The sequence below is a fragment of the Rhinatrema bivittatum genome, chromosome 5, assembly GCF_901001135.1.
Source record: "Rhinatrema bivittatum chromosome 5, aRhiBiv1.1, whole genome shotgun sequence".
In the NCBI taxonomy this organism is placed as follows: Eukaryota; Metazoa; Chordata; class Amphibia; order Gymnophiona; family Rhinatrematidae; genus Rhinatrema; species Rhinatrema bivittatum.
In genome coordinates, this window is record NC_042619.1 from 212,932,144 (window position 1) to 213,076,322 (window position 144,179).

The 144,179-nt window shown below is 45.2% G+C and overlaps 1 long non-coding RNA gene across 1 annotated transcript; it reads right to left on the bottom strand.

Annotated features, from left to right (window-relative positions):
- Positions 1 to 2,711: 2,711 nt before the first annotated feature.
- On the bottom strand, positions 2,712 to 72,509 carry LOC115092337. Its single transcript, XR_003856996.1, has 3 exons — positions 72,333 to 72,509; positions 71,867 to 71,985; positions 2,712 to 3,499 (listed from the first exon to the last, which is right to left on the bottom strand). It is a non-coding gene; the product is annotated as an uncharacterized LOC115092337 (long non-coding RNA).
- Positions 72,510 to 144,179: the final 71,670 nt, after the last annotated feature.

Genomic DNA, 144,179 nt, shown 5'->3' on the forward strand with positions numbered 1-144,179 from the left:
TGTGCGCGCGCCTCAGCGGACTTACATGCTTGGTACATAGAAGCGGGGGGTGTTCGCTGGTCACATAAAGTTAGTTAATAAGTTGTTATGCTGTTTTACTATTTTATGTTAATGTTGTTGTTTGTGTTTATTGCTGGTTAATCATATTGATGGGCTGTGGCCATTTATTGTTCCAACAATAAACTGTTATCGGAAGAAGTTGTGTGAGACTGCAATAAATTGGGAAGGGTGGGTGGACCGGGGGAAGGAGTTGGGGGTTAGACGTAGCCTTTCTGCTGCCCACATTGTGCCTCTGTAGCATCCCTAGCCCCAGCTGAACTGAGCAGCATATGACTCAACTCGGGGGGTATTGAACATGGAGACCTTTTGCATAGCAGTGCAATGAACTGCTCTCTGAGCTGGTCAGGCTGTGAGCTGCCCGAAATCAAAATTATTTAAAAGGTAATTAGCAACCATTTTATTTAAAAAAATGCTATGAATGGGTACTTAATGATGATGTAAAGAGAATTTAAGATGTATGTGAGTAATCATAGGCTAGGCCACTCCATGCCAGCTCCAGAATTACCCACTTAACTTACACAGCAGCCTGAAGATCCAAGGCTAGCATATTTCACCTTAAACACTGTCCTTGCTATGTTCAAGTCCATTTCTGTTTTAATTACCCAACTTGTACAGTAAAGGTATATTTTACTAAACCTGATTAACCAATAGATAAATGAATGATAGATCTGAGGCTCACCTAGAAACTTGTTTTCCTTCTGGATGATGGCAAGACAGCGGACAGTGCTTTGCCACTGAAACACAGCATGTATCAATTTCAGGACAGACACAGTGACTTACTCTGGACAAGGATCATGTAAGCATGATTCACATACGCTACATTAAAAAAAAAATACATGTTTGACATCAGAATCTTTCTAAAGCAGACTAATTTCCCCCATTTTGAATGAAACTTCTTCACAGCAATTACCTGATACCCTTGTTATTTTAAAACTTGTTATGCTACCTTGTCATGACTGGATACCATTGTGTCGTGCTCTGCACTGTCTCTTCCTCTCAGGGTGGAAATCCTCAGTGAAATGGCCACACAGCTGGAGCAAAACCTTCTGGCCCTTGTCTGTTTCTGTCTTCCTAAGGTAAGGCAACACCACTTGATGTTCTAAAGGCTGGAAAGAAGGCGCTTTCTGAACAACAGAGAGAAAATGAAGATGGAGAAATCAAAGAGGTGGTTTGAAAAACCCTATGGGTGCGGACGCCAAGGCCAGGTTTAGAAAAAAGCCCACCATAGCCATAGGAAGCCCGTGTCACTCAATGGCCGGCCCCAGCTTTGGAAGGCTAGGAACCTCACTGCATTTACAACTCTCTTGGGGCAAAAGCAAACCCTGAAAATTCAGGAGCTGAATCATGGTACCAGGGCACTTCAGGGATGCATTTTTAAGGGCAACAAAACCATAACATTTTTGAGGTGAGGGATATGGTAGTCTTAACATTTTTCGTGCTGGCTGAAAGGAGGAGGAGCACCCAGAGTTTTGAGGGTCTCTTCCTTTTTTTGGTCATGGTGGGATGAGCTCCAACATGGTCTCGTGGGCCTCCTCCTCACTTTGGGCCATGGTGGGATGAGCAATAAGCTCCATCACTGCCCCATGGGCTTTCTTCTCATGTCAGGCTGTGGTGGGGTGAGCTCCACCGTGGCACCACTGGTTTTCCTGCACAGGGGGGTAAAAGCTGTGCGTGGCTGTGAGAAAAATTGTGTGCGGCCACATATGCACAGAGCTTAGAGGGAACAGTGGAAGGACTGCAGGGCCGGTGCTTCCGTTAGGTAAACTAGGTAGTCGCCTAGGGGGGACGACGACAGCAAAATCCTTCCAGAGAGAGTCCTACAAGGGTGCTATTCCTGATCCAATACTGCCATAGAAGGGAGTGTGTTGGAGCCAGTGCTGCCAGCAGGAGGAAATGTTGTGCTGGAGCTATGGCCTATAGGTAAATTGCGGGAGGTGGTGCACAACTGAACGTTCACCTAGACTGACAAATACTCTTGCACCAGCCCTTAAGGACTGCCTAAAGGAGGAAAGGTCCCAAGAGTTGCTGTCTGGAATCAGCCAGAGGCTCATTTGTCTTTGCGAGAAGAACAGCATGTGGATCACACCTTCTGGATTCAGGGGAGCTGCATCCAGAGGTGCAGGTTCAGATACCAGGTGTCAGTGGACTGACCAAGGAGGTTCCCTATAAAAGCATTTACTGCCTGTGAGAGGAGAACAGGTTTGCTTGGTTTTTTACTATGTGGAGTGCGTTCCTCGTTACTGGCCTGTTCGTAGAGGAGCTCCAGAAAGACAAAATTCCTGAAGGGCCTTAAAAGACTGAATCTTTCTTCCTCTGTGCAGGAAGAACCCAGGAGCATGACTGCTGCTATGGCCCATGAACTCCCATGTGAGCCCCTGTGGACCAGAAGAAGCTGGAGCAGGGGCTACGATTTAATAATAGCTGTACAGTAGCAGAAACCTTCTCTGCGTGATGGCATGGCAGAAACATGGATGCATCAGTTCCCAGACTGGTAGTGAGATTGCTACAGACCTGGTCCAGAGAGCTTTCTTTTTTTTTTTTTTTTATTAAGTTTAACATGAGAGCGCTTTCTTATATTATTATTAGTAGTAGTAGTAGTAGTTTATATTTAAAAAAAAAAAATTCACAAGCATTAAGCCCAAAAGAAATTATTCAAGACGCACAGAATATTAAATCAAGAAGCATACATGAACAAACAACTGAAATAACTTTAAATGCTTTAGAATAGTTAGTCCACCATTAAGGGGAGGGAGATAATGTAAAGAGTGATGAAAAAAGCACAGAGAAAAAAAGAAAAATACATAGTAGAAAAAAAGCAGTAAACTTGGCTGAGGTGCTTACATTACTTAGCAACGTCATCGGAAGTACTGACCTCATCCTGCAAGAGGAATTTACCCACTACAATCCTACCAGACAATAATGCAGACAATTGTGAAAGATCAAATAAAGACCTCTCTCATACCCTACACCATTTTTTACAAGGATAGCGCAGGACAAAAGAGGCAACCAGTGTATCACCAAGAGGTGGGAGGTGTGTCACTAAAACTTTGACATAGCAAGCCTACGCTTTCTGGAAGAGCCACGTGCGCCTGCTACTAGAGGAGAGAGCAGAGCAGAGCGGGGAGCCTGGTACCTGAAATTCCCCTTCACTGATCCCCGTTGCTGCTTTTCCCTCCAAGCCGGAAATGTTTCAGGGCTGCTTGGGGTTTGAGTTTTTGTCTGTATGCTTGTTTCTAATGTATGGTCCTTTATTCTGTATCAGGCAAGGGTCGGTCCGTGTTCTGCTCGTGTGATAGAGGTGAGGTCCAGTTCACTTCATTTCTCCCACTGTAAAGAAAGAGTTGAGAGAGACGTCTGGGGAACATCATTTCGGTTCTCAAGATGCGATCTGTGCAATTTTGTTCTTTTCGAAGTGCATAGCGGAGATAATATATACACCCTGGAAGAAAAGATAATCAAAGCGATGGGCACAGGAAGTGCTGAGTTACCTATTGTACACAAAAACATGTAACACTTCGCCAACTTTAGCTTGTGTAATTTAGTCAAAAATAATTTGTAGCTCGCTTTCTGAATGTCGCCCTGGGAATGCAAGCTTGGGATTGCTCCTAAGAGCCTGGAAATTCTCATTTCTCACGTGCCTACTCTGCATTCTGGCAGCATTCAGTCTGTCACTCAGTGGAGATTTCCAGCAGTGGACCCAGACTCCAAGAGTTGCATTCATATGCTGCTTTTTTTTTTTTTTTTAAAGCTGCATCTTGCAGTTTTTTGGCATTTCAGACTATTCAAATAAAAAGAAGTGCTGCACAGGTTGAATATCCCGTCCACTTCACTGCACTTGGTGTTCCCTCCAGGTCTTGAAAAATGGTCATTAGTGGTGCCTCAAACACACCTCCCCATCGCTTTACTATACCTGAGGCTGGAAAAAGAGGGCTGGACTGGCTCCATAGAAAGGATGGCCAATGGGGCAGCTTTTTAATATTATTTGCTTTTTAATATTATTTGCTTTTTAATATTATTTTTGATGGACAATTGTTTTGGTATAGTTCATGATTTAATTTCGTTGTATTTACTGATAGTTGGTTTAATATGTTGGTGGTTTACTGTATGTTTGTTATTAAATTCATGTGCTGTGAATGGTTGCAGGTGTGCTAGAGAGCAGTAGTTTATACCTGATATAGATGGATTTAAAAAACAAACAAACAAAAAAACAGCCACACTATTTCTAACTTTAAGTAAAGGTGAAGGAGCATTTTGCTTGAAAGCTTTCTTTTTAAGACGCATAGGCTCGGTGACGCGCACAAGCCCCGGGACGTGCATATGTCCCGGGGCTTGAAAAAATGGGCAGGGAGTGGGCGGGGAGCGGCAGGGTGTGGGCGTGGCCAGAGGCCTCGCCACTGCTGCTGGGCCCAGGGATCACGTGCCAGCACTCGGCCGGTGTGCGCAACCTACGCCTGCCCGGAGGCAGGCGTAAATACTAAACAAAGGTAGGGGAGGGATTTAGATAGAGCTGGGGGTCGGGTTAGATAGGGGAAGGGAGGGGAAGGTGGGGGGGGGTGGAAGTAAAGTTCTCTCCGAGGCCACTCCGATTTCAGAGCGGCCTAAGAGGGAACAGGGAAAGCCATCGGGGCTCCCTTAGGGCTCGGCGCGCGCAAGGTGCACAAGTGTGCACCCCCTTGCGTGTGCCGACCCCGGATTTTATAACTTGCACGTGGCTGCGTGTGCATGTTATAAAATCGGGCGTAGATTTGTGTGCGCTGGGTTGCGCGCACAAATCTACGCCCGTGCGTAGGTTACAAAATCTGGCCCAGAGCGTGGAACTACCAGTTCTTATTTTTTCTCATTTAAACTGATCTCCAATTTTCTTTCTGAAAACTTCTGTCAGCAACTCCTCAGGATCTTTCTCTGCTGGGGCAGTTTTCTCTCTGAGTTCCCAGCAAGAATCATCCTCCAAACTTCTACCTGTCTGAAGCAATCCCTCTGCCTTCAGCACTTAGCACTTTACTCCAGTAATACTTCTTGAAGAATTCATACTTCAGCCTGAATAACTCTTCCTCCCTTAAATACCTTGGGTCCTCCAGGCCCTTTCCCTGGGAGGGAAAGACCCACCACCAGCACCATCCTAGTGGGAAAGGCACCCTCAGCTCCCCCAATCTAGATGCTAGCCAGGCTTCATGCTGCTTAGCTTTCAAGACCTAATGCAGGGATGACCAACTCCAGTCATCAAGAGCCACAAACGGGTCTGTTTTTCAGGATATCCACAATGAATATGCATGAGAGAGATTTGCATACAATGGGAGGCGATACATGCAAATCTCTCTCATGCATATTCATTGTGGATATCTTGAAAACTCTACCTATTTGAGGTTCTCAGGGACTGACTGGAGTTAGCTACTCCTGATCTCATGAGCTCAGCTTACCCAGGCCAGTGTTGCTGGGGCTAGGTAGGAGTGATAAATTTAGCTGGAGACTCGAGTGCACTTAAAAAGCTGAAAACTAAAATATATTCTGAGAATGCCAAATCAGAAAAGATCTAAATCACACCTGTGACCAAGTCCCTGCAACTCACTCCCCTCCTGAATTGTTTTTGGCTTGGGAAAATCAAATCCCTTGGGTTTAAAAAAACAAAAATAAAAACACACAACCACCTCATCTTGGATTTATTATAGATTTTTGAGAATCATGCAGTATATAAAATGCCTGTCTGATCCATTCCTATTTGTAGAGCAGAGCTCCATAAATCTCTGCTAACTCAAAATAAATCATTTTACTATTCTAATTTTATTCAATGCTGTAATCAGTCTTAGCCACCTCAAACACTGCATATGGAAGAGAATTCTAACAGACTCAACCTCGTTAATTAATTCTCAAAAATAGTGCTTTTGTGAACTGGGCTGACTGTGGCTGAGATTGGCTGATGCTCAGCTCCTGCACCCTTCTGTTCAGTTTCCACTGACCACTGTTAGGCAGCAGTTTGACTAACAGTCCTCGGGCTCATACTTATCTGTGGATGCTACAGCCCGTGGAAGGGGAGGGAGAACATGGCAGAGAAAGTGGCTTATCCATGTTGCCCTGATGACCTTCTCCAGGAGCTCAGTACCCTCTGATCAGTGGGACACCAGATGTTATACAAGTGGGACTTGTGCATAAAAAGACGTAGGGATGGGCATTTAGGATACAGCAGGATAGAGCAAAGCGAGTGCACACACTTGAAAACTGAAATCCCGGGCTGGGCATTGGATGGTGGAGATCTCTGGGAATTGCTGAGAATGGCAAATTCTCTTTCACTGAAAATGAATTAGAAATTTAAATCTGGTCTACAGGACAATGTCAGAGCTAGTCAGACAGATAATACAATTCTCAGTCCAATACCAAGGGTCAACAGCAAAATTACAGTATGCAAAATTAACTGGATATTTCTTTGCTGCATGAGAATACAGACTAATAACTCAAGGCACAGCTCTTCAGGAAAATGCTCATTTCTCACTGCTAAATCACCTGCCCATCTCCATGTAATCATCTTCTTTGCCCATTGAATTCTTGGCTGTGATGAACATATTGATAGATTTTTAAGAGGCAAAACTAGTGCAGTTAAAAAAAACAAACCCCAACATAATTTTAAAAAATGTGATCTCCGTGAGATACCAAGCTGTCTTTCAAGCCTGTTACCATTTTGATATGTAGGGAAAGTTATCATTTGTATTCAAATAGCTGCCAGTTTTTCACACATTAAGAACACGTAGAACATACCAAACAGACAAAATGCAGGGATTTTTTTTTTATTTTTTTTTAATATTCTGAAACATTATTCTGCAGAAGGGAAAGATGAGAAGGCTTTGGGAGATGCTGACTTCTGCAGATCCTTTACTGCTCAATCAGGCAGCAAGTGGGAGAGCCCTCTTGCCTAAGCGACTCCTTTTAATGACTTTGTTATGCTGTGTCTAATCAAAGTGTGAAACGGTCTCACTTACTCAAATTTCACATAACAGAAGACTTGTGAGTTGCTGGAAGTAGAAAAGATTTACCATTCTGAGCAATGTTCACAATCAGGCGGATGCAATATCAAGCCCGAAAAAAACGTGCATCCAAACCGGGCACACGTTGGTTTTTTTTGTCAACGCGCGCACATCCCCCTTTCCCGCGCGCCCGATGTAATAGGCAAATGAGCTGCCGGGCTAAAAAAAGGACGGGCTAGGAATAAATTGTGCATCCATGACATCGGGCGCCCAGGAGATGTGGCTGTGCGCTGGATAGGAAAATGGACGCTCGTAAATTGAGCATCCATTTTCCTAACTGACCGCCGTCAAGATTTTTTTTTCCATTCTGCTTCCGGTGGTTCCTCCTACTTAGTATCCGGGATGATGCTAAGTAGGAGGAACCACAGGAAAGCAGTAGTTTGGGCTTTTTTGTGGTGGCTTGGAGCGCATGAAGACTTAACACCATCTCCGGGCTGGCGATAAGTTTTGCATGTTAAAATGTGCGCTTCGGACGCACAGTGATTTTTTGCATCGGGGGTAATAAGAACATAAGAACATGCCATACTGGGTCAGACCAAGGGTCCATCAAGCCCAGCATCCTGTTTCCAACAGTGGCCAATCCAGGCCATAAGAACCTGGCAAGTACCCAAAAACTAAGTCTATTCCATGTTACCTTTGCTAGTAATAGCAGTGGCTATTCCCTAAGTCAACTTAATTAATAGCAGGTAATGGACTTCTCCTCCAAGAACTTATCCAATCCTTTTTTAAACACAGCTATACTAACTGCACGAACCACATTCTCTGGCAACAAATTCCAGAGTTTAATTGTGCGTTGAGTGAAAAAGAACTTTCTCCGATTAGTTTTAAATGTGCCCCATGCTAACTTCATGGAGTGCCCCCTAGTCTTTCTATTATCCGAAAGAGTAAAAAACCTATTCACTAATAGCTAATAGCCTCATCTACATGGGATTTACACGTGATGAGTGCTATTAGCTACGTGCTGGTTTGGACACGCTAATCCCATTATTGCATAGGGAGTTATTGTTGCGTGTCCATAACACGTGTCCAAGCCCTCAGCAAGCTGTGCACTAGGCTGAGCGCACTGCATTGCATCGGCCTGAATGTTAGCAGGTTAGTTAATACAATTGTTGGTGGGGAATCATCAGCAGACTAAGAACCTGACAGCTTAACCTGGTGCATGTTTAAGTCTTCCATGCATCCATGGGAGTGCTCTGTATAAGGAGATAACCTCCTGCAGATCAGGAGACTCGGCATCTGGTAGCGGGAAGGAAGAGGTACAGGCCACAGTGAGACAACTGGCTAGCCTGCTGTAAAGTAACCGTGAGCGGCACAGGAGGAGCCCAGTATGAACAACCAGAGATCTCTATTTCAGAGACACCAAGGGTGGTCTGTCCCCATCTGCCCCAATGAGTGAGATTGCAGGCCAAAGAGTGAGATGTTTCAGGTGGTGGGTCTGGGACTCTGTGGGATGCTGTCAGGCAGGTGGCATTTTCCTTGTCATGGGACAGTAAACACAGTCATACTCTGCTATGCTTAACAATTTGAGAAAATATTTATCACTGACCTCCTTCCCAGCTCCCAGTCTCCTGCTGCCTCAATTTCCTCTCTCTGCCTATGTGTGTGTGGCTCCGGGTGCTGCTATGATCTCCTCTTGGTCTGATTGTGGCTCCAGACCAGAATTGGTGCAAGGATATTAGACTTCTTTGATGAACCTTACAGCCTAGGGCCCCCTCTCTCCCCCACCACAGCCCTCTCTACTCACAATTAAAAATTATGCATTTATAGCAGATTTTACATTAAAATTGACATTCAAAGTACAGTTTTCTGAGGTAAAATTTTCACTTAAAATAACATGTATATTATATTTATATACTCTGCTATGGTGCCAACCAGAAAACCATGCAAAAAAAAACTCGTGGCTTGCACAGAAACAACAAAGACACTTGAACCCATATGGTATTAGGCCTATTGTATTGTGTGTAAACTTGGCCCTCAGAAAGCCAAGAATAAACAATTTCAATTGCAATATATTAACGCTCCAATACCAAACAGAACTAACTGCCAGCGCTCAATCAGTAAAAACCCTACCTATGAAAAGGGAACACTACAAATATTACATCAGACCCTAAAACACCAATGCTGGGGTCCCTTTAAGAATTTACTAAAGTTTGCACTGTCCTGATGATGAGTCAGTTGGAGCTCAGAGGCTGCAGGAGCTGCAGCGGATCTCTCAAGTGATATAGCTTGAGAAGGACCCCCAAGTCTTTACCTTTATTTCAAAGATAGCTGGAAAGTTGGAGGGAAAATCTGCAAGCAGAAGGAGCTTCCATCCCCAAAATGGAGCCCGAAAGGATTCACACTGTGCTCTCTCACTGGCGAAGCTGTTTGCATTGACCTGAACTGACGGATAAATGTTGCTTGTGGACACAAAGAGTCGAGCAATTCTCTGCCTTTATGTTCTGCTCAAACAGTTAATCAGAGTTTCCAGGAATGTGGGGTTTTCTTGCTGTTCTTTATACATCAAATCATTGTTAATCTGCCTGTATAGATAAATTGTATTTGCACACATTTGTGTGTGTGCAAAGATCCAAAACCATTTCATTTTGCTCTTTAAGTAAAACTATTTATTGGAGCTATTAGCCCAAACTACCCAAAGCTCATTTAAAATGTTAAAAATCAAACAAAAGTGAAAAAGATAACAGAAAGCATATTAAAACTTAGAGAACCTCTTTATAGACTACGTTGACAGTCTTGTGGTCTGGCAGCAACAGTATATTTAACATCTTCCGTTGGCCAACTCTAGTGCGAGCTACATACACCTGTCCATGGGAGAAACAGCCACTTTGCTTAGTGGAGTAAAAGGTATGGGGTTTGCAGACAGAGTATGTTGTCTTTGCACAGTGCACCTTCCACTATTCAGAGCAAGGGTGGATTGGCCTATTGGGAGATCGGGCTTCCCATGGTGGACTGGTCGCTCCCAACATGTGGGGTTGGTTTTTTTTTCACCTTCCCAGCCAAAGAAAAGAAGGGCTACTGAGGCCTGAAGGTTCATAGACCGAAGAGGAGCTGAGCGGAGTTTGGCTCTAACTAGTTGATGGTGAAGCATGTATAATAGTGGCTTGGCACCCTTACTCAGATATCTGCTGGGAGGTTTTTGCATTTTCAGATCCTCCCCAGATGTTGGTCTTTCCCCTTGTTTGGGGGATTAGTCAGTGCTCCCCTGTATAACCTGGATTCTGTTTTGGAAAGAGGTAGAGTTTTTGGTGGATCCTTGTAGGCCCCACAGCCTGCACCAGTGGGATTTTTTTTTTCCTTCACAGACCTAGAGGGTTCTGTCTTGTGGAGAAGAGAACAGAGAGGATTTTTGACTTTTAGAGTTGGCTGTTTTTGCTGACCAGCTCCTATCTCAGAAGGGCAACCCCCCCCCCCCCTCCCCTATTGGAGGGGACTGGATTTTGGGTTCCTGTGCTCTGTGCCCAGTCAAAGCAGAGTCACCAGGGCCAGGGTACTGCATCACCCTTTGCCCAGTAAAAGTGGAGTGTGTGGTATCCTAGGAGTAAGAACTTTTTTGAGTAGTTTTATTTCACCTTGAGAAGGAGGGAGACATTTTTCCACCACTATCTCCCTTCCTGTTTTGTAGAGAAGATATTTTTTTTCTTTCCTATCACGGGGAAAAGATTTGAACTTTGGACACTGATTTAGAGGCTGAACATGGATAGAGAGACTGCAGCACCCTTCACCCAGAATCCCTTGCAGCATCTGATTTAAGGAGGACTGGATTAAAACCTCGAACCAAGCTTCTAAAGGTAGAATGAGGGAGTTGCTGGTATACTCCATCACACCCCTGTATTAGGGACTTCAGCCCAAGAGCGGGCTACACATAAGATGCAGAAAATGTGAAGAATTATTTTAAGGGGAGGGGGGTTAGGAGTGGGGTTGTAGTAGGGTGATGATGATTGACGAGAGGGATGAAGGGATGAGAATTGAATTGGTGGGATAGGCTGGGGTAGGAGAAACTTGTAAAGCAACAATTCTTTAATTTTTTAACTAACGGTGATATAGCTCACCCTGTTCGTGAATATATCTATTGTAACTTGCTCTGGGCTGGAAGGATGAGCGTGTAATCAAATGTAAATTAATAAAATCTACATCACCCTCTACTATGAGCTACTCTCTCTTGCAAACCCTCCTCCACTTATCTGTGCACCCGACATGCTCCATGTGCCACCTCCACTCTCCTCTACACTGAGCCACTCTCTACTCCTCTTACCTCTGTATCGATCCACCCCCATTTCCTTCTAAACCGTGCTATACCTCCCACCCCCTCTCACCTCTATACTGTATCACTCCCACCTTTATCCACTTTCTCTGATGCATTAAAATAGAACAAACAGAATCCTTGGAGTGACAAAGGCAAGTAACTAAGTTACTGGTATAAAGGCGACCCGAGCATGATAAACAGTGAGGCTATCAGATTCCCTGAGGAGGAGAGTCGACCTTTCAAAGAACTATTAACCAAGGAGGCATTGCCGTGAAAGTTAATTTAGACTTTCCAGAATTGATTGTACAGTTTATGGAGATTGAGAGAAATGCCAAGAAGCAGGGCCAGGACAGGAAACTGTAAGAAATGCTGAAAGTAAATCAGCAGAAGCCAGGAACCCTTTTAGAAACACAGAAAGGAAAATCTGTTCAGGGAATGACTAGAATGCTGTCTGAGCTACACAGCCTCACAGTTACTGCACACTGCCTACACCAGGCAGCGAACCCTCACAATCACATGGAAAGGCTTTTACAAGTGAATTCTCCATTTACGAGAAGGTTCATCCTTCCCTTGGAGCGAAGGCTCATTGCAAGACCTGGGATTCCACTAAAAATGATCTATGATTGTAGGTTGAGTCTCATGCAAGGCAGTGGCTTCTTTATGCCTAGAAAATAGAACTGCATCAGTGAGGCAAGGCGTGGCCAGCGAGGTGATGAGGTAGCATGGCAGCAATGCGAGGCAGTGTGGCGGTGAGTCAGCAGGTAAACTGAGCAACGGGATGCAAAACCTGCAGGCAAGCCTCCCAGCTACTCCCTACATTAAGTCATCTTATGACAAAGGGGCAGATGCATCTCTCTCACTTCCACTTTAGGCCCTGATTTCTGCCTTTATAGCACCCTGTAAGACAGCGGTTGGAACTCCAATCTTCAAGAGTCATAAACAGGTGGGTTTCAATCTTTTTTCCTGGGCAGGTCTATTTCTATTGATTAAATTACCCTACAGTTTATGATTATTGGGGAATTTAACTTTTTTCCGATGGCAGTTAAAATCTTAAAAGCTGCATTTGTAAAAGTGGCACTTACGGATGTAAAATAGCATACTGTCACAATCCTGGTTGCTAGGCAGCCTCCCCACCAGCTGAGTTCCTCACAAAGCCACCCTCTCTCTTGTGCTAGCCACCTCCTTGATGGTCCCATCAGGGCTAGCCCTGTCCCACCACTCAGTGCCTCTTTGAGACACCTTGGCTCTTTGCATTGGCCCCCACCTCGTCTTGCTTTGCTTCTGAAGGTCCCCATGGCCTTCTTATTGCACCTTGCCTTGTGACCTCCCTGGCCTTTCTTCCCTGTCCTGTGGCCTCCTTGGGCCCCCTACAATGTCCTGAAGCGTCCTTGGCTTTCTTGCCCTGCCCTGTGACCTTCAGGACCCCTAGTCTCGCTCTGCTTTGCCTTGTGGCCTGCATAGGTCTCCTTTGTGTTTTTCCCTTGTCTTATATGTACTTTGCTTTGTGTTAGTTTCCTGTTAGCCTGTGTTGTACATTCCTTGCCCTGTTCTCATGGTCCTGTCCAGTACTTGTCTCGTTCAGTCCTTGTCTTGACCTGCCCGGTCCTTGTTATGAAAAGTTCCCAAAAACTAAGTCTATCCCATGTTACTGCTGCTAGTAATAGCAGTGGCTATTTTCTAAGTCAGCTTAATTAATAGCAGGTAATGAACTTCTTCTCCAAGAACTTATCCAATTCTTTTTTAAGCCCAGCTACACTAACTGCACTAACCACATCCCCTGGCAACAAATTCCAGAGTCTAACTGTGCGTTGAGTGAAAAAGAACTTTATACGATTAGTTTTAAATGTGCCACATGCTAACTTCATGGAATGCCCCCTAGCCCTTCTATTATCCGAAAGAGTAAATAACCGATTCACTTTTACCCATTCTAGACCTATCGTGATTTTAAACTCCTCTATCATATTCCCCCTCAGCCATCTCCTCTCCAAGCTGAACAGTCCTAACCTCTTTAGTCTTACCTCACAGGGGAGCTGTTCCATGTGAATTGTCCTAGCTCTGCTCTGCACCTGTTCTGATATTAAATGCTGTTTTATTGTAGTTATGATGATTTCTGGCTTTCTGCAAAGAGGATTCATGACACAATATATTCATTTTTGTTTTATTACATGATTGGATCTGATTGTTTGTTTTCTTTGCTTTTTACATGATATACTTGTGCAACCCAACTGAATGTCCCGACAGTTCCAGCTGAAGGCTTCTCATCTCAGGTAGTTACTGTCGAGACTACCGTACCTCTATCAACTCCTACACATTTTTCTGGAGATACACGGAAGTGGAGGGGTTTCATTAACCAATGTAGTATGCATTTTTCTTTGCAACCCAACTTCTTCCCTACTGCAGTAGCCAAGACCACCTACATCCTTTTGTTACTCGAAGGAAGAGCACTGACCTGGGCTTCACCGCTCTGGGAACCCGGTGATCCTATTTTGAACGATTTGGCTGGCTTGATTATCATCAATGACTTGATGAACAAGCCTTTACTGGACTATGTGATTGAATTTAAGACTTTAGCATCCGAATTCCATTGGGACCTGGGATGCTTGCATGCCATTTTTTTAGAGGGTCTCAACTCTCGACTGAAGGATGAGTTAGTGACTCGTGAATTGCCTGATACCCTGGAATCTCTCATTGATTTAGCTGGAAGGATTGATCGCCGCATTCGAGATCGTACCCAGGAGGCTAAGAGTCCCAAGAAGCATATCTCGGGAGGTACCCATCCTAAGCCTTTGCACACAACTCCTATCCCACAATTGTCACCCAGCGAGGAGGACGAGCCAATGCAGTTAGGCCGCAGCCATTTAACCTCTAAGGAGAGACGCTACCGTAAACACATGGGCCTCTGCATGTACTGCGGTCACTCCGGATATGCTGTCCAGACTTGCCCTATCTGTCCAGGAAACATGCAGACCTAGGATCCGCTGGAGGACTCTTTCTAGGTCTAACTACACCTTCTCCTCCATTATCACTTCCTGTCTCGCTTATCTGCGGAAGCCTGGAGTTTCAGACACTTTGCCCTCATAGACTCTGGGGGCCAGAGGGAATTTTATTTTAAAACAGCTGGTGGAACATCTGCGAATTCCTACGATGCCCACGGCTATGCCTTTGCTGCTATCTTCTATACACAGAGAACCACTTCCGGGAGAAGTCTCTCTTACCACTCAGCCCATTTGCCTTCGCACCGGGGCCTTACACTCAGAGACCATCTCCTTTTTTGTTCTTGAGAAAGCCATCCACCCAGTGGTGCTCAGCCTACCCTGGCTACAGGATCACATGCCTCAGTTTAACTGGGCAACTCTGGAATTGTCACAATGGGGTCCTGACTGCCATGATCAATGCCTTTCTAAAGTAACCTCTGTGCCATGTATGCCCACCATACCATCGTTACCCGGCCTACCACCACAATATTCAACTTTCCAGGATGTTTTCTCCAAACAAGCAGCAAACGAATTACCTCCTCATTGGATTTTTGATTGTGCTATCAATCTGAAGCCCAATACAGAGCCTTCCAAGGGAAAGGTGTACCCCTCTCAGTAGCAGAGACTAAGGCTATGTCAGCCTACAATCAAGAGAACCTGCAAAAAGGGTTCATTAGGCCCTCTAAATCCACAGCTGGCACGGGGTTTTTCTTCGTGGGAAAAAAGGATGGCTTCCTTCGTCCTTGTATTGATTACAGAGGTCTCAACGAGATCACCATCAAGGATCGTTATTCTCTTCCACTAATAACAGAACTATTCGACAGACTTCAGGGGGCTAAAATCTTCTCCAAATTGGACCTCAAAGGGGCCTACAACTTGGTCCGAATCCATCACGGGGACGAGAGGAAAACAGCCTTTAACACCCGTGTCAAACACTTCGAATATCTAGTCATGCCCTTCGGCTTGTGCAATGCACCAGCGGTGTTTCAAAATATGATGAATGACATTCTGCAAGACCTCCTGTACCAGTGTGTAGTGGTATATTTAGATGACATCCTGATCTTCTCACAGGATCTACAAACACACCAAGAGAACGTGAAGAAAGTACTGCAGAGGTTGCGAGAGAACCATCTATACGCAAAGCTTGAGAAGTGCACTTTTCATCAAGAATTCGTACCCTTCCTAGGCTACATCGTCTCCAAGAAGGGTTTTCAAATGGATCCCCTAAAGATGAGAAGCATCCAAGAGTGGCCTCAACCCATGGGGTTGAAGGCATTACGCTGCTTCCTTGGCTTCACGAACTACTACCGTTCATTTATCAAGAATTACTCCACCTTGACGGTTCCACTTACGTCCATGACTAAAAAGGGGGCTAATCTTTCCAAATGGTCTCCTGAGGCCATGGCAGCCTTTCAAACTCTCAAAGAAACCTTCCAAAAAAAGCCTTGCCTTCGCCACCCTGACCCCCATCACCTATTCATCATCGAGGTTGACACCTCCGACGTCGGCGTGGGAGCGGTATTAAGTCAATACAGTGACTCCAGTGTTCTCCATCCTTGCTCATTCTTCTCAAGATGCTTTTCACCTGCTGAAAAAAATTATGGAATTGGAGAAAAGAATTACTCGCTATTAAATTGGCCTTTGAAGAGTGGCGCCCATGGCTAGAGGGCACTCAATATCAAATCCTAGTATACACTGATCATAAAAACTTGGAGTATCTTCGACATGCACAATGACTTAACCACCGACAGGTCCGGTGGTCACTGTTCTTCAACAGATTTGATTTCCTGCTCAAATACCGTCCAGCAGAAAAAAATGTCTGGGCAGATGCCCTTTCATGCTCATTTTCTCCAGAAGACATGCCCGATGAACCTCATCACATTATCATCCCCGAGAAAGTGGTTCTGGCAACCATGCACGCAGTTCCTGCTGGTAAAACAGTTGTGGCTCAGAGTATGAGGAAAAAACTATTAAAATGGTCACACGATTCCCGTCTGGCCAGCCATCCTAGGAAAAGCCGTACACTAGCCATGCTCCAATATTTCTATTGGTGGCCTATGATGAAGGAGGACGTACAAGCTTACGTGTCTTCCTGTGCAACCTGTGCAAGACGGAAACTGCCTGCCGGATGCTCCTGGGGTCTCCTACAACCTCTGCTGGTTCCTGAGGAGCTCTGGACACACATTGCAACCGACTTCGTAGTGGATCTACCATCCTCCGGCAGAAACAATACAATTTGGGTAACTGTCAATCGCTTTTCAAAAATGGCACATTTTGTGGCACTGCCAGGTTTACCATCCACTGCTGAACTAGCAAAGCTATTTGTCAAGCACGTTTTTCGCCTCCATGGGATGCCCAAGCACATCTTATCCGACAGGGGTGTACAATTTACCGCTAAATTCTGGAGAGCGCTTTGTCAAACGTTTGACATTTCACTGGACCTAATGTCTGCCTATCACCCACAATCCAATGGGCAAACTGAAAGAATGAACAGGACGCTTAAACAGTTTTTACGATCTTATGTGAACACAAGACAAAGCGACTGGGCAGAATTACTACCTTGGGCAGAATTTACCTTAAACTCATCCTGCCACTGCTACAGGGTCCACCCCTTTTCAAGTCACATACGGTCATCAACTACTACCTCCTTTACCATTACCACTGTCTGTGGCCTCACCTGCAACTCAATCCACTGCAGCAGAATTACAACAGCTCTGGAGACAAACTAAGGAACTGCTCCTCAAGGCAGGCCAAAGAGCCAAGAGAACCTACAATGCCCATTATAGAAAGGCACCTCAGTTTCACCCGGAGACAAGATCTGGCTGAGTACAAAATTTCTTCGCCTAAAGCTACCTTCGGCATGCTTTGCCATCCTCCGACGACTTGGAAATTTGACATACAGCCTAAAACTACCTCCATCCATGAAGATACACAATGCCTTTCATTATGGCTCTGCTAAAACCGCTTGTTCTCTCTGAGTTCTCTGCGGCTGCTGAGAAGAGAGCTTGAAGAGCTGGTGCAAGAGGCGGCTTGGAGAGCTGCCAGATATTGGGGCCGATGCAATAAGGGCGATAAATGTGCACACAGACATAAGGCTGTACGTAAAAACTGCATCACTGCCCAAGTTCAGAATTATCCAGACAAGTAGCGGCACTTAGCTGGATAAGTCTGAAAAGTGCAACTTGTCTGATAAGTAGTGCTTTTCAGACTTATCTGGCTAAGTAGCACCTTTGCTTCTACTTAGCTGGATATGTCAGAATTTAGCAAGATAACAGTGCGCAAATGATATACCTGCATATTTTAACTTCAATTTTTTTTTTTTTACAACTCTTTATTTATAAATTTTTCAACATACAAGAAAACTCACAGGAGGGATGCAGTACAATGCACGCTACAGCAGTACATAAAACAGCAGTAGAACAAACACATCTATCACCATAGAGGTCAGACTCAGCGACTCCTACACAGTGCCACCACATGTGTAAATAAGTACCTCATTCCCCACAACCGCAGCCGCAGGTACAAAAGATAGCTCAGGAGACAGATACTTTATTTGGGAGGGCGCTCAAGGAAAATGTAGAAAATAAGACAAAGGCAAATCTGGCATTACTGAATGACTAAACAAAAGGGCTTTGGGAAGAAGAGATTCGAGGGGAGATATAATGGCCCTTTAATATCAAATGCTACCCTTTTAGGGAGTAATCTCCAAAACGCATAGTTTTTACCTGCAGGCTTTGCACCAATTTTCAAAGCAAAAGTAGATGCATGCTTTTGTTTTGAAAACTATTGTGAGGGACATAAGGTCCTTTGCGCCTGCTATTTTATGCTGTTACAATTTTGCTGGAAAAGTACACGAGAAGATTTAAAAAACAATCTACTATGTGTGTACTCTCCCTTCCCTGACCTGAACACACGGCTAGGAACACCTCCTCTTAGAATGGGTAAAAGTTATGGAATACTGCCCAAGCTTTTAGCCGCAAGGCGGAAAGATCATTCTCAAGACAGTCACATAATACAGCTAAAATTCTCTCCTTTCCATGGTTCCACATATTGACCATCTCAAAAACATTAAACCATCAGACTTAATTGCCCCCACCTTGGTCCAGACTATGAATTATCCCTATGCTTGGGGTGGCATGAGAAATTATATCTTTGGGTTCACCGCCTAAGTGGGGATGAGACAGGATCCCAGTCACTCCGATAACACAATTCTGTGTCCTTCAATGTGGCACCACAGACCAGATAAAATCATCACACCAGAATAAAACAGTAGTTAACCTTTTGACTAGTATTGTGTAAGTAGACAGTAAAGCCAACCAGAACATTCAATGGTAAAAATACAGTACTGAAGTATAATCTAAACTTGCAGTTTTCTTATTTTAAATCAAGCAATGCAAAAATAACACTGGGTTTGGCCTGTTAGCCACAGCAACCAACCTACTCATATAGACAGTAAAAAAAAAAAATAGGGAATGCTAATAGAGAAATGTTGGGGAGAAATGCAGTGAAGCACACAGCTTTCAAAAATTGTCTTTATCCCTGAGTTTTCAAAAAGGTGTGTGGGAGGACCAGATCCACCCCAATGTCACCAGTTTGTAAAGAGTATGCCCTGTCCCAAACACAAAATTGTGTGGAAAAAAAACCAATAAAGAAAATGAAGAAATCTCTCTTGATAGTGGAGCTGGTTAGATGACAAACCAAATAGATGAGCATTGCAGTATGTGAAGGGTCTCTCTTTCCTAGGAGCTTCCCCAAATGGTTTACTTGGTACTAAACAGAAAACCGGCCTGGTTTCAGTCTCTTACAGAAAGACCACAGACCACCAGATTTTCTTTCCCAGTACCTGCCAGCAAGTGTTTATGCTTGACTTCAGCTGAAAGGCAGTTAAGATGAGATACTGAATTTGTGACAAAAGGCAAGGAAATAAACCTTCTCCCTCCTCTGCTAAAATACTCTGTGCGAAGTTTAACTCAGTCTCTTAGGAGGGTGATCCAGCCATGTGCTTCTAGGCCTGGATATCTCTGGAAAGAAAGTCTCTCAGCTACTAGCTCCTCTGTCCCTTGTTAGGATTTTACATGTAGCTTGGCTATGAAGCAAGAACAGCTGTCTGTCTCTCTATTTCCTCAGAGCACAAACTTCTGTCTCTCCCTCTCGATAATTAGATATTCAGGAGAACTGATTGCAGGGCTGCAAGATACACTCCTCTCTTCCTGGCTTCTGGCTTCAACTCCTGGCCATCCCTGACCCCCGCATCCCCCCCCCCCCCCCACACACACACACACACACACACAGACAGAGCCAGCCAAATTGCACCTTTTCTACCTGAAATGGTCTCCCAGTATTCCTTTGGCTTCCTCCTCTGCTGACTATGTTCTCTGGGTAGGCTAAATATTACAGCCCTTTCCTAACTTGTTAACAATGTGAATGCTGGTTCTTGCAGAACATTTGTCATTCAAAGGAGAGCACACAGGGGTTTTTGATGTATTTTTATATTCCTTCACCTTGGCTGCAGTGGCTTGCAGTCTCTGGAGGGTTGAAAACCCTTTTTTGACAGGTCCAAAGCACATCACTCAGATCCAGACGCAGCTCAGTCCACATTCTAAGGCTCCAACACATGGCAAGCTCGTGAGGGCAGGAACCTGGTTTATAGTAGCTCGCTACATAATTTTTATAATAAATTCCTTCCAACCCAACAAGTGCTGTACAAATAAAGATGAAAGGAGTTGAATCGCATTTGTTAGCTTTTATAAGGTGAGGATTCTTCCCTTTCAAAACTTCCTCTGCATCTTTGGTTACAGCAAATAATATGAGAGCCTCTCTATCGCACAGCAAAATCAAATGAAGAAACGTAGCATCGGCAGCATTAACCTCTAACCCAACATAAAAAGCCCTGCTAGAACAGCCAGCAATTACTCCAGTCTGCACTGCCCTGCAGCAGACTTAATGAAAGGAACCTCTGCGGAGATTTAATAAGGAAACCTTGATTCTATCTGCTTAACTTGGAGAAAATTTCAACCTGCTAGCTAAAATAAGAGATTTTAGCACTGTTTGAACAATCAGTGTCTTTCAATAACTTTAAAAAATGACAGTCCTTATCAAGACAGACAGTCAAACCTCATGGCCTTTTGCTCCCATGTGAGAGACAATTGTTCTTAATAGGTACAGGTATAGAAAATGTTTGCAGGTAACGACCTCTTGGCTCACTCAGTCTGCCCTGTTGCTGCCAGCCTACTGAATCATCTCCACTTGATCTCTGGTCATCTTCCTCTGTCTCTATGCATGGCACATTTGACTTCTGTCACTACTATCTCCAATGGTAGATTCTTCCAAGCATTCATTACTCTTTAAGGTAAAATAATATTTTGTCATTTGCCATGTAAGAGGGTCATTTATCAAACTGCTATATGGCATTTTCGCATGCAAAAAACACCTTTAACGCATGCGAAAACACCATTAACGTGTGCGAAAGCACCATAACGCATGCTGCGATGCACATGAGAAAAAGGGAGGATATTGAGGTGGGATTTTGGCCAAGATTTGATGACCTTCGGAGTGAGGAAACTCACCCAAAGATGAGATTTGTGCAATGTTCTCTCAACCTAGCTTGATGGGTAACATCAAGCTAGGTTGAGAGAACATTGCACAAATCTCATCTTTGGGTGAGTTTCCTCACTCCGAAGGTCATCAAATCTTCACAAGAGAGCACTGTTCTGTTCGTACATCTCACTTTGAATGTCAAAGTAGCCCCTAACTCCTATACTAATACCTAAACCTCACTTCAAGTTACTAGGTGGGCCTCTCATAGAGATATAAATACCTATCTAGTGTGAGGGCATTACGGCCTCTCTCTCTCTCCAACAATAGTTATCACAACACATCCCTTTTCCTATCACATGCAATATTTAGTGCATTTTGATAAATCCAGGCCTAAGCCCTCTAAGCTTCCATCTTCTGGGGAACCCAGAACAATTCCCCTATCTGCCACTCACCATGAGACTTTTGCAAGTCACTTTACCTTCTTGTACTTAGACTTAAATAATTGACTCTTCAAGGGAAGGAATATTGTAACCATGTGAATTAAAATGGTTAGACAGATAAATAAGGTGACGATAAAATCCAAAAGTATGCTTGGGTGCATAGGAAAAGAAATAGGCAGCAGGAAAGGGGAGGTGATATTGTCTCTGTAGTACTAGTGAGAGGTCATTTGGAGTACTGTGTATAATTCTGGAGACTGCACCCTCAAAACTGCAGAAACTGAACAGAGTCAGTCCAGATGAGAGCTACTAAAATGGGCAACAGCCTTCTTCATAAAGGGGTAGATTTTAAAAGAAGCGAAATCAGCCTACTTTTGCTTGCGCATCAGACTCAAGCAAAAGTACGCTGGATTTTAGTAGATACGCGCGGAGCCGCGCGTATCCACTAAAATCCTGGATCGGCGCGCGCAAGGCTATCGATTTTGTATAGCCTGCGCGCGCCGAGCCGCGCTGCCTCCCCCCGTTCCCTCCAAGGCCGCTCCGAAATCGGAGCGGCCTCGGAGGGAACTTTCCTTTGCCCTCCCTCACCTTACCCTCCCTTCCCCTACCTAACCCACCCACCCGGCCCTGTCTACACCCCCCCCTTACCGTTGTCGGGGGATTTACGTCTCCCGGAGGGAGACGTAAATCCCCGCGCGCCAGCGGGCCTGCTGCGCGCCGGGCCGCGACCTGGGGGCGGGTACGGAGGGCGCGGCCACGCCCCCGGGCCATAGCCACGCCCCGTACCCGCCCCCAAAACGCGGCCGACACGCCCCCGAAACGCCGCGTCGACCGGGCCCGCTCCCCGACACGCCCCCGACACGCCCCCCCTCCGAAAACCCCGGGACGTACGCGAGTCCTGGGGTCTGCGCGCGCCGGTAGGCCTATGTAAAATAGGCTTACCGGCGCGCAGGGCCCTGCTCGCCTAAATCCGCCCGGTTTTGGGCGGATTTAGGCGAGCAGGGCGCTGAAAATCCGCCCCAAAGTATATGAGAACAGTCTTAAAGATCTCTATACATGTATGTGCTAAGAAAAGCAGGGGAGATGTGATAGAGACATTTAAACACCTCCAAGGAACAAATGCACAGGAGATGGGCCTTTTTCAACAGAAAGGAGGTTCTGGAACAAGGGGGTCATGAGATGAGGATGAAATGCTGTAGACTCATGAATAATCTAAGGAAATCTTTCTGTACAGAGAAGGTGGTGGATGCATGGAGCAGCTCCCGGTGCAGGCAAAGGCAGTTTAGGAATTCAAGAGAGCAGGAGTAAGTAAAAGGGATTTCTGAGAGAGAGGAAGGAACTACAAAGCTGAGCAGGAGATGTGGCTGGGCAGACTTGATGGGCTTTATGATCTTTATTTGCTGTCACGTTCTCTCTTTGTATCTTGTATAACAGCAATGGCACTATATCAAGAGCCTACAGGGAGACCTAGAAGTTAACCAAGATGCATTAAAATGGAGCTCTTTGGTTCTCTCCGCTAATGTGACTCACTGATTGACAAAGGTTAAGAGCTGGCTGCACGCGATATGTCAGACGACAGTTTCCGTTTCCAGGGGATGGAGAGGCTCTCGGTTTTCTTTCTGCAGCTAGGAATAAAAGCTAACTACCTTACTGGCAAACCTGCTGGAAAAAGTTGCTTTTCAGTTGTGTAGACTCCCAGCCTATCTTACAGCTCCCATTTTATTCCCTTTTCTGCCCTGCTACAAACGCTGCCACGCCCAGCCTTTGTGCACTGCAGAGCAGTGGGACTCCCACTGAGTAATGTGAAAGGTCGAAAATGGCATGGATCACAGAATCAGATAATTACTCAAAGCAAGCAAGCAAGCCTCCATGACGTACTAACTGCACACAAAAAAATTAATTTCGGGGCCATCTCTGTGGTCCAGCCTGTACCACTGCGTTTGGGCGGGCTTAAGTCGCAGACCACTGGGGATGGCTGAGGTCAGGCGTGCCCCAGAAATAATGCTGTCAGCATTAGGGAAGGAGGGCAGGCTGCTCCCATCGCTGTGGCAGCTAGGGCTGTCGCTATCTGTTTTGCTGCCCCGTGACAATGATGTTGTGCTTCTCCCCCTCTCCTCCCCAGTTGATTCTAATAGAGCCCTTCACAGACTTCTTCCTTTTTCTCCAGCAATAACTTTGAGTGCCTGTACCATGTTTGCAGGTAACAGTGAGGTTAGATCAGGGCTTCCCAAGCTGTGGGTCGGGACCCCAAATGGGGTCACAAAACCTTCATCTGAGGTCACAAGCAACTCAAATGCCTGAACTCTTCAGTTGCAAGTAGCTGCAGCAGCATTAGGAAGAGCATAAGAACATGTCATACTGGGTCAGACCAAGGGTCCATCAAGCCCAATATCCTGTTTCCATCAGTGGCCAATCCAGGCCATAAGAACCTGGCAAGAACCCAAAACCTAAGTCTATTCCATGTTACCGTTGCTAGTAATAGCAGTGGCCATTTTCTAAGTCAACTTAATTAATAGCAGGTAATGGACTTCTCTTCCAAAAACTTATCCAATCCTTTTTTAAACACAGCTACACTAACTGCACTAACCACATCCTCTGGCAACAAATTCCAGAGTTTAATTGTGCATTGAGTGAAAAAGAACTTTCTCTGATTAGTTTTAAATGTGCCACATGCTAACTTCATGGAGTGCCCCCTAGTCTTTCTATTATCTGAAAGAGTAAATAACCGATTCACATTTACCCGTTCTAGACCTCTCATGATTTTAAACACCTCTATCATATCCCCCCTCAGCCGTCTCTTCTCCAAGCTGAAAACTCCTAACCTTAATCATGTTTTTGATTGTCTCTCTGTAAGTTCTTTGTCAACCTGTTCCAATGTATTCCGCCCCTGAGGTGACAGTTCAGTTCCATGTAAACCGGTGCGATATGTATTGTATACAGGAATATCGGTATATAAAAATTAAAAATAAATAAATAAATAAATTGCCTCTTTAGTCTTTCCTCATAGGGGAGCTGTTCCATTCCCCTTATCATTTTGGTCGCCCTTCTGTGTACCTTCTCCATCGCAACTATATCTTTTTTGAGATGCGGCGACCAGAATTGTACACAGTATTCAAGGTGCGGCCTCACCATGGAGCGATACAGAGGCATTAAGACATTTTCCGTTGTATTCACCATTTCCTTTCTAATAATTCCCAACATTCTGTTTGCTTTTTTGACTGCCGCAGCACACTGAACCGACGATTTCAATGTGTTATCCACTATGACACCTAGATCTCTTTCTTCGGTGGTAGCTCCTAATATGGAACCTAACATTGTGTAACTATAGGATGGGTTATTTTTCCCTATATGCATCACCTTGCACTTATCCACATTAAATTTCATCTGCCATTTCGATGCCCAATTTTCCAGTCTTACAAGGTCTTCCTGCAATTTATCACAATCTGCTTGTGATTTAACTACTCTGAACAATTTTGTATCATCTGCAAATTTGATTACCTCACTCATTGTATTTCTTTCCAGATCATTTATAAATATATTGAAAAGTAAGGGTCCCAATACAGATCCCTGAGGCACTCCACTGCCCACTCCCTTTCACTAAGAAAATTGTACATTTAATCCTACTCTCTGTTTCCTGTCTTTTAGCCAGTTTGTAATCCACGAAAGGACATCACCACCTACCCCATGACTTTTTACTTTTCCTAGAAGCCTCTCATGAGGAACTTTGTTAAACGCCTTCTGAAAATCCATATACACTACATCTACTGGTTCACCTTTATCTACATGTTTATTAACTCCTTCAAAAAAGTGAAGCAGATTTGTAAGGCAAGACTTGCCTTGGGTAAAGCCATGCTGACTTTGTTCCATTAAACCATGTCTTTCTATATGTTATTTATTTATTTATTTAACATTTTTATATACCAAAATTCATGTAGCAAAGTTACATATCACTTCGGTTTACATTATAACAATAACAAGCATGTAAGAATTATAAGAATTATAAGAATTATATATACATTATAACAATAACAAGCATGTAAGCATGTTCAGTGATTTTGATATTTAGAACACTTTCCAATATTTTTCCTGGCACTGAAGTCAGGCTAACCGGTCTGTAGTGTTGCGCTGCGTTGTGTGGGAGCGCTAGGGGGTGCTCCCCAGCGTGGTACAAGTGGTGTGTACCCCTGCAGTGAGACAAGTCCAAGTCTGGGAAGGACACAGGAGACGAGATGAGGACTTGAATTGAAGTTCAGACGAGACGAGGACTGTAACTGAAGAACCGATGAGATGAGGACTCAGACGAGGACTTGGAGGGACTCTGAGCACTAAGAAGACTCAGACATTAAAGGATGAGCAAGTGCAAGGAGCTCCGAACCAGGAGAGAGTGCAGAGTTCTGATTCAGATTCAAGTTCAGGATTAAAACAAGTTCTTGGAGACTTGCACTGCTGAGGAGATCAGAGACAAGGAGGTTCCTCGTCGACAACCACTGGAATCCCACTGAGCGCCCTACATACCTCAGCAGGCCACTGCACGCCCTACACAACCCCACCGGATTAGTCGCGGGCCACGCAGGGACGGGACAGTGGAGCCACATATGACATCAGAAACTAGGAGCATCAAGGAACTTGGAACAGGAACTTGGAACATCAAGAAACTTGGAACATCACAGAACTTGGAGCAGGACCTTGGAACATCTCAGAACTTGGAGCAGGAACATCAAGGAGATGCCAGGCTGAAGCAGAAGACAGGAAGTCCTGGAGAGAACCTGCTCCTGGAGAACTAGCTCCTTGCGAAGGCGAAGAGGCCCTTTTGTAGGGCTTAAAGAGACTACGCCCATGGAAGAGTCCAAGAGGGCCACACCTGCATTGTAACTTTAAAAGAGGAAGAGAGCTGCGAGCCTGCCCCCCAGGAGGAGCAGGAAGAGGAAGTCAGGAATTTGGACAGCGGAAATGCAGGGCAGCGTGAGGAGGAGCCGGAGCAGGCCTCAGAACCCAACGAGGGAGCGACAGCATTCAAGCCGTGAAGGCGGGTCGAGGAGTGGCTTCCCTGCCGCAGGAAGGACCGGGGATGAGAGTCCCGACCCCCGGAGGGAGCAAGGAATGTCGGCAGCCTCCTGCCGTGTTCAGGGATCCTGGCACTGCTCCTGCCGTGCCGGCAAGATGGCGGCCAGGCCACGGGAACACACGGCGTTGGGGAAGTCAGCAGGCAAGACCCCAGCTTCTGCGGCCTCCTGGCCACACAGGTAAGCACCTCCCGTGGCTCCAGACGTGGGAGGAGCACAACATGTAGATTCCCAGATTGCCCCTGGAGCCCTTTTTAAATATTGGGGTTACATTAGCCACCCTCCAGTCTTCAGCTACAATAGATGATTTTAATGATAGGTTACAAATTTTTACTAATAGGCCTGAAATTTAATTTTTTAGTTCCTTCAGAACCCTGGGGTGTATACCATCCGGTCCAGGTGATTTACTACTCTTCAGTTTGTAAATCAGGCCTACCACATCTTCTAGGTTCACCGTGATTTGGTTCAGTCCATCTGAATCATTACCTATAAAACTTTCTCCAGTACGGGTACCTCCCCAACATCCTCTTCAGTAAACACCGAAGCAAAGAAATCATTTAATCTTTCCGCGATGGCTTTATTTTCTCTAAGTGACCCTTTAACTCCTCAGTCATCTAACGGTCCAACTGACTCCCTCACAGGCTTTCTGCCTCGGATATATTTTTAAAAGTTTTTACTGTGAGTTTTTGCCTCTACGGCCATCTTCTTTTCAAATTCTCTTAGCCTGTCTTATCAATGTTTTACATTTAACTTGCCAACGCTTATGCATTATCCTATTTTCTTCTGTTGGATCCTTTTCCAATTTTTGAATGAAGATCTATTGGCTAAAATAGCTTCTTTCATCTCCTCTTTTAACCATGCCAGTAATCGTTTTGCCTTCTTTCCACCTTTCTTAATGTGTGGAATACATCTGGACTGTGCTTCTAGGATGGTATTTTTTTTAACAATGACCACGCCTCTTGCACACTTTTTACTTTTGTAGCTGCTCCTTTTAGTTTTTTTCTATTTTTCTCATTTTATCAAAGTTTCCCTTTTGAAAGTTTAGCATGAGAGTCGTGGATTTGCTTACTGTCCCCCTTCCAGTCATTAATTCAAATTTGATCCTATTATGATCACTATTGCCAAGTGGCCCCACCACCATTACCTCTCTCACCAATCCTGTGCTCCACTGAGAATTAGAACTAAAATTGCTCCCTCTCTTGTCAGTTCCTGAACCAATTGCTCCATAAAACTGTCACTTATTCCACCCAGGAACTTTATCTCTGTAGCACAGCGGTTCTCAACCTGTGGGTCGCGACCCCGGCGGGGGTCGAACGACCAAAACACAGGGGTCGCCTGTGTTTTGGTCGAACGACCTGTGTTTTGGTCGTTCAACCAAAACACAGGTCGTTCGACCAAAACTGATCTGCGGACCGACCCCAACGGCCCGGTCCGCAGACCAGTACCGGGCCGTTGGGGTTTTTTGCCGGTCCGTGGCGCCGCGGCTGCTGCGGGGAGGCGGGGCGAAGCTGGAGACCTGCCTCCTCCAACCCCAAAAGGGAGCGCGTCGCGGTGCTCCTCCTACTTACTTCCTGCCCACCCTGCCCCGGAAGACAAATGTTGCCGGAGCCGCACGGGCAGGAAGGAGGAGGCGCGTCAGCCGCGTGCAGAAGAGGAGCAGCGGGGCCGGGAAGACTAGGGCCGCTGCAGAGCCCATCCTGTGGTAACCCGTAAAGAAGAGGCCCAGAGGTGAGAGAGAGGCTGAGTGTGTATGTGTGCGTGTATGAGATTAGTTGAGAGATTGTGTGTGAGAGTGAATTGAGAGACTGTGTGTGTTTGCAGAGACAGCATGTGAGAGCCTCTGTGTGTGTGTGAAAGAGACAGCATGTGGCAGTGAGAGCCTGTGCTTGAGCAAGGCAGCATGTGGGGGTGTGAGAGAGCCTGTGTGTGAGACTCAGACAGCCTGTGCCAGTGAGAGACTGAGTGTATGAATGATTGCATGACAGAAAGAGCATGTGACACTGAGATCCTGTGTGTGTATGTGTGTTTGAGAGAGAAATGCATGTGAGAATGAGAACCTGACTGTGTGTTTGAGGGAAGAAGACAGGTGGAGAGAAAAGAAACAGAAAAAAAGGCAATATAAAAGGAAATGGCAAAAAAATAAAGGGAAGCAGATGTAAAAAAAAATAAATTACTTTTTACTGATTGGTACATGTAATCTTTGGGAATGTGCAAGAGTAGCACTTTCTCTATGGCGGATCTCACAATGTACAAGATCAACATGGAGGAAGTGGAAACCCAGGGGGCCTGCACAGAGGAGGCAGCAGAATGGGCTTCAGTGCCAATAGCAGCAATCAGCGCCTCCCCAATAGCCACGTGGCAGCAGTGGCAGTAATTAGATTAATTGTTTGACTCAGCTGGAGGTGACAAAGTATGAAGTGGGATGTGAAATCACCTTGATCTGGTGGAGAATTAGGATTGCTGTTACACATGAACTGTATTTGGCAAACATTAAATTAAAGGGAGCCAGGATAATCAATTGAAGCCTGCAGCTGAGGACTGATTCATTATGACTCATGTAGAAATTAGTGCATTTTCCAGATTAGTCTGCATAACACAATTCTCAACATTCAACATTATTTCTGCTGCATAGAGTTTTATCTGAGAGGCTCTGAGGTTGTGAGGGAGCCAGTAAGAGTGAGAGCATGAGTGTGTATGAGAAAATCCAGGGGAGTAAGAGTGTGTGTGAGTGGGGGGGGGGGGAGAGAGTGTCTTACACCCTGAGAGTGTATCATTGTCTGTGAGAGCGAGAGGTTATGGTGGGTATAAGAGCATGAATGTGTATGTATGTGACAGTGTATGTGTGAGAGAGAATGGACATGTGAGAGTATGTGTGAGAGAGAGAGGATAACCTCCTAATCCTCGACAATATCAGGGTGACTGGAAATCAAGAGCTCCCATGTATGGACAGCAGGGGCTTTTTAAAATCCTTATTCGTTTTAATTATTGTGTGTTATTTGATATATGTGCTGTTTTGAAATATTTTATTGGTGTTTGGAAAATTATAAAAATGTATATGATTTTAATTAATAGAAATTCTATTTATCAGTAATTTTAAAATATTCTTTTATTAGTATGGTTTTACTATTATAACTGATGCTTTATGTTTCTTAATTTTATTGTTTTATGAGGAATCGTGGTTCTGTTTATAAATGTCATAATAAATAAGTATGCACTAAAATTCAACCCCATCCATAACCCCGCCCCATATGACCAAAGCCCCGCCCTCACCCCGCCCTCGCAGGGCGAGGGCGGGGTGAGGGGTCACCGCAACATGAGGAACTGTATTACGGGGTCACGGCATTAGAAAGGTTGAGAACCACTGCTCTAGCATGTCCCGATGATACATTTACCCAGTCAATATTGGGGTAATTGAAATCTCACAAGACGCTGGTGCAGGATTAGAGTTTAATCACCAAGAAATGCTGTTAGAGTGTTTACACAATTAAACATCAAACACATATAAGGATTTAAACTGGCAACTCCATGAATTTCAAGTAATACTTTAAACTCGGTCCCCCGACACGGTCCCGTGTTTCGCCAGGCTGCGTCGGGGGGGAACCAGGGATACATTCAAATCTAGAGTGTAAAAACAAATACAAGTCAGTTCAAAAGAATTGGTGAAGCTAGGCTACAATGTGACATACGTTTCACAAAAGTACATACTTCTAAAATGTCACCCGGAGCGCGCAGGCTCACACAGGTGACAGCTATTTAAACGGAGGAAAAGGCGCGAACGTGACAGCTTTCGCGAGAGCTGTCAAGCACTAACTTGACAGTTCCCGCGAGAGCCAGACAGCCAGAAATCTCGATGGATATATCCCTAGTAAAACAGGTGCCACTCAATTTCTCTATTGAGGCCCTGGGGGGCAACCGTGTCAAGCGTAAAGATCCACCTCTGCTCCCTCCGGCCCAAGGCCTCAGGGAAGTCCCCACCCCGAAGGGGGGGACGGACAACCTCAATTACTGAAAAAAGAAGGTCGGAGACGGTGTGACCAGATTGAATCCAGTGCGAAACCAGGGGCTCATCTACTCTATGAAGGCGAATGTTGGAGCAATGCTCAATCATACGGGTTTTTAACATCCGGGTAGTTTTGCCAACATAGAGTAGAGAGCAAGGACATTTAATAATGTATACTACCCCCTTTGTACAACAGTCTGATGTGGAGCGAAGTGTAAAAACTCGCCCCGTGCGAGGATGTATAAACTCAGGGGCCAGTGTGGTATGACTGCACATGGTGCAGCGGCCACATGGGCCATGTACCCCAACACTATCAGTCCAATCAACTAAAGGGGATGTGTGGACCAGCCGGTCCCGCAGATTTTTACCCCGTCTGAAGGTAAAGCGTAGAGAACTGTCAAATAATTCAGTCATGGCTAGAGATGCCCAATGTCTCCTAATCATCGTGGAGATTGCTCTCCCCAGAATCGAGAATGGTAAAATGCAGTTGTTAGCGTCATCTTCTGCGGGGGTGGACTGGACAAATAGCCATTCACGGGTAGAATGCAACGCCCTTTTAAAAGCGCGTTTAACTACTCTGTGCGGGTAGCCACGATCTATAAAACGTTCACTCATCAGGCGCGCTTGCGCCACGAATTCAGAACGAGTGGAGCACAGTCGGCGTAAACGTAAAAATTGTCCAGAGGGAATATTATCCCGCAGAGCGCGGGGATGGCAACTCTGGTACTGAAGAAGGGTATTCCGGTCGGTATCTTTACGATACAGAGACGTGTCAAAGCCATCTACCCCTGAGGTTATAGTAATGTCCAGGAATGCTATGGTCCGTGGATGAATACAAAAATTGAATTGAATGTGTATATTAACTGAATTTAGCCAGTCTAAAAAACAGTAAAACTGAATGTCGGTCCCAGTCCAGATGAGCAGTACATCGTCAATGTAACGACGCCATGCAAAAATGAACTGAGACCATTCAGAGGGATAAACATTTTGACACTCAAAATGGTCCATAAATAAGCACGCCAAACTCGGGGCCATGGTGGCCCCCATAGCTGTGCCCTTAACCTGTTGAAAGTAAGCGTTCTGAAACCGAAAAAAGTTATTGGTAAGCGCTATCTCTGCTAATTGAGTTAGAAAAAGAGTCGATACGCGATGTGGGTGAGGTCGTTTATCTAAAGTGTCTGAAATCACCTGTAGAGCCTCATGTTGAGGTATGTTAGAATAAAGAGAGACCACATCCAACGTGACCAGAAAGAACGAGTCAGTAGGGTAACTTAGTTCCGATAGCAAAGTTATGAGATGTGTAGAGTCTCTCACATAGGATTGAATCAGTGGCACAAAAGGCTTCAGAAAACAATCCACAAATTGTGACAATGGTTCAAGGAGAGAGCCAATACCAGCGACAATAGGTCGACCAGGCGGGTGTGTCAGAGTTTTATGTATTTTGGGTAATGTATAGAATTGTGGCATAATAGGAAAAGGTGTAGTCAAAAACTTTTGCTCCTTAGCAGTAATCATATGTCGGTCAGCGGCAAGTTGTACTATAAGTTTAATCTGATTCTTCAATGACTCAGTGGGGTCAGTCAATAGTGGTTTGTAAAAAGATGGATCGCTCAATTGCCGAAGTGCTTCACCATCGTAATCAGAGCGATCCTGGACCACTATACCACCTCCTTTATCAGCCGGTTTAATAATAATGGACTGGTCCTTCGACAGAGTGGCTAACGCGTTTGACTCAGCCCTTGTCAAATTGAACCGAACGAATGGAGTATGGGAAAATATATTGTGTACACCCATACTCACTAGACGTTCAAAAGCCCCAAGCGTGACATCAATGGGGCCGGGAGGGATCCATCGAGACCTGGGACGTACCACTGACAAATCAACAGAGGGTGCAGTATCCTTAAAAAACAGTTTAAGCCTCAGTAACCGAAAAAAACGATGAAGATGTGTAAATACATCAAACATATCCCCCTTAATCGTGGGAACAAAGGAGAGTCCCTTTCGTAACACACTCAATTCATTCATTGATAGTTCTCGAGAGGATAAATTATAAACTGTTTCCTCAGTCACTGCCAAGGGTCCGCTTGTGCTCGCGTTATGCGTACCGGTCTCTGTATGCGCTGCGTTGATCCAGTCCCCCGCGATCGCGTGCTGCGGGTGTTCCGTGGATTCTGGCCAGAATCTAAAAAAGAGGCAGCGATTGACGAATAACGGGAAGAGGAAAATTGTCCAGATGATATATCCCCAGCTGGCCCTGCTGGTTCCTGAGCATCCGCCGAAGGGGGAGCCCGGTTTCGACGGGAACGCTTACTTTCAACAGGTTAAGGGCACAGCTATGGGGGCCACCATGGCCCCGAGTTTGGCGTGCTTATTTATGGACCATTTTGAGTGTCAAAATGTTTATCCCTCTGAATGGTCTCAGTTCATTTTTGCATGGCGTCGTTACATTGACGATGTACTGCTCATCTGGACTGGGACCGACATTCAGTTTTACTGTTTTTTAGACTGGCTAAATTCAGTTAATATACACATTCAATTCAATTTTTGTATTCATCCACGGACCATAGCATTCCTGGACATTACTATAACCTCAGGGGTAGATGGCTTTGACACGTCTCTGTATCGTAAAGATACCGACCGGAATACCCTTCTTCAGTACCAGAGTTGCCATCCCCGCGCTCTGCGGGATAATATTCCCTCTGGACAATTTTTACGTTTACGCCGACTGTGCTCCACTCGTTCTGAATTCGTGGCGCAAGCGCGCCTGATGAGTGAACGTTTTATAGATCGTGGCTACCCGCACAGAGTAGTTAAACGCGCTTTTAAAAGGGCGTTGCATTCTACCCGTGAATGGCTATTTGTCCAGTCCACCCCCGCAGAAGATGACGCTAACAACTGCATTTTACCATTCTCGATTCTGGGGAGAGCAATCTCCACGATGATTAGGAGTCATTGGGCATCTCTAGCCATGACTGAATTATTTGACAGTTCTCTACGCTTTACCTTCAGACGGGGTAAAAATCTGCGGGACCGGCTGGTCCACACATCCCCTTTAGTTGATTGGACTGATAGTGTTGGGGTACATGGCCCATGTGGCCGCTGCACCATGTGCAGTCATACCACACTGGCCCCTGAGTTTATACATCCTCGCACGGGGCGAGTTTTTACACTTCGCTCCACATCAGACTGTTGTACAAAGGGGGTAGTATACATTATTAAATGTCCTTGCTCTCTACTCTATGTTGGCAAAACTACCCGGATGTTAAAAACCCGTATGATTGAGCATTGCTCCAACATTCGCCTTCATAGAGTAGATGAGCCCCTGGTTTCGCACTGGATTCAATCTGGTCACACCGTCTCCGACCTTCTTTTTTCAGTAATTGAGGTTGTCCGTCCCCCCCTTCGGGGTGGGGACTTCCCTGAGGCCTTGGGCCGGAGGGAGCAGAGGTGGATCTTTACGCTTGACACGGTTGCCCCCCAGGGCCTCAATAGAGAAATTGAGTGGCACCTGTTTTACTAGGGATATATCCATCGAGATTTTCTGGCTGTCTGGCTCTCGCGGGAACTGTCAAGTTAGTGCTTGACAGCTCTCGCGAAAGCTGTCACGTTCGCGCCTTTTCCTCCGTTTAAATAGCTGTCACCTGTGTGAGCCTGCGCGCTCCGGGTGACATTTTAGAGGTATGTACTTTTGTGAAACGTATGTCACATTGTAGCCTAGCTTCACCAATTCTTTTGAACTGACTTGTATTTGTTTTTACACTCTAGATTTGAATGTATCCCTGGTTCCCCCCCGACGCAGCCTGGCGAAACACGGGACCGTGTCGGGGGACCGAGTTTAAAGTATTACTTGAAATTCATGGAGTTGCCAGTTTAAATCCTTATATGTGTTTGATGTTTAATTGTGTAAACACTCTAACAGCATTTCTTGGTGATTAAACTCTAATCCTGCACCAGCGTCTTGTGACACTTGCTCATGTGCAAGGCTTTGCTTCTTCTCTTTCTGGTAATTGAAATCTCCCATTATTATTGCACTACCAATTTGGTTAGCTTCCCTAATTTCTCTTAGCATTTCACTGTCTGCTCACCATCTTGACCAGGTGGACTGTAGTATACTTCTATCACCATATTCTTCCCCAACACACAAGGGATTTCTGCCCATAAAGATTCGACTGTGCATTTAGTCTCATGCAGGATCTTTATCCTGTTGGACTCTATGCCATCCCGGACATAAAGCTCCATCCCGCCACCAACATGCTCCTCTCTGTCATTGCGATATAATTTGTACCCCGGTATAGCACTGTCCCATTGGTTGTCCTCCTTCCACCATGTCTTGAGATGCCAATTAAGTCTATTTCGTCATTCACTGCTATACATTCTTATTCTCCCATCTTACTTCTTAGACTTCTGGCATTAGCATACAAACATTTCAAAGTTTGTTTTTTGTTTGTATTTTCTTTCTGCTTTTTAATTGATAGGGATAAGTTAGAATTTTTTAGCTCAGGTGAGTTTTTAGTTACAGGCACTTGGACTACTTTTCTTATTATTGGAACCTCACTGTCGGGATGCCCTAATTCTAATGCATCATTAGTATCCTTTGAAGATACCTCCCTCCAAACCATGCACTGCTGAGCGACTGTCGGCTTTCCCTTTGTTCTAGTTTAAAAGCTGCTCTATCTTCTTTTTAAAGCTAGCGCCAGCAGTCTGGTTCCATCCTGGTTAAGGTGGAGCCCATCCCTTCGGAAGAGACTCCCCCTTCCCCAAAAGGTTCCCCAGTTCCTTACAAAACTGAATCCCTCTTCCTTGCACCATCGTCTCATCCACGCATTGAGACTCCGGTGCTCTGCCTGCCTCTGGGGACCTGCACGTGGAACAAGGAGCATTTCAGAGAATGCTACCCTGGAGGTTCTGGATTTAAGCTTTCTACCTAAGAGCAGGTCCTTGCTACAGGATCCTTTCCTGCTGCACCTGGTTGGTGCTCTCCCATCATGAGACCTTCTTCCTCCAAGGCAGCACCAGGGCTGACAGTCTGAAGTTGGGACTTGACTACTATGTCCCTGAAGGTGTCATCTATATATCTCTCTGTCTGCCTCAGCTCCTCCAGGTCTGCCACTCTAGCCTCCAGAAATCGGAAGTCAGCTTGGGGACTGTGAGCCAGCATGCACTCACAAGCCCCACAGTGGCACTGCCCTTTCATGAATTTTGGTGGTAACAGGAAACCATACATGAGGAGGGATTAGGGTCACTGCAGGACCTGTGAGCTTGTACTGGACCAAAGGCCCCATTCTGACTTTCATGACTAATGTCATTGCCACTTGCAGCTCATCATTAAGGTTGGGACCAGTCTCGAGCAGAGGGGAGAGCTAAGTGTGTATGGGCCAGTGGAGACTGCCACTGCTCCTCTCTCCTCACCCATCATTGAACCTACCCAAGAGAAAAATGTTGCCCCTGTCATCAGCCTACTCTCTTTTCCATCCAATTGTCATCCATCTTTGGCCTGGGAGCAAAAGGAAAATGTTGTCTTTCACCCTAGGAGCTGTTTGAAGGGAGGAATCAGATGCAGGAGGGGTTTGAGGGTTGGATCAGGTGGAGAATGATTGGCTGTGGGGAGAAAGAGAGGGGGAATGTGAGAATGCCAAGGGCTGTAAGCAAGTTGGGGAGATGAGAGGGGATGGGCTGGGGTTGTGTGAGAGAAAGTTTGGAGCAGAGAGGTGAGGGATGAAGTAAGAGGGAGGGAATGACAAAAGATTTGTTGGAGGTTATAAAAAGGGCTTGAAGGTGAGAGAGGATCAGCTGGTGGATGCAAAAAGGGCTAGACAGAATGAGAGAGAGAGAATGGGCTGGGGAGGTGAGAGGAGATAAGGGATATAAGAGAGGATCAGCTGGTGGGTTGAAGGTTGAGCGAGGAAGTCCTTTGGAGGGGCTAGAGGTTGAGAAAAAGGATTGACCGGAGATGGTGGTGACTGAAATGGAATCAGCTAGAGAGTGTGTGTGAGTGTAGGGGGGGTGAGACTGGAGTGATTATTAGAGGGGGACTGCACCTCTTCTAATTTGGTTTGGTTGTCTTATTTATTTAAGCATCTTATATTCTGAAAATCCAATATGTTCAGCATGGATTACAAATATACATTCATAAACTAGACAAACATCATGCCATTAAAATCATTAAACAATAAAACATTCATACATAAAAATGTAAAATAATTTATACTTTATATATATAATAAAACACATCATACTATTAAACAGTATCTCAAAAAATCATCACTATCTGAAAAATAAATAAATCTGCTTTAACTAATTTACAAAATCTTAAATACTCCTGTTCCTGTTGAAAGTACAGTGGAAAAGTATTCCAAATGACTGGTGCTGCCATCAAAAAAGCCCTTGATCTTGTTCTTTGAAATCTATAATGATATATAGATGGCACTTCTAATAAACACTGAGAAATAGAATGGAGGGAATGAGCAAAAGTATACCTTATTATCTTATCCACTAAACAATGCAAATTCATATTTAAGATCTTATGAATGATGGTATATCACTTGAATTGAATTATTTGAGCTGTAACTAACCAATGTAGTCTCTTAAAAAAATCTTAACAGCCTGTAACCCATAAAAAAACCAAAATTAATTCTAACAGCAGCATTCTGCACTAATTGCAGAACCTTGAATAAGCTAGCTGGCAAACCTAAAAAAACTGAATTACAGTAGTCTAAATGACTAAGTACAAGTGTGAAATCCTCTGACAGTAGCACTCGCCTTAGAGACTTTAGCAATGAAAGTTTAGAGAAAGCTGTCAGGGACACTTTATCAATATGAGCTTTTAAAGAGTCCAACAAAACTCCCAGGCTTCATGCCTAAAAATTCAATTGCAGTACATGATTATCTAGACAAATATTAGGTAAAAGTCCACACTGTAAGTCATACCAATTAACAAAATAGATGTCTTATCACCATTTAAAATCAAATCATTTTGCCTCATCTAATCTTGAATTATCTTTGTGCAATATTTTAAACGTTCAAATGGAACTTCTAAAATTGTACCTCGTAAGAACATAAAATTCTGGGTCAGACCAAAGGTATGTCAAGCCCAGTATCCTGTTTCCAAAAAGGGGTGCTCTAGGTGCTTTCTGGGATGGGGTCAAGAAGTATGCGTGGAAGTTGCTCGTAGAATAACGTAAGTAAATTATCAAACTGGGTTGTACAATTGTACTCCTGCTAATTGACTAGCACAAGCGAAATCGGACTTGTCGGTTATCTGCAATTTTTGCATGGGACGCCTGGGTGAAGTGTTAAGGGTGAACAGGAAATGGATTGGGTGAACGGGCAGCAGTATCAATGAACTGGTGCAAGTCAGTATTTTGAAAACTGTATACTTGCATACTTTATAAAATTATGTTACAACACAAAAAAAAAAAAAACTGGAAAAATATTATTCCAAAAAAAAAAGATCAGGTCACACAATAATCAACAGTCATTCATCCAATCATACATCATCATCTGCCATAGACTGTGAGCTGCTTAAGATCAGTATTTTCAAACACAATGCACATGGGGACCTTTTTGCTAATCGACTGGGATTGTGCGGGATGAAATCCTGAAAAGTATGCGAGTCCAATGCCAGCTAGGTGCCCTATTATTAACTTATCCCTTAACAGTTTAAACCAAGTATGCATATTTTATTTTCACTTTTCCTACCCTGTTCTTTGTTACCTTTAACTTTAAATGCAAGTATTATAATGTTTGCTTGCACATGAATTTATTGTTGAAATATTATTTCTGAGAAAACAATAAAAATTTAAATTAAAAAAAAAAAGACAATGTGCCACTTTATTTCTCCCTGTTAAAGAGCTTCTATTTCATAATTATTTTCCCCTGGAGCCTGGAAGCGGATGCCCGAGGCTCAAAGGTTAGGAAAATGCATTGGTCTCCTGATCCCACAGCAATAAAGGGAAAACAGCGATGTAGATTTAATATGTTTGAGATGTTACAAAGTATATTAATATATATCTCAGAGATACAGTCAGAATTTCACAGTTTAAAGGAGTTGGTGTTTTTCTAGTTACAAGCCGAGCAAACATAATCAAATCAGGATTAAAAGACCTGTGAGCCTCTTCTATTGAGAGTGCCTAAGGAAAGGACCGGAGGGGTCTGAAAAGCTTGCATCTTGAAATATTTGTTAGCCTGACAGAGATGTTCTCACAACACACTTGGTAATGGTATTCTTTTAACTAATTGCATTTTTTTGTTCACTGAATTGCAAGGGACGTGGAGTAAAGAAGCAGCATTATGGACCGTCCTAAAAAGAGAAAATGTTCTTCTATTTTTACTGGTGTTATCTACAGGCCTCTAACTCCAACAGATGAACTGGACAGAGACCTGATCCAAGGACATCCAAAAGGTATGAAAGAAGGGAGAAGTGTTGCTCATTGGAGATTTTAATCTTCTAGATGTGGATTGGAGCATCCCTTCTGCGGAATCTACAAAAAGTAGAGAGATAGTGGATGCCCTTCAAGGTGCCCTGCTCAAACAAATGGTAATGGAACCCACGAGGGAGGGTGTGATCCTTGATCTAGTTGTTGCGATGCTGCTTGCGGAGGCCATTCTGCGAGGAGCCTCTCACCTCCAGCCCGATGCCACCACAGGCCTCTTTCCTTCTTCGTAGCATGGAGGTGCCACCGTCACCACTCCCATGCGGCTGAGTGCCGCTCTGCAGATGCCCCAGCCTTCCTAAACGGTTGGGAGCCACTGCCGAGGCTGTCTATCTTTGCGGCTGGGGTGCCGCCACTGACGCCGTTCTCTGTCGCAGAGAGGGCCGCCCCTGATTCCACTTCTTTGCGGCATGGAGCCACCACCATTGCTGCTCTTCACAGCAGGAGTGCCACCGCTGCCTCCTTCTCCTTCGCAGCAAGGACGCTGCTATTGCTACCTCCTCTGTCTGTCCTGCATAGGCGCACCTCTCTTCAACATTTAAAGGGTAGCAGCGGGAAAATCCATGTGGCCCCAACTGATGATATCATCCCTCGTCACTCCTGCAGCCTATAAGGCTTTCCTTCCAGGTTCTTGGGGCCTTCACATCAGATCTTCATGGTTGTCTATGGTCTCTTCGTCCTGCAAGGTCCTCTATGGTCTACTTCTGTCTGTGTGGTTCTATGTTCTTCGTTGGATGTTCCTGATCCTTCTATTCTTGTTCCAGTTCTGGTTCCTGCCTTCCTTGTCCCTTCGGAGCTCCGTCATGTTGCTTGTTCTATGTTCCTGGTCTCCTGTTGGTCCCTCGTCCAGGCTTCTGAATCTTCATTTCAACCGACTCTTCAGCCAAGCTCCTGATATTCCAGTCTTCTGGTTTTTCCGTCGTCTTTCCTCCAGGTGTGCCAGCGTCGTGGTCCACAACCAGCCACGGGCAGCTGTATAGGGTGCTTCCTGGCACAGGGCCTACTTCCAAGTCCGTCTTCGCTGGATCAAATCCTCGGAGTCCATCCTTATGTAGAGTTCCAAGTTTCGAGTTCCAAGTTCCAAGTCAAGTCTCGAGTTCCTGGTCGTGTTCCTAGTTCCGAGCTCATGGAGCTTTTCCAGCCAGTGGATCACCTTTCCCTGTTCCAAGTCTTGTTCCAAGTTCCAAGTGATTTTCTGACTCCTGTCCTCCTCCTCATCTCAGTCTTGAGCCTGTTCCACTCCCCTTGTGGTCCGTGACCAACCTGTGGTGGGTTTTGTAGGGCGTGAAGTGGGACAGCGTGGACCGCAACCAGCCCACAGGGTGCTGTTTGGGCGTGCTGAAGTGCAGTGCCCTGGGAGGCTGGACTCCTCCTGTTCCTGATTTTTCATCTCCAGTTCCAAGTTTCCAGAATCTCCGTCTCCAGTTCCAAGTCTCCGTGTCAAGTTCCAGGTCTTCCGAGTCTTCTGAGTCTTCATCTGAATTCCATGTCATGCCGTGTCCTGCCTCGGCCTTCGTCTGTCCTGACGCACAAGCCATTCCCAAATGGCAGGTCCGAAAGGGCTATTGAGTGGCCAGAGGGCTACCCCTGAGACCAGCATTGCGTTGTTGGATCTCACTTTGTGCGTTCAGGCTCAGCGGAGGTCCAAGTGAGCTATGTTCCAAGATCCAAGCTAAGTTCCAAGATCCAAGCCCAGCCTGTGCTCGAACCACTCGCCTCCCACATTGCCTTCCTTGGAGCCCAGTCCTGAGGTTGCGCCATGGTTCAAAGACTCACTTTCTCTCAAGATGTGGCGGAGGAGTTTGGCTTTCCAGGCAGCTGGAAAACCACGTCATGGGAAGAAAAACTCCATTGCCACGTCTGACTGTTTTCTCCTTAGGCCTACGCTTAGTGTAAAGAAAATGTCATACTCTGACCGCAGCATATGAACAGCCTCCAGCTAACAGGAAGTCAGCAGGAAACATATTTAGTGCAAAGCTCTTGCAGCAGCTCATGACCTACTTGCATTTATGTGCCTTTCACACCTAGATAGTTTAGTACAAATGACCAGCTAATGACCTCCCCCCTCCCTGCCTGCAGACTGACCGCTTGCACCTACTGCCCACTTGCGCCTACTTAGTAAAAGGTCAGCATAAACACTTGTGGTGGAAAACATTGTAGCAGGAAAATATGTGACGTATGTATCATATGAAATGCTATGAGATCATTTACAATAAAAGAGCAGCCTTCCCAAAAGCCTGGGAGAGACGCTTCACCATGAATCCTGTGTGAGGTGTCTTCATTACCGCTGCTACACAAGCAAGCGATCGCATTCCCTGCGCTCACAACACTAGTCCTCACTAATGAGGATGTCTCTGAGCACTAGTGATCATCAGACAGTATGGTTCAATATCTCAATTAGGATACAGAGAAGTCATACAAAGACCTGAGTTTTGAATTTCACAAATACAGACTTTGTCAAAATGGGGAGGAAGAACTGGAAGACTGGAAGAAAACAGCTAAATTGGACAACAGTAGGTCAAATAAACAGCAGCTATTACAAAGGCAACAAATCTATATGTGAGGAAAGTAAAGAAGAGTAAGAGGAAAAATAAATCTGATTCTCTAAGGAGGTGGCTGAAAAAATTAAGGCAAAAAGAACAGCATTCAAGAAGTGATAAATTGCAGGAAGACCTTGTGAGACTGGAAAATTGGGCATCCAAATGGCAGATGAAATTTAATGTGGATAAGTGCAAGGTGATGCATATAGGGAAAAATAACCCATGCTATAATTACACAATGTTGGGTTCCATATTAGGTGCTACAACCCAAGAAGGAGATCTAGGCGTCATAGTGGATAACACATTGAAATCATCGGTTCAGTGTGCTGCGGCAGTCAAAAAAGCAAACAGAATGTTGGGAATTATTAGAAAGGGAATGGTGAATAAAACGGAAAATATCATAATGCCTCTCTATCGCTCCATGGTGAGACCGCACCTTGAATACTGTGTACAATTCTGGTCGATGCATCTCAAAAAAGATATAATTGCGATGGAGAAGGTACAGAGAAGGCTACCAAAATGATAAGGGGAATGGAACAGCTCCCCTATGAGGAAAGACTAAAGAGGTTAGGACTTTTCAGCTTGGAGAAGAGACTGCTAAGGGGGGATATGATAGAGATGTTTAAAATCATGAGAGGTCTAGAATGGGTAGATGTGAATCGGTTATTTACTCTTTCGGATAATAGAAAGACTAGAGGGCACTCCATGAAGTTAGCATGGGGCACATTTAAAACTAATCGGAGAAAGTTCTTTTTTACTCAACGCACAATTAAACTCTGGAATTTGTTGCCAGAGGATGTGGTTAGTGCAGTTAGTATAGCTGTGTTTAAAAAAGGATTGGATAAGTTCTTGGAGGAGAAGTCCATTACCTGCTATTAAGTTCACTTAGAGAATAGCCACTGCCATTAGCAATAGTAACATGGAATAGACTTAGTTTTTGGGTACTTGCCAGGTTCTTATGGCCTGGATTGGTCACTGTTGGAAACAGGATGCTGGGCTTGATGGACCCTTGGTCTGACCCAGTATGGCATTTTCTTATGTTCTTAAGTATAAAGGATCGCAAAAAAAAGAACCCATGGAAGAATATCTGTTTAAACTGAGGGAAATGAAGAAAGAAATCAGGAAAGCAAAATGTCAAGTGGAAGAAAGGGTTGCCAAAGAGGTAAAGAGAGGAGACAAAACATTTTTCAGATATAACAGAGAAAGAAGGGAGGCTCAAAGTGGTATAATGAACCCGAAAGGAGATAAGGACCACTGTGTGAAAAGAGATGAAGAAATGGCAGAAATATTAAACAAATACTTCAGTTCGGTGTTCACTAAAGAAGACCCTGAAGAAGGACTATTGCTGGTTGACAATACCGTAGATGGAGGTGGGGTAGATTAAACTCCATTTACAGAAGAGAATGTACGGGAAGAGCTAGGAAAACTGAAAGTGGACAAGGCCATGGGGCTGGATGAGGTTCATCCCAGGACACTGAGGGAGCTCAGAGATGTGCTGGTGGGTCTGCTGAAGGACCTTTTCAATAGATCCCTGGAAATGGGAGTGGTGTCAAGTGATTGGAGAAGAGCAGTGGTGGTCCCACTTCACAAGAGTGGCAGCAGAAAGAGGTCGGAAACTATAGGCCGGTTAGCCTCACCATGGTGGTGGGAAAATTAATGGACACTCTGCTGAAGGAAAGGATAGTGAACTATCCACAGTCAGGAGGATTGCTGGACCCGAGGCAGCATGGATTCGCCAGGGGAAGGTCCTGTCAGACAAATTTGATTGATTTCTTTGATTGGGTGACTAAAGAACTGGATCGAGGAAAAGTGCTCAATGTGATCTACTTGGATTTCAGAAAAGCTTTTGATATGGTCTCGCATAGGAGGCTTGTGAATAAAATGAGAAGCTTGAGAATGAGCGCCAAGGTGGTGGCATGAATTACAAACTGGTTGATGGATAGAAGACAGTGTGTGATGGCAAATGGAACCTACTCTGAAGAGAGAACTGTTAGGGTTTGTGGACCCTTGGCCCAAGGTGGTGTTGGCGCAACCTGTGGAGGGTGAGCTCCACAGGTCCCCACCATCAGACAGCGAGGCCGGACGGGAAGCAGAAGCAGACAGAAGCTTCGCCAGTACCAGCCCACATTCCCCGCAGGTTGAGCCCTTGGGTGCCAGGGCCGGCAGGTCTTAGGCAGGCTTCTGCGTGGCTGGCCCCGGGAGAGCGGCCAGAGGATGGCGATGTTGGGTCTTGGGCCCGAGATGGACGATGCAGAAGGCAACTAGGCGAAGGAGAAGTCAGGTCCTGTTCGAGGTCAGAGGCAAGCAGCAACAGGCGATGGTCAGGTCCAATCCGAGGTCAAAGGCAGGTAGCAACAGGCGAAGGTCAGGTCCGGTCCGAGGTCAAAGGCAAGCGGCAGCAGACAGAGGTGAGGTCCGGACTGGAGCCCAAGGGAGGAGCCGGAGACGAGGGTCTGACAGCTGTCACCCAGAATTGGAGAGAAGACTGCTGAAGCTGGGAGGCTGAAGCAGGGACTTCTGAAGTAGGAACCTCCGAAATAGGAAATACTGAGCAGGGGCCTCCGAAGCAGGACCACTGAAGCAGGAACTTCCGAAGCAGGAATGCTGAAGCAGGAACCAAGAAACTTGTTACCAAGTCAGTCAGCTGGAGCTAGAGGTGGTCCTTTTATAGGCCAGAGGGCCAAATGTCATCACAGCGGGCCGGACCCTGATTTCCCACCACTGGCACTTTAAAAGGATCCAAGGGGGCGCACATGCATGCCTAGGGAGGAGCCGGAATGGAGTGGCAGTTGGCGGCATTTCGGCCACCACGCAGTCTGTTGGAGGCCCAAACCAGAGATGGAGTGCGGCGGCAGCGGCTGGCTGCTGCCGTGAGGGCACCGGGAGCCAGAGAGGGCGAGAGGCGACATAAGTGGTGCTGGCCACGGGTTGCCGAGGCCGGTGAGCGTAACAATAAGAGTGTTAAGCAGAGTGCCACAAGGATCGGTTTTGGGTCCAGTTCTGTTCAAAATCTTTGTGAGCGACATTGTAGAAGGAACAGAAGGTAAAGTTTGTCTATTTGCAACAATATGATACAGACCTTCTGATACCTGAAAGGTTTTAATGATTCACAATCGACAAATCTTTTCCGTTGGAAAGAAATCAGTAGAACTAGGGGTCACAAAATGAAACTCCAGGGAGGATGACTCAGAACCAATGTCAGGAAATATTTCTTCACGGAGAGGGTGGTGGATGCCTGGAATACCCTTCCAGAGGAGGTGGTGAAGACAAAAACAATGAAAAAATTCAAAGGGGCATGGGATAAACACTGTGGATCCCTAAAGACTAGAGAATGGAAATGAAGAAAAAAGTGTATGGGGATAACTTGCTGGTGTGGCGGTTACTACCCTTAATCAATAAGCCTTTATACTGTTGATGCAATTCTATCATTGATCTCTGCTTCAACGGCAGGGGATAAAGAGGAAAAGGAGAATTGGATTCAGACATCAACCAACAAGAGCGCTCACTTTTACAGTCTGGAGAAACAAATAAGCATGAGGATAACTTGCCGATGCGGCTGTTACTACCCCCAACCAATAAGCCTGATAATTTTTGTTGCAACTCCAACATTGTTGTCTGCTTCAATGGTAAGAGATAATGGGGAATTGGATTCAGACAACAATAAACAAGGGCCCTGGGAAACTGATAATTATGGGAGTGACCTGTACAGCGCGGCAGATATTGCAGCTTTCTGGCCAGACTGGATGGACTGTTTGGTCCTTTTCTGCCATCATTTCTATATTTCTGTTCAAAACAGAGCCACCGGCAATTTCTGGAGCCAGCAGCAGAAGAAGAGGCCCTGCTGAGCAGCCAGTGGCCAAAGAAGGGATCCAAAATGTGTGTGAGAGAATGAGAGAGTGAGAGACCGGTTCTGTGAGAGTGTGTGCCAATGTATGAGAGAGTGTGTGTGTGTGTGTATATGTAAGAGGGTGCCTGTATGTGTATGAGAGGGTGCCTCTGTGTGTGTATGTGTGTGTCTATGTGGGGTGCCTGTGTGTGTCTGAGAGGGTGCCTGGGTGTATGTATATATGATAGGATGAGTGCATATAAGAGTGAGTGTGTGTGTGCCTTTCTATATATATATATGAGAGGGTGGCCTGTGTGCATGGGGGGTGAAAGACAGAGAAAGTATGTGTATGTGTGTGTGTGTGTGTGTGAGAGAGAGAGAGAGAGAGAGAGAGAGAGAGAGACAGAGGAATTGTGTGTGAGAGATACAGAGGAAGCAGGTGTGCGTGTATGAGAGATAGAGAGAGAAGGAGAGGGAGGAAACATGTCTGTCTCTCACCCTGGGTGCCAAATACTTTAGGTACCCCACTGATGGGGGGAGGGAATAAAAATGGAAAATAAACTTGTGTAGTGGTGAGTGAAGGCTTTTGGTTCCAGAGCCCTAGCTGGGACAAGTTCCAATTGAAATGGAAGCCCAGAAACAGCAGGTGGGAGCTATTGAATAAAACTAATAAGCAGGCTCTCCCTCCCCAAATCACATGGAGCCCAGTGAGCAATGCCTCTGGCTTTATGCGCATGCTATTATAGACTTCACCACTCTGAACGTGACGGCTCCTCTCAGCACTCTGTGCAAGCATTGCATCCGGCCACAGGACACTGGCATCGACATGGAAACACCAGATAGAGCCCACATGGCTCACCCTTTCCCCTTCCCACTGCTGGCTTTATCTCCACTTCCTCACAACCAGGAATCCCCTGTGCTTATTCTATTACTGCTTCTGCCTCCTTCATCTCCCCTGGGAGGCTGCTCCACGCTTCCTGCCACCCCTTTCCAAGAATAAATTGCTCCCTGTGTTGCTCTCGAGCCAGGCTTCTCCGAGCCCCCTAGCCTGATTACCTTCTTCTGGCGCTAACTTTAAATGGAACCACCTGTGGTTTTATTTATATTTTAATGAGACTGATGTAATATGAGACAAGTGGACTGACTGTCAAAAAAACCAGTTGTTATGAACAGGATTCATTTCTATGGAAGAAAAGACTGCAGCATGTTATAACCAAAATTTTTACAAAATACTTCGTTACAAGGACCTGCTGCTGTTCAAATTAATTAAGTTTGATGCATAAAATCCTATAAATGGAATCTCAAACGGAGTATCACTGAAAGAAGAAGGTATTTATCTAATCGGCTAGTACAATTTGAAGAAATTAACCTAATTATCCAAATAAACTTGGGAAAAGCCACTACTACTTATCCCTGGGTGCAAGCAGCATGAGATCTATCTACTGGGATCTTGCAGGTAATTGTGATCTGGATTGGCCACAGCTGGAAACAGGATACTGGGCTTGATGGACCCTCGGTCTGACCCAGTATGATGGTTCTTATTAAGATCGACCAGCAGAACACCATCCAGTAAGCCAGCTCAGGCCTTATTGTAACGTGTACTGGTGTAGGGTTAAAATGAGGATCCTTCCAGAGTGGGGAGGTTCTAGAGTTGTGCACAAGGAGCAGAGTGCCAAGGAGTTCCTTCTCCCAAAAGAAGATGGATTGGGAGGAAGTTATAAAGGGGGCTTCCTCAAGCAGTCGGGAGTTATTTCTCTTTTGGATTTTACTGAGGAGCAGTAGAGCTGGGGCTGAGACTCCCATGAGTCAGGGGCCTGGAGTGGAAAGTGAAGCAGGCTGAGGCCTGAAGGCCGGTGAAGTGATTAGAAAGGTTCTGAGGATTTCTCTGGATCTGAAGCCTAAACGGGTTGAGGAATCCAAGAAAGGGTTCCTGGGAAGATCATTCCTCTGAGGTGTGGGGATTTTCTCTGTCTGGCCTAGAGAGCCCATAGCTTGGGATAATTATTGAAGTAAAGAGAAACTGTGAATAACATAAGAACATAATGGGACTGGAGATTTGGAAGTCAGAAGCTGCTTACATTGTTTTTGACTTGTATTCCTGAAATCTTTTGTTTTTTTCTTACTGTTGTTCTGCACTAGCTGGACTCTGACGCTCTTGGACTTTACAATAAATTATATTATCTGTTTTGGAACAACATTTCTGCCCTTGATCCTCCCAGCCGGTCCCCAGCTTGGTTGAACTTTGTTTTTTGTCTGTTCCAGGGCTTCAGAAGGGTCGCTCACCACCCCTACAGCCACCAAAGTTGATCCCCGGCGAAAGAGGGGGGCTACATCTGCACGCAGCAGTATTTACGGTTTGCCATGTCTCATTCACTGTCCGCAGCTGCAGTCCTTCCATGAGAATATCCTCAATTGCTGGCCTTCCTTGACAGCCAATCATTCACAGTTTGCAGGTTATTCTTGCCAATTTTTCAATTATTTAATAAGGATTTACCCTTTACAACTGCCAACAATTAAGTCACCCCCATGTCCATAAGCGGGTCGACTCCCTCTGTTAAAATACTAAATCATATCTCAATGATGGCTTTTTCTCTTTGGACCTGGCCATTTCCTCCTGCTCCTTTGTACATGCAACTCATTCAGAACCAGGGCTGGCCTGGAATCTGCTGCTATGAGCCTGTTTTTTGCAACTACCTGGGGATTTTTTCTTCCCCTATTTTCCATCTCCTCCTATCTCTCATTTAGTCTGGCCAGTGCAGTAACGTGCAACGGCGCTCCTTCCCAAACCCTGAACCCAGCCACCCCACCCGACTCCACCACAGGCTTTAAACGCAGCACCCCCAACCCTGGCCCCCCCAGAAAGCAGAAGGCCTGCCCAGGAGGGAAGCGGGGAACTTCTGCACAGCCAATGGGCCAGCTCGGCTGCTTAGAGGTTTCATCAGTCCTTCCTCCCCTCCAGTATAGAGTTACTACCAAAAATAAAACCTGCTGAGCAATGGGGAGGATTTGTTTTGTTTTATGTATAATGGATTTTGTGAATGTTTTTCTGTTAACCGCTTAGAATTCATCATTTGCTGTCTATACGTTTTAAATAAATAAAATAGCATTTGTGCAGGTAAAGCAGAGCCGTACGTGCAGAACTGACCTTCTGCAAAACCTACCCAGGATGCGTAAGCTTGCCTGGATTGAGCGGAGGAGTTCCCGGCGGCAGCAGGTTTTTGTTTTTTTTTAACTTACACCCACACTTTCTGATTTTAAAAAATAGGGGTGTAAAATTCCCCAAGAAATGTGTGCGGTGCTAAGGTTGTGGGGCCCTTGTGTTGGAGTGAGGTTGATGCTACCTACTGGGGGGGGGGGGGGGGGGCAGTAGGTTCAACCGGCAACACCCGGCGCAGAGATGGAGCTTGGCCTTTACCAGCCCCTTTCCCCCCCCCCCCCCCCCCCCCGAGGGTTGAGCCTTTGGGTTTCGGGGGCAGGCAGGTCTCAGGGGAGCGTCCCTGGTGGAGAGAGGTTACAGACAGGCCAGCAGTTTGGTTTGAAGGATAAGGCAGCAGCAACACCCTACCAAAGGGGAGTCAACCTGCTGCTGAGGCAGAGAAGGCCCTTTATGGGGCTGGGAGAATGATGTCATCAATGACACCTTTCCCGCCGCGGGGCCCTTTAAATGTGCCCAGGTTCAGTGCACGCGTGCCCAGAGATGCCTTGGAGGAAGTGGTACGGGCGGGGGTGTGCTATCACACACTAAATAACATAACTACTTCTCCATCACACAGGGAACAACATTATTATATATTGATTTATTTTTTATGTAAACTATTCATTGTTTTAGATTTTTATTATATATTTTTGTAATTTTGAGCTTTTATAATTTGATAATCTTTATGTTCTTTTAAATTTAAATCTTTATTTACATTTGTTTTTTTATTTAGTTATGTAAACCGTTTTGATTAAACACTGTTTGTAAAGACGGTATACAAACACTTTTAAATAAATAAATAAATAAATACCGCGTCTCATCCGGCCCGGCATTTGGGGTGAGTGAACCGGCTCGCAGGGCAGCCCGCGAGCAGGGAGACATAACATGCGGGCATTTTAGCAGGTATAAGATGGCTTCGACGGGATAATTTTCAAAGCAGACTTATGCGCGCTTAGAAAGCCAGTGTCAGCCAACGCATGTTTAGTTAACTTATGCGCGATGTTAAGAAAATGGTCCCATAAGAGTATTCTGTGAACATCCATTAGTCTAGCAGAGGCAACCTACGTCCTCGCCATCCCGTGGCCTCCTATCATCCTTTCTTGATGAATCTCCTAGATCAAGTGCTTCCTCTCCCCTGCTTCAAAACTCCACAGATTTATTTTTCTGAAGAGTCCGCCTTTCTTTACCTTTGATTACCTTTACCTCAGACACACATTTTAACCCTATCGGTCATATTTCACCTCCCCCCCCCCCCGGGGGGCAGCAATTTTCCACTATAGCATTCAGACTACTTGACATTTACATATTTTTATTATGAAAATACTATCAGTTTGCAAAGTTTAGTCAAATATCAGTTATATTAGTGTTCTGATAAAGCCGTGCATTTGTACATTAGCAGGTAGATTTTAAAAGTGTTGCTTGTGCAAAAACAGCTCCACACACGTGTATGTGGGCTGCGGGCGAGCAATGCGAGTTTTAAGAAGCTGGGAAGTACATGCATACAGAAAAAGGGCGGGGCATGGGTGTTCCAGGGTGGAGCCAAGAATTATGCGCGCATCAAAAATAAGGAGGCAGAAAAGGGGCGGGGCATGGGCTTTCCAGGGTGGGGCCAAGATGTATGTGCATAACTCTCAAATTTTGCAAGGCTGACCGTGGCAATGTGCGCCACATTACCTGCGTAACTTTTCTCCTAGTCCTGATGAGGCGCAAGTCTGGAAATTTTGGGCCAGAGGGATGCTGAACACTGGGGGAGGGTGCAAGGGTCTGTAGACCCTTGTAACACTGCCCCTCCCCCCCCCCTAAAAGAACCTCACCCTGAGTTGAAAGTGTCCCTCTTACAGTGGGAGATATATAGGGTGTCAGATTGTCTCTTTAAAAGAGAATTTCTCTCTCACTCACCCACCCACCCACATGTGAGTATGCACGTAAAGGCTCCAACCCATATGCTGCACGATAAAAAACTGAGTGTATTTTTGCTCGCATGTCCAATAAGCGTGTTTAAGGCTGCACACGCGCTCCTTTTAAAATGTACTAGTTCTTACTGTGGTCATATTGTGGAGAAGCGCACACTGAGCAAAGCTTCTTTGCCTTACAAATCTATTACATTTTTTTGAAGATGTAAATAAACGTGGATATAAATGCGAGCCATTTGATATTGTGGATTTGGATTTTCAACATTACCCCATGAGAGTCTCTTCGGGAAATTAAAATATCATGGGATAGGAGACAGTGTCTTATTGTAGACTGGTCATTGGTTAAAAGACAGGAAGCAGAGGGTAGGTCTATCTAGTCAGTTTTCCAAATGGAGAAAGATCATTAGTGGAATACAGGGATCTATCTGTACTGGGACCTGTGCTGTTTAATGTGTTCATAAATGATCTGCAAAAGGGGACAAGTGAGGTGATCAGATTTGCAGATGACACAAAATTATTCAAAATTGTTAAGCCAGCCATGGATTGTGAGGAACTGCAGAAGAGTTAAAGACCTTGTGAGACCTCTGAATGGCAGATGAAATGCAAAATGATCCACATAAGAAAAAAATAATCCTAGCTACAAGTACACCATGCTGAGTAGCATAGTGGGAGTGACCACTGAAGAAAAGGACCTTGGAGTTCTGGACATGACATTGAAGTGCTCAGCTCAGTGTGTGGCAGCAGTGATCAAAAATGCAAATCCAAAAAGGAATGGATAATAAAACAGGAAATATCCTAATGGCCCCTCAGTCTTCTGATTCTAACTTACTGGCATTCCCTTCAGTGCAGGACTATAGGTCACATGTAACATATTTGTGTGTCTGTCCTATTTTGCACCATCCATTTGGAACTTGTTGTCATCAGTCCGGGGGTTGGAGGGGGGGTGAGAGAGACAAAGAAGCTTTTTGCAAACAGGTGAAAGCTTTGTATTTTGCAGAGGCGCATCATGGTGTTGTGAAATTTTAAACTTTTGTTTATTATGCTTTAACTTTCTGGGCAATATATTTCACGTGTTTTATGCTTTTGTTTTAAATTGTCTGCTTATGTATTAAAAGACTTTAAGTGCTTTTATGTACCCTACAGTGAACATGATGTGGAAGATGCGATTAATAAGATTTTTAAATACAAATATGATGTAGCTGCACCTTGAGAACTGTGTGCAGTTCTGGTTGCCTCATTCCAAAAAAAGACACAGTGAAACTAGAAAAGGTGCAGAAGAGGCCGACAAAAATGACAAAGGGGATGGAACAACTCCCTTCTAAAGAAAGGCTAAACATGTTAGAGGTCTTCGCTTAGAAAAGAGACGGCTGCGAGGGGACAATGATAGAAGCCCATAAAATTATGAGTGGGGTAGAACGGGTAAATAAAGGACGGTTACTTCCCTTTTAAATAATACTAAAGACAAGGGGATGTTCCATGAAACTAACAACCAGCAGATTCAAAACCAACCATAGAAAGGACTTTTTCGCTCAGCGCACTATCAAGCTGTAGAATCTGTGGCCAGAGGACGTGGTCAAGGCGACGAGCATAGCAGGGTTTAGAAGAGATTTGCACAAGTTAATGGAGGAAAAGTCTATAATAATAATAAGAAGAAGAAGAAATAACTATTGTTTCAGGAGAGATAGGAAGATCTATTGTGTCAGGAGACAATTCTTGGAAGTGAAACAGCATATACTGGACATGGTTTGAGAACACTAAGACCCCTGAGGCAGCTCTGTCTTTGAAACAGGGTCCGTGTCGGGAGCATGAAGACGTTTTTTGTTCAACATTCATTAGTTAAATTCATCTACAAAACTGTTGTGTGGTAATGATTGTTTTATGATTACATTGGACCATCCATTATCTGAAATCTCTAAGACTGTGCATTTCATTTAGAAGATTTTTTTATGCTTAGAATAATAGATTAAAAAGAAGAAAAAGAATAAACATAAGCAATATAAAAAAGATCATTGTGACTTCCTCACATAAAAAGGCAAACGATGATGATTGGTGGTGCCTGCACAAGATATTGGTTGCTGGCCATTTTTTATGAGTGAAGCTCTTTTTGTTCATAATATTTTCCCTAAGTACTTAGGAAGTTTGTCAGTCATCAGTGTTTGATTGGAGTGATTTTCTTTTATTTCTTTTTGAGTTTTTTTCACTCTAGGTGATATTTTTGTATTTGGAAAAGTCTATAAAACATTATTAGCCAGGTAGACTAGAGAATGTCATCACCATCCCTGGGAGTGAGTAACAAGAAATAGATCGACTTTTTGGGATCTTCTGGGTACTTGTGGCCCAGACTGGCTCCTGTCGGAGACAGGATTCTGGGCTCAATAGGTCTTGGTCTGAGGCAGCATGGCGCTTCTTATGTTTTCTTACTATCTTAATAACATGCAAAAACAGTAAAGGAGTTTTTTTTTCCCAGGGAGTTTCTAAGCATTACAGGCAACAAATTTTGTGTTAGGAGAAGTAGAAAGGATTGACTAATTGGAAAATTCTTACCAGACTCCAGGGCTCTTTTTCAGAGGGTGTGTGCCGCTACATTAGTAAAAGCATCTTTTTCCTCCACCTATGGGCTCTAAAAAAACCATGTATCCTGCATGTGAGTACCAGCACCTGTTTTTTTTCTAGAAAGAAAGCACTGCCAGACACAATCACTGCCATTCCAACCTCTTTTTTTTTCTGTGTATTAAAGATACAATTAGGAATCTTGCTTCAGTTGTGATTGTGCTTGCAGGCCTGCCCGGGAGCAATGGGAATTAAAGTTTAACCTAACTCAGCAAGCTAAGCTACAGTGGTCACTGGCAAATTCAGCCATAGCAGACAGGCACTTATTAAACCAAATTTCTCTTCTTCTAGTTTTATATCGCTAGATTTCTAGCGATATTAAAACTGTTGGCTAGCTGGGGGTCTTCAGACACAGAATAAAATTAAAACAGGTCAGGGAGGAAAGCTGCATCAGCAAACTTCATGAATATTTCAAAAGTATATTGACTCCTTTCTTAATAACAATGCTGAATTATTAAAAGCATAAAACGCATGCTGCAGGATCACATGCCTTGCTAGTGGTCACTACAGCCAGAGCGTCAGCCTGCTAAACTCTCAGCTCTGCCCTGCTGGCACACGGTACCTGTTGCATCTTGCACCTGGAGGGCAGCAGAGGCATCACAGAGTCACATCCAGATGGATTTTTTCTTTTTTCGCTTTTGCATTTTTGCAACCAGATGGATTTTTATCTATGGCAGACAACAGACAGATTAGAAACACATTGTCTAGGGATGAGGCTACATTCCTGGGCGTACAGATTTTTTTTACTTCAGCTCCAGTCTTTGTGGGGCATTTTGTCCGAATTTGAGTTTTAAATTGTTGCAAGAGAACGGAGCTGTTTATTTGAAAGATAATTTGGTTCCATACAACCCATTCCGCCTTCTTAGATCCTCTGAAGGAGCTCTACTTTCTAACAGGTGAATTTTAAAAGCCCGGCGCATGCCAAAACTGGGAGATAAACACCCAGGTTGGGCCAGTGTGCGCCAAGCGGATTTTATAAGCCGTCCATGTATGCACGTATGTCCCGCTGCGCGCACAAAAAAAAGGTTTATAAAAAGAGTGGTCTGGGCATAGCGTGGGCATATCGGGGTCTGGCCAAGAGATAAGCGTGTAAATACTTATACACACTGGCGCGTACCGGGGTCCCTTCTGCTACAGATGACATGTAACTTTTAAACAAAAAAACTTAGGAAACTCAGCGGGGTTTTAAGGGTCAGGGCTAACAGGGGAGAAGGGAGGCTATTAAAATAGGGGGTTTGGAAGTCCTATTTCTTAACTGGGCAAACTGGGAAAAGGTGCGAATGGCATAGACGCTCATCCCTCGTAAAATTTCCCCGCGTACGCGGTAGATATGGGATTTGCACGCAGGTGCGTTCGTCCCTTTAAAATTGAGCGCGCAGGTACGCATGTCCAGGCTGTTTTATAATACGCACGCGTCTATGCGCGTATGTTATAAAATGACCGCGTCCCTAGGCACGGGCCGACGAATGCCTGCACGTGTGCATCCGCGCGCCTGTTTAAACCTTACCGTCAAAGCCTCCACCAAAAGAAGTGTCTTTGGTTAGGACATGGGAACACGCTCTTCTGAGTATCGGCTCCCGTTTGTGGAAGTGGTTACCACGTGAAGCTTGTGCTGTGCTACCCCGGGGGGGGGGGGGGGGATTCTGCATACTTTACCTGTCAAAATGACACAAATGTGCTGCTTTGAGTGATACTTAATCTAAAATGCAATACGGAAAACAGTTATTATTCTGACATGCTAAATTTGTAAACTTGTGCAGTCAGGCAGCATCCCCCCAGGATGGACTGTAATAGTATAAGACTCGATGTCTCTCCCCCATCTTTCTCTGTCCGCCAAGCTTGCTTGCCTCCTCCCTCCCTCTCACCAGTTTCACCCTTCAGGGCTCTTTCACCCCCCCTTACAACTCCCTCTTTCTCCCTACCCATCCCCCAGTTCTCTCTCTCCCTAGTTTTTACCCCTCTTCCAGACTTGATCCCTCAGTTCTCTCTCCCCAACTTAAACCTCACTGCCCCCTCTTCTTGACCCCACCACTCATGATCACTATTCCTTTCCCCCAGGCTCGACTCCCTGGTTCTCTCTCCCTAGCTCTTTCTTCCCTCCCAGCCTCAACCCTCCTCTAGTTCTCTCTCTCTAATCTCAGCTCTCCCTCCCCCTAGGTCTGTCACTCCAGCTTTTACCCCCATTGCCTATCCCCTGTCCAGTCTTAACCCATCTGCCTGTTCTTGTCCTCCTCCCCTTCCTCTGCCCCACGCCAGGCTCCAGGTGCACTTGCATACTCCCTCCCTCACCCCCCCTCCAGATATCTCTCCCTCTCTCTCCAGATTGATGCCCCAGATCTGTCCTCCAGGCTTGACCTCCACCGTTTGCTTGCTCTCTGTTCCTTCTCCCCAGTTTTTAAGGTATCACCCCATACTCGTTTCCCACCGCACTCACTCCTTCATCTTATCTAGGCCCCATGGCGCAGAACGCTGCCATCTCTCTGGGATCATGCAGCCCGACAAGTACAACAGCCTTTTCTTCTGGTGCTGTGCAGGCCGACTGCCACGTCAGCTCCTTCTTTCCTAGTCAGCGTGTTTTGCTTCAGGAGTCGCGCAGGCACATTCTGTGCCAAAAAAAACATTAAATTTTGTGCCAGTGGGGAATTCTGTGCAAATTTCTGTACAGCGTAGGTGTGCAGAATTTCCCCCGTGGTACTCTGTGTAGGAATGATTACTTGTCCTTTAGGAAGCTGGTGAAGTTGCTAAGATATGCGTAACCCCAGGACTGGGTTCTGTCGTAGGAGTCTCTGGAGATAGACTTATCCTTGGAGTTTAAATTTCTTTTCAGTTCCCACACTATCCAAATAGTCCCATGCCTCCAGAATTCCAGCCTCCTGGACCCTGGGCGTTTATTCACAGTGGCAACAGTGGCTAGTAATAATAACCATGCTGGAGACGGATGGCTGTTCCAACACAGCTTTACCGAAAGATGTTTTAAAGGTGAAACCCAGGTCTTCTTGCAAATGTCTTACTTTGTTGCAGAAATCCAGTTGTAAACCTGTGACTCTTGATTTTCTTCAATCATGGTATCTCCAAACAGCTCCCTTCCTCTCTACTCTACTGGCAGTTGGGTTCTTGACTGCTGAGGTATCTGACCAACAGTTTACTCCCCATTTTCTACCCCTGGGAATTGCCTCCTTACTCCTGTGGTACCTGAGTGATTCCTCTTCACGGCAACCTCTGGATACCAGATGGGGATTTGAGTGGGTTCCAGTGTGCTCCCCTCTTCTTGGCATCTTTTCTCCCCTCGGACACCAGATTAATGTCTGAGCTCTGCTCCCTGATTGGATTACGTAGGCACTGCATCTCTCTGTTGAAGACAAAGAGGAAGAAATATGAAATCTCTCCCGAAGTGTAAACATAGAAGGAAGAGTGGGAAAACTTCCTTCGACAAAAATCCAGACTAAACAGCTCTCTCCTCCTCAAAAGGGGCAAAGCTCAAAACAGAAAGTCTATCGATGCTTCTTCTTATCTGGGCCCAAAGCAAGGAACCTAGAATTTCTTCCCAAACCCCAAATCAGGAGCTCAGTAGAAAACACTCTTTCCTTTTTGATGTTCAGATACAAATCCACAAGGGGGCCTGCCCTTTATACAGGAAGAGGCAGCCACGACTATAACAGCCTCACAAGGTTGGGGGGAGGGGGGGGCTATAAAACAGAGTCCTCTGAAGCTACTCAACCTTCCTGGTCTGGCTACCAAGCTATACTTTTAGTAATTATCCCATTGGGGCCTTACACATGGTTATTCCATCCAGCTTTCAACTGATGGTGATTTATTTTTTAGTTGAATTGGTTTACATTTTTGAATACTGTATTTATATGTTGCTTTTATTTTTTAGATTGTTGTTTTGGAATTTATGATAACTGAATTAGGGAATATGTTTTTATGTCCTCTTTATTGTTTCTGTATAATACATGCGATCTGGTAGAATTTTGTAAATGATTAAGATTACCATTTTATAGTTTCTACTATACATGATATTGTTTTATTTGTTTTATACGTATTATGATGTTTGGTTTTTGTTGATATTGATTTGATTATTCTGTTGTACCTTGTCTAGAGCATCTTTGTGGTTAGGTGAGTAATAAATCTAGATAAAATAAACGTGAGCTATGCACTAGAGCATAGCCAGTGGCTGTGTCACAGGCCCAGGTTCAGCTCCTGGACCTGATACCTGCTTCTTAGGCTGGCAGGAACTGGGGCTGCAGCTTGCACAGCTCCTGAGAGGGAAAGAGCCTTGTTCATTGAACAGCAGAGTCCCTTATCTGGTGTATCTTACTGTACAAGACAGCCACTGCGCACAGGTTTAACTCCCTTCACAGTCCCAATGGCCAAGCCTGTACTTGATTACAGTCATAAAAAATAAAAAGTTCCAAAAAGAGTCCAGTAATGGAATATACTGTTCTTACAAAGAATATCTTAGTGGTCAATATTCAAAAGATTTACAGAGTTAGAATTGCCTTTTATCTGCAGGAATCTAACCTACCCTCTTCCCTCCTACCTCTTCCTCCTCTCCGCCACCGTGCAGCTAAAATTTGTGCACGAAAAAATTGTCATGTGCAGAGTTTTATCCAGGGAAAGGGGCAGGATTGGGGCCCAAGTGGGATTTTTTTTTTAAATTTAGACGGTTAGTGTGATATTCAGTGGTAACTGGCTAAATTTGTCCTCCTAAGTGAAGTTGCACAAATAGCTGCCCGAAATCTAACCTTTGTCTGATCAGGTGCAGCTGGATATCCAGATAAAGATACCCCGGTAAAGTTAAACCAGTTAAGCTTTGGCTGCTCAGTAGCTGCTAAACATTGAGACCCTCCCCCCTAGCTTTTAAATCAGGGTACAGCAGACAGAACCGCTGGTGAGCCACACACGATCTTTTATATGCAATGAATAAAATCAGAAACTGCAGATAGATGGGGAATAAAATTCTGCCGATCACAGCGTATCTACAAACCATTTTGATTCCATCTTCAGAATCTTCCTCAAGGTTAAAAACCTTCCCATCTGATTTTCAGGATTTCTTCTCTGAGAAGGCACAGAACTACAATCCATAGTCAGTTCAAGGCAGAAGCACAGGATTTACAAAAGCCTTAAAAAAAAATCAATTAACTTACACACCTTTTGAAGCAGAATCCAGCATGAAGAGTACATTATTTTGCCACCCCTGGCATGTCTGCTGGAAAGAAAATTTTCCATTTTTTTTTTTTTTAAAGCAAGGACATATTTCCTTTCTTCCAGAAATTAATGGGCCAGATCCCAATAGATAATTCATTTCAGAATGGTAATTGTGTTCTAAATTAAGTGCCGTCCTATATTCAAACAGAGGTCAGTCCCTTAAAGTAAAACTGGTTGTCAGGGCCAACTTAATTGCCCTCCGGTACACAGTAAAGAGCCCTCTAATTACAGCACAGAGACTTGTTGATGATCCGTTAAAGGCACTTAAGCTCTGATCTCCATGCTGGAAGAGGTGTTCAATCACACCTAATGGAGATTAGGCACGTGCAGCTTAAGGCACTAGAAGCTTAGAAATATCAATACCACTTACAAGAAATCTAGAGGAATGCTAGCCTGAGGCCCTCCTAGCAGAATACATTGTTTTGGATATAAAATGTAAAGTGTACACACTCCTGTAAGGTACTAACATTTTATTAAGCTGTTAAACCAGCCTGACCCAAGCTTAAGGAATTTACCACAACTGAACATTCTAGAGAATAAAACTAGGCTGCTTGCTTACCCTGTGGCTTCCTGGCGACTTTGGGTGGTGCGGGACGGGATATTGTCTTATGGCTGTCTACTGGGGGAAAGATGAGAATCCCGCACATCCCTAAACGAACCCTAAGGTCCAAGAACATCCTCTGGGAAGGCTTCTCTTCCTGCTCATGATCATTTGTGAACTCTGAATCACTCCATGGGATGGGTGGGAGAGATGGCCTTGTGGGCTGTGGCTAATTTAACTTAATTTAACTTGGGTTTCACATTCCACAATTTCCTGGTTAAAAATTCACTCAGTGCAGATCAGAAAATGCCCCCATGGAACAAATCAACTCATTCTTACCCATAACTTGAGCAAAAAGCCCCCATTAAAATATCATATACGGATGCGCATTCGGATGATCCAAATATGAAATTTGATCCAACCGAGTCCATTTTTTTGTTCACTTCAGGAAATGTGATCGAAATGGGCTCAGTCCCCTGAAAAATCCAAATCCTTCTTGGCTCATTCGCTTCAGTCCCATTAAAGCCAGACACAGTGGAGCTAATTGGAGATGGGACAAGGAAAGGGCAGAACCAACCATGTTTCAGAACTTTTTCATCCAGCCTATTCCAGCTGGCAGCTGCATGGATTGATGTCATCATTTATTTATTTATTTGTTTATTTATTTATTAGGAGAACGTGCAATTAAGAGCGATTTTAGCAGCCAGTAACTATTTTGTTCTCAGTCATTCCCCTGTTGGAGCTCAAAAACAGAAGTCATAGATTTTGAAGCTTCTTGCTCCAAAGTTCTAGAGTTAAAGAAAAGATCGCTATAAAGGGCTATTTGCTAACAGATATCACTATTTGTTTGCAAATAGTGATCACTATTAGCAAATAATGCACACTATTTGTAAACAAAAAAAGATGCTTCCATTCCTCTCATGGCCCCTGCATCCCTTGTAGTCCTAGCTTACCCCTTCTGAAGGGGTCTCCAAAGTAGCAAGAGGCAAAAGCTATCCCAGTTGCTCCTGACCCACTGGCTACAGTTCTAAAATGGTACTGGCCGACTCTGAGACTGGTGCCATTTTGTTTTATGGACATATTATAGCCACGTGCTTTACAGCCATAAAACAAATTAGCATCAGAATCAGGGCTGGCTGACGCCAATATGGAATTGGGAGCTGGCAGGGCAGAAGTGACTGAGGATCGCTCCTGCCCCTTTTTCCTTTGGAGACTCTGATGGAGGGAGTAAGTATGGGTGGTGTGGGTCAGGGAGACAAGGGTGAGGGGCATTTCTATTTCTTTTTTTTTTTTTTTTTTAATTTAATGTTCATAACAGTTCAGGAAATGAACCAAACCAAAATACATTTTAAACAAACCAAAATCGAAAGAAAAAAATCCCAGCAACGAAAAAATGAACCAAAATGAAAAATGTTTCCTGTGCACATTCCATTATATACAGCATCATCTAAGCAGACAAATAGCCACAGCTAATATGAACCCCTTACCGCAGCACAGCCAGCATGAAAGCTCAAATCTCATAGCCTAACTCCTTTCTGCAGCACAAGCCCACGCTCACACCTCAAATTACTTAATGTTCCCTCCCTTCAATAGACAGTAAAGTAGCCTCCCAATTTAAACATCAATATAATCTGGTTTCATTACGACTGCCACGTACGCCATCACATTATAGATAATATCATCTGGCAGAAATGTAAGATCCACCACCTTTACAGGATGTCATCGTGCCTATTTCAGCTGGCACAGAAGATATTTATTTAATTATTTAGATTTATCCCAGGCCTTTTCATTGGTAGCTCAAGGCAAGTTACATTCAGGTACAAGGAGGTATTTGCCCTTCCCCAGAGGGCTTACAGTCTAAGGGGGTCATTTACTAAGCAAATATCGAGGGCACTCGGCTCCATGGCTTAGGAAACTACACGGTATGTTCCCTGGCAATAAAAAATAAAAAAGTGGCATAAGCCCCTCTCCCCCTCCCTTATCATCCCCACCCCTTTGGTAAAAAAGCCCCCCCCCCCCCAAGACTCAGGACCCCCTAAGCACCCCCCATCCTGTCATACCTTGAAAAAGCTGGTGGCCTAGTGGGGCCCAGAGAGCCCCCTAGCATCTGGGACCTGCACCTTCCTTTAAAATGGCACTGACTAGCCACATTGCAGTTTTTGCTCCTATCACATGATGGGGCCACCACTAGGCGGCCAGGTTTCTCATGGTATGACCAGGTTGGGAGTTGGGGGTAGGCAAAGGATGGAAAGTTCCTGAGATCAGCAGGGTCTTTTTTTTCCAAAGGGGCAGGGTGGGAAGAGAGGAGGAAGGGCATGTGCTGTATTTAATTTTGTGTAAATTTTCTTTTATCAGGCACTGAGGCCACCCCTAGGAGTGGCAGTGGGGGGAGGGAAGGGAGCAGGAGTCTTACAAGATCTCCTGGGAGGGTTTCACACATAGAGGGGGTTTGTTTGGGGCATTCTGGCCCTTTAACTTCCAACCCTGTTAGGATCGGGACCCACATTGGCGTCCCAATGCTTCTGGGGAAATTTAGGTACAACTCCTGAGTTGTAGCTAACTTTTAGTAAAATAACACAGCTTGAGATTCTTCAGGCAAGCTGTGTTATTTTATTTATATTAAATTGCTTGGTAATAACCCTTCCAAAAGAAATTATACTTTCTATTCCAAAGCACACGGCTCATATTCCAGGATAGATAAACCTGAGATACAGCATAGTAATGTAATGTAATGATGGCAGAAAAACACTAAATGGTCCATCTAGTCTACCCAGCAATTTGCCTATGATCGTAACTGCTGCTCCTTCCAGATTTCCTTCATGCTTTCTGTTAAGGGTAATAACTGCCTCTCCCTGCAGGTTACCCCCATGCTTCCTGTTAAGGGTAGTAAATGCCGCTCTGTGCAGATTTTCCCCATGCAGAAATGTTATACTATCCCTTTCTTTAAGTCTTTAGGGATCTGCAATGTTTGTCCCATGCTCTTTTGAATTCATTAGCTGTTTTCTTCTTCACCACTTCTTGTGGGAGGGCATTCCAGGCATCCACCACCCTCTCTGTGAAGAAATATTTCCTAATGTTGGTTCTTAGTCATCCCCCCTGGAGTTTCATATCATGACACCTAGTTCTATTGTTTCCTTTCCAGAGGAAAAGGTTTGAAGTTTGTGCATCGTTGATACCTGTTAGGTATCTGAAGGTCTGTATCAAATCTCCCCTGCACCCCTCTCCTCCAGGGTATACATATTTAGATCCTTCAGCCTCTCCTCATAGGTTTTCTGAAACAGACCCCACACCATTTTGGTCACTTTCTTCTGCACAGTTTCCGTCCTGTCTCTATCCTTTTTGAGATATGGTCTCCAGAACTGAACACAGTACTCCAGATCACCAAGGATCTGTACAGGGGCATTATCACTTCCTTTTTCCTGCTAGTTATACCTCTTTCTATGCAGGCCAGCATCTTTCTGACTTTAGCTACCGCCTTGTCACATTGCTTTGCAACATTCAGATCGCCAGACACAATCACCCCAAGGTCCCTCTTCTTGTCTGTGCACGATAGTTTTCACTACCCATCACATACAGCTCTTTTGGATTTCCACATCCCAGGTATATGACTCTACAATTCTTGGCATTGAATCACAGCTTCCATATCTTTGACCACTCTTCAGTTTTTCTTAAATCACTTTTCATTCTCTCTACTCCTTCAGGTGTGGCCACTCTGTTGGAGATCTTAGTATCATCCACAAAAAGACAAACGTTTTCTTCTAACCTCTCCGTAATGTCACTCACAAAGATATTGAATAGAACCGGTCCCAAAAACGATCCTTGAGGCACTCCACTTAACACCATTCTCTCATCAGAGTGGGTTCCATTTATCATTAACATTGTTTCCTGTTAGTCAACCAGTTAGTAATCCATTCCATCACCTTGGTGCCCACACCCAAGCTCATTGTATTCAAAAGCCTCCTATGTGGGACCATATCAAACGCTTTGCTGAAATCCAAGTAAATTACATCAATCTCTCTTCCTTGATCCAGTTCTCTCATCACCCAATCAAAAAAGTCAATCATATTTGTCAGGCAGGACCTTCCTCTGGTGAAACCATGCTGAAACCCACCAGATTTTAAATAGTTCACTATTTTTTCCTTCAGCAGAGTCTCCATTATGTTTCCCACCACCAAGGTGAGGTTAATTGGCCTGTAGTTTCCAGCTTCCTCTCTGCTACCACTCTTATGAGGCAGGACCACCACAGCTCTTCTCAAAGCACATGGCACCAGTCCCGTTTCCAGGGATCTATAGAACAGGTCTTTCAATAGACCCGCCAGCACATCTCTGAGCTCCCTCAGTATCCTGGGATGTACCTCATCCAGCCCCATGGCCTTGTCCACTCAGATTTCCTAGCTCTTGCCATATATTCTCTTCTGTAAAGGAGATTGCAGCTACTCCACTCCCATCCACAGTCTTGTCATATGGCAAGACCCTTCTCCAGGGTCTTCTTTAGTGAACACCGAACTAAAGTATTGGTTTAATATTTCTGCCATTTCTTCATCATTCTCCATACATTGTTCCTCATCACCTTTCAATTTCACTATATCATTTCAGTCCTTCCTTCTTTCTCTGATGTATCTGAAAAATGTTTTGTCATCTTGCTTTACCTCTTTGGCAATCCTTTCTTCCACTTGATCTGTTGCTTTCCTGATTTCTTTCTTCACCTCCCTCAATTTCGCCAGGTATTCTTCCCTCTTTTTTGGATCCTTTATACCTCCTAAGTGCTGTTTTTTTTGCCTTTATTTTTTCAGCCACCTCCTTTGAGAACCAGATCGGTTTCTTTCTCTTTTTACTTTTGTTTACTTTTCCAACATATAGATTTGTTGTCTTTGTAATAGCTTCTTTTAATTTGGCCCACTGTTGTTCCACCTCATCCACTGTTTCCCAGTCTTCTATTTCTTCCTGTAGGAACATCTCCATTTCAAAAAAGTCCGTGTTTCTGAAATTCAAAACTCGGGTCTTTGTGCGACTTTCTCATATCTTATTTTCAATATCAAACCATATCGTTTCATGATCACAGGTGCTCAGATGAGCACCTACTTGAACATTAGAAATATTATCCCCATTTGTGAGCACCAGGTCGAGTATCACACCCTCCATCGTGGGTTCCATTACCATTTGTTTGATCACAGCGTCTACTTTTTGCAGATTCTGCAGAAGGGATACTTCAATCTACATCTGGCAGATTAAAATCTCCAATGAGCAACACTTCTCCCTTCCTTCCCACCTTTTGGATGTCTTCAATCAGATCTCTGTCCAGCTCTTCAATCTGAATTGGAGGCCTGTAGACCACACAGATGTAAATGGAAGCACCATCTTTTTTGTTTTTTAGGACAGCCAATGATGCTTCTTCCCTACCCCATGTCCCTTGCATTTCAATTATGTTAGTGTTCCAGCAGTATATGTATACCCAATTAGTAGAATGACAGCCTTACCTGGATCAGCCAAGAAGACAGCAACCCTGCACCCAGTAATGGACAGTCCCGGTCACCAGGATGGACAACAAACAAGATAGATCCAAAGACAGTTTGAACCCACCAGGGCCGGCGGCAAGCCGGGCAATTCAGAGACAGGCCGAGTTCAAGGGCAGGCAGCAGGCAAGGCAAATTCAGAGACAGTCTAGGTTCAGGGCAGGCAGCAGGCAAGGCAAATCCAGAGACAGTCTGAGTTCAGGGCAGGCGGCAGGCAAGGCAAGTACAGGGGCAATCCGAGTTCAGGGCAGACTGCAGGCAAGGCAAGTCCAGAGGCAATCCATGTTCAGGGCAGACAGCAGGCAAGGTACATCCAGGAACAGACTGGGTCCAAAAGAGAAAGCAACAATCACCAAACGAAGCACCAGCACAAGCAAGCCTGTAGCCGAGGCAAAGGCTTATCTAAAGCTGACTGCTTAAGTATTGGTTTTTTCCCCGAGCTAGACGCAGAGAGTACTGGGAGGAATGCTGACGTAAGGGACAGGGCCCAGTTGCATTGGCCTGTGTGGTGCGCCGCGATGCGCGGCCCTGCCAGATGCGGCCCCGATCCTGTTGGATGATCGAGGACAAGACGGAGGATCGGGTTCTTCTTCTAACAAATTAGTTGAATATTGCTTTTGACATAAAGTGCAGTTCCTCCTCCTTTTCTATCCTCTCTATCCTTCCTTAATAAATTATAGCCCGGGATAGCCGTATTCCAATCATGAGACTCTGTGAACCATATCTCTAACAGCAACGATGTCCAAGTCTCTTTCCATAATTAGAGCTTTCAGGTCTGGGATTTTGTTGCCCAGACGTTGAGCATTTGTGCTCTGTTAGAGACCTTGCTAAGGAGTTAACAATCTGTTAGAGACCTTGCTAGGGAGTTAGCAATCTGTTAGTGTTCACCCCGCCAGGAGGGTGGAATGAATGGTCTGGTAGCGGTCAGCTCCTCCCAAAGGGAGGAGATAGCAATCTGATAGGCTTGGCTCCTGTAGGAGGAGGAGTTCAGCAATCGGTTAGTGCTCTGCTCCGCCAGAGTGGAGAAGTAGCAAACTGTATGCTTTGGTCCTGTAGAAAGATGAGCCAGTAACCTGTATGATCCCCACAGGGAGTTAGCTATCTGATATGGATCAGCTTCCACAAGAGAGGAGTAATGGTCTGATGTGGTTGGCTCCCACAGAGTGGTAGATGATAATACCGCTCTATTAGTGTAAGGAGTAACACTTAGTAGAAATAGTGAATCCCTGAGCCGATGGCAGATGACAGCGCCCTCAAATAGAGATCCTGAGAGGGACCACCGGCTAGGCTGGAGTATTGAGACAAACACAGACAGTTCTTTATTAGACTGGAAGTAGAACCACCAGAGGTGGCAGTAGTGAGCTGAAGTGCCCGGCAGAGCTGAAGTCCCTCTGATACTGGAACTACGATCTCTGAGTTGCTGAGCTGTAAGGAGAGACTATAGGTAGTGAGTAGATGGGGTATGCAGGACATAACTAGTGGTAGATGATACACTCACACTTGTAGATATTTGTAATGTCTTCTTATGCAACAGAGAGTCTTCAGTATTCAGGAACAGGAGCCACAGGCGAGTACTGGTTCCTATAGGCAGTCTGAAATAGAACTCACAATCACTGTGTATGGGATGGCTTCTGGAATAGAAGAGAGGCTAGAAGAGATTTAGGAACATAGGCCCTCGTGGAGCGAGTACCGGTTCCTGTCTGTTAATCTGTAATAGTAATCCATAAGATATAGGTATGTAATATCTTCTGAGGAAGAAGGGAGTTTGAGAAAGGTATTAGGAATATAGGCTCTCGTGGAGCGAGTACGGGTTCCTATATGCAATCTGCAATGGTAACTCACGATCTCCGTACCTGCGATAACGTCTTAGACTGAAGAGAGACTTAGAGATAAGGAACATGGGCCCTCGTGGAGCGAGTACCAGTTCCTGTCTGAAATAGGACTCACTGTGTTCAGGTCTGCGATCACCTCCAGGCAATAGGAGTCTTCTGAGTCTTCGGGAACGTAGGCCCTCGAGGAGCGAGTACCGGATCCCGTTCAGCAATCTGAAATCAAGAAGAGAGAGAGCAGAGCCCCCGAGGAGCGGGTACTCCTGGTAAGTTGGAAAAGGCTGAGCAGTGGAGAAAGGTTTCCCCTTGCTGACTCGGATCATAGTTGCAAGTAGCGTGGACTGCCGAAGCAAGTCCCATTGGAGTTCCTTGCTAACTCGTTTGAGGTTAGCAAACAAAGACCTTTTAAATTGAAAACGTATGATGTCACTATGGGGGGACGCCCCCGAGGTCCGCGCCCTTTCCGGTACATCTCTGGAGCGTGCGCGCCCTTACATCATCAAAAACATGGCGGATCCGTAGCGTCAGGCCAGCCCGGGGATACCAGGAAACAAGTGGCGAGAAGAAGCCGTGGCAGCATCTGTCCGTCAGACCCAAAGGGAGTCGCCATAAGGTAGAGAGGGTGGAACGAGGGCGAGAATAGGCACGAACGCAACATGCTCATAGCTTTCCGTCTTCTCTCCCTCAGTTTGATGCTCTTTTTGGACATTTTATCTGCTCTGTTTTTGTTGGTTTCTTTCCCCACTTCTTGGAGATGTCAGGAGTGATATTCCAATTTCTTTCTGCCATCCCTGTCCAGTAGTTTAAATGTCTTATGGTGTATGATTTACATTTTTCACTTAGGATCCTTTTTCCTACCACTGACAGATGTAAACCATCTTTGACATAGAGCCTTTTACTGTTCCATACATGGCCCCAGCCTCCAATAGAAGTTACCTGAATGCTGTAAAGTGAGTGAGGCTTCCTTGGTGGTTGTTAATTCTTTTTTTGTTGCAGCTAATACAGCTTTAAGTTGAGACAACTCCTTTTTCATTGAAGAGAGTTGTGAGCAAATGGGGAAAACCCAAAGCTTCCAGATCGTTTAGCTCAAGATAAAAGCACCACAGTTGTTACATTGAATATTAGTCATTTTGTTCAATTAATTTGATAGGGAACTCCTTTTATTGAATTAGCAAATTATTTTCTTACCAATTATTGCAATTATCTACCTCAGAAAGACTATATTAGAAGAGCAAGTTCTGGGGTGGTTGGGTAGAAGGGTATGGAGGGAGGATTTTAACAATTGATATTAATACCTGGTGTGGATTCCTCTACCAAATTTGCCACCAGAGCTGATATGTAAATTGAATTTGGAGATTACTGGCCAGGAAGTCCCTGTTGTGGGTGTGGACCCTTGCACCAAGATGGAATTGGTATAACCTGCAGAGTAGAGCCCTGCAGGTTCCCACCGTCGGATGGAGGAGTCATTAGAATCCTGACACATCCAGAAAGGGGAGGTTCCAGGAGTGCGTACCAAAAGTGTTGAGTGATAGCAAGGGACCATCACCTACACGGTGGGTCAGTGGTCAGCATCTATGAAAGGTGAGTCGGAATCACTGAGAGATGTTTGTCAACAAAGAGAGCAAGGAAGAGGTATCGAGAGCTGTGGCTCACCTTAGCTTCAGGACGGGAAACGAGTTTTGCCTCTCCTTTCTATTGGGCGACAAGTTCTCTGTCTCAAGATGTTGGAAGGATTCCAGGAGGCGTCCCATGATCTGAGGAGCTCTGGAATGCATTTATCCTCAGGTCTCAGGGACAGGACAGCTGAAGGCATCAACCAGGTGCTGCCAAACTGTCCAAGTGGGAGAGGAGGATTCTCCAGTCTCTGAGGGGTGTGAAGCGAAATCTTACCCAGTTGTGATTTCCAAATTATCCATAACAACTGAAAAGCAGGTTATTAATACAAACAAAAAACACACTTTGAAATGTCTGTATGCCAATGCCAGAAGTCCAAGAAGTAAGATGGGAGAGTTAGAGTGTATAGCAGTAAATGAGGAGATTGACATAACTGGCATCACAGAGACTTGGTGAAAGGAGGATAACCAATGGAACAGTGCTGTATCAGGGTACAAATTATATCGCAATAATAGGGAGGATCAACTTGGTGGGGGTGTGGCACTTTATGTCTGGGAGGGTATAGAGTCCAACAGGATAAAGATCAAACAAGAGACTAAATGCTCAGTAGAATCTATATGGAAAGAAATCCCATGTGTGTTGGGTAAGAGCATAGTGATAGGAGTATACTACCATCCACCTGGACAAAATGGTCAGACAGATAATGAAATGCTAAGAGAAATCAGGGAAGCTAACCAATTTGGCAGTGCAGTAACAATGGGAGATTTCAATTACCAAGCAGAAAATGGTGGCAGAATGATTGCGAGGGACCCCTACTAAATTTGAGAAGTTTGTCAAAAATATTCTTGAAAAAAAGTATCCGGAGATTTCCAGTAGCAACAGCACCCTGTGAAATACCCTGAGGAACCTTGGGCTGAGTGAGTCAGTTTGAGAAATCCCTAAAGCAGCGGCTCGCAAAACGTGTACATGTCAGACTTGGACTCTTGACTCTGGCACCTGTTCAAAGAATAAGGGAAGTACCATTCTTTGACATTGTAAGAAAAAAGTTTAAACTCTAAAAAATTTTTGCAAAACTAAATTAGTGGACCAATGATTAAAAAGAACCCGTAGCGGTGCAAACACAAGTCTAAGCTTGTTAAACCATGGGTGTTATGAAGACCCAAATTTACATATAAATTGTGATGAAATACTGTCATGAAATGCTTATAGCACCAACAATATAAAGAAAAAATAATAATTTGTGACACAACGTGATTTTTGAAAAGTTACCTTAAATCGTTGTTCCTTCGATAAAAAGACATAGTTATTTTAGATTTCAATTACCCCAATATTGACTGGGTAAATGTAACATCAGGACTTGCTAGAGATATAAAGTTCCTGGATGTAATAAATGACTGCTTCATGAAGCAATTGGTTCAGGAACCAACAAGAGAGGGAGCTAGTTTAGATTTAATTCTTAGTGGAACACAGGATTTCGTGAGAGAGGTAACAGTGGTGAGGGCCACTTGGCAATAGTGATCATAACATGATCCAATTTAAACTAATAACTGGAAGGGGGATAATAAGTAAATCAACAGCTCCAACACTAAACTTTCAAAAGGGAAACTTTAATAAAATGAGGAAAATAGTTAGAAAAAAACTGAAAGGTGCAGCTAAAAAGGTTAAAAGTGTTCAACAGGCATAGACATTGTTTAATAATACAATCCTAGAGGCGCAGTCCAGATGTATTCCATGCATTTAGAAAGGTGGAAGGAAGGCAAAACGATTACCGTCATGTTAAAAGGTGAGGTGAAAGGCTATTTTAGCCAAAAAAAACATCCTTCAAAAATTGGAAGAAGGTTCCATCTGAAGAAAATAGGATAAAACATAAGCATTGTCAAGTTAAGTGTAAAATACTGATAAGATAGGCAAAGAGAGAATTTGAAATGAAGTTGGCATAGAGGCAAAAACTCTTAATAAAAACTTTAAAAAATATTTCCGAAGCACGAAACCTGTGAGGGAGTCGGTTGGACCATTAGATGACCGAGAGGTTGAAGAGGCTCTTAAGGGAGATAAGGCCATTGCAGAAAGACTAAATGAATTCTCTGCTTCCGTGTTTACTAATGAGGATGTTGGAGAGATACCAGTTCCAGAGATGGTTTTCAAGTGTGATGAGTCAGATGAACTAAACCAAATCACTGTGAACCGGGAAGATGTAGTAGGCCAGATTGACAAACTAATGAGTAGCAAATCACCTGGACCGGATGGTATGCATCCTAGGGTACTAAAGGAACTCAAAAATGACATTTCGGATCTATTAGTTAAAATTTGTAACCTATCATTAAAATCATCAATTGAACCTGAAGACTGGAGGGTGGCCAATGTAACCTCAATATTTAAAAAGGGTTCCAGGGGTGATCCGGGTAACTATAGACCAGTGAACCAGACTTCAGTGCTGGGAAAAATAGTGGAAACTATTCTCAAGATCAAAATCGTAGAGCATATAGAAAGACATGGTTTAATGGAACACAGTCAACATGGATTTACCCAAGGGAAGTCTTGCCTAACAAATTTGCTTCATTTTTTTGAAGGGGTTAATAAACATGTGGATAAAGGTGAACCAGTAGATGTAATGTATTTGGATTTTCAGAAGGCGTTTGACAAAGTCCCTCATGAGAGGCTTCTAAGAAAACTAAAAAGTCATGGGATAGGAGGCAATGTCCTTTCGTGGATTACAAACTGGTTAAAAGACAGGAAACAGAGTAGGATTAAATGGTCAATTTTCTCAGTGGAAAAGGGTAAACAGTGAAGTGCCTCAGGGATCTGTACTTGGACCAGTGCTTTTCAATATATATATAAATGGAATACGACGAGTGAGGTTATCAAATTTGCAGATGATACAAAATTATTCAGAGTAGTTAAATCACAAGTGGATTGTGATACATTACAGGAGGACCTTGCAAGACTGGATGATTGGGTATCCAAATGGCAGATGAAATTTAATGTGGACAAGTGCAAGGTGTTGCACATAGGGAAAAATAACCCTTGCTGTAGTTACATGATGTTAGGTTCCATATTAGGAACTACCAGCCAGGAAAAAGATCTAGGCATCATAGTGGATAATACTTTAAAATCGTTGGCTCAGTGTGCTGCAGCAGTCAAAAAAGCAAACAGAATGTTAGGAATTATTAAGAAGGGAATGGTTAATAAAACGGAAAATGTCATAATGCCTCTGTATCGCTCCATGGTGAGACCGCATCTTGAATACTGTGTACAATTCTGGTCGCCGTATCTCAAAAAAGATATAGTTGCGATGGAGAAGGTACAGAGAAGGGCAACCAAAATGATAAATGGGATGGAACAGCTTCCCTATGAGGAAAGGCTGAAGAGGTTAGGGCTGTTCAGCTTGGAGAAAAGACGGCTGAGGGGGGATATGATAGAGGTCTTTAAGATCATGAGAGGTCTTGAATAAGTAGTAGTGAATCAGTTATTTACACTTTCGGATAATAGAAGGACTAGGGGGCATTCCATGAAGTTAGCAAGTAGCACATTTAAGACTAATCGAAGAAAATTCTTTTTCACTCATCGCACAATTAAGCTCTGAAATTTGTTGCTAGAGGATGTGGTTAGTGCAGTTAGTGTAGCTGGGTTCAAAAAAGGTTTGGATAAGTTCTTGGAGAAGTCCATTAACTGCTATTCATCAAGTTTACTTAGGGAATAGCCACTGCTATTAATTGCATCAGTAGCATGGGATCTTCTTAATGTTTGGGTAATTGCCAGGTTCTTGTGGCCTGGTTTAGCCTCTGTTGGAAACAGGATGCTGGGCTTGATGGACCCTTGGTCTGACCCAGCATGGCAATTTCTTATGTTCTTATGTTCTTATGAGCTAGAGGAGAAGTAATAAAAACTGCATTTTCGTGCTAGAGACTGTTTATTTCTGAATGTTCTCTTTTACCCTGCCGAAACTTTATTTTTGGTTTATTTTGGCTTCTATATATTTCTTTTGGAGCTACACCCAGTTGTAAACATTCTGTTTTTGAGCTTGGGGTGGTGTTCACTTTGGGCCTTACAGCTCTGCTGTTCTCCTTGGAATCCAGATCCAGAGTTGAGCCTGATTTTCCTTAACTTCAGCAGTATCTGAAGGGCACCCCTTGCTCTTCTTGGGAATTTAAAATAACCAATGTTTGTTCTTTCAGTGATGGAAGTTTCATACAGGCGCCCAAACTGGACCTCAGCTGCCGAATCAGGGAATACCATCCCACTTAGTTCATCAAATAAATTGGACCCTTCCATCATATTCTAAAGACCAAAACAAGGACATTGAAAATAATTCTCACCTTGAGCGGTAGCCAATGCAGTGAAGTCAGTAGAGGGCTGGCTTTGTCCTTTCCTTGTTTCCTGAAGACTTTCCTGGCTGTGGCATTCTGTATTATTTGGAGCTGGGCCAACGTTTTTGCTGGAATACCCAAGTAAAAGCATTATAATAATAAAAACAGAGACCAAAAGACAGAATTCTATCTGAACCATCCAAAGATTAACCTAGGAAACACACAGTAGTTTCAGCTTAAAGAATGCTCATTGGATTGGCACAAGGATAAAGACCATTTTACCACAAAATAGTTTGTTCCCATTGAACGAAGGTTAGTGGTTACCATCTGTTGACAATTTGCTAGCTTATGCAAAATAAGTGTTGGGATATGCCAAAGCCATGTTGAATCTGACTACAGCCAATTGTCTGGAAATTATTGGGATCACTGTTTTGACATGAACTGAGACAGCAGAAAGTTACCAAGCTAAACAGACCTTGCTCACATCCATGAGGCTCATAATACTCTCACTTTCTGTTTAATAGCCTTGGCGAGAGAAATGAGAGGTGTTCAAATACAGGAGTCCATCATACTGGAGAAAGTCAGAGGAAGTCCAGCAGAGAGCCATGGTCTGCAGTAGAGAGAGAGCCACAGACTATAGAAGCCCAGTAGATTCAAGACCTGTAGAAGAAAATCCAGTAGAAAGTCAGGGTCTATAAAAGAGAGGGGGAGGTCCAACAAACAGTCACAGTCTCTGCATAATACAAGGAATTTAGCAGAGACTTACATCCTAAAAAAGAAAGCCCAGGAGAGAGCTTTAAGGCCTGATTTTAACACACACCCCCCCCCCACATAAAAAACGGGGGTTACACGCACAAGAGCCAGGCCTCTATTAAGGGGCGGGGGCGGTCCAGGGGGCGGGGGCGGTCCAGGGGGCGGGGCAGAGCTGGAGGCTGCCATACAGCTGCCGTTTGCTGCTGTGCCTTGGGATGGCGCGCCAGCAACCTGCTCGCGCACACAACTTACGGCAGGTGCTGGCGTAAGTTCAGAAATAAAGATATCTACTAAGGGGCGGATTTTAAGAGCCCTGCTCGCCTAAATCCGCCCAAAACCGGGCGGATTTAGGCGAGCAGGGCCCTGCGCACCGGGAAGCCTATTTTACATAGGCCTACCGGCGCGCGCAGAGCCCCGGGACTCGCGTAAGTCCCGGGGTTCTCCGAGGGGGGCGTGTCGGGGGGCGGTCCCGGTCGTCGCATCGTTTTCGGGGCGAGTCGGCAGTGTTTTGGGGGTGGGTATGGGGGCGTGGCTACGGCCCGGGGCGGTCCGGGAGCGTGGCCGCGCCCTTCGTACCCGCCCCCAGGTCGCGGCCCGGCGCGCAGGAGGCCCGCTGGCGCGCGGGGATTTACGCCTCCCCGGGAGGCGTAAATCCCCCAACAAAGGTAAGGGGGGGGGTGTAGACAGGGCCGGGCGGGTGGGTTAGGTAGAGGAAGGGAGGGGAAGGTGAGGGGAGGGCGTTAGAGGATTCCCTCCGAGGCCGCTCCGATTTCGGAGCGGCCTTGGAGGGAACGGGGGTAGGCTGCGCGGCTCGGCGCACGCCGGCTATACAAAATCCATAGCCTTGCGCGCGCCGATCCAGGTTTTTAGCAGATACGCGCGGCTCCGCGCGTATCTACTAAAATCCAGCGTACTTTTGTTTGCGCCTGGAGCGCAAACAAAAGTAGGCTATTCGCGCTCCTTTTAAAATCCGCCCCTAAAGGTAGGGCCTTCAAAGGGGTCGGGGAGGAGAGGGGAAGGAAAGTTCCCTCCGAGTCCGCTCCTTAGTTGGAACAGACTGGGAGGGGACTGGCAGAGGCCTGATCTCATTTGCGCGCGTTTGTATTCCACTGGTTCTCTGTAAGTTTTCAGTTTCAACCTTGTTCCAATGTATCCGCCCCTGAGGCGACAGTTCAGTTCGCTGTAAACCGGTGCAATATGTATTCTATACAGGAACATCGGTATATAAAAATGAAAAATAAATAAATAAATAAATAAATAAATAATCTGGCCAAATCTCCCTCCCCCGTGTGTGTCGGCACGGAGTTTATAACATGTGCGCACCGGCACGCACATATTTTAAAATCCCATATCCATGTGTGCGTGCCGGGTAGTGTGCGTACATGGAGGCGCACGCGTAGTTTTTAAAAATCTACCCTTTAGGATGTAGAACAGAAAAGTCTTAGCAAAGAATCAGACTCTGTAGAAGAGAGGTCCCAGCACAGATTTATGATCAAACTTTTCCAGCTAAGATTGCCGGCTAACTTGAAACTTATCTGGGTATATTCAGTGGCTCGGCTGCACCACTGAAAATCCTGGCTAAGTTATCCAGATAAATCTTTTCCGGCTAACTTACTTAGCCAGCTATGTTTCAATATGCACCTCTTAATGTGTACCCTTTAGCATGTACAAATACTGCATCTCATTAGGTTAGTGTGTCCCATGCTATTTTTAGCATATATGCTAAACATTTTAGTGAGGACACGTTAAAAAAAATGTGGGTGCCTTTTAGTGCACCCGATTTAGTGCCGATTTTGGGCAGCCGGCGCGCGCCGAGCCGCGCAGCCTGCCTCCGTTCCCTCCGAGGCCGCTCCGAAATCAGAACGGCCTCGGAGGGAACTTTCTTTCGCCCTCCCCTCACCTTCCCCTCCCTTCCCCTACCTAACCCACCCCCCCGGCCCTATCTAAACCCCCCTATCTTTATCCACGGATTTACGCCTCCCGGAGGGAGACATAAATCCACGCGCACCAGCGGGCTGCTGGCGCGCCGAGACCCGACCCAGGGGCGGTTCTGGAGGGCGTGGCCACGCCCCCGGAACGCCCCGGGCCGAAACCACGCCCCCAGGCCCACCCCCAAAACGCCGTGTCCCGCCCCCAAAACACCACGTCGTTCGTCCCCGCCCCGACACGCCCCCGACACGCCCCCTAAAAAAACCCGGGACTTACACGCGTCCCGGGGCTCTGCGCGCGCCGGCGGCCTATGCAAAATAGGCGCGCCGGCGCACGAGGCCCCTGCTCACGTAAATCCGGGCGGATTTACGCAAGCAGGGCTTTTAAAATCCGCCCGACACTGTATATGTAACTCTTTTTCTCAGGGCACTCCCTGCAGTAAGAAAGGGGCCATTTTCAGAAGCTGCAAAATAGGGAAAAACTGGCTGCAACCCTGGATCAGGAATCTCCAGTAGGGAGGCAGTGAAAGAAGCTGCAAGGCCCAGGAGATCACTAAACAGTCTCTCAATAAAAAAAATCCTCATATAGTGAGCTGTGCTCCAAAGCAAATAGGGACTTTACTGAAGTTCAAAATCAAATAATCCAGTGCAGAATGTAAAAAAAAAATACAAAAATCAGTTCTTCACAAAAAACAATAGTCAGAGAGCCACAGTAGAGAAAAATCACAAGAAGTCAATTTCTCATGCTGCCTGAGTCAAACAGATGGGAATTAGATATCTGATGGTTCTCCAGGCTCCTTGTCTCCCCAGAACCTGGTCCAAACTCAGAACTCCCTTTCTTTCCCAATAGCAGACAATATTTCTCTACCTGGTTGCTAAAGGCAGCCTCATGCACGAGTCTCCCTTCTCAGTGGACTAGGGAAAGTCTCCCTCCAGAAAATCCTGCAGCTGGATCCCTCCAGGCACCCACGCCAACCCTGAAGCACCACAGACCAGGGGAACCTACACACGTCCTCCCAAACGGAGAGGGAGGATATCTCTCCTCCCTTCTCCAAGAGAATGGAAGTTAGGACAGCTCACTTCAACCTAGAATGAAGGCTTAATCAACCTTACCTATATTAAATTTTTACAAATGCCCATGGGCACCGGCAAATCAAACACTGTTGAGGTTGATATTCTGCGCCGGCTGAGTACTGCTGTAGAATATTTGGCCGTGCCGAGCAGCTGCCACAGCTGACTGTTTATCTGGCTAGCTGGATGACTGAGGCACGGGGCCAGGACGCTCCAAGGCAGAGCTAACTTTGCCAGATAAGTGGCACTTTTCATCCTTATGCAGCTTAATTTGCTGGATGAGTCTAGGACAGCTATTCGGCTGACCTGTACTTAGCCGGATAAGCTTACCTATAAGATAGCCAAGTATATTCTGTAGCAGCTAACTTGCTCAGCCAGAGAGTGGCTGAGTATTGGCCTCAGTTTTATTTGTATAACGAGCCCTGGTTTGAGACCATATTTGTTTATTGTTGGTTGAGAGAAACCATGTGACGTTATACAGTTATTTGGATGCACTTTCTTCCACTTTCTGAGTTTGTCTCAGGATCCTAAGTGCAGTCAAGATGAAAATGCAAGATGCCAGTTTTCCCTAAGCAAGGAAGCATAATTTACAGATGGAAATGCATTAATCCCCTGAGGCAGCACCATGTTGATGCTGAGATAAGCGACTTTATCGAATTGTACACAATATTTGGATGTTTAGTCAATGATAGATTCAAAGCCTGGATTGCTATATGTGCACATTTTAAAGTATACCGATGAGAATAGCAACCCTTTTTGTGAAACTGTTGGATATCGTACTTCTATTTGCAAAGAAAAAATGATCCTCATTTTAAAAGGACTGAAATAGCCAAACAGATGTCTCAAAATTGATGATCCACATTTGTATTTTTAAAAATGTACTTTTAATTATAGAACCATCATATGCTGGATCCAGACACTTTAAAAAAATGGGATCTACACTGAGATAAGTAACGGCTCATATTTAATTCTGCTGAATGCGTGCACTTTTTTGAGTGTTTTGTTTGGACACTTAGAAGTTGATTTTAAAAGCAATGTTCGTGCAAAAGTACCCACATTCACACGTATGTGGGACGCACACGAGCATCACGGATTTTAAAAAGCCACACATATGAACCCATGCATGTGTGAGGAATAAGGGGGCGGGGAATGGGCAGAGCATGGCTGTTCCAGGGCAGGGTCAACACTTGCGTTCATAACTCTGGATTTTAAAACCAAAAAATGAAGGACGTGTACACTAGATATCTCCATAACTTTACTGCTGCTCCTGATGAAGAGCAAGTCTGTAGATCTCATGTTTTAGGGCTTATAGAACAAACTGTCTATAGGAGAGATAAGGATGATATTACCAGCAGCAGGGATAAATAAACAGATTCACACTAGGACTCTGCCATACAGTTCTGACAGCAGATGGAGCAGCAAAATAGAATAAATCACTCTCAGAAGTTCAAATGTGATGTTCAAATAAAATAGCCTTTACTGTAACTTAAATAAAACAATCCAAGCCACAATGCCAAAAATAAGAAACACAATAAAAAATATAATAGCAATGAAGATGACTTTTAATTTGTCCAACTTTGGCGTTTCCTCCCTTCTCACTTCTCTTACACCATTATCCATGGAGAAAAACTGCATCCCTTTCAAGGTGGGAAAACTGGAATGGAGTTCCAACATGAAGTCAATCAACAAATAGAAAAAAATCCCCAAGCCCAAAAGCTGCAGGACAACTGTCCCCATGTACAAAAATATCCAACTGCAATTGGCCCAAGTTTTTTACGGGAACATTTTATCATTACATCTTTGAGTCCTTGCATTAAAATGTATCAAAATCTTCTTGCCCTTGCTTCTTCACATCGTTCAAGCAATCAGATCCTTGTTTCATATTCTCACCCTTGTCCCAAGTCCTCAGGGATACCGGATGGGGAGGTGTACGCCCTTCCCTTCAAACTGGTCAAGTCAAAGTCCAAAAAATGATTTTAATCCAAAAGTTCCTTGAATATCAAAATTACCAAAGTGATGAACGGAAGGCCCATCCAGAAAGTACTCAGTACTCTACCTCCTGAGACCCTGTGGAAAGTCCCCAAACTTCTCTCTTCTTCTCATAGATCCTGAGAGGATCTAAAGCTCTCCCCACATTATTTGAAATCCTGGGTGGGAATATCAAAAGTACTAACTCCTCTTGCTTGAGATCCTTGGGTGTCTCTAGCTGCTTTCCAGTGGCTCCTTTAGCCAAACCTAACCCCTTCCTGGGACCCAGGAATGTATCTCAAGCTCCTTTCTCTTCCTTTATTGCCTTCCCTCTAATGTTCTGGGCATGCTACTAGGCAATATATACCCCAGATGCCATATCCCCCAAACTGTGGGGTTATCACATAGGGAGGAATCAAAAATACAAAACCCTGTGAGGAAGTGACATCATCAGGGATGATGGAAGCTTGAAAGAGAGCTCCTCCTGATGCCAAATGAAAATCCCACTCCATCGCTGTGAACTGTTGGTTTGCCAGCCCGAATTCTGGATAGATCGATAGCGGTTATTAAGCAGATGATGACCAGGAAGAAATCAATTAATTTTAAACAGTACTCGTACCGAAAAATGGAAAAAACTCAGGAGCCACAAAAAATCAAAATGGCGGATGCCATCATGGAAGGCGACAACGGACCCGAGTTCGATGAGGAACGGGAAGCTTTACAGAAAGAAGAGGCAATCCCCACCAGAGCGGAATTCCGATCCTGGTTCTGTGAGTTAAGGCTTGATATCAAGAACCATAAACGTGACATTAAGTTGGCCATTAAGGAAGTGAAGGAAGACATGGCAGAAATCGGCCGGCGCCTAGACGAAACAGAAATTCAGATGGAGGTCCGAGCGGAAGAAATTAAAAATATGGAACAAGACATGAAAGGACTACAACATACTTGTGATGACCTGGCTTTAAAATTAGAAGACCTCGAGAACAGGACAAGATGCAATAATTTGCGATTCCGAGGAATACCAGAGTCTAGCAAAACTACAAATTGCACAGATATCATACAACAAATTTGTACGTCATTACTTCAAGAGAGTGGTAATAATTTTGGTGGGGAAGGGAATCCTGTTAAAATCGATAGGGCGCACAGAGCTCTAGGACAGCGGCAACTGAATCAAGCGAGAGACATAATTGTGTGTTTCCACAATTATCAGGAGAAAGAAAGGATTTATAGCAAAGCGAAACAACAATCATCATTACAGTGGAAAGGTAATAATATAGCAATCTTTTCAGATTTAGCGGCCAACACCTTACGCAAGAGACAAGAAATGTGGACTGTTACCATGCTACTGCGGCGGGAAGAGATAAGATATCGCTGGCTGTACCCATTTGGGCTGCAATTCGTTAAACAAGGAACCATCTACAGAATTAAGCTATTGATGATGCAGCGAAAGTCCTGACGGATGCTGGTTACTCGGCCCAGGATGTTAAAAATTCTACTCCGACTCCAGCTTCAAGACGACCGGAGCACCCAAGATGGCAATGAGTGGATCGCAGAGGATGCCGATTGAAATGGAACTCCCCTAGCCTGACAACATCCAAGGATGCCACCTGAGAAGGACTGATTTGAGACTGATATTGCCTTTATTCGACAATTAAGTATTCTGACTGGGGTCAGATACTTTTTGCATTCTTAAAGTTAAAAAGCACCGGGCTGGACTAAAAATATCTGTTGAAATGTTGCCTGGGTTACAAGGTTGACAGCGCTGAAGTTGTAAAGGGTTGCTTTATGTTTTCTATACTGCGGGGATGGCCGGTGGGCATTGGGAGGGATATGAGTTCCTGTCGATTTTCCTCCTATGCTACTTATCAGTCGTCTCTATGGGGATGATTGTTGTGGGGAACAAGGGGGAGGGGGAGGGAAAGGAAGGGAGGGAAGGGAGGTTAGGGAAGCTCTAGATCTATTACTTATTCTTCATTTATGGGTAAGATACACTCAGCTGATTATTTCACCTACACAATTTAATAGCAGGACGCTAGAGAGGGGGCTTTCAAGGAACATATGACAGAAATCTTTGGTATATGGTTAGCTTGGTGCGATTGGTGTCCACAGAGTTCCCTAATATTACTTACTACAAATGACGGATTTTAAAATATTATCCTTGAATGTCAAAGGCCTGAATTCCTTTCATAAACGCAAATTTTTATACAATGAGCTACAACAGCAAAATGTAGCAATAGCATTGATCCAAGAATCTCATCTTACTGCCAGGTATTTGAGATTAATGCGGTCCTCACAATATCCTATACAATATTGGGCAGCGGTAAGGAAAGGCTCCAAATATGCAAGGGTTGGCATCCTCTTTAGAAAGGAGTTTGTATTTGATGAGATCAAATGTGTTAGAGCTGCAGATGGTAGATATATCATAGTGGTAATTTCTATTGGCGGACATAAATTCAGTCTGGCTACAGGTTATGCTCTGAATCAGGGTCAAGGGGAATTCTTTTATGTTCTGGCTGAGGCACTTAAGAATACAGTGGAAGGCCAACTTATCTTAGGGGGGATTTTAACATGACCATCAATCCGTCACTAGATAATTCCTGGGGTTCGGCAGTGGTATCACACAAAGATAGGAAGGCCCTTAAAAACCTGATGACAGATCTTAATATGGTGGATGTATGGCGGATACGATATCCTAAATCCAAAAATTATAGCTATTACTCTCGTCCGTACAACACATACTCACGAATAGATATGATTATGGTTGACAAAGGCTTAATAAATAATATAACTAGAACAGACATAGATCATATCACATGGTCGGACCACAGACCGGTGTGGGCTGAGATATCTTTACAGTTTTTAGATAGAGGACAACTCTACTGGAAACTTAATGATTCTTTACTTGATGATACTGAGTTTGTCCACTCACTGGAGGGGGGAACAAGGCGGGGAAACTTTTGGCCCAAAAATTGAAAAAATTCCAAACTCAAAACAACTTAGTCAAAATTAAGATGAAAAGGGATCAATTTTAATGGGCACCAAAGAAATTAGACAGCGATTTTTAAATTTTTATGCAACCCTTTATAGTGTGGATACAATTATTAGTGAGTCAGGTATAGACACATATCTATATACTATGGATCTACCCAGTTTATCTGATTCGGGACGTACTAGTCTTGATAAGGCAATTACTTCCCTGGAAGTTCAAATCGCCATCAAAAATCTCAAAGCAAGGAAATCACCGGGACTGGATGGGTACACTGCTAAATTTTACCAGACCTTTGGGAAGGTGCTTGTAGAACCTCTCACTCATATGTTTAATTCTCTGAGAGATAATGGGGTAACCTTGCACTCAACTAATAAGGCTGGAATTACAGTCTTGGCAAAGCCGGGTCGTGATCTATCTCTTTGCAGATCATATCGCTCAATCTCCCTAATCAATTTTGATTTGAAGATATTGGCTAAGATACTGGCGGATAGGCTAAAGGGAGTGGTGGAAGATCTTGTTTTCCCTGACCAGTCAGGATTTATTCCTGGGAGGATGGCTTCCAATAATGTCAGACAGGCGGTAAACTTCATATGGTGGACCCAACATCAGAATGTCCCAGCCTTGCTCTTAACTATAGACGCAGAGAAGGCGTTCGACCTAGTACATTGGCCGTATCTATTCAAATTATTAGCATGTATGAAATTTGGCCCCTTATATATTAAATGGATCACCAAACTGTACGACTCTCCAATGGCATGTCTTAAAGTGAATGGGGGCTACTCGGATGCTTTTCAGGTGCAAAGAGGGGCTTGCCAAGGGTGCTCTCTTTCACCGCTCCTATTTGTACTCTTTTTAGAGCCATTTGCTATCAGAATTCGCAATAATCCAAAGATCAAAGGCATGGATATAGGTTTTCTTTTAAACTGGCTCTTTTCGCAGACGATATATTGTTCTCCATCTCAGATCCTGACATGTCCATGCCAGAGATTGTAGCAGAAATATCGCAGTTCAGTTCCATATCGGGCTTTAAAATAAACTGGGACAAATCAGAGATTTTTAATATCTCTGTCCCTTCTGACCAGGTAGTGAATCTACAGTCAGCATATGCATTTAAATGGCCACCCTGAAAGATAAAATACCTTGGGATCTATCTCGGTAGCCTGGATGATCTCTTCCATTTGAATTATACCACTTTATTAACTAAGATCTTCAAAGAACTGGAGGAGTGGGACAGATACCATATCTCGTGGCTGGGCAGGATTGTTGTGCTAAAAATGAATGTTTTACCACATCTTATATATCTGTTCCAAACTCTTCCGATAGCAGTACAAGTAGAACTGAAGCGTTGGCAAGGATGACTGCAGAAATTCATTTGGGGTGGTTGGTCCCCTCGAGTATCTAGGAAAACACTGTATTTATCAAAAGGGCAGGGAGGACTAGGAGTACCTAACTTGTCATGGTACCACACGGCAGCTCACTTACGTACCATCTTAGATTGGCACAAGACACCAGTGGTCAAGATCTGGGTAAAATTAGAGTAGGCATTGGTGGGAAATATGCCCCTACAAACTCTCATCTGGCAACCTCATACTATCTGGCTACCACTCCGTATGTCTTCAATGCCATTACGGACTACCCTTATGATTTGGGATAAGTGGAAGGAAAAAGTTTATGGGGTCTAAAGTGTACTCCCTACAATCATATCTTTTTTATAATCTGGCTTTTCAACCGGGGATCCAGTCTAAAGCTTTTGCTTCATGGAAGACCAGACAGATTCAAACTATAGTGCAAATATGGGGACCCGAGGGGATGCATTCTTTTGAGGATTTATGCAGTAAACATGGTTTACCTACCTGTGATCAGGATCAATATTTACAGCTTCGGCATTTCTTGATCTCGTTGCAGGTACGAGGAAGCTTGCACCAAGGGGTAACCTTTTTCGAAGGATTATGTAGGGGGGCCAACAAAGTGTCTAAGGTTATTTCAAAATTATATGGGTTTTTAAACTATGATCCGTTGGATAAATCACATTTTGCCATGGCATGGGAAAAGGATCTTAGAGTGGAAGTGGCGAGAAATTTACCAGGGAATGGGAAGGGGACTGATAGAAACAGGATACTGGGCTTGATGGACCCTTGGTCTGACCCAGTATGGCATGTTCTTATCCTTTAAAATATGGCAGCCCCGGACTCACAATCTCTCCTGCTGCAGCAAAACTGCTGTATTCTTTCCCATGATGTTTTACAGCTGGGGAAAATTACCACAGGATTGATAAAATTGATGGACCAATTACTATAGCTTTCAGAATCCAGTAGTATTTCTCCCAGAGGAAAATACTGCAGCTTAGTAAATAACACCATAAGTTTGTACCTGAAGCAATGGAGGGTGAAATGACTTGCCAAGGTCACAAGGAGCAGTAGGGTTTGAACCCTGGCTCTCAGCTCACTGCTCTAACCAGTAGGCGACTTCTCTATGGCCTTAAAGTTTAAAATTTACTTTTGCTATTATTGGGTGATACATATTTTTTTTCAAACTATTTATAAATTTTTCAAGTCATACATGAGACGAGTCAATAAAGTCATAAATTACACAGTTTAGCAAGAAGAACATCATACTTAAACAAACATACATGAAAGCAGCACTACAAAACAAAAAAGGTAGCGGCAGAAAACATAAACAATATGAACTCCTGACAAAAAGATACAGGGAATAGTCTCAAGCACTCCTCTGAGACCGACAAGAATCAAGAAACACTCCGCAAACTTGAATGTACTTGAACTGTTCATGCTTTATAGCATATCGCAATTGCTCCATAATAGCCAGCTCCTATATCTGGGCTTTCCAGTGATCCAGACAGAGATGCCTTTTCCAAAAGGTGGCTATTGTGAGCCGAGCAGCAAGTAAAAGTTGACTCAACAAACCATGATACTTCCCAGGTATTCCAGACCCCACCCATCTGCCCAACTGTCCAACCTGAGAAGTAATATGCATAGGGAACCAAAGATATTCGCTGTCTCCTGTGTAACCTCCAAAAGACCATCGCACTCTTAGACACCACATATGCAGGTAAGTACCTATCTCACCCATCCCCTCCAGCAGGTATCAGCAGCTCCAGGAAACATTCTTGAATAATAAGTTGGGGTACGATAAATCCTATGCAGCAGCTTGACCATCAGCTCTACTCGTCGAAGGCAAACAGAACTACGGTTCGCCTCCTTCCAGATCTTCCACCAATCCCATACAGCGAGGGACAGCCCAAGATCTTCAATTCCAGGTCTCGGATCCAAACTCCCCTAAAAGGATTCCCCAGTACAAAGCTGTGATACCTTTCACACAAGCATCAGGATCACCTAGAGAGGCTTCAAATTTGGAGGCTGTCTTATACTGGAGAGATCATTTCTATCAGCCAGCACATTACACAGCTTGTGCATCAGAGGTTAGTTCAAATTCTTCTTCAAGAGGCAAAGGTGCGAAAAGATCCATCCTCCCAAAGCGCAATAAACTCACTAAACCCTTTTTACTGCTTTTCTGTGCACTTCCTGGGTGCCAGCAGAAATTAGCACCTACCTTTGGGTAGGTGCTAATTTCTTAAAGTAAAATGTGCGGCTTGGCTGCACATTTTACTTACTGTATCCATTGCTCCATAATTGCTATTACCCCTTACTGAATAAGGGGTAAAGCTAGCGCGTCGAAAACGTGCGTCCAAATGCTGGTTAACAGTGCTCTCCGTCGGAGCGCACTGTACTTTATCGGCCTGAAATATAGCTCTGATAAGGGGTAGGTGTAAAGTACAGAAGATCAACCATTTATGAATAAGGAACAATTGAGACCATTGAGGACACCCATCAGGCGTCTTCACCCCAGGTTGAGAGAGGTTTTTGACTCTCTGTGCAGAGACTGTGACTTTCCATTTTTAACAGTTATGGAAGGGGTTTTCCCACCCAACTGAAGGATTCTCTGCCCACCTGGGAACTCCATTTAGCCAAGCCCTGGGGAGGATGGATGTTTTTCCCTTGCCCTGGTAACAGAGACCCATGCACAGATAGAGGGAAAAGAACTGTAACCAAAGAAAAATTCTGTGGTGCCGAGGTCTAAGTTAATTGTGCCGTGTTTCATCTGATTTTTTTTCTAATCGGTAAAAGCTTTTAATTTTTGGACGCTAAACCAGTGGCTCCGGTGTTTTATTTAGGCCCTTACAGCACACACAGTGAAGTAAAAATACCCCTGTCCCAGGGACGAGAAAATAAGAGTCACCTCTGTTACTCCAGGGCTTGAAAGGGAAACCTTTCTCCCCACCCAACAAAGAATGCAGGCCTTGGGGTTAAGAGACTGTGCTCGAGCTAGCCTGAGGTTCCAGCCCCGAAGAGACATTCATTCTTATATGGCACCACAGGAATGCAGTTAGCACCCAGGGATAGGGTTACACATCTGTTCGACTTAACAGAGTGTTTTAAACGCTCTCAACATTAGATTTCTTCAGCGAGCGCTGCTCTCCGTTTACATGTCAAAAAAAGGATTGGAAAATTCTTTTGACAGAAAGAAGGTTTCGTATTATGAACAGTTTTTTTTTTTTTGCTAAATCAATTGTCAAAGCAGCAGTCTCACACGCTCGCTGCAGAATTTAAATTGGCAGTTGACAAAGAGTCATGGCACTTTGACATGCTTGTCTTGTAAATGTTCAGAATTCCGAGTAGTAATTATTCAGAGGATTCACTTGAAAATGTGAAAGTCTAACACAAATTTCTCTCCCTCACACAGAGGGACCTGATGAAATCATAGTTACACCCGGGTGCCCAGTTACACGTTCCCAGGTTACATAAAATGTGAGCAGCTGCCAAGCGGTTCCAAATCCTTGCACTGGCCCGTGGATTCTGAAAAGAGGGTCAGCCAGGTGCTGTCATTGATCAGGCTCAGAGGACAGGAAAACTTCTCCCCTGTGTGGATGAGCAAACAACACCTCCCCAGCTCCACCACCTCCCAGTATCTGACTCCCTCAGACTCACTCCAATCTCCAATGTATTGCAATCTCCACCTCAGGTGAACTGAAACACTGGAAAACAGTTCAGTCCGTTCCTTTGACTGGGGGTGCCAAAGTTTATTAAGCACAAAACAGGTTCGGCTTTTTCCACAGGCCTTCACAGTAAAAGAAGGCAGACAGTACCAAAATCAAAATATCCTTAGCAGCACTACAAACTCCTCAGTATGAATTCCTGGTTAGAACCAGCACAGCTCATCAGTAACAAGATCAGCCACTTACTCAGTTCTTGCAAGTGAGATAAACCATGAGATTTCCAAGGTGTTATCAGGGGCGGTTCTATAATGAGGCAGGGTGAGGTGGCCGCGTCAGGCGACAAACATTGGATGCGGCAAACACTGCCCCTCCTTAAACCCCTCTAGTGGCCGCCTCACCCTGCCGCCAAAACAAAGGACCGGCATAGAATTCCACCCCCCTGTGCACTGAGGCGAAGATCAAGGCCCCGGCATTGCAAGCAGCGAAGATCAAGCCCCGGTGAGAGTGAGTGTGTGTAGAGGGGTGTGTGAGATTGCAAGCCTGGGGATTTGAAAGAGAACATGTGTGAGGGTGCTTGGGGGGGGTGAGGAGAGCATGTGCAAGGGTGCTTGAGTGTGGGTGCCAGAAAGAGGGAGCCTATGGTGGAGGGAGAGGTAGGTGGGGAGGGGAGGGGAGTGGGGGGCACTGGAGAAAGGGAGGGGGAGGGGTGCCTTCTCATCTCTCACCACAGGGGGCAGATTGACTTGAGCCGCCCCTGGGTGTTATCCATATGATTCCTCTGTGTGCTCTTCCAAAAAAAAGTCAGGCCTAAAGCTTAGAAGTAGAATTTTTAGATTTACTATCTCCATGAAGAAAAGGTGTTCCTTCCACTGGTTTCTGTCCCAGGAAGCAAAACACACAGCCAGCAGGCACAACCTGGAAGGGAATACTGAGCACAATGGAGCACACACTCAGTGCAAGCTTCCCCTTTTATACCACTAGATGTCACCCTATGACATCATCAAGGCTTAAAGGTATAAACACAGTATGGGGCCGATACAATACAGTGCACTCAGCCAAGTGCATTGTTTAACCCGTGGTTGGACGCGGGTTTTGGACTCCTGTCCACAACCCCTTATTCTATATGGGGATTAGCGCGTCCAAAACGCGCATCCAACACTCCGTGAAACTAATAGCGCTCACTGCTTGCAAATACGTGTTGATGATGAGGCTATTAGCTATGCCACCCGGATCGGAAAAAAAAATATGTGCCTGACCTGCACATTTTTATGCTCAGAAATTAATTTATGCCTAGGCATTAATTTCTGAGCATCCCAAAAAAGAAAATACTGCTTTTCTGCACTTCCTCTGACGATATTAATTTGTGGCGATATTAAGTCAGAGGAACTAAAAAATTCGAAATGTTCCCCCCCCCCCCCCCAAAAGAAGGGTGCCAGCGGGCAGGCTAGGAAAAAGGATGCTCAATTTACGAGTGTCCATTTTCCTAACCTGTGGCAGTGCATAGGTTAGGAAAACGGATGCTTGTAAATTCAGCGTCCCTTTTTCTAACCGGCTGACAGCCTCCTCTCCTGGGTGCCCACTGCCGAGGAGGCGCTAGGGTCGCACCATTTGCCCTAGCGCCTCCTTTTTTCCGCAGCAGCCCATTTGCATTTTGCATTGGGCGCCCCGGAGAGGTGGATTGGTGTGCGCTAAGGGAGCGGGCGCTCAATCATGTGCGCTCGTTTAACGCGCGTCGATATTGCGTCCGCCTGCTTGACTAGATTGCTGGAGCTAGGCTCCCTTCATCAGCAGCTTTTCAGGCACTGACCACAGACATCCACAAAGCAGAGCTTAAAAACAGAAACAAATTTAAAAGACAATTTCAGTGTAAAACAAGCAGGGAGGGATTTTCTTACAAGGCTAATCTGCGCTCTCGGCCAGTCACTTAAATTGCTTTGGAAGAAAGAAACGATGCGTATTTAGTTTTGATAAGATCAATTTGGAAAGCACTGCCTTCAAGAGCCTGCTACAGAAAGGCCAGTGCCCAGAAAGCCACTGCAGCCGCCACCTCCAGGTCCTCCGCATTCCATCTTGCATTTCCCCGCTTTCTCCTAAAACGTACTCGCATAAACCTTTCCTTACATACGGGTCTGCCGAGCAGAAAAATGAAACAAGGTGGTTATTTGTGTTTCATTTTTAATTAACGGGCATTCTTCAACCCCGTCACTGGGAAGAGCTGAAATTCCGGGTTTGAAATGAGAGCCAGGTCTGTCCTCTTTCCGTCCCATGCTAAGGCGGGAGACGCTGATTTACTGCGACGTCTGGAAAGAGCAGATGGGATCACAGAAAGCCATTAGCCTCGTAGAATTCAAATTCAGGGGCTGGAATCTCGGAAAACATCAGGTGGGGAAACTGAAGCTAAAAAGTGTTGACAGAATATGCAAATATGATCCTAGCAGGCTGAAAATTTTACATCGTTAGTGAAATGTGTGTCGCATCATCCATGCACGCTGTCTCCAACACTTGGCAGTACAGTAGCTGCCTAATACATGCAGTCTGTTTCCACAATAAACAAGCAAGTTACATCTGCCCCATATCATATTCTATTATCACTGATACATTCCCCCACCCTCCAGTATATGGAGTGAGGTAGTAGAGTCCGTCAGCTTCCCCACAAATAGATCCACAATGGTAGTGTCGCTTGGATGCCAACTAGAGACAAGGTTATCTGACTTTCTTCTTCAAGAAACCTCAATAGGTTTGGTGTCAGGGAAAATACAATATGCAAATTAACCTGGTGCTTAGACCTAATGCTTGCAAACATAGCTCATCAGCACTGATGGTGGATGCTGGGTACTCTGAAAGAACAGATTTGGGAACCTCTGTGCTAAGGAGAGCAAAGAGCACTTTTACTCTTTTATCATTCCAGCTCATGTGGGACAAGGACCGACAGGGAGTGACAGAGACTGCTGGAAACGTTTCCTCTGCCTAGGAATCAGGGCTGAAGCCGAGTCTCCTCAATCTGAATCCACATGGGGAAACCATGAGTGGGTGGGACCAAGGCAATGGACAGGTATGAGTCCAGACAACAGAAAAGACTAGAACCTGAGACTGGCCTGTTGTGCGCTGCCACCACTGCCACGCAGAAGGCTCCTGCTCCAGTACTCGACTGGGGTCCCTGGAGCTGGGAATGTGCAAAGTTAGCACTCACAGCACCCCCAGGGTGGAAGGAGAGGACGTGATGGTCATTGCATAAGGCTGACATCTAGTGACTGGATTCAGGGCCACATAAAATAGGGTAAGAATATTTCCAGGTAGGAACGAAGGCTCATGGTATCAGATCCCAGCCCAGGGTCCGACTGAGCTGGAAAGCAGAAAGGAACAGGAGGAAACTGCCGGGTCAAACCCCACCAACTCCCCAGAGCCTGATAAGAGAAATTAGAATAACAATAAACAGAGCCCCCTTCAATCCTGGTGTGGTGGATAAGACTGGAAATACTTTGCAAGCCAAGGGCCCAGGATCAAGTAGTAAATTTGCTTCTGTACTTCTCCTGTGCCCACATAGCGCTAATGCCCTGGCTCTGGGAGGTTTGTGCTGTGGCATGAGAAAGGGAGGCACTTGGATGCTCACTGCGTTCTCAGGAATCGGCGGTGCACATTTAAAATATAAATCCGCCTTTGTGGTCTGCCGAGGGCTTTAAAAGGACATCAGAAAAGCGCTCAACGTGCAGCAGCCCCCGCCAAACCCTGCGCTCTGTGGCACTAGGGCGAAACAGAGAGAGGGCGAAGCTACCGAAGCGCCATTTTCTGAAACTAAAAGGAGGATTTCCAGAATCACAGGCGTATGACAGCAGAAGAGAGAGAGAAAAAAAGAAAGTTTAATTAGAGAAAGCAGTTGTTATGAAACTTCACAGCAAAAGAAATGTCAGTGGAAAAGAGGTTTTATCACCATAAAGAGCAGGCACCAGGCTGAAATATGGAAGTGGAAACAGAAAATCATTTAATAAAGGAACTGAGGACAGTGATTATAATTAACAAGACGTGACACATCCATAAGCAGAGAATAGACATGAGAGGGCCGGCTGATGCACCTCTGTCACTAAGGCTCCATGCTGGATGGATGGAGGAGTTAAGAACATAAGAACATGCCATACAGGGTGAGACCAGGGGTCTATCAAGCCCAGCATCCTCTTTCCAACAGTGGCCAATCCAAGGCACAAGTTCCTGGCAATTACCCAAACATTAAATAAATCTCAAGATACTATTCCTTATTAATTACCGTCATAGCAGTTTATGGATTTTTCCTCTAGGAACTTATCCACACCTTTTTTAAACCCAGTTACACTAACTGCTGTAACCACATCCTCTGGCAATTAATTCCAGAGCTTAACTATGCGCTGAGTGAAAAAGAATTTTCTTTGATTTGTTTTAAATGAGCTACTTGCTAACTTCATGGAGTGCCCCCCCCCCCCCCCCCGGTTCTTGTATTATCTGAGAGCGTAAATAACTGATTGACATTAACCTGTTCAAGTCCTTTCAAGATTTTAAAGACCTCCATCACATCCCCCCTCAGTCGTCTCTTCTCCAAACTGAACAGCCCTAACTTCTTTAGCCTTTCCTCATAGGGGGAGCCATTCCATGCCCCTTATCATTTTGGTCTCCCTTCTCTGCATGCTGGGACAGCTTTTCAGATCCCCGGATGCATCCTGCAGCATTTCCCTTATCAAAGCCCCATTCATTCTCCAACACAGGGAGCGGTACAGTCAGGGCCGGCGCGTCCATTAGGCGAACTTCGGCGGTCGCCTAGGGCACCGAGCCGTAGGGGGCGCCGAAGAGCAGCCACGCGGTGCCGCAAGCGGGGCCTATCCCGCTCACAGCAAAGAGAGATAGAGACTGCTTCTCAGGGCCGCGAAAAGGTAGGGGGGGCGCAACCTGGGAGGGGGTGGCAGCAGCGCAAGGGTCGCCTAGGGTGCCCAGTACCCTTGCACCGGCCCTGGGTACAGTCCTGTGCACCCCCTTGGGTATGCAGCGGGTGATTTCTGCCAGTAGAGGGTTTGCAGAGAACCATGTGGGAAAATGACTAGATCTCTCCTAGGAGAGGAGCCAATTTGCCCTATCCCAGTAGACTGAAAGAAAAGAGAGGTTGCAGCTAGAGAAGTTCCTCCCCTTGGAAAATGGAATAGTAGGCACTACAGAGAAACTTTTCTCGAGAGTGCAGAGGAGAGAAAAGAGTCACATGTAACGTGAGCTCATTGAAATAATGAGATCACGTGGGTAAGGGGTCTCTGGGTGTCTTCCAGCTTGCAGCCAGCATTCCTGGTCTGCCAGTGGTCATGCGCCTATGGAAGAGGAGTGAATAGCCCAAAGTACCTTGGGGCCTATTTACTAAGTTATATTAAAAGGGCGCGTTTAGGAAAGTAATTATATCCCACAGTAACACCGTAAGCAATGCTGTGGCCAGCGGAGTATGCGTGCTCCTCCTGGTTCCAGTAATAAGCCACCACGAACCTAAAACTAGCAGGAAGCCCCGAGTTACAAACACTCCCCACCCTCTGCTCTCCATAGACCTTTCCCAAAGCAGATCAACCTCCTGCTTCTCCTCCCTCCCCTCAACCTCCTGCTCCTCCTCCCCTCCTCTGCACAGCAGACTGCGTACCTCCCCCCTCCTCTCCCCCCAACCAATATATGAGAGAGCTTTTTCCCATCCAAGGCTGGATGCTCCTCGCCAACCTTTCCACCTCTGGTCCAGGGCCCTCCTGTCTGACATAGATGAAGGAGATGCTGCAGAAGGAGTGGGAGTAGCTTTGGGGGATAGGAAAAGCAATGGTGTCAGTCACCTGAACTCATTTTGCTGGCATATGGCTATGGCTACTGCCATGCTTAATCTGTCCACAAACCACTGCCCACTAAGCTCTAACTGTAAGGCAAGCTGGAACTTGCTAACATATGCAGAGAAACTTATCGTATTATACCTAGCTGATTCCGTACTGCTGAAACCCAGTGTAAATGCTTTGTTTCCTCACTGACCTACTGAAGAGAGCACAGATCTCAAAAGCTGGCCACAGACGTATTGACTTATTCCAATTAAAAGGTTTATTTTCTGTCTGTTGGCCCTTATTTCTACTACCTGGTCTGACACAACAACTACAATGCTTTGACCAAACCAATTTAAAAATAAATGCTAACCAATCAGAAGCCCTGGCACTGGACAGCTGGCTACAAAGACAGTGGGTTGAACCTTTTCCTTTGAAGTGGGTACAAAAATTAAATTAAATATCTTGGCGAACATACATTTTCTTGGACAATCTGAAGTAGATCATGTGCATTGGTTAAAATGTTATTATTACCTAAGAAATGTTATCTCTTGCAGACATTCTCAGTTTGAACTACTAAAAGAGACCTGACGGCTAAAAAAAACCCCCACATAATATTGATCAAATTCATTTGGTGAAGTAAAAAAAACAAGAATCAGTTTTCAGAAACTGATACCATCAACAGAAAAAAAAAGGTGTTGGATGTCTAGATATTGGCATGTATAATATGGCATGTCAGCTATTGTGATCTATTGTTTTACTTGTGTTGATATCATTTAGGGAGATTTTTATCAATGAAGTGATTAACAAATGATTTTTAAATAAATAAAATAAATAATAAGTGTCAGCTGAGACATTTAGCAGATTGGTTACCAGAAAGTGCCTTTAGTGCATTAGAGAAAGTGATGGTAGCACCATACATTTTGTAAACCATAAACCGGATAAAATGATTTAAAATGAAAGACAAGATTAAGGGAAGTATATTACATAAGAAGAGAAGAAGTGCCATGTTCAGTCTGACCAAAGGCCCATGGAGGGCTAAGCCAGGAGTAACCAGCAGGTCCTAGTGGGTCAATCCTGTCTCTGTTTCTTACTCCTAGAAGCAGGAGGTGGTGAGCCCCATGTCTGCCTGGCTGATGACTTTTGATGGAGCTGTCCTCCAGAAACTTGCCCAAACCCTTTTTTTAAACTCAGCTATACTATTAACCTGGACCACATCTTCCAGCAACAAACTCTACAATTTAATTGCGCATTCAATGAAAAAAGATTTACTTAAATTTGTTTTAAATCTTCTGCCAGTTAGTTTCATGGAGTGTCCACTAATGCGAGCAGAAAGAGTCAATAACCATTCCCTATTAACCTGTTCCACACCACTCATGATTTTATATTTATTTATTGATATTCCTCCTTTCAGACACTTCAAAGCAGATTGCATTCAGGTACTGTAGGTATAAACCATTACGTCCACTTTCAATCATCTCTTCTCCAAGCTAAGGGGTTGCAGCCTTTTTAGGAAATATAGCCTTTATGTCTCAGAGAATCCGTAGCCTCTGCCCCGATTTGGTCCTGGGCAAAGGGGTTTATTGGGAGGCTCATGGCCTTCTGGGGGTTCCCACATGGGGGTGGGGAACATATTTAACTCTTCAAGGCCCTTAGGGTTTGTCCTTGTAGAGGCTCTCCCGCTCATCGGCTCAGTCCAGGACAAAAAAAATACACCACTCGGACTCCCAAGCTGCTCTTCAAATAAAAGTTCTTTACTGGCACTGATGGTAGGTAAAACAAAGTCCAAAAGAAGTAATACTGCAACTAGTGCATCAAAAAGCAACACAAACTCCAAAAACAGCACAAAAAATATTTCAGTCACAGCAGCAACAACTGCCCTCTCCAAACAAGTAGGCTCTACAGGACAGGAACCCTCCTCCATCAGGTCCTCCCGGTACCTGCTTTGAAGGCAGCTCTCTTTTTTTTCTCTCAGCAGCTTCTTAAAATGGCATTTGCTATTTTGTGTGGAAGAAATTAAAACTGGTGCTGACTTCGGTTTGCCAGCACTATTTCTAAGTGTACCATCAGTGGAGCAGGAGATCTCTCTTTCCCTATGAAGAAAGGAAAATATGGGAAGAGAAACTGGCAGGGGTCCTTTTATAGGCAGCAGTGGTAGTGGAAACATTTCAAAAATAAAACAAATGTAAACGAACAAAATGTTCATTCACTTTCATTTCATTTGTAAAAGGAAGTGAAACAAAACACTAAAATTTCCCATTTCATTTTAAATGAATGCACAGGCCCTGTTTGCATCTTTGCAGAAGGAACCTCAAAGGATTCTGTTTAAACACATATCCTTCAATGCTCTCCATAGAAAAATAGTCACCCCCTTACCCTTGTCCCTTGCCTCCACAGACTTCAATGGCATCACCCTCATCAATATCTGAATTTTGCTTCTAGAGATACTGAATGTCACAAAAGTCTCTTTCATTTTGCTGGCTGAAAGGTATGCACTCAATGAGACACTAACAAGCATGTACTCAGTTGGGTACAGAGACCACATAAATCTAGAGTAGATATTATAGGGGGCTCTTAACATCCCACTTGCAGAGCTCTGTAGGGGCAGAAAGGAAAATAGAAACCTTCTGATTTGTATCTGCAATGCATAGAACAAAGAGCATTTGAAAACTATTAAAAAGGCAGTGGTAGGAACAGGTTTAATGAATAAAATACAAGAATTTCAGAAGCCGAAACAGCAGCACCTCTGTATAAGAAAAACACTCTGCCTGCCACTGAAATTAAACATACACCAAAGAAATAATCAGTGGAATGTTAACAAATTGCTATGATGGTTTAGGCCAGTGTTCCCTAAATCCGGACACCAAGGGTGGCAACCCATTTGGGTTTTCAGGATTGTCACAATGAGGTATATTTGCATACAATGGAGGCAGTGCATGCAAACAGATCTCATGCATAGTCATTTTGGAAATCCAGACTGGTTTGCACTTTGCAACCTTTGAGGACCAGATTTCAGGATTCCCTGATTTAGATGCTCCTCTGATTTACATATGAGCAAGTCATATATAGGGGCGGATTTTAAGAGCCCTGCTCGCCTGTGCGCCTATTTTACATAGGCCTACCGGTGCGCGCAGAGCCCCGGGACTCGCGTAAGTCCCGGGGTTTTCCGAGGGGGGCGTGTCGGGGTCGGGGGCGGGCCCGATCCGCGCGGCATTTTTGGGGCGGGACTTAGCGTTTCGGGGGCGGGCCCGGGGGCATGGTTACGGCCCGGGGTGGTCCGAGGGCGTGGCCGCGCCCTCTGGACCCGCCCCCAGGTCGCGTCCCGGCGCGCTAGCGGCCCGCTGGCGCGCGGGGGTTTACGTCTCCCTCTGGGAGGCGTAAATCCCCCGACAAAGGTAAGGGGGGGGTTTAGACAGGGCCGGGGGGTGGGTTAGGTAGGGAAAGGGAGGGGAAGGTGAGGGGAGGGCAAAAGAAAGTTCCCTCCGAGGCCGCTCCGATTTCGGAGCGGCCTCGGAGGGAACGGAGGTAGGCTGCGCGGCTCGGCGCGCGCCGGCTATATGGAATCGGTAGCCTTGCGCGCGCCAATCCAGGATTTTAGCGGCTACGCGCGTATCTACTAAAATCCAGCATACTTTTGTTGGCGCCTGATGCGCCAACAAAAGTACGCCAAATCGCGCTTTTTGAAAATCTACCCCATAGTGTGGTAGGTCCAGCACAGTAACATGCTACAGCCTCCCAATTCTTCTACTGATGCTTTATTGGGATGGAAGTCATCCAGTTTCCTTTTGTACAGATAACAAAGCTGTGTTTCACACCAAATGAACATGAAGCATGCCCAGGGTGCCAGAAAACTAAGCAAAGTAAGACATGAGCCCAAACAGCCTCAGGTTTAAGTGGAGAAATTTAGAATTATTCACTGGAATTTTTTACAAGTCAGGCATTTAAAAAAATGTAATAAAAAAGGATTGACATCTCCAGAATCCTCTTCTCCTCTGGCAAGTGACAGCCAGTATGGATTTATCCAAGGGAAATCTTGCCTCACAAATCTGCTTTATTTTTTAAAGGGGTTAATAAAGAACAGGTAGATGTGGTGTATTTGGATTTTCAGAAGACATTTGACAAAGTCCCTCATGAGAGGCTTCTAAGGAAACTAAAAAATCATGGGATAGGAGGCGATGTCCTTTCATGGATTACAAACTGGTTAAAAGACAGGAAACAGAGAGTAGGATTAAATGGTCAATTTTCTCAGTGGAAAAGGGTAAACAGTGGAGTTCTTCAGGGATCTGTACTTGGACCGGTGCTTTTCAATATATATATAAATGATCAATAATATCAATAATAACTTCCAAAGTTGAAAAAACTGTGGATGTTCTATTGCTAGGGTAAGAAGCAATTGGGGAAATGACCAGGGTAGCCACCAGCATCTGCGTAGTACCAAATGCAGCCAAAGTCCAGCATGTGATTGTGTAAATCAACGCACACCTGTCTATGTGTATGGATACAGCTCTAGACATCGACAATCGATGCTGTCACGGTGTGTAGCCAACTTACACGACACTTCTGCACCGCTGTGTTAGCTTTCAAGGTACTTTAATATCAATATATTGCCAATGGAGTGTGCCGGGTACTATCAATAATACTGAAGTGTCTCTTTGGTGTTATTGATGCAATATACTTTCTTTAAAAGTTCTATTTAAGTGTTCACTACAGTGTTGTTTAGGACATGCTTTGTGCGTACACGAGGGGTCGGAAATTAACAGATTTAATTTACACTGAAGGTGACTTTCTGGGCAATGCACATGGAAAATTAAAAAGTAATGGGATAGGAGACAATGTCCTATTGTGGATTGGCAACTTGTTAAAAACAGGAAACAGAGGACATGACTAAATGGTCAGTTTTCTAAATGGAGAAAGGTTGTTAGCGGAGTACCACAGGGATCATTACTGGGACCTGTGCTGTTTAACATATTCATGAATGATCTGGATAAGGGACTAACAAGTGAGGCGATCAGATTTTCAGATGACACACAATTATTCAACGTTGTTTAAAGAGCAGCAGATTGTGAGGAACTGCAGAAAAACCTTACAAGACTAGGAGACTGGGCATCAGGATGACAGATGAAATTTCACATGGAAAAGTGCAAAGTGATGCACATAGAGAAAAATAATCCCAATACAGGTACACAGTGCCGAATTCTGTATTGGGAGTCATTACCAAGAAAAAGGATCTTGGAGTTCTTGTGGACAACACCCTCAAAATCCTCAGCTCAGTGTGCAGTGGCAGTCAAAAAAAGCAAACAGAACATTAGGAATGCTTGAAAAAAGGAATGGAGAATAGAATTGCTACAGTGGGTCCATCAATGACATTCCAGGTCCCAGGTTCTTGACAGGATCTAGGGATGTGAATCGTTTTTTGACGATTTAAAATATCGTCCGATATATTTTAAATCGTCAAAAATCGTTAGAGCCGCGATACAATAACAATTCCCCCGATTTATCGTCAAAAAATCGTAAATCAGGGGAAGGGGGAGGGCGAAAAAAACCGGCACACTAAAAAAACCCTAAAACCCACCCGACCCTTTAAAATAAATCCCCCACCCTCCCGAACCCCCCCAAAATGCCTTAAATCACCTGGGGTCCAGAGGAAGGGTCCCGCTGTGATCTTCCACTCTCGGACCTCCAGTGCTTGTAGAAATGGCGCCGGCGCTACCTTTGGTTTTTCCGTACGGAAAAACGATTCACGGCAGGAGATCGCTCCCGGACCCCCGCTGGACCCCCAGGGACTTTTGGCCAGCTTGGGGGGGCCTCCTGACCGACACAAGACTTGCCAAAAGTCCAGTGGGGGTCCGGAACGACCTCCTGCAGTCAAATCGTGTTGTCTACGGCCGGCGCCATTTTGCGCAACGGCCGTAGACAACGGCCGCCATTTGTCTATGGCGCCATTTGTCTACGGCGCCATTTTGCGCAACGGCGCAAAATGGCGCCGGCCGTAGACAACACGATTCGACTGCAGGAGGTCGTTCCGGACCCCCGCTGGACTTTTGGCAAGTCTTGTGGGGGTCAGGAGGCCCCCCCAAGCTGGCCAAAAGTCCCTGGGGGTCCAGCGGGGGTCCGGGAGCGATCTCCTGCCGTGAATCGTTTTTCCGTACGGAAAAACCAAAGGTAGCGCCGGCGCCATTCTACAAGCACTTGGAGGTCCGAGAGTGGGAAGATCACAGCGGGACCCTTCCTCTGGACCCCAGGTAATTTAAGGCATTTTGGGGGGGTTCGGGAGGGTGGGGGATTTATTTTAAAGGGTCGGGGTGGGTTTTTAGGGTTTTTTTAATGTGCCGGTTTTTCCCGCCCTCCCCCCCCCCCACTGGCCCCCAGGTAATTTAAGGCATTTTGGGGGGGGTTCGGGAGGGTGGGGGATTTTTATTTAAAGGGTACGGGGGGTGGGTTTTAGGGATGTTTTAGTGTGCCGGTTTTCGATTTTCACCGATTTTTAAAAACCCAAACGAGCAACGATCCGATTCCCTCCCCCTCCCAGCCGAAATCGATCGTTAAGACGATCGATCACACGATTCACATCTCTAACAGGATCCCTAATAGTACATCGATTCTATGCTGCTTGTACCCAGAGATAAGCAAGTGATTTGCCCAGTCTACTTAGTTGATAGTAGTTATGGCTTTTCCTCCAGGAATTCCTTTAGATCTTTCTTAAACTCAGCTACGCCAACTGCCTTTACCTCACCCTCCAGCTATGAAATCCAGAGATTAATTGCACATTAAGGGATAGATTTTTTAAAAAAGCGCGTTCGTGTACTTTTGTTGGCGCACACAAAAGTACGCTGGATTTTATAAGATATGCGCGTAGCCGCGCATATCTTATAGAATCCTGGATCGGCGCGCGCAAGGCTGCCGATTTTGGGCAGCCAGTGCGCGCCAAGCCGCGCAGCCTGCCTCCGTTCCCTCCAAGGCCGCTCCGAAATCGGAGCGGCCTCGGAGGGAACTTTCTTTCGCCTTCCCCTCCCTTTCCCCTACCTAACCCACCCCACCCGGCCCTATCTAAACTAAACCCCCCCCCTACCTTTATCCATGGATTTACGCCTCCCGGAGGGAGATGTAAATCCACGCGCGCCAGCGGGCTGCTGGCATGCCGAGACCCGACTGGTTCCGGAGGGCGAGGCCACGCCCCCGGAACGCCCCGGGCCGAAACCACGCCCCGGGCCCGCCCCCGAAACGCCGCGTCCCGCCCCCAAAACGCCGTGTCGTTCGGCCCCGCCCCCGACAAGCCCCCTTCAGAAAACCCCGGGACCTACGAGCGTCCCGGTGCTCTGCGTGCGCCGGCGGCCTATGCAAAATAGGCGCGCCGGCGCGCAAGGCCCTGCTCGCGTAAATCCAGGTGGATTTACGCGAGCAGGGCTTTTAAAAATCCGCCCGTGAGTGAAAAATATTTCTCTGATTTGTTTTAAATATGCTATTTAGTAACTTCATGGAGTGTTCCCTAATCTTTTTATTTTTATTTTTTGAAAAAGTAAACAACCAATTTGCATTGACCTGTTCCACTCCCCTCATTATTTTATAGACCTCTATCATATCTCCCCTCAACCATCGCTTCTCCAAGATGAAGAGTCCTAGCCTCTTTAGCCTTTCCTCATAGGGGAATTGTTCCATCCTTTTTATCATTTTGGTCACCCTTCGCTGTACCTTTTCTAGTTACGCTATATTATTTTTGAGCTGTGGCAACTAGAATTGCACACAGTACTCTAGATGCAATTGCACCATGGAGTGATACAGGCATATGATATTCTCTGTTTTATTCTTCCTTTCCTAATAATTCCTAATTTTCTCTTTTTGCCTTTTTGACCATTGCTGCAAACCCTGAGCAGAGGATTTCCATGCATTGTCCCACGACGATGCCCTGATCCTTTCCTAATATGGCATCTGATGCTGTGTAACTGCAGTTGGGATTATTTTCCCCAGTTTGCACTTGTCCATATTAAATTTCATTTGCCATTTAGATGACCAGTCTCCAAGTCTGGCAAGCTGTTCTTGCAATTTCTCACAATTCGCTTATGATTTAACAACACTTGGAAGCAATTGTATGTCATCTGCAGATTTGATAACCTCACTCGCGTTCCCTTTCCAAATCAAATTTATAAATATGTTAAAAAGCACTGGTCCTGGTACAGATCCCTGGGGCACTCCCCCATTTACCTTTCTCTATTGAGAAAACGGATCATTTAGTCCTGCTGTCTGTTTCCTATCTTTTAACCAGTTCACAGTCCACGACAAGACATTGCTTCCTATCCCATGACTTTTAAATTTCATATTGCCTCTGCATCAATAAATGGTACGACGGCACCTTGAGTATTGTGTGAAGTCGCTGCATCTCAAAAAAGATACAGGGGAACTAGAAAGGGTACAGAATAGAGTGACAAAAATGATAAAGGGCTGGAATATCTGTCCTACAATGAGAGGCCACACAGGCTAAAGCTCTTTAGCTTGGAAAAGAGACAGTTGAGTGGGGACGTGATAGAAGTTTATAAAATCATGAGTAGGGTGAACAGATAAAATAAAGGATGGTTATTTACCACCCTTTCAAACAATACTAAAACAAGGTCACACTTCATAAAATTAACCATCAGCAGATTTAATAAACAAATGATAGAAAGTATTTTTCACTCAGCGCACTATCAAGCTGTGGATCTGTTGCCAGAGGACGTGGTCAAGGCAACTAGCATAACAGGGTTTAGAAGAGATTTGGACATGCTCCAGGAGGGAAAAGTCACTAAAATAGTATTAGCCGAAGGTAGACTAAAGGAAACACTAAGCTATCCCTGGAAGTAGTAACAAAAATAGATCTACTTTTTGGGATCTGCCGGGTATTGTTATTCGGATTGGTCCTATCGGAGATAGGATGCTGAGCTTGATGAAACTTGTCAGAACTCAGCATCAAGATCCATATCTGAGAATCCAATCATCTTCTAGTCCAAGGACAATAGTCCAGACTAGAACTGATTCCTGTATTTTACCATCACTTCGAAACGAATAGCCCAGTGGAGTACTTGCAATTTCACTAGGGTAGCAGAATTAGGAGTTAAGGACAGACTTTGTGGGGTTTTCAGCACCTTTCAAAATCTCAGTAAACAAAGCCTTGAGTGGCGGGTTTTGGTTAAATATAGTGAGTCTGCTTAGCAACCTTTATCGGAAAGCACAGGACTACCTGCAACGCTACGCTTGGACAAATAGTCTTATTTTAGAGCCAGCAGAGTTAAAATCAGTGGGGCACTGGCTCTGAAGGAGGTCATCGATTCACTGAGCTAGAAAGGCTGGTTTGTTCAGCACAGCTGCCTGCTGCTAGAATAGGGCTGGGAGGCCTGGGGATGTTGGCAAGATGCAAGCTGTTAAAGCACAGAGCCAGAAAGCTCCAGCACCAAAAGCAAAAGAAACACTTACATCCTCTTTCCCCTCCCGCTCTTTCATTGCTAATGAGAGGAGATGCAACAGTGAATTTGCCTATAGCCGTAGGGATGAGTGAGCATTTTTCATGTTCTGTCTCTGGCTAGCTTTCCTTCTCTTTCCATAGCCAGCATGACCAGCAGATGCTGCCGGGGAGCCATGAAACCAACCCTGGCCCCCAATCCTCAGTCCCAAAGCTAAAGGGAGGCCATTATTTCATCGCCAGCAGGCTCAGCTTCAGAAACAATGCTCAAAGCACGGAACTCCTGTCCTGAAATTCATCTGAACACGAGTCTCACCAGGGCTTCGTCAGTGGCATTGCAAGAAAGTAGTCCACTCCAACAAAGGCACACAGTCAGAGCTACATTTGCATCCACAGATCAGCTAAAATGTCAGGCAGTCACTGCAGCCAGTAACAAACAGGGAAGAGTGAGCAGGACGCTCACAAGCTCTGCCGTACTGGTATTATTGAAAGAATAGCGCTAGGCTACAGGACCACATCCATCATCAAGAAAGACCTCTCAGTTTTCCTTCAAGAATCAGTGACAAAAACTAATGAAAGCCAAGGACAACAGACCAAAATCAGAAGCAATTGCAGAGGAGTAGAACAGGGAAGAGCTCTATCATTCATCATATCTTCTTAAAGGTCAAAATGCTTGTTGTTCAGAACAGTTGCATGGCACCTGGAAAAAATGAACAGCTTGGGGATTATGCTATAACTGGTGGAAGGGCCTGTCAAAAATGATGGGGATAAAATGGCATATACGTGAACGGAGTCATTTCCCCGCCTCTGGGAACACACTTTTTCTCTGCCACAGATCGATGACGCATGTACATAGCTGCACTGACAATTTTCCTAAAATACTCTCACTCTACCCCCTGCTACTCCTCCACTCATTCCCTTTTCCCTCCTTTTCATAAGAAGTCCCATGCTAGATCAGGTCAAGGATCCATTGAGCCCTGCATTCTGTCTCCAACAGTAGCCAATCCACTTTTTGGGATCTGTCTGGTACTTCCTAAAGTACCAGGCAGATCCCAAAAAGTAGATTCAGTTCCTTGTTGTTCACTGCCAGGGATAAAAATGCAATTTAAAAAGCTTTTATTATTAGTTTTTGCCTCCTTGGCAAGTCTTTCCTCAAATTCTCTCTTGTCCTGCTTTATTAGAGTTTTCCTCATTTGTTCCTGCTCTCCATTTTTTAAAAGATGCATTTTTGGCTTTGATACCTCTTTCACAGATGCTTGTTCTTCTTTCAATTGTTGCGCTTGGAGGTGGACCCTTGTCCTGGAGCAGTGGAGAACAGCTCCCTGGTAGGGACCAGGAAGAACATGCCAAAGGGGGTGGCGCACTGGAGGAGACAGAGGCTAGGATGAGCTTCACCACTGGACGCCCGTGGTCCCCCCAGGTGGAGCCCATAGGGACCCGGGCCACTTGGACTTAGGTGGACCTTGCAGGTTTTCCTGGAGAGGTAGTAGACGGGCGTGCCCACGGACAGCAAGGGAGCACGGTCGGACTCAAGGCTGTGGGTCTGACGGAGCAAGGAAGACCAGAATAGTGTAGGCGATGACAAGGCAAGGGACAGAGCCAGAATCAGGAGACGTGGTCAATGGCAGCCAAGGTCAGAATCCGAAGATCAGTCCGAGGAGTAGTCAACGAGGCAGGGGTCAGGTTCCAGAGGTCAGACGAGGTCATGAGGCAGACAGAGGTCAGGATCCAGGCAGCAGACAGAATGGTCGAGAAACAGGCCGAGGTCAGTACCAGAGAGACAGTCTGAGGGTACTACCTGGGGAGATGGGACAGGCGGACACTGGAACAGAAGGACGCTGGAACAAGGCTGGAACAAGACTGGAACAAAACTGTGAACGCAGAGGCAAACTAGTACACTTACAGTGCTGACTCGATTGCAAGGCAAGGAAGTGCAGGCAGGAACTTCCTTATATTGAACATTCAATAAGGGCGCGCCGCAAAGCTAGGACCCACCCCTGGCCCTACAAGGGACCGGGAGGAGCGCGCGCACGCATAGGGGCATGGCCAACACCACTGGAGATACCGAACTCCGGCGTGAGGTCTGGTGCGTAGTGGAAGGCCCAGCAACTGCCTCCTTGGGATGCCGAGGCCTGGAGGAGCTCGTGGCTGCAGCTGGGGAGGTCGACCCGTGACCTGCAGAGGAGTTAGCGAGGTGAGCAGGCCCGTGTGCGGACGGGGCGCGTAACATCAACCTTTTTTAATTTGTGGAATGCATTTTATCTGGGCTTCTGAGTTTGTATTTTTTAAACAATCCCCACACCTCATGCACACTTTTAACCTTTGTAACTGCTCCTTTAAGTTTCCTTCTTACTAGTTTCCTCATTTTTTCATAGTCATCTTTTTAAAGTCATTTGTTATCACTGTAGTTTTATTGTTCTCCCTTCAGAGATTATCTCAAATTTGACTGCACTATGATTACTATTATCAAGCGGCTCTTCCACCATGATCCTTTGCACCAGACCCTGAATTCCACTGAGAACTAGATCTATGGTACTCCTCCCGCTTTCTCCCCCATTTTCATTGGTTCTAGGACCAATTGCTCCATGAAGCAATCATTTATGGCCTATGAGAACTTACCTTCCTGACATGCCCTGATGATACATTTGCCCAATCGATACTGGAGTAAATTGAACTCTCCCATTATTATTGTGTTTCTATATTTGGTGGCCTGTCTAATCTCCATTAGTTTCATCACAATTTATTTCACCCCCACCATTATACTTCTCTCCAACACAGATGGAATTCCTATCCATAGAGATTCCAGGATAAAGTTTGTTTCCTGCAGAATTTGTATCCTGCTTAACTCTATGTAATTCTAAAGTGCTGTGCCATCACCACATCTATCTGCTCTTTCATTTCAATCTGTTTTATTCCCTCATTGTCCATGTTTTTTTCCACCAGGTCTCCGAGATGCCTATTATTTCAGTATATTCATCTAGTGCCATAAACTCTAACTCTCCCATCATTAATTTTAGACTTCTGGCATTTGCATACAAACATCTATATGCAAGATTTTTATTCTTTTTCATAACCCACTTATTATTATTATTCTAGAAACTTTGACAAAAGTGTTCCGTGACAGGGCTCCATCTGATGTCACCCATATGCTTGTCCTGGGAGAAATTCATGTTTTCTGATTATGGAAACAGCTACTCAAAAAAAAGGAGGCAATTGTAATTTTTGGATCCTATAGTGTTACAGATTGATGCTTTATTTTTCTGAAATTTCTGTGTAGATGTTCTGATAAATATCCCAATATAAAACATGATTTGTTTGATCCTGCTCCATCAACGTTCTTGCTCAGTGACAGGCTTCTCCGATAGTTGTACCTGTTGGAGAATTACCTAGGGGTAATTGTTATTTTCCCTCCTATGTAGAATGATTGGGCATCATTTGACAGAGCTTCTGTCCTCCTTTCCTTTTCAAGTGGATTTCGGTTAAATCTGTTTTTCCCTTAGTTTAAAGAATTCTTTACTTTCTACTCTCTTGGGGACTTCTGTATGATGACTGTGGGGCTTTGTTTATCTCTTTCTTTGTAACGAAATTTCATATAGATTTTGATGTGTTCATTTCAACGGAGATCATTTTGCACAGCAAGGTGTAATTCACTTTTAGCATCTTAGTGTAAAGCAAGACATATAAAGTATTAATTAATAAATAAATAGAAGTGGTGTAGAGACTAATACTGCAGCTGTCTGTGAGTGAGAAGTGGAGGGAACTATCTGACTAGCTCAGTCAAAAACCTTACGTGCCAGGTCAGTACAGTTTGTTGAGGAGTTCTACCTGCAAGTCAACAGGTGGTTGTTATAAGAGGCATAGGTATGAAGGCTTCCAGCCATTGAGATCTTCGGAGGAACATAGAGAGGAGAAAACAGTATGGGAAGTAAATCCTTGTGTAACCTCCTCCTCTTTTGGCGAGGGTCACCTTTGGTGGCTGCAGGAGTGGTGAGTGACCCTTCTGCAGCCTCAGAACTGATTAGACCAGGGTTCAATTACTTGGGGACCAGCAAAAGCTGAGAGGCTCAAGGGGAGACTTCCACTTTACCATGAAACAAAAAGCAGGTCCACCCCTAAGTGTTGTTCCAGAGCAGAGAAAATGTATTCAGTGAAAAGAAAAAAAAAAGCGCAAAGTCCAGGAAAAAGCAGGCAGATTACAGTACAGGCCACCAAACCCTAGAAAAAGAATCCTTGGAAAAGTTTCCCCATATATCTTTTGGGACAAAGGTCGAACGGTTTCAGTATGCGAGGCCATCATAAACTAGAGGGCCTTTTCTTACATGCGGTATGACTTACAGAGGCTCAGATGTGGAAGAGAGCCTCACGCTCACCTGCTGGAAACTTAAGGTTGCAGACATTGCTCAGATGGAAAAGCTCACATATCTGTCAAAAGACCAAGCTGACATTTATGATAAAGAGTGAAGTCTTTATTGGTTATGGAGAGGATTGGAAGTGATTTCTTAATTTTGTCCATTTATACCAAATTAGAATGGAGGTGTAGAGTACAATCACCTATCTCAATTATAATATGTACCGGTATCTCAATCTTACCTGTTTTGTATATGCGGTTTTAAAATAAAAAGTTATTAAAAAAAAAAAAAGTTTCAGCAGTTTGAAAAGCTTCCCAGGTACTCACAGCTACAGTCCTTTGTTCTCCTCCCAAACCTCTGAAGGAAAAACACTCCTGTGCTTCTTTGTCTCTAACTAAGGCTTCCCTAGGCAGAAATGGTATCCCCATAGACCTTGGGGTCCTATTCTCCCAGCTGGCAGGAACTTCTCTTAAATTCCCCCCGCTGTCTCAGCGCATACCCCGGCCTCTTGGCTCATGGGTAGTATCAGCCCATGTTCAGTCTGTTTCCTCAGCAGGTTGCAACACCACTCCATCCCTGGACTCCTCCTGTAGATTCCTCCCTTGGACTTGTAGATACCCCTCGTATTACCTCCTCCCAAACCATACCCTTTTGGGGGAAGGAACCCCCCCTTGTCTCTCCACACAATACTCACACCTCCAAAACCCACCCAGTTCTGGAAAGTTCCTAATGATGATAAATCCACCATTACACCCTATACGTTTTCCTTCTAGTGGCCAGTAGGGGGCCACATTTGGATTAAACCAGTGAGACGCATTCAGCAGCGTGCTAAATAATCTATTCAGTGTTCCCTGTCAGCAGTAGTGAGAGAGAAGTAGGGAGCCACTGCTGCATTGACTATCTCAGCTGAACTTTGTAGTTCCTTTACTGTGTATGAGAAGAAATTATTTTGGAGATTATTTTCCAGAAGAATTAAGTGCATGTGTTGTAAATGTGACGGGATCACCAGTTATGTCCCTATTCACAAGGATGGGGTGGAGAAAATCCTGGGGAGTCCTTGATTTGAAGTTCTATGAGGAGAAATTTTGATTGGGCCTGTATTACCTTTGAATGGCATCAAGCATCATGCTGAGCAATCAATTGTATTGTGGTTATTGCAATGTTTTAACTTAAATGTTATTGCAACAGAAACCATGTTTCGGTTACTACTAAGCCATGAGTGAATCCTGTCCATCTAAGAGCAGTGCCGGTTAGTGTGTAAGGGGAGGTACCATTCTTTGCGGGTGCTGGAATGGCCGTCCCCTTTGAGAGGCTACATAGTGTAAATAAGTGAAAAAAATACTTGCATTCTGTATGCCTGGTTGAAAGAAATCGCAGAAATGCTGAGAAAGCAAGCCTGTGTTTTTATCTCATCCATGCCTGATTACCTTCTATGCTTCTGAAAGTACAGCAAAAAGCAGGTTTCAGCCACATCAGAAGACAGAACAGAAGGGATTCAGCTCCTCTTGTTGCAGAGGAAGCAGAACTCACAGAAAAAAAAACACAATCACCACAAAGAGAGTGCACTTTTGAATCAGTCGAATCTGCAGGGAAGGGAAAAAGGAAATTACATCAGCACAGATCTCCAGTAATGAAAATCACTCTGAGAAAACCAGAACAAAAGTATTGAAACCAGTGCCAGCCTAGATGTGAGCAAGTATTGAGCAATCCCTTCATATAATTTTTATTTCAAAATGGAGTTTTAAAAACTTTTAGAAGATAAAGTTAAATGGTGTTTCACAGGAAGCAGTTGGAGCCAATACAAATCTATGGGAGGTCAAGGAGCTGCACCATTCAGCTGGTACCACAAGGTTCCGCATGTCAATAGTTCCCATGTGACAGTCTAATTTGCATGGATGCTGACATTAGCTGCAAGAAAGCCTCGTGCTTAGCATTTTTTTTTGTTTTTGTAAAATGGCTGTGGAAGAATCAAGGAGCTGTGAGTTGACTGTGTTTAATAAAAGTTTAGTACTGTATTTAACAAAAGTTCTATCTGGATGATATTAATTGTCAGACTTCTGCCATCTTAAGGAGGTTATAAAGGAGTCCAGTAAGAAGTATTTAAGGATATATTAGCACTATGGGCCTCATTTTCTAAAGTATCGCAGGCCTGCGATCAGTGGTGTAGCCAGAAATGAATTTTTGGCTGGGCCCAAGGTTAACATGGGTGGGCACTAAAAGTCTGAGCCATGGAATTCATATTCTTATTGATAAATACTTTCACACATACACATCTGACAATAGATTTCTAAATAATCTGCTACAGCTGTTATACTTTTAATATTTTAAACTCAATTACTTCAAGCAGCTACCAATGCTAAACCTAATATATAGTTATGAAAGCATTTCAATTATACTTAAAGAGATCTCAAGTGGCAGTATCTCATAACTTACAAAGAACCATATACTAGTCTACTATAAAGACAGATATCTCATCATACATCACAGTATTCTGTGAGATGTTTTAAAACCCTCTGGAATGTTGTACCAAAATATTTCTACTTGAAAAAAGCTCAGAAAGGCAATGTACTTTTAAGATGGAACTAGGTTCAAACTAATTACAAATTCAATGATGAAGGAACCCTCTTTCCTTAAACTTATCAAACGCAGTAATTCATGACCATCATAGTAGGCATCATTGTGTGGTAAAGTATACCTTTGTCACTCTGCCTTATGCTTAATCATAGGTCAGTCCATATTTTTAAGTGTTTTTGTTGCTTAATTCACCCCAGTGATATACTCCAAATTTCTAGCAATAATCTTGTTACATCAATTCAAGGTTACTTATGTTGAAAATTATGAACCAAACTTATCTGGATAATACGATGTTATTACTTCTTCTTAACCACCATCGACTTTGAGCTTGATGCCACGCCAAGATACGCCATGCTGTGGAATATATTACGCCCTTGAAGAAGGACTCGATGCTAGTCCGAAACATTGTGCAATGTCGGGCATAGAACAGCAATATAGTGAATTCTCATATTGCTGACAATTTGAGGGCATCAAGCTCAAAGTCGATGGTGGTTAAGAAGAAGTAATAACATTGTATTATCCAGATAAGTTTGGTTCATAATTTTCAACAAAAGTAACCTTGAATTGATGTAACACAAGATTATTGCTAGAAATTTGGAGTATATCACTGGGGTGAATTAAGCAACAAAAACACTTAAAAATATGGACTGACCTATGATTAAGCATAAGGCAGAGTGACAAATGTATACTTTACCACACAATGATGCCTATTATGATGGTCATGAATTACTGTGTTTGATAAGTTTAAGAAAATAGGAAAGAGGGTTCCTTCATCATTGAATTTGTACCAAAATATTTACCATAATTGAGCAAATGCCTTATTAATCTGTATCAATAAAACAGATAAATATCTTTGAAGATTTCTTTTCCTTTCCTATGGCTCAACTATTTAGTTTTAGTCTTCCTCTGATGCTGACATTTGCTGAATCGAGTCCAGGGGCTCCTGACATTCATCCCCATTTCTTTACAAAGGAAGAACAGAAAAAAAGACTGTTCTGGATAAAGAGATGTCTTGAAGGTGGTCTCACCCTTTGGCTGACAGCTGGGATGTATCCTTAGCAGTGTGGAGAGGATAACTGGGTAGACAGGAGAAAAAGGCTATCCAGCCCTGTCATTTACTAAGCTATCATCATGTAAACATACACTCTGCATCCACAAATAAGATTGATACAATTGCCTACATGCTAGTAAAATACCTTACCTCAGGCACACACACAGAACCGACCTTCACCAAAGTACAGAAAGACCACACATTATAAATATGGAGATAGAAACTGGAATGGAAAACCAAAAAAAGCCACTCTGCATGCAGTGCAAACCTGGAGAAATGGAAAGAGAAATATAGCACCTAACACAGTCGCAGGATCTGCAATAATGCACACAAACTAAGCCGCACAAAGTTACACCTGCATTATGGAACATATAACAACCCTATCTATGAAAAGGCAACACTACAAATATTAAATCAGGTCCTAAACACTAATACACCTCCTATTAGGAAAACAGAACAAGCCAAGCTGCTATAGAGACCCACACAGAAATAACTGTAAAACTATATTAATAAATGTTTCAAAACAGCTGATGAACAGAATAACATCCAACAAAACTCATAAAAATTATTAAACATTGTCCAAATATCAATAAAATATTTCAAAACAGCAGACACATCACATAATACTCAATAATTAAAATGGCAGTCAATCAAGAAAAATAAACTTAAAATGCCACTTTTACTTACCATCTCCAGCAACTCTCCTATTCCTTTCCCTTGAAAGCACATACCAGGAGCAGCAGCTCTGTCTCTCTCACACACACCCCAGTCACCCCCCTGCCCAGTCTCTGTCTCACACACACCCCACACACACCCCAGTCACCCTCCCTGCCCAGTCTCTGTCTCACACACACCCCAGTCACCTCCCCTGCCCAGGCTCTGTCTCTCACACACCCCAGTCACACCCCACACACACCCCAGTCACCCTCCCTGCCCAGGCTCTGTCTCTCACACACACCCCAGTCACCTCCCTGCCCAGGCTCTGTCTCTCACACACACCCCAGTCACCCTCCCTGCCCTGCATTTCCAGCCCGTGGCTTGAACACTGCCACTCCTCCCACCCTGATGACCCCCTTCTTCCTGCCCCACCAGCCAATCAGAGGCTTCCTCCTTCCACTGGCAGGAAGAAGGCTTCCGATTGGCCCGCGGGGGCAGGTAGAAGGGAGGAGGTTTCCCATTGGCCCACGGGGGCAGGAAGAAGGGAGGAGGTTTCCCATTGGCCCACGGGGGCAGGAAGAAGATAGGAGGTTTCCCATTGGCCCGCGGGGGCAGGAAGAATGTAAAGGGAAGTATTACTGGGGCTGTGGGACACCGGGAGCCGCAACACACCAGCTGATTTTATTTTTTTTTTCTCCCTTGGGTGCCTGCTGATGCTGCCTGCTTTTATTGGCTGCAGTGTCTTGCAAAGAAATTTGGGTGGGCCTGAATGGAAAGTGGGTGGGCCACTGCCCACCCAGGCCCACCCGTAGCTACGCCACTGCCTGCGATACTTTAGAAGATGAGAGGTGGAGGGGCCGAATCGGGAGGCAGGCCTGCGCTAGCCGGCAGCGATCGCACCGTATGACATAGTGAGGGCAAAGGTAGCGCCGGCGCCATTTTGAAGATTGGCAATACGGCTCGCGTGCAGGAGGTCGCTCCCGGATCCCCGCTGGACTTTTGGCAAGTATTGTGGGGGTCAGGAGGCCCCCCCAAGCTGGCCAAAAGTCCCTGGAGGTCCAGCGGGGGTCCGGGGGCGATCTCCCGCACGCGTGACATCGGGAGCCAGGAAACAAAATGGCGCCGGCGCTACCTTTGCCCTGTCACATGATAAGGGCAAAGGGCCACCGGCGCCATTTCTCAATGCAGCGGTGGCCAGAGAGCGGGAGGAGATCGCATCGGGACCCCCCCCACTGGACCCCAGGTAATTTAAAACATTTTGGGGGGGTTCGGGAGGGTGGGGGATTTGTTTTAAAGGTTCGGGTGGGTTTTAGGGTTTTTTTGGTGTGCCGGTTTTCCCGCCCTCCCCCGATTTACGATTTTTAACGATTTTTTGAAAAAAAAAAACTTGACGATCAGATTTTCCTCCCCCCCAGCCAAAATCGATCGTTAAGACGATCGATTACATGATTCACACCTCTAATAATTAACACAAAAACAAGCCTTTTGTATTATCCTCTTCTATCATATCTAAGAAAATACTGAACAGAAAATGCCTCTGGGCCTGTCTCCAAGGTCTTCCACTGATAGTCTTTCTTTCCATTACCCTCTGTTTTCAACCAGTCTCTAATCCAGTCAGCCTCCTTGGAGTCTCTCCCTAAGCTGCCCAGTTCAGCAGGACATGATACACAATCGTCTTATAAGCAGCAAAGCCACTCTAGAAGCACATAACGGAGGGAGGAAAATTTATTTCAGCAACTGAATAATGAGGAGTGCAGTTCCAGTTCTGAACAGAAAATGTAAATGAATTTGAACAGATGGTTATTATGAGGCCTTTTTATGCAAGAGTTGTTCAAAGTCTCAGCAAACTACGCTAATACTGTTCACCAACATCTCTGTGCTGACTAATATCAAAGCATCTGGAATAGCTGGTGCATGGTTGGTTGCTCTTGCATCTTCCAGCATGGCTAATTTACATGGAAACAATCAGTCAAAGAAGCCTGCAGTAAATTAATTTAAAGAGCAAGCCCAAACAAGTGTGTGAAATTCATGCACCGAAATCATATAAAGTCAGCCATAAATAAGAAAGATGGTACAGAACAAATGAGGATTCTCAAAGAACAGATAAATCTGAGGGCAAAACAAAAGCTCAAATAGTGACTATGCTGTTAACACCTATTATACACAAAGGAAAAAATGACTCCAGGAAGAAATCAAGATGTATACTCTCACATTTGAATTTTGATCCACTCAGGATCTGTGTCGAGGAGACAAAAACATTTACCAAAACTTCAGTGTAGCCCCTCTTCTAGTTATAGTTATGAAAGCAGAAGGCATGCTCAGTACCAGGGCTTAGTCTGTGCACCATCCCTCCAAACCCTGGCATGGATTCTCTGAAAGGAGGGGAGGATAGAGCTCCAAGACCCAAGACCACTGTACTCTCTAAGCTGTCTGCGTGTGCGTGCGTGAGGTGTATAATAGGTATAATAGGAGTCATTTTTTCCTTTGTGTATAATAGGTATAATAGGCTCTTTAAAATACCGTTGCACATGACAAAATCCTAAAGGTCGATTTTAAAAGCCCTATGTGCGCCAAAGCGGGAGATACCTATGTGTCTCGGGCCGGCACGCACCACAGAGATTTTAACAAGCACGCATATCTCCTGGTACGCCAACAAATCACAAAATTTAAAATGGGGCGGAGCATGGGCATTCCGAGAAGTTCCCTTGAAATGTGCACGTAAGTATTTACCTGCACAAGCACGCGCCGGGGTCCCTTACTGCGTAACTTTACTTCTGCTAGGGATGGCGTGTAAGTATTAAAATATAAACACTAGGCGAGTCAGCGGGCTTTTAAGGGTCGGGGTTAAAAGGGTAAAAGTGAGGCTAAATAACGGGGGGGGGGGGGGGGGTTAGGAAATCCGATCCATCAAATGGGAGCGAACTGGGAAAAAGGGCTTTTGCGTGGGTGTGCGCTGTTTTTAAAATCCCCCGCCCCACTTACGCGGTAGAGCTGGCATTTGTGTGCCCATGCGTGCATCCATATAAAATTGAGCGCATACAGCCAATTTTATAACATGCGCGCATATAAGTGCGTATCTTACAAAATGGCCGTGTCCACTGGCACTAGCCAGCATAGGCGCGTACATGGACACGGCTGCTTGAAAGTTATCCTCCATGTGCGCACAAGAAATCCCAATATTATTTGCATTATACTGGTTTGTAGCCCACAAATTTCAATTCAGCTTATAAAAAGCTGCACAAGTCATAGTGTAAGTCTCTTTTCGGGCGGAGAAGGGGGGTATGAAAGCTCAAACTCTGTGTCTCTGTAACTTCCCAGTGCCAATAAACAGGCTGAACACACAAGTAGCGTGTTCTAATAATACAAGTCTAATGTTCAGCTTGTTCAGTGCACCAAGTACATTTGCTTGTTGTCACATCATAATCACGCCAATAAATCAAAATGATCTATGTGTGGTCCCTTTATCCCAGGGCCCCCTGTCTTCCCTTGGATGGAATATAAAGCTGCTCTAGTTGCACTGAAAAGGGATCTCCTTTCCATTAAGGGTCTCCTTTTGCACAATATCTAGGGTCCCCTGCTTAATCCTTCAAAACTCTCTTCGTCTGTCCTCCTGGCTGAAACTCCAGTGGGGAGTCCCAGATTCCTTCTCTCGCCTCCCAGCTCTGTCCAATTGGTATCCACTCCTTTAATTTGCCACACCAGGCCGAATAACTTCAGAACGGCTCTGGAGGAGGTCTAAAGTTATCCGTTAATTTAGACGGATAGAACTGAAATTGAGCTAAGTTAGCCAGATAACTAAACTCCTCCCAGAAATGCCCCTGGAACACCTGTTTTTCATCTAGTTAGATTCTAGCCAGCTAGGTTAATATACAGCTAAAATGTAGCCGGATAAGCGGCTCCATATTCAGAGACTTGCAGTTTGGATGTGAATTATCAGTCTAAATAGCTTCGAATATTGACTTCAAAGTCTTCCTCTACTTCTCAGCAGAAAGGCTGAATCACTGCAAGAAAAGACGTTTCCCCACAAAATACCCCACTGACTCCGGGAGTCACCTGCTCCTATGCAGGCAGGAAAGTACCATTGCAGCAACCTTCAGTGCTGAGCCAAGATGATACCGTCAACTCTACACTGCTTGGTTCTAACCACTAGGCCAAATTCTCCAGCAGAGATCCCAGTGGGGCTGAAAATACTGATCTTCCAATCTTCCTTACTTAACCCTCATCAAGTAAGCCCACATTCTTCAGCCATGTTTCCCTTTAACTTCTTTTTTCATAGGACAGGTGTAGCACTTAATAAAAATAATGAGAAACACTAGCTGATAGCCGTGGAAATTCCCCAGAGGCCCCTATGAATTGTCTGCTCACCCAGCCTCAGCACAGCCTGCTTTCCCACTCCAAACCCTATTATAGCCCCATCACAACTTCCCTCCCAGCCTAAGCTACCCCTTCCAGCTACAGCTCAGCCACCCAGGGCAATTCCCTGGAGGCTTCCATTTATGGCTCTCCCTCCTCCAGCACAACCTGCCCAGCCCCAGCAGGCTGCCCTTCCCCTAGCCCTCACCCCCTCCCCTCTTCCTGAGCAGCCTGCACTCCCCCAGCCCAGCACAGCAAGGTCCCCCTAGGGCCAAGCCCCTCCCACCAGCCTCAACACAGCCTGCCCTCCCTCTGGCTATGCCCTTACCCAGAAGGCCACAGCACAGACTGTCTCACCCACCAGCCCGAGCCCCAGCCACTCTAGCCTCCAGATATCAGACTCATTCTCTGAGGGCTGGGAGCTCTTTGAACTCAATGCACACATACAACCTCTCACCAACTGGTAGATAACCATACATGTGACATTAAGTGCAAAAGAATGGACAATCCCCTCTCACTGTTGGACTACTGTCTGCATCTTCATTTTGTTCAGTGGTTAGCAATTTCAGATTTCTAAGGGAGTAGGAATGTTCAAGCTAATCTAAAGTACTTTTAATCTACTGGTTTGTTTTATATGTGTCTGTCAGCAATCCTCCAGAGACTACAATTAATCTACTTATAAACTACCCAGTTACACACCTCCTTAAGAACATAAGAAATGCCATGCTGAGTCAAACCAAGGTCCATCAACCCTTGCTTTAAACTAATTCCCTGTTATTGTATTAAATAAATAAATCTGTTGTTGAAAATGTATAGGATGTGGTTTTCTGGCACATTCCTTCTGATCCTCTGCCGCTGGAAAGCAAAGCTATGGGAGCTGAAGCCTAGAAGGCTCACAGCATCCTCTGCAGTGGCTGCCAGGAGAAAGAATGCAGATGAGCCTTCTGGTCCTTTACTGTTAGAAGGAGTGCAGGAGCTAAGAAAACTGAAACCTAGAAGGCTTGACACTGTCCTTTGCTAGGAGAAATATGCAAATAAGCCTTCGGGTTCTCTCTAGCTAGAAAGAATGCAGATACTGTAAAAGCTAAAAACTAGATGGCTCACAACATCCTCTGCTAGAAAGCGATTATTTTTACTTTTTATATACTTCCATTTCAACATAAACATTTCCAAAAAAACCCATCTTGCAGTTATCCAAATAAACCTTCAGGTTCTCTCTGCTACTAGAAAGAGTTGCGCATGCGTGCATGCGTGTGTGTGTGTGTGTGTGTGTGTGTGCGCGCGCTATGAAAGCTAAATACACAAACTAGTCAATGATGAAAATGCTGACTGGCTAAATTACTGCACTGCGATTGAATGTCCCCCAGAGAAATCTCAGATCAGCCAATAAAGCTCTACTAACCATACCCTCGGTCAAAACAGCAAAACTGACCCAAGTTAGAGAGAGCACTATCTTTAGCGGGGCCAATATTGTGGAACAGAATGCCACTCGATTTAAGGTTAATGAAAGAACTAAAACTTTTCAAAAAAAGTTTAAAAACATGGCTCTTCAAAAAAGCTTTTCACAGTGAGGTCGGTGAGTAAGTAACACAAATGAACAAGCAAAGAACACCTACACACAGCTGAAGTCAACTAATAATGTATTTGCTTACTTTATTATTTTTTTCTCATAATTAAGTATTAATTTAAGGGAAGGACAGTATAAAACGCATATGATTATCCAATTAATCACATAATTGGAAATATCAATTCACTTTCCATATAGTCTATATTATTGAGAATGTAACCGAATGTAACTGAAAAATTTATTGGCACCTTCTAGATAATTTTTAAACCAAACCAAACTATTTACGTGCCTATTTGTAAACCATTGTGAGGGTGTATTACTAAACGACGGTAAAGAAAAGTTTTTAAATAAAATAAATAAATAAATTTATAACTCAGAGTGTCTTCTAGAATCCACTGCTGGGGCTGCTGGGAAACATATACAACTGTACCTTCCACTTTCCTGTTGCTGGAACCAGTGTGTGGGGGAGGCGGGGGGGGAGCTGTGAAAGCTGAAGCCTAGACAGCTTGTGCTGTCCTCTGGAGTCCTTTGCTGGGGCTGCTGGGAGAAGTATGCAGATGAGTCTTTCAGTTCTCTGCTGCAAATAGACAGACACCTACAATTCCCGAATGTAATCCAGTTTGAAGTGCCTTAAGAAGCAGAATATAAATCAAATGAATAAATAAATGTACTTCCTCCTAAGTGTATTATATATACTGTTCATATAGAAGATTTTTCCTAACGACTGCAATCTAGAGTTTTTCCTTATTTCTTATTCTGAGTGAATTTTCTTTGGGCTCTCCCCAAGGTGGTTTTCATCTTTGCATGGTTTGTGAGGGTTCGTGGATCCTTCCAATGTGTAACCTGCAGGGGAATTTGTCCGTTGTGAATGTTTTATTTCCTTTTTGCACAGTTCTGTTTCATAATATGAAAAGTGCAATAATGGAATCACAAAATTATTTTGATGTTCTAAGTCAGTTTTGAGTAATTTGCGTGGGGAATTTCCTTCCTCTGACTGCGGACAAGATAACCATCTAATAAAATCCTGCTGTTTGCCCATGCTCAGTCTGCATGAAGGCATTCCTCACACAAGACTGTGCTGTTTGTTGTTGCATGGCTGGCTCTGTAGATATTCATTTATGAAGTCAGGGCTAATTCTTCTATTAGGTAGGGCAGGGGTCCCCAGACTATGGCATCTGAGCCTACTGAGCTTGTTTATCCGGCCCCCAAGCTGCTCCTTGGAGGGGCCAGATCCAGCCTGTGGAAGTTTGGTTTTTCTTTTCACTCATACTGAAAGCAGATAGGTTGGCAATTCTGCTTGCTTCAAGTCCCTTTCCTACCACAGGCTAGAGCTGTACCATAGCCTTCCCCGACATCATCCCCCCCACCCCCCCCCCGCCTCCAGCCATGCATGCACCCAACATTGTAAAGCAGCTGCAGCCCTCATATTCCATGTAGGTAGCCGGGACGGGAGCAGAAGAAAGAGCAGCGGTGGAGGTGGACGCAAGCATAAAGGAGAAAGGAGAGGACTTGCCCACCCACCTCTATCGAGGATGAAGCAAAAGAATCACTAATATTAATAAGGAAATAACCCTCCCCCTCCTTTTCTTCATACAAAATACAAAGCAGGCAGTCGCAGAACCCCAGTTCCCCCAGGCTGGGTGAGTACACATGGAACATTCCAATTCTGGGGGTGAAGGGGGGGGACACACCTGCTCCTTTCCAGTCCACACGTTTTTGTCTTTTTTCTGAGCATGAGTTTCTGAAGTCTAGGTGAAGTGTCTGAGAGGAGATGTGGGGAACAGCCAGAACGGGGCTCCCTCCTGGGGATAAAAAACAAGGTTCAACACCCCACCCCCATTGCAGCCAAAAAGTGCTTAGAGTGCTTCTTTCTGGTCCGGAAATGTTGGTGGGTGGGGGAGGTCTGCAAGGCCCAGCCAGAGAGAGAAGACCCACAGAACTGCAAACCAAGATGTCAACCATTGGCAGGGAGGCCAGGCCCCGCTAGTGAAAGATTAAGAGTGCTGCTGGGGAGGAGGAGAGTGAAATGGAAAGGAGGGGAAGAGTAGGGGACTGTGAGAGAAGAGAGGGGAAAGTGAAAGAATAGCGTGAAAGAAGGGAGGAAGGGGAGAGGGGAATGAGTGGCTCTGTGTGTGTGTGTGTGTGTGTGTGTGTGATGGATGGAAAGCTAGAGAGGAGGAGAGGGAGTGGGGAAGAGACGGAAGGAAGTAATGGGTAGAAGAGGAAGTGCACACACATATAGATATACTTATACAAACACATATACACCCACCCACACAGTTCCTGGGGAAGGGGGGCATGGCACAATTGCCACCTTCTAAGATATGCAGAAATACTATTACTGGCCCCTGCTTTCCCCTTTTCCCAGCATTTGCAGTTAATAAAAAGGCAAACATGAGGTGCCCCCCCCCCAAAGAAGGACCTCCCCCCACTCAGCAAAACTTGAGGGCCGAGCGGGGTGGGGGTATTTCCATCTCGGTGATTTGAAATGTGTTATGTGGCCCTTCCTCTGAAACGTTTGGGGTCCCCGGGACTGGAGCACTTTTAAGGCTCAGTACAAAGAAGAGGATGCTGGGTAGGTGGGGGGGGGGGTGCTGGGCAGATGAAAAGAGAGAGAAGGGGCGCTGTGGAGAGAGAAAGACAGGATCCTGGTGTATGGTTAGGTGTGGGGGAGGAGAGAGAGGATGCTGGGCAGAGATTGGGATGCTGCTGCTGTGCTGAACAGGGAGTGAAGGGGAGAAAGAGGAAGATGCTGAGGATAAGGAGAGACGCTGGACAGAGGGAAAGAAAGAAGGGGTACTGGGCACTGTTAATGGGGCAAAAGTGGGGGGGGGAGTAGGGAGGGGCGAGGGGGATGCAGGACTTGGCAGAGGCTGAGAGATGCGGACACTGAGCAGAGCAAGAGAGTGGGATGTTGTACCAGATCTGCCGCCGCCGGTAGGCAGATGTATGTAAGGGGGAGGGCACAGGACTGAGGGTTCACCCTGGCACCGGCCCTGGCTGAAGTTAGAACAGGTAATCTGATGGTGTTTATTTCTTTCCCCCATCTCCATCTTTTTTTTTTTTCTCCCATTTTTTACTTTTCAGGAAAACCCATGAATACCGCTACAGATAAAACAATGTTATTGTTCAAACATGGTCAGCTGGAGCGTGGCACATTAAAAGACTGTGTGGGCTGAAAGGTCACTGTTGTGAGATGGTCTTCTGCTTTGTTACACTCGTTTGCACACAGATTAGCTCTAATTAACGCAGTGTTGTTGAGATTGTTGTCATAAATAGTCATCTTTCATGTTTAAATGGTGAAGAGCAACTGGGGAGTGACTTGCTACCTCATTAAAAGGTGAGGAAAAGCTGTTTATCATTCTAGGCTGATTGCTTGGAAGCTGCAGAATAGGAGATTTTAAATAAAGAAATCAATACTGCAATTTGTGCTAAAGCAACTTATGAATGGCACCAATGAGGTGGTTCCAAATCTCCCTCACCTCACCCAGAAAAGCAAAGATACAGAAACCTCTAGCATTAGGGCACTGAAGATCTCACGTAAAGGCTTGTCCAGCTTCTACTCTTGGCTTTCTTGCCTAGAATAAAGGGATTTCCCTACAGTTGAACCTAAGGCAGAAGTTGTTCATGGGACTGTGAAAAATTGCAATGAAAAGCAGGAACAGCACAGAACTGCAAGACAGTGCTGGAGACCGTCAGGTTCTGGTGACCGTCAGGACTTAGCTGGAACAGGCAACATGATGGGTCTTGCAGGAAGGCAAGACTGGATAAAGGCAGCACTGGAGCCAAGGGCAAGGCTTGGCACAGGAGACACGGTGAGTCTTGGAGGCAGGGCTGGAGACAGGGGCTGGAATCAAGGGCAAGGAATGGGCTGGAGGGAAGGCCTGGAACTGAAGGAAATGCAAACAAGGGCTTGAACTGATGGCAAGGTCTGGATTGGAGACAGGGACCGGACTGGACAAGGACAGGACTAGAATAAGCAAGCAAACAAACAAGAAGGCCCAAACAGGCCATGAGGCTGGGCTAGGTAAACCTAGAAGGCCTGTCCTTCTAGGTTTACCTAGAAGGACAGGCCTCTTCCTGTCCTGCCTAGAAGGCCTTCGGGCCTTCTAGGCAGGACAGGAAGATTAAAGAGGCCACTGAACAAGGCCTGGAAGGCCACAGAACAAGGCAAAAGTTAAGGCAAGGTGGGCCATTGGAAAGAGAGTGACTCAATGAAGAGGAAAGGAGTGCATACAGAAACTGGGCTAAATAGGTCTGGAACTACTGCATCATGTGATCAGCAAGGAGGCAGCTAGAGCGGCTGTGAAGGAGGCTCCCTGATGAGCTCTGCTGGCAGAGAGGCTGCACAGGAGGCAGAATTGTAACATCAACAGGCCCATGCCCTACAATTAGCCAGAATGGTTCAGAATGCGCAGTCCTGGTTCTAGAATGACCAGAAATGATTGTGCCCCAGAATGAGATGGATGGCTTTCCCTGACCAGAAGTGGCTGGTCTGTGTCCAGGAATAGCTGACTGGGCCTCTGTCCATGTTTTCTGTCTACGTTTTATAAACATTTTCAGAGGAGAAATCTTGAACTGAATGTCTAAATTCAGATAACAATACAGACAAGTTCCTCTCCAAGTGACTCCTGCAGTGATCAAGCAGCTCCTGACTAGCAGAGACTCCAATGAAGCCAGGCTAGGTCAACAAGCACTAAGGATATTTAAATATTTTTCCATACATTCATTTAGATTTTAGGAGCTATGTACCCAAAGACGAGAAACATTTCTTACTGCTAGAACAACAACAAAAAAAAAAAAAGGGAAAAATTGGATTGTACTGAATCTCAATTTATTATTGATGTTGTTGCAGCACCAAAAAGATGAAAGGTTAAAGATGTGATTTTTGAAGCGACTTACATGCATGCAATCTTGTTTTATGTGTGCAACTGCAAGGGGCGTTTTGAAAATCGATTATGGATAAGCTGACAGGAAACACCATTTGGCTTGAAGCTGCACTAGCAGTTGTTTCTGGACAGGGAATGCACTGACGGCTGCACCTGTCACTTTCAGGCCGATTCAGTAAAGTCCGCGGGAGAGCGGGCGAATGCCCGCTCTCCCAGCACACGCACAGGCCACTCGCCTGTGCACGCGATACAGTATTCAAATGAAGCCCAGAGGTAGAAACGGGCAAAAGGAGCAGCGGCTGTCAGTGGGTTTGACAGCCAACGCTCAATTTTGCCGGCGTCAGTTCTCGAGCCCACTGACAGCCACGAGCTCGGAAACCGGACGCCAGCAAAATTGAGCGTCCGGTTTTTGACCTGATAGCCGTCAGCAGACTTCAAATTTTTTTTTTCTTTTTTCTAAACTTTTTTTACTCTTCGGGACCTCCGACTTAATATCGCCATGATATTAAGTCGGAGGGTGCACAGAAAAGCAGTTTTTACTGCTTTTCTGTGCACTTTCCTGGTGCCGGAAGAAATTAGCGCCTACCTTTGGGTAGGCGCTAATTTCTGAAAGTAAAATATGTGGCTTGGCTGCATATTTTACTTTCTGAATCGCGCGCGAATACCTAATAGCTCCCTCAACATGCATTTGCATGTTGAGGGCGCTATTAGGTTTGGCGGGTTGGATGCGCGTTTTCCGCCCCTTACTGAATAAGGGGTAAAGGAAAACGCGCGTCCAATGACAGGTTAATAGTGTGCTCCGTCGGAGCGCACTGTACTGTATCGGCCTGTTTGAGAGGTGAGAGGGGGAAAGGGGGAAAGGGCCAGGTACACGCAGAAAGTCCTCCTGCTCGGGAGCAGCGCGGAACTTCTCACGTGCACGCACAAGGACAACCCCAACAAGAAGTATGAAAATTCGGACTCTGCTGGAATGAAGTCCCCGCTGACTTTTTAGCCCGGTCAGACTTTCATTGCCAGATACTATTGTTTTTTTTACATTTTAGGGGAGGGATTGGGGCGGAGTCGGGGCGGGAATTTTGTAAAAGTGGGCTGGCTTTGTGAACCTAGCTTGATGGACTCTCTATCTGGGCAGCATCAAGCCACAAATCTCATCGTTGTGTGAGTTTCCTCACTCGGAAGGACATCAAATCTTCACAAGAGAGTACTGTTCTGTTCATATGTCTCACTCTGCATGTAAAAGTTACTTCTGGGGGAATTCTGTGCAAAAAAATGTTAAATTTTGCGCACAAAAACTTAAAATTCTGCAAACTTTATAATGGTCAAAATAACACAATTTACATGATAGTCTTTAAGTAATTACATTTTAAATTAATACAGAAAAAAGTTATTTCTTAAAGATGCAGAATTTTAAATATTTTGAGCAGAATTTCCCTAGAAATTCACTGTAAGAGTGTCCCTTCCACTCGCTCTCCCTACTCCCCTTGCCACTTTGCCCTCTCAGGCCCCAACTCCTCCACCTGCCAGAATCTCTCCCCTCCACATCAAGGCTCAACCCCTTCCACTCTATTGCCAGTGCCAGACTTTGACCCTGTCCGCAGTTCTGCCCCTCACACAGGTTCCCTCTGTCCCTCCCTCTCTCACACACATACTCCCTCTCTCTAATACACATACACACACCCTCATACAGGCTCCCTCACTCTCTCGCACACACACACATCCCCTTATACAGGGCCCTCTCTCTTGCATACACACCCACACAAGCTCCCTTTCTCTCTCACACATACATTCTCACACAGGCTACCTATGTCTTTCTCTCACGCACCCATTCACACAGGCTCTGTCTCACACCTACACAATCCCTTCACACAGGCTAGCACCCTCACATACACACAATCCCTTTTTCATACACACGAACTCCCAATCTCTCACACACATACACACTCCTTCACAATCTCCTCATATAGGCTCCCTCTCTCTGAAACCCACACTCAAGCATGCCCCCTTATCTCCGATGTTCTCTCTCACACCCTCCTGCTCTCTCTCTCACCCTCCCCTCCCCCACACCCCCTCTCCTCATATAGGCTCTCTCTCTCTGAAACCCACACTCAAGCATCCCCCCCCCCGCTCTCTTATCTCCCATGCTCTCTCTCACACCCTTCTGCTCTCTCACTCTCCCCTCCCTCACACCCCCTCCCCTCATATAGGCTCCCTCTCTCTAAAAATCCACACTCAAGCATTCTCCCCTGCTCTCTTACCTCCCATGCTCTCTCTCACACCCTCCTGCTCTCTCTCACCCTCCCCTCTTTCTCTCACACACACATTTTCTCTCACCGGGACCTTCCATCTTTGCCGCGAGCGGGGCACACTCCGTTCGCAGCATGGGGGCCTTCTATTTCGCCGTGAACAGCGCGCCAGGGCTTTCATCTTCACCGGGGTCTCCTCTGCTATTTTCTGCACAGAATTTGACAATTCTGCGCAAATTCTGCGCAAATTCTGTGGTATTAGTGCAAAAAATTAACTCACTTTGCGGTAATACCTATGCGAAGCACTAAGGTAACGCACATTGCGATAAATAGGCTATTACCATAAAAGACGCCCCTTTTTATATCACATGCAGTATTTACTGCTGTTTGATAAATCTAGGCCCAAGTTAAATAAAACCTAAGTTAAATAAAACCATCAATTAAAAAAAGAATGCAACTTTTAAAAATTATCGGCTTGTAGAAATCTGCTCCTTAGCCGGACTCCTTTCGTTGCCATGGAAACTGGCTTCTCTTTCTTTTCTAAAATGTTTGCTTTGCTGCAGGCTGGTGCTGTGATGGGGCTAAAAGACGCTTCCCACATATTCCCGCCTGTCCACCCCCACCACCGCACGCTAGGACCAAAGCCAGGGCCGAAGGGAGGCCGAATCCCGTGCGGCTCCCGTATCTCCGGAAAATGCATGCATGAAAGGGGGGAGCTTGGCAGAGCAATTCATAAGGCAGAGAGTGAATGAATTCAACACAGTCTGCTCGCCTCCTCCCCGCTGATAATGAAGCGGACACCGAGCCATTGAATCTGGCAGTCAGAATGCCGAAAGCAGGGCGATGTCTTGTGGCACTGGGAAGCAGGGTCAAGAGGCCCCGCCCGACAGAGAAGAGCCATGTAAACCTATCTGACACTGCAGCTGGCAGCTACCCAGTCACTGGGAGGTAGGGTACAAGCGCACAGGGAAAATAATGAATGCTTCCAGGTCCCTCTCTTTACTTCTGACAAAACCACTTACCTAATAAATAGGCAGTGAGCTAAAATTGTGTATTTCGTGCCAGTTCTCTGAACTTTGAGCTCTCACAGGAAGAGGCAAAAAAACCCCCAAAAAACCCCCCAAACAACTCAATCCAATAGTCAAGCCCATTGAATTTTTTATTTTTTTTTAAGGAAAAACATGAAATAGAATATCCACGGCAGGCATCTCATTCAAACATTCCCTACACGCTGGATGGATGCAACTACTGAGCCTCCTACATGCTTTAGCAGCATCACTCCTTCACCATTTCCCTCAAGTCAAAAAAAATATGATAGTAAAAACTGCCCTGTCAGGAGAAGTCTCTTCCACTATGGCGTCTGTATGTGGGCCAAGGGTATATAAGACAGAGACTTACGAAGGAGTTGGCAAGGGACACTCTCAGAAGCCCTCTCTCCAATTGGGTGTTGCAAGTGGGGACTGGACCCCACCCAATATCATCTCCTGCAGGTAGGGAGGGAGAGCAGGAGTAAAAGAAAGAAAAGGGGGAAGGGTACTGAATAATTGAATTTCTTCTGCTGTATAGTAAACAAGATTTATTAGCAGGAACAGCAATAAAATGCAAAGAACCATAAATGTTGATAACAAGCTGAAAATGTCTTTTCTATACAAGATGTTCTTATATACACTAATGATGCAACTGTTCCTCAGATGGCAGTATGTTCACTGTCCTTCAATCAAGAATGGCCAAAAATAAAACTGTCAGATAAGTATTCTATAAGTACTTTAAGGTGTTAAGTATTAACCCAAAATATGAACAGTAGGTTCAAGAATTTACAGCCAGGCAGTAACAAAAAGGTAAGTATATTTTACTTTAAGGCTGTAGCTGTGTATTGTTATTGGTGTTTTACTTTATTAACCCTTGTCTACACAGAGTTGTCTTTATAGCTATCTCTTTCTTTGTCTAAGTGTACACTCTTTGTTTGGATGGGCAGGCAGGTCTCGTACCTGTTTGCCCGTAGTAATATGGTGCCAGGTTCACTTTGTGAGCAGGCCGGTGGGGGTGGGGGTGGGGATTATCCAGTCCGTTAGGTCAGAGCGTGTGGTTTGAATTCATACCACTTGGGATTTGGGAACTGATTGGTTCCCAGGCATTTATTTATTTATTTATTTATTATTTTTATATACCGACATTTGATCTCAATTGAGATATCACACCGGTTTACATTCAGGTACTGTAGGTATTTTTCTATCCCCAGAGGGCTTACAATCTAAGTTTTTGTACCTGGGGATGGGGCATGGGGATGGTCAGGTAGTGGGGATGAGGCATGGGGATGGTCAGGTAGTGGGAGGCATTTGGGGGTCTTGAGGGCTGTGCATGGCAGTGTGAGGTGCACTTGCCGGTCGATGCTGTTGCTGCTGCATCCATATCTATGGGTCACGTGTTTGTGTTCCCCTGGTGGTGTTCTCCTCTTTCTGGTGATGAAGGCCAAGGAGGCGGTGATGGCTGCTGAGGAGGTCGTGGAGTCGAGAGGCAGCTTGCTTGTTTGGAAGGTCATAGAAGTAGGAGGAAGGAAAAGAGGAAGGGGAGTGAGGAGTGTTTTCCAAGTTTCCAGACAGTTATTGGGGTTTTCCTTTTTTATGTGGGTCCACGGTTGGGTTTTCTCTATGGGTAGATTCTTGGTCCATCATTTGTTACTGGGTTGGTCCCGGGGTGTGGTGCGGGATTCAACGGATGGTTACCTATTACGCACAATACCTTGCTTAGGTTGTGGGATGTGATGTTGAGTGTTTGTGATTCGCAATATGAATGCTGTCTGTTCCGTTTAGCTTTCATGCTTGCCTTCTTCGGCACGTTTCGAATTAGTGAGCTTGTTGCTAAGACGACAAAAGGAGCAGAGTCCTCTGGTCTGTTAGCCCAGAATATTACCTTGTGCAGTGACTCGCTTATTATCTACATTCCCAAGTCAAAAACTGATCAGAGTGGTAGGGGTGCTCCGGGTTTGCGGACCTCTCCAGTAGCCAATTCCATCATCTTTAGTCAAATTTGGTCATCGGGTGGATCTCGATTTCTAGTCCATTCTGACTTGCGGCCTTTGACCAAGTACCAGTTTGAGATGATGTTGCAATCGGGCTTGTCTGCAGTAGGTTACCAGCATTAACAATAACCTTACCCACAACCCCTGCCACCGCCCAGCAAGGAGCCGTGCATGTGGACCCCCGCCACCGTCCAGCAAGAAGCCATATGTGAGACAACTGCACCCAGTTGTTCTTACAGGAAATCCAGACATGACCACGGTCAAGTCAGCCAACCATTCAGGACCATGCTGAACCCCCAATTGGCTCGGGCTACCCGCCACAGGCCCAGGATAGGAACTACCTGTAATCTCCAAAGATGCCGCCAGGATCCCTAATGAAAAATATCTTCCAAGGCCTTCTGAAAGGTATTCAAAAACAAATCCAAGCCAATAAAGGACAGGTGGACCCCATCTGCCCAGAACAAACCCCAATCCAGATCCCATGACCACTCATGTCTAATATGAAGACCCCCCCCCCCCCCCCTATTGAATCTAGTCAGGAACCAATCTGCTGATTGGCCTTAGCTCAGCTGCGACACCAGACTTTCTTATCCATCTCAGCAGGCCTTGGAATCATATCGGATCAGCAAGTTACAGCAGCAGGTAACAAAACAGAAATAGACATCAAATCCTTTCCGACCATACTGATGAATTTGCGGCCAGATATCCTGTCCCAATCATTACCCCCAGATGTATAATCACCACTTGTGGTTGCCCAAAACAAACCAGCCCACGACGCAAAGAAGGAATCAACTCGTCCCACAGCATCCCTGTACACTCCAACCAATGAACACTTGCCCCACACTGACCCAAGTCCAGCTGCGCCCCATAAAGATGCCCACAGTCTTGCTTATAGGCCCACTCAATGAAGAATGGTCCACAATCCATGCAATTCATGCAATCCGCCTCCAGTATGCAGGACCTGCAAAGAGAAAACAATTAGTAATGATTAACACATCATAACAGCCCAGGACTCACATACCCAATGAAAGCATTGGACTTCCACCGCCCAATCCTCTGAATCACACCACCCGGCAAGCCCGAGGAAGCCGCCAATGTTGCAGCCCCAATTCGAAATGAATAAGTCCCAAACCGACCGATTGCCTGGTGGTGTTCATCTTGCTGGTTGCTGGCAGATGTGCACTGTGGGTTGGTTGTTTTGCTTACGCTCGGCTTGAGCACCTGGTTATTGCCTCTAATAAAGCTGCTGCCTGTTTTGATCCCACTTTGTTATCTGTGTATTTATTGTGTTGATCTTTGTGAAAGGGTGGGTGTGGGGAGAAGTTTATGTCCTAGCTACCCATATTATGGATGGACAGGCAGGTCTCGTACCTGTTTGTCCATAATAATATGGTGCCAGGCTCACTTCGTGAGCAGGCCTAGGGGACAGGGGGGATTGATGGTTACTTGATTTTCCAGTGCATTAGGTCGGGGCTGTGTGGTTTGAATTCAAACCACTCGGGATTTGGGAACTGATTGGTTCCCAGGCATGGGGATGGTCAGGTAGTGGGAGGAGTTTTGGTGTCTTGAGGGCTGTGCGTGTCAGTGTGAGGCGCACTTGTCTGCTGACGCTGTCACCACTGCATCCCATCCACCCTTATTTTAGATTCTGTTTGCTGTTGGGTATTGTTCTATCATTGCAGCTTGGGGGGGTGGGGGGTGGATGATAGCCCGAGCCAATTGGAGGTTCAGCCTGTTGCTGAATGGTTGGCTAACTTGACAGTGGTCATATCTGGATTTCCTATGAGAACAACTGGGTGCAGTTGTCTCACAGCTCCTTGTTGGACCGTGGCGGGGTTGTGGGTGCGGTTATTGTTAATGCCAGTAATCTACAGGCTGGGTGGCCTGGTGGTGTTCGTCTTGCTGGTTGGTGGTGGATGTGCACTGTGGGTTGGTTGTTTTGCTTACACTCAGCTCGGGCACCTGGTTATTATTTCTAATAAAGCTGTGGCCTGTTTTGATTCCACTCTGTTGTCTGTGTATTTATTGTGTTGATCTTTGTGAAAGAGCGGGTGTGGGGAGAATTATATGTCCCGCCTCCCATATTATGAGCCTGTGTCCTTCCTGCGAGTTGGGCTAGCTAGACTGTAGGCTGTGGTGCATATATACTTAGCTCAAAGTCTATAGCTGGGTTTCTTTGTAACTGGTTCCTATATCTTGATCCTGTATTTTGGTTCCTTCTAGGTCCTGCAATCAATGTGGACGCTGGATCAATGATTTGTACATCTTCTTTCTTCAATGTGTTACCTGTGCTTTAATTAAATAAAATGGGGAGGGACTCACTACATGCTCCACGACAATCTTCTGAAGGTGTACTTAAAAGCAGTGTTAACACAGTGTGGTCCTGAAGACTTGTTGGTACTGTAATTCTAGCTAAAGGAAGAAAAAGGATAAGCAATTTTTCCCTATTCTTGGTGTATAGAGAGAATAAAAAGATGGTTAGTGTCTTTAACAGCAGTTGCACTGACTGTAGCATCCGCGCTGTTTGTTTCTGCAGTAGCAGCATCTTCCTTCCCTGGCACATGGCACAGTAACTGTAAAGCAAGGGTAGCTTTGCAGGCTCTCCAGTTAACTTGGATTTCCTTTTCTATGGATTATCAAATTTTATTGTTGTCCTTTGTTAGGTTTAAGTCTCTGATAAGCTGAATTTGAATAAACACTTGTCTGCAGCTGGGCAATTACCATTAATTAACTCTTGATTTTTACCTTCTGTACTCAGCAAAAGCAATAAACCAAATATACTTATTGTTTTGTAGTATCTTCTCATTTTTGCGACTGGAGCAGGTGCTGTGGAATGGCAAGAGCAATGCTTTTGCCTCTGTCCAATTCCAGCTGCTTTTCCTTCTTTGCTTCCCTTTTCTCTTTTATGCTGTTTCTTTCTCTCTATTACTTTCTTTCTCCAGTCTGCTACCTTGCTTCTCAGATGCTCCCTTCTTTCTGGCAAAAGCACGTGTAACCAGACCCTTTTTTCTGACCTGGGGTACCCATCCTCTGCTGATTATGTCAGAGAAAATAGTACCCAGGGGTCCTTAGTAGTAACATTTACAAGTACAAAAAACTTTCCTTTTCCCCTGCTTACAAACCCAGCAGGAATGATGATTTCTGGCACAATCTAGATCATTGAAATAACTTTCAGTTACCTTAATTAAACTGAAGCACTGCAGGAAATAGGGTTTCCTCTGGTTTCTTCACTGCATTTTCTCAGCTGGAGAACACCTGAAATTTTGAATTACTTGGCAGTACCCAAACAAAAGAGCAGCATGCAGTCTCTGCCTAGTCCTGCTTCTGCTTTCTGCAGCACAGGTAACTTATTTAATAATAATTTTGTTTTAACCTGTTCACACTGGGGCAGATTTTATAAATCTGCACACACGCGTACTTTTGTTCGCGCACCAGGCGTGAACAAGAGTACGCGGGATTTCAATAGATACGCGCGTAGCCGCACGTATCCATTAAAATCCAGGGTCAGCGCGCGCAAGGCTGCCCAAAATCGGCAGCCTGCGCGCGCCGAGCCACACAGCCTGCCTCCGTTCCCTCCAAGGCCGCTCCGAAATCGGAGCAGCCTCAGAGGGAACTTTCCTTCGCCCTCCCTTCACCTTCCCCTCCCTTCCCCTACCTAACACCCCCCCCCCCCCGGCCCTATCTAAACCTCCCCCCTACCTCTATCCCGAAAGTTATACCTGCTTCCAGCAGGCGTAACTTTACGCGTGCCGGGCCAGCTGCCACACTCCATGTTCTGGTCCGGGGGCTGGTCCAGGGGCCGCTGTCACGCCCCCGGGCCGGAACCTCGCCCCCCCCCCCCCCCCCCGGAAATGCTCCCAGAACGCCCCCGGGCCGGAACCACGCCCCGGACACGCCCCCGGACACGCCGCGTCACTCCCAGCATGCCCCCCGAAATGCAGCGTCACTCCCGGCACGCCCCCAACACGCCCCCCGATACGCCCCTCCATGCAAGCCCTGGGACTTACGCGCATCCCGGGACTTGCGCGCGCCACCGAGCCTATGCAAAATAGGCTCAACGCATGCAGGGGGGGTTTGGGGTAGGTTTTCGGGGGGTACGCGCGTATCTTACGCGCATACCCCTTTGAAAATCTACCCCAATATGTGTGTGTTTTGTTTTGTTTTTAAGGAAAAACACGAAATAGGATACTCGTGGCAGGCATCTCAGTCAAACATTCCCTAGTTGCTGGATGGCTGTTACAACTGAGTCTCCTACCTGCTTTAGCTTCACTCCTCCACCATTTCCCTCAAAAGAAGCAAAAAAAATACGATAGGGAAATAAAATCCACCCAGTTCCTCTTCTGTGCATCCTGGATATGGGCACATGGCAGCAGCTGCAACTTTTTTTTTATTGCATATGCTGTGAATTTTAGCTCATCTGGAAACACAAGAATTTGGTTGTTTGCACAAAATGTATTAAGCTTTTGGTCTGATTCCATGCAAGCCAATTAATGTCACTTAGCGATTAACTAGGATCGTCAGGAGTAGGTGAATAAAGCCCTAAGCTAAGTACAAGTACACAAGGTAAATGAATCTTTAACACCCTTATAGTGAAATGGGAAAGAGAGACAACATCTGGAAAGCTATGTACACACTGATGCTCACAGAATGGGAAATAAAGTCCTGGATTTACGGGCAGTCATGGAAGAGGCTGACTTGGATGTAGTGGCTGTCATGGTGATGTGACACCTGGAAAACCATGACTAGGATAGGGTTATGCTGGGCTAGAATCTATACAGGAAGGACAGGTTAGGACGAATGGCAGCAACAAAAATGTAGGGCTTACAAGGTAAGGAGGAGGCACTGTGGGCTAATCCATAAAGAGGAAATGGAACATCTGTTTAAGTTGCTGTAATATACAGACCTCCATCACAAACATAAAAAATGGAGATTTAATGGAGGATATTCAAAACGTTGCTATGAAAGAGAAGGTGCTATCGCTAGGGGATTTCAATCTGTCAGATGGTTCCAGCTGCAGTGTCTCCTAGAAATGGGGACATCCTGGATTCTCTGCAGGGAGAACTGATGTGTCAACTGGTAACGGAAACCATACAGGAGGAGACGATGCAGGACCTGGTGCTTACTAATGGACAGGGTCTTTCTGATGTTGTTGTGAGTGATCATCTGGGATCCAGTGATCACCAGATGGCGTGGTTCAGTACTAGAACGCAGGTGATAAAGAGCATTTCAAAGGTGAGGGCTTCAAGAAAACTAAATTTGTTAAATTGGGGAAGTACCTCAAGGAGTCGTTAGCTGGATGGGAAAATCTATGGGAACTAGAAGAGCAGTAGTCAAAACTATAAGGAGATATTGTAAAGGCAATTAACCTTTTTGCATGCAATGTAATAAGATGCACTCAGCAGAGCACACAGTTTTACCTGAAGTTGTGCACACATTTTTTGTGTGCAAACTGTATTCCTGCTGCAGCAAAGAGTTTTCTGCACAGAAACCTTGTGGACAACAATTTCTGTACGTTAGCACGCTCATACCATGCGAATGATGGTGTTAGCTATTACCCTCCCCGCTCCCCCCCCTCAGTGCAGAGACGTGTGCTAGCTTACCTCGTGTTTTCTCAGTGTTGGAATTTTACTTCTGGTCAGGGGTAGAGTAAAGTTTCCAGTGCTAGTGTTAGTCTACAGGCAGGAAGCTGGAGTTCTGGTGCCCGAACCTGTAGTCTGGGGTTTTGCACAGAAAACATGCTTCCTGCATAAAGAACATGTTTTCTTTTCATAAATTATGATTTATTGCAATAAATCCTCTGCTGAAAGCATTATTTATGCACATAAATCATATTTTATATGCAGGAAATATGATTTGTGCACATAAACAGGGGGGGTTTGGTCTATTGGGCGATTGGGCATCCACCAGTGGGCCAGTCGCTCTGATCATGTGGTTGTTTTTCCAGTTTCCTGGCCCAAAGAGAGGCCTGCAGGGCCACGGCCAAGCCCATCCTACCGCGGCCCGAAGAGAGGCCTGCGGGGCAATGACAGAGGCCATACTGCCGTGGCCTGAAGAGAGACCTGCGGGGCAATGACAGAGGCCATATTGCCGTGGCCTGAAGAGAGGCCTTGTGCTGCCGCAGCTGAGGCCCTCTCCCCCACCTTGCAGGAGCTGAGAGTAGCAGCGGCCTTCTTCTACCTCCCTCCCAGCACTGAGGAGCAACGCTGCTGTCCCATAGCGAACAAAGGAAAGGCCAGAAGAAAGGGGGAGGCCTGAAAGCTATATGTGTGTTTGCTTGTGTGTATTTATTTATTTGTTGAGTTTTATATGCCGTCATTCGGTAGAGCCATCATAACGGTTAAAGAGAAAGAGAGCCTGCCTGTATGCATGAGATAGCCTGCATGTGTGTTTGTAAGAGATCCTGTTTGTGTGCAAGAGAGTCTGCATGTGAGTGAAAAAGCGACAGAGCCTTTCTATGTGTGAGAGACTGTGTATGTATGACAGACTGAGAGTGCCTGCATGTGTCTGTTAGAGCCTGAGCCTGTTTGTGTTAAAGACTGTGTGTACGTGTGTGAGAGAGTGAAAAAGCCTGTGTATGTGAGTGAGGGCCTGTGTGTGTGTGACAGCATGTGTTTATTTATTTAGATGTTTATATTCCACTTTTCAGCACTTCAAAGTGTATGACAAAGCGAATTACATTCAGGTACTATAGGTATTTTGTACGTGTGCTGGGGAGGGAGAGAGAGGTAAAGATTGTGAGGCCCCCCTCCCCCAATCCACAACAATTTTTGGGCAATTGTAAATCAAAGGATCCCAGGTATGGAGAGCTGGAAATTTTAAATCCTATTACTTTAAATTTGGGGTGTTATTTCATGTGTCTGCAGTTTGAAATATTTGGTGTTTGGGAAATATTAGAAAAAACTTGTGAGATGTTTTCATTACTGGATGTTCTTTGGCTGTTGCCTGCTTGGCATATTTATTCCTTTTTTAGTATGGTTTTAACGCTGGGGTAGATTTTATAAATGTACGCTGGATTTTATAAGATACGCGCGTAGCCACGCGTATCTTATAAAATCCGGGGTCGGCGCACGCAAGGGGGTGCACATTTGTGCAACCTGCGTGCGCCGAGCCCAGCGCGCGCTGCCTGTTCCTTCCGAGGCCGCTCCGAAATCGGAGCGGCCTCGGAGGGAACTTTCCTTCCGCCTCCCCTCACCTTCCCCTCCCTTCCCCTACCTAACCCACCCCCCCCACCTTTGTTGGCAGATTTATTTATTTTATTTATTTTATTTAAAAACTCTTCTATACCATCGTTAAGTTGGATAACCATCACAACGGTTTACATATAGGCATGATAAAAATTATGAGTGGTATAGATTACAAATTAATCATGTGCCATCATAGTACGGTAACAGTAAAGTACAATCAGCTATTTGTTTAAGTTAAGCTAATCAGTTTGGTATGACATTTTATCAGCAGTACAAAATTAACATTAACGTGTGTTTATTTGGTGCGTCCATGTTAATCAATTATTTTTCTCCTTCTCTTTGTCTTTATCAAAAGCTTGTTTATAGAGCCAGGTTTTCAGGTTAGATTTAAAGATTTTCAAATTTCTCTGGAGCCTTAATTCGAGAGGCATGGTGTTCCATAGTACAGGGCCAGCCAGTGACAGTGCTCTTTCCCTTACTTGAGTGAGGTGAGCTGATTTGACAGAGGGGACAGTTAGTAGAGCCTTATTCGCAGATCTTAGATTTCTGTGTGGGACATGTACGCGCAGTGCTGTGTTAAGCCAGTCGGCTTTTTCCTCATGTATAAGCTTATGAATTATACATAGAACCTTGTATTGTATTCTTTGTTCGATTGGGAGCCAATGTAGTTCGGCAAGTGTTCCTGTTATGTGGTCCCTTCTTTTTTTGCCAGTCAAAATTCGCGCAGCGGAGTTTTGTAGTATTTGCAGCAGCCTTAGCATAGATCTGCGCGCGCCGACCCAGGGGCTGGTCCGGAGGCCTCGACCACGCCCCTGGGCCGGCGCCACGCCCCCGGGCCCACCCCTGAAACACCGCGTCACTCACAGCCCGCCCCCGAAACGCTGTGTCACTCGCGGCACGCCCCCCGACATGCCCCCGACACGCCCCTCCATGCAAGCCCCGGGACTTACGCGCATCCCGGGGCTTGCGCGCACCGCCGAGCCTATGCAAAATAGGCTCGGCGCGCGCCAGATCTTCTTCTCAATGTGTGTTTATACGCCTTGCCTTATTTGTTCTTGTTCCTGCTGCTTGTGCCCCAGTGGCCTGTCTTCTGTTTTGCTTCAGTGTTCTAGTCCTTCTTCATTGCTCGGTACTCTTCCTCCATCTTGTGGTCTGGCTCAGCCCTTGTTTTGCTTGTTTCCCCTGGGTTGACTTCCTGGTTTGACCTTGGCTCGCTCTCTGACTCTCCCTATTGCCTCCCTGACTAGACCCCCTGCTTTGAACCTGGATCTTTGCTTCTCTGCTGCCTGCCCCGATCTTTGGACTTCTCCTGGATCTTTGCTTCTCTGCTGCCTGCTCTGACATTTGGCCTATCTCCTGGATCTTTGTTTGTCAGCTGCCTGCCCTGACCTTTGCCTGGACGTAGATTCTTGCCTGACTACTACCCCAGGGACCCTGCTAAGACCTGCCAGCCATCAGAACCTAAGGGGTCAACCTGAGGGGATGACAGTTTGTATAGGTGAAGCTCCTGCTTATCCCACTTGGGGTATGACCACCAGCTGTGGGCCAGATGGATTTGCTTGTTTGGCAGTGCCAATCACACCACAACACAAGGTTCCACACCCCTAACAGATTGCCAAGGCCATGGACCCAGTGGAACTGGAAGCTCTACAGGCCATTCTTGGCGTGGCCAAACGGATACAACAGAAGTAGAACATCCTGAATCAAGTCATGGGGGTCCTGGAAAGACTCATGGTCAGGATGGATGCTCTTTTGATGCTCTTTTGACACCTCCAGCCTCACTAGCAGTAGCCCCACCACTGGCACAGGCATCACCCTTTGGTGATGCCTATGACCCAGTTACCAACCCCTCAGCGGTATCACAGGGACGCATGGGAATGCCAATGTTTCATCGACCAGTGCTGTATGCACTTTGCTCTTCAGGCTGCCCTATTCCCAACAAACAAGACCAAGGTAACGTTTATTCTATCATTATTGGGAGGATATGCTTTGGCTCAGGCCTCTTCTGTATGGGAATGTGAAAATCATCCTGGAGGATCAGGATCACTTTCGCAAGGATTTCCACCTCATTTTTTATGAACCTAGATGTTCTTCCTCAGCAGCCTCAGAATTCCTGCAGATCTACCAAGGCTCCTGAATTGTTAGTAAGTATGCTGTCCACATTAGGACATTGGCCTCTGAACTACAGTGGCAAGATGATAACCTCGTGGCTATTTTTTGGCAGAATTTATCAGAACCCATAAATGATGAGTTGGCTGGAAGGGACCCACTGGATACTTCAAAAGAACTCATTAGATTGGACATATGTCTGGATCTATGCTTCCGGGAGCAGACTAGGGAAGGAGGTCAGGCCCATCGTCCTATATGTCTGGCACCCCACTTCCAGTGCCCGGAGACCATAAGAACATAAGAACATAAAAACATAAGAAAATGCCATACTGGGTCAGACCAAGGGTCCATCAAGCCCAGCATCCTGTTTCCAACAGTGGCCAATCCAGGCCATAAGAACCTGGCAAGTACCCAAAAACTAAGTCTATTCCATGTTACCATTGCTAATGGCAGTGGCTATTCTCTAAATGAACTTAATAGCAGGTAATGGACTTCTCCTCCAAGAACTTATCCAATCCTTTTTTAAACACAGTTATATTAACTGCATTAACCACATCCTCTGGCAACAAATTCCAGAGCTTAATTGTGCGTTGAGTAAAAAAGAACTTTCTCCGATTAGTTTTAAATGTGCCCCATGCTAACTTCATGGAGTGCCCCCTAGTCTTTCTATTATCCGAAAGAGTAAATAACCGATTCACATCTACCCGTTCTAGACCTCTCATGATTTTAAACATCTCTATCATATCCCCCCTCAGACCCCACATAAGGTTTCTGAACCTCAGAGGCTGATTGAGGAGCCCATGAAAGTGGATCGTCTCCAGATCTCTCCTGAGGAACATCAGCAAAGCTGGCGACTTAATCTATGCCTGTACTGCGCTGGTCCGGGGAACTTTGCAGCCAATTGCCCCATTAAATCGGAAAATCTCAGACCTGGTGTTGGTAGGGGAGGCTACCCTAGTTTGACATTCTAACTCTTCTCAGATCAGCATCAGCAAAGACAGCATTCACCGTCAAACCTTTGTGGACACTGACATGGCTAAAGGTTTCATCGATGAAGCATTGGTCGCCAATATCGCATTCCCACCGAACCTTTGGAGACAGTTCTCACTGTGTCCTCAGTATCTGGGGAAATTCCTGCTGGGGTACATTACCAAAATCACTACCCCATTGTGGATGAGCACCGGCCTCCTACAGCAAGAAACCATCCGCCTCTACGTCCTACCTAAAGCATTTATCCACATGAACCTAGGCCTACCTTGGCTGATCCTACATTGTCCCCTTATTGCCTGGGCCTCATTACAACTGGCAAGATTGAGTACTGCCCGTCACGAATGATGCCTGACCTGAGTTCAGCTTCCCATACTTTGTCTCTGCTGAGTGACTCCCAGGTTGCCTGACCTGCCACCACCCTACTCTGATTTCTCAGATGTCTTCAGTAAGAAACAATTGATGAAGCAAGCTGCGGCACGATTCAAAAAACAGACAAGAAGCATCATCTAGCACCCCAACTTCAACCAGGGGACTTGGTCTGGTTAAATACCTGCATGCCCTACCTCAAATTCATTCCACAATTTGTGGGTCATTTCCCAGTGGTCTGTTAAATTGAAAATGTGGCATATAAATTAAAATTGCAATCCAACCTTTGCATTCATGATGTGTTCCACATTTCCCTCTTAAAACCAGAAGTCTTGTCCTGGCTATTATGAACACCATCTCGACTGGCTGACATCCTTCTGGAGAAGTCGAAGAATTTTTGGATTTCAGGAGAGTAAAAAATAAATTACAGTTCCTCATTTCTTGGAAAAATTATGGGCCAGAAGAGAATTCATGGGAACCTGCCACCAACCTCCAAGTGTCCAAGCTGATTCAAGAGTTCCATCAACAGTTCCCCAGGAAGCCCAAGCCCAGAAACATGGGGAGGGAGCTTTATAGAGGGAGGCACAGTATGTTTGGTAGCTTGTGGGATGCTCCTGCAAGCTGCCTCACTCACCCCCAATACTGCCAAATTGGTCCTGCACCAAGGACACTGACTACTCCGATGAGATCCGCTCAAAGTGGCATGAAACACCGCCAGACACCACCCAAATCCTTCTCTAGGCACGTGCACTCCCAACAGTCACTTTCTTAAAAGGCTCACAGTGGGAGCTCAGCAGCAGTAACCCAGATGGCAACACCAGGACTTCTCCATATGTCTCCTCCTGAAAATCGTTCGGCGCCTCGACAGCAGGTCTTCTGATGGATCTTCTTCTCAATGCATGTTGCTATTCCTTGCCTTCTTTGACCTTGTTCCTGCTGTTTGTGTCCCGGTGTCCTGTCTCCTTTTGTGCTTCAGTGTTCTAGTCCTTCTTCGTTGCCTGGTCTTTCTCCTCCATCTTGTGGTCTGTTTCAGCCTTTGTCTTGCTTGTTTTCCCTGGTTTGACTTCCTGATTGACCTTGGCTTGCTCTCTGACTCTCCCTATTGCCTCCCAGACTCGTCCCACTGCTTTGGACTTGGATCTTTGCTTCTATGCTGCCTGCTCCAACTTTCGGCTTGTCTCATGGATTTTTACTTTTCTGCTGCCTGTCCCAACCTTCAACCTGTCTCCCAGATCTTTGCTTGTCAGCTGTCTGCCCCAACCTTCACCTGGACTTAGACTCCCATCTGACTGCTACCCCAGGGACCCTCCTAAGACCTGCCAGCTGTCAGAAATCAAGGGGTCAACCTGTGGGGATGTGAAACTTCTGCTTCTCCCACTCGGGGTACAACTGCCAGCTGTTGGTGTGGGTTGGTTGGGCTTGCTCGTTCAGCAGTGCCAATCACACCACAGCACAAGGAACTACATCCCTAACAGTAAAGATCACAAATGACTGGAAGGTGGAGAAGTATCAATCCATGTTTTTAGAATACATAATTTTGCTTGCAATATGGCGATGGTAGCAAATCTGGATAGAGTTTTTGGGAGAGTGGATGCCCACATCATTAAGCCTTGTAAAAGGACATCTCCCAGGAAAGGTGGTTTAATTTGAATTACATGTTTAATAGAAGTTAGAAACACATCCAAAAATTAAATTGCTTCATACTTAATAAAAAACTGTGAGTCAATGTACCTTTAGTCATCTGACACTTGGTGCACATCAGAGTCAGCTCGGCTCAGTCTATATAGCCTAGCTAAGTGAAATAAATCATGTAAAGAATTTTGAATTGCATTGTAGCCTGGTGTCTATGACAACTAAACATAAAGTTTTGAATAAATTACTAAGTTCTATCTTAGACACCAAAGAGCCCAGTTCAATGTTCTATTGCTGTGCAAGTCTAGAGAGAGTAAGATCATTAGGTTTTCTAGTCAAAGCTTATACCACTCAGAGATATTTATAGGCCGATAATTCCATAAGACATGTGAGGGAAGTGGAATGAAAAATTTATGAATATTTTCACTGTTACCCTAAAATATAGTGACAAGCTTGTAAATATGCACAGACATGCTGTTGAAGGATAGGAAAATCTCACTGCAACTGTTCAAAAGAAATAAAGAGTATCGTTGCCCAAGCAAAAAAGATGTGACACAACCCTAAAAGCCCCATTTATCCATGCAGTGAATACAGATGTATGCAGCCCAGGGGTAAATTCCAGGTTCCCCACCAAAGGTAAGAATCCAGAAATTAACCAAGAATATCTCCACCAAGTACAAAGAAATTTTCATGTTTTCTAAGCTATAGGTAATAACGGATAAGATCTTAAATAATTAGACAATTTCAAATCAGAAGAATGCAAAATACCCCATGACATAAATGGCTAAAGCTGAGACCAAATAGGTAGTACAAACTGGTACCAATCCGTATATCATTCTCACCAAATTTCAACCAACATGACACATTATAGAAGTCTGGCATATTCAGACCCCCTGACTCATATTCGCCCATCAAAGTAGTATAGCTAACTCTTCTGGCTTTACCGCTTCACAGAAAGTTTTCATCCAAAGACTTCAGGGGAAGTAAATCTCGTTGCTTCAACCAACATGGAAGCATCTGAAGGGTATACAGAAATTTGGACAATAGTATCATTTTTAAAAAGGCACATTTGCCAAATAAGGAAAGGGGAAGCTCCATCCAGATTGGATGCTATTACATTCTTCTGATTTGAAATTGCCTGATATTTTAAGATCTTACCCATTATTATCCAGATTTTAAGGTTCAGCAAAAACTGTAGATTATATAAACTATAGCATCAATAGCCGTGGATGGTTAGTTAATAACAATAATGTCTGGACAGCATTGCAACTGAGATTTAAAGCTAGACCGTCATGTTCAAGAGATCCACCAGCTCCTGCTTCCCTATATGGCAGATATAATAGTGATGGGCGGAGATTATAATACAATCCGGGACCCTACACTGGACGCCTCACATAATCGTTGGCATGAGGTAGGCATGGGCCGCGGCCCTGCTTTGATGGAAAATACATTGCATTTGGTCGATGTCTGGCGGACCTTACACCAGGGGAGAGGGATTTCACACACCTTTCTTGGGTGCATGCCACTTTTACTAGAATAGACTATTTCCTGGTCAATAATCATGCCTTTCCTTCTCTTCGGGAGGCGGGAATAGGTGATATCATATCAGATCATGCCCTGGTCTGGGTGGATTTGTAATTGATGAATCTCCATCCCCGCCCCCCCCCCCCCCCCCCCCCCCGCTACATGGATCTGGAAATATCCTTTTTACCTGGCTGAGGATGTCCACTTTGGCAAGTACTTGCAGGAGAAATGGTCGCGTTATGTGGCGTTAAATCGGGAACACCTAGCGCAACCCATCTTATTTTAGTATACTGCCAAGGCAGTACTTCATGGGGATATAATTTGCTTTGTTGCCCACAGGCGGAAGTCATTTGACCAACAAATTCTGCACCTTAGTGCCCATTTGCATAAGGTTAAAGCACAAATGATTCAAGTTGGTATAGGGACGCTGCGGGAAGAGTTTCATTCTCTGCAAAGCACACTGAATACTTTGCTACATCAGAGGGCCAAGAAAAGTCTTTTGTATTACCAGTTTAAATTATACCAATACAGTAACAAGACGGGCAGGTTGATGTCACATCTAATTAAATCCGTCCGGGGTACCCGATTTATTTCGGGCCTTAAATCTCCAACCGGACATGTGGTAAATGACACCCCCTCTATACTACATCTTCTTTATTCTTATTATTCCAAATTCTATGCAACGGAGGGTTGGAGTGAGGAGGCCTGTGAGAAACTCTGCTCCTCTTTAAAGCTCCCCAGCCTCACAGAAACTCAAAGGGAGGGGCTTAACGCCCCCATATCGGCGGAGGAGGTACAGCTCGCTATTCATTGTTCCAAGCACTTGAAGGCTCCTGGACCCGATGGATACACTGCTGAATTCTATAAATGTCTCATTGATCAGTTGCTTCTCATATTTCTGCTGTTTTCCGCACTTATTAACACAGGTGCCTACTCATCGGAGTTAATTTATCTCATATCACTCTTATTCCCAAAGCGGGTAAAGACCCTTTATTGCTCGAATCATACTGCCCGATCTCTTTATTAAATTTCGATCCAAAATTGCTGGCCAAAATTATGGCCGATAGGTTGGCGCCCTTGCTTCCTTCATCGATAGGGGATAGCCAGGTGGGATTTGTGCACAAGCGTTATGCTCTCTCTAACATTCGCAAAATACTGGCAGCTATGAGCATGTGCCAACAAATGAATACACCATACTTGGCTATAAGCTTCGATGCCGAGAAGGCGTTTGATCGGGTGGAATGGCATTATTTATTTTATATTCTAATGCGCATGGATTTTGATGGGGTTTTTTATAATGTGGTCCAGCTGTTATATTGTGCACCCATGGTGACTATTTTAGCCAACAGAGCACAGTCTGAATCCTTTCCTATCACCTGAGGCACCCGACAGAGTTGTCCCCTTTTTCCTTTGTTATTTATTTTATAACTTGAGCCCTTGCTGTTAGCCTTGCAGATACAACTGGTAGTGTGGGGCATACGGTTCCAGTCAGAGATCTTTAAGTGTGCTGCTTTCATCGACGACCTTTTGGTTTTTCTTACAGATCCCTTGAACTCACTCTATCCCCTCCTCCAGTTATTATGGGCATTTGGAGTGTTTTCGGGGCTGTGTCTTAATGAAGACAAATCTTCAGCTATGGCATTTCCTGACAGTTTGAGAGAGCAGTGGGGGGACCCCTTCCCTTTGCAATGGGCAGGAGACTCATTCAGATACTTAGGGGTTCAGATACACAAAGACCTGAGTCGGATATATCAATTCAACAACCCACAACTTTTGAAATACACCTGTGATACGTTAAATAATTGGAAATCTTTACCATTGTCACTGGGGGGTCAAGCCAGTTTGTTCAGTATGGTACACCTCCCCAAATGGTTGTATCTCTTTCAAAACTTACCCCTGCAACTTACCTGTCAGGATCAGTCTCTACTTGACTGATCCATGCGGAACCTTTTGTGGAGGGGCGGTAAAGCTCGTCTGCCACTCGTCTGGATGCAGGAATGTTGGGGAGCTGGTGGGTTGGGAGTTCCCAATTTGGCCCTATATAATTTGGCAAGTAACCTGCATGTCGCTCGAGACTGGTTTCTAAATAAGTCTTCTTATACCACTATGATAGCAGATCAGGCTTTAGCAGCTTTGTTTGACCTTAAATGTGTCTTGCAGGCGGAAGCGGGAAAGCTCCCGACCTTCTTAACTCAATCTACTGTCACTAAGCCGATTTGACAAGCATGGCTGAAACTTACTCAACTATTACAAATGCCACGGACCTGTGCTTTCTTCCTATCTATTGTAGGCAATGTTGATTTTGCCCCCGGCTCTCAATCTCTGGTCTTCTGACACTGGGCGGCCAAGAGTATTGCTCAGTTGGGTCATTTGGTGACAGAAGAGGGGAAGCTTCTGCCTTTTGGGGAGCTGCAAACCATGAATAGTTTGGGGGCACAACATACTTTTCCATACTTACAAATTCATCATTATCTGCAGTCTATACCCCCAGCTTCTCTGCAGCCAACGACCTTCCACCATTTAGATAAAATTATGGGGCTTACAAAGAAAAGAAAAACCCTTGCTCTCTACTTATTATAAATGTTTAAAGGCTATTGTATGAATGGATATCCGTTCCTTGTTGGTGGAGCGCTGGAACAAAGATGGGGAGTTTCTTGTCACACATTCGTGTTGCGTCCGTCGGACTCAGACGGCTTCACCCGACATGCCTCACCTCTATTTCAGCCTTCTCCACCAGCCTCGGGAGAATGGCGTCCATAGTGTCTCCTTGCCGCATCCTCCGGCATCCCCGGAGCGGCTTTGGCGCGGTGTCCCGCCATGTTGACCTGAGGCCTCCTAGGGCACGCGCGCGCCTCACGTCTTGTAGCAGTGTTGGCGCAAACCTCAGGGGGGCCTCCCTCAAGTGACGTCACTGCTTCTGACTTCAAAAGGTTGCCCATTTGCTGACTCTCGCCAAGTTAGCAATGGATTGGATTCCTTCCAGTCTGAAGCTGCTCTGCCGCTTCTGTGGCTGCTGGAAGCTATCTACACCCTCCGGGATTCTACTAACTTGGGTACCTGCTCCTCGGGGGCCCTTTGCTTATTTCCAGGTGCCTATCCTGAATCCAGGTACTCGCTCCTCGAGGGCCTGTGTGTCTATCCTGGTGCCTGCTACCAATTCTTCTACCTGCTGGAACACTACCTATCAGCTACAGAGAGTGAGTACTACTTCTCCCAGTCTGTTCATCTACTGCTCCTCATTGTTTATCTGCATTGGGCCCTATACCACCATTGTGGAACGGGTCTCCTCTGCCGAGGATTACAGACTGTTGCTACCTATCCTCTCTCTACTGCTTATTGGGAACTCTATCTACTCAGGTACAAGGGAGTGTGTAATAACATCTGCCAGTCTCCTACAGTGCCTCACTGGATATCTGCATCGGGGCCTTATACCACCATTGTGGGATGGGTCTCCTCCGCTGAGGATCACAGACTGTTGCTATCTAATCTACTCTCTACTGCCACCCCTGGTGAACCATACAAGCTGCATAATAAAGATATATTCTCTGTGTTTGTGCATCTGAGTCTAGCCTAGTGCTACAGTTCCCTACGGGGCTCCTCCCCATGGGAGTCACTACCACTGTTGCCCCTAAGAATCCACCAAACTCCTCGATATCATAACAATTCGATCCTCCACAATTGTTTTGGGAAGGTGGCCTGGATTTCCCCTAACATGTATTATCAGGAAGTACAATATAAGTTTTTGAGCAGAGCTTATGTATCGGCTCAAGTAGCTTACCAGTTGAAAATCTCTTCCTCTGCATCCTGTGGCCGTTGTCAGGTACCAGTGGGAACTCTCTCTCATGCTTTTTGGTCCTTCCCACCTATTCAATGTTTTTGGTGCCATATAGCTGGCTACTTGGCATGCCTCTTGGGTCTTTCTATACCAGTAGCTCCCCTTTGGCTCCTCTTTGGTTGTATTCCCCCCTTACGGGTTAGAGAACTGGGGTCCCGTCTGTTAATTCAGAAGGCTAGTGTGGTGGGGAAGAGGGTGATTCTCTTGAGCTGGAAGAGCACAGATCCACCCTCTTTTTGGACGTGGAGGAACTATTTTCATTCAGTGATGACCATGGACGGCATGCTTTTCCGCAATTCCCCTATTCACCGGAGGCGCTTTCTTTCAACATGGGAACCAACAATATATACAAGCACTTCCGCACCACACTAGGAGCCGTATTTTGAATGCCTGAGGACTCTTTGATTCCTGCTCTAGAATATGCTGGATTTTTTCTTGCTCGTTTTTACACTATACTGGACTTTCATACATTATTGGGAGATTGCTTTGTGGATGGGGGAGGGAGGGGCAGGGAAGGGAGGGAGGGAGGATGGGGGGTGGGGAATACCCTCTGATTTTGTCCTGTTTGTATTTGGGGGATGTATCAGACCACAACATCCCCATGTTGATGTATTTCTGTTGATAAATGCCAATAACAATGTTTTCAAACCAAAACCTATGCACCCAGATAATGTCTTATAATGGACACTTGTTCATCAATGACAATCCAAACTCACATGCAAAAGTATCCAATGTGTTATTTCTAGAATAATTTTTTTAAGTTTTTTGAGGGGAAGAGAAACCTCCACTTTCAAAAAGTACTGCATATACAATAAAATTTACTCAACAAAGAAATTTTTAAAGGAAGAAATGGAATGTTTCATAAATTTACAATGCATTACTGGCTTGTAATGCTATGTATCCAACTTTAATCACGAACTTTCCACCTCCAACCTTATGAATGTTTTTTGTATGAATATAAAAGTGCGCCGAAAACTTTTTTTGAAAGATTATAAACAATTAATAATTAGAGTGTGAAATAGACTCATATAATATGGTATT